The 121023-nt window shown below is 31.2% G+C and overlaps 4 protein-coding genes and 2 long non-coding RNA genes across 11 annotated transcripts; 2 read left to right on the top strand and 4 right to left on the bottom strand.

Moving 5' to 3' along the window:
• The first annotated feature begins 10387 nt into the window (after nucleotides 1-10387).
• LOC143078564 (uncharacterized) lies at nucleotides 10388-12115 on the top strand. Its single transcript, XR_012979237.1, has 3 exons — nucleotides 10388-10504; nucleotides 11153-11262; nucleotides 11686-12115. It is a non-coding gene; the product is annotated as an uncharacterized LOC143078564 (long non-coding RNA).
• A 15316-nt stretch (nucleotides 12116-27431) lies between these two features.
• On the bottom strand, nucleotides 27432-38963 carry LOC143078632 (uncharacterized). The gene is made up of 2 exons (XR_012979240.1): nucleotides 38212-38963; nucleotides 27432-28104 (listed from the first exon to the last, which is right to left on the bottom strand). It is a non-coding gene; the product is annotated as an uncharacterized LOC143078632 (long non-coding RNA).
• A 2536-nt stretch (nucleotides 38964-41499) lies between these two features.
• Nucleotides 41500-44636, bottom strand: LOC143078678 (heavy metal-binding protein HIP-like). The gene is made up of 2 exons (XM_076253610.1): nucleotides 44383-44636; nucleotides 41500-42070 (listed from the first exon to the last, which is right to left on the bottom strand). The coding sequence occupies exons 1-2, from the start codon at nucleotides 44528-44530 to the stop codon at nucleotides 41649-41651; spliced, it is 570 nt and encodes a 189-aa protein (XP_076109725.1). The 5' UTR covers nucleotides 44531-44636; the 3' UTR covers nucleotides 41500-41648.
• Nucleotides 44637-49239: 4603 nt separating this feature from the next.
• LOC143075083 (uncharacterized) lies at nucleotides 49240-71137 on the bottom strand. Of its 4 annotated transcripts, XM_076250378.1 has the most exons (11): nucleotides 70925-71137; nucleotides 69316-69348; nucleotides 59261-59312; nucleotides 58548-58742; nucleotides 57786-57958; nucleotides 57182-57359; nucleotides 56240-56415; nucleotides 55629-55688; nucleotides 53969-54032; nucleotides 52639-52779; nucleotides 49240-51085 (listed from the first exon to the last, which is right to left on the bottom strand). In XM_076250378.1, exons 1-11 carry the CDS (start codon nucleotides 71066-71068, stop codon nucleotides 50073-50075), a joined length of 2229 nt encoding a protein of 742 aa, XP_076106493.1. In that variant the 5' UTR covers nucleotides 71069-71137; the 3' UTR covers nucleotides 49240-50072. The 4 variants fall into 4 exon arrangements, 3 of the variants coding, with proteins under 3 accessions (XP_076106493.1, XP_076106500.1, XP_076106509.1); XM_076250385.1 differs by lacking the exon at nucleotides 69316-69348 and having other exon boundaries at nucleotides 70925-71136; XR_012978228.1 differs by lacking the exon at nucleotides 53969-54032 and having other exon boundaries at nucleotides 50946-51085; nucleotides 70925-71135.
• Nucleotides 71138-73157: 2020 nt separating this feature from the next.
• On the bottom strand, nucleotides 73158-88217 carry LOC143060897 (uncharacterized). The gene is made up of 11 exons (XM_076233651.1): nucleotides 88032-88217; nucleotides 86329-86380; nucleotides 85141-85323; nucleotides 84518-84702; nucleotides 83558-83735; nucleotides 82416-82591; nucleotides 81382-81441; nucleotides 80736-80802; nucleotides 78941-79072; nucleotides 76192-77202; nucleotides 73158-73162 (listed from the first exon to the last, which is right to left on the bottom strand). The coding sequence occupies exons 1-11, from the start codon at nucleotides 88179-88181 to the stop codon at nucleotides 73158-73160; spliced, it is 2199 nt and encodes a 732-aa protein (XP_076089766.1). The 5' UTR covers nucleotides 88182-88217.
• Nucleotides 88218-95879: 7662 nt separating this feature from the next.
• LOC143075107 (rho guanine nucleotide exchange factor 3-like) lies at nucleotides 95880-116641 on the top strand. Of its 3 annotated transcripts, none has more exons than XM_076250415.1 (15): nucleotides 95880-95994; nucleotides 102059-102137; nucleotides 102793-102861; nucleotides 104900-104992; nucleotides 108415-108594; nucleotides 109121-109183; nucleotides 109721-109817; nucleotides 110168-110244; nucleotides 111109-111265; nucleotides 112227-112285; nucleotides 112704-112748; nucleotides 113314-113415; nucleotides 113887-113955; nucleotides 114409-114592; nucleotides 115301-116641. In XM_076250415.1, exons 1-15 carry the CDS (start codon nucleotides 95957-95959, stop codon nucleotides 115513-115515), a joined length of 1527 nt encoding a protein of 508 aa, XP_076106530.1. In that variant the 5' UTR covers nucleotides 95880-95956; the 3' UTR covers nucleotides 115516-116641. The 3 variants fall into 3 exon arrangements, with proteins under 3 accessions (XP_076106530.1, XP_076106524.1, XP_076106539.1); XM_076250409.1 differs by lacking the exon at nucleotides 95880-95994 and adding an exon at nucleotides 101382-101555; XM_076250424.1 differs by lacking the exons at nucleotides 95880-95994; nucleotides 102059-102137; nucleotides 102793-102861 and adding an exon at nucleotides 103892-104060.
• The last annotated feature ends 4382 nt before the right edge of the window (nucleotides 116642-121023 follow it).

Here is a 121023-nt window from a genome sequence, read left to right on the forward strand (position 1 = left end):
TGTATTTATGTTGTTTCTTGGTATGAATGGTTAATGCTGACCCTCCATTGCTTTCTTATTTCTCGCAAAATCTGGTAATACAACAAGATTATTTTTGAAATATTTTTATTTGTCGTATTTTAATACGCAATATCACAAGATTGACCTTACAATCTAAAAAAACAGATATCATTCCTATGAAACCCCATTTGTCATGCATTTGTAAATAGTTTGAAAATGCCTCAGAGTGCACCATTTTCAATGTAAGGTCAAAAAATTTTTCGGGGGGGCAAGCCTCCGAAAACCCCCCCTTTTGGTTCAGCCGCCTCAAAATAGTAAACAGCCTGTTCAATGAAAAGTTATTGAATGCCCTGACTGACTACTGCAATTTTTGACATCACATGGCAAATCATCAATGGAGAAGAATTTTTCATACTGGAACTCTAACTACTCGTTTATACATGTACCTGAAAATAAAAAGAACAAAAGAGCAGTACCCAAGCAAAACTACATGGTTTAACTATATATAGTGGAGGGAGGGTGGGTATTTTTAAAATACTTCTCTCTGTAATTATACACGTCTGTTCACTTGCAGCTCAAAGTTAAAAAGAACGCTAACGTCAAATTGACGTAACCACTATACATCTTATCGACTACATATGAATTTTTAAAGGAAAGCACTGCAACGGCCGAGATTAAAACTTTCCACTAGAATAACCGAATTTATGTATATTACATAAATTCTATTATTCGAGATGGCTTGTAAAACTAAGATTTATTGGCAGTATTGACCACAGCTTTTTATTATTAAACACAAATTTAAATATGTACACATATAGATTCAACGATATATATTGTTCAACTAGATAGATTCATAGATAACTAGATTTATAGATGTATAGATCATTTTTTGGTTACCTCTGGCAACCTACAGATAACTAGATAGATATATATATATATAGATAGATAGATGTATGATCCTGCGATACAGCGATCAACTAACTTAGCTGTTGGATCCTGGGATACAGCGATCCACAAAATGTACTTTTAATATCACTAAAATATAGACAACTGTAACTGTAGTTTATCACACGCAGCGAAGTTGCCAAATTGATTAGGTACGGTATATGTCAAACTCAACCGTACCGGATCAACCGCCACTACAGTGGGGATGAAGCTGCGATAGGACCCGACTGTGGCCAATACTGTTTAAAAATTACTTAAGATATACACATACTAGTACCAAATGTTTCTGGATATGTATAAGAACCAGAACAAATAAACATTTCAAGCGCACCTTGCAAATTATTCAGAAATATATCATTACCGAGGTCTGTCAAATGAACACCATCTTCCTTTAAAAAAGTACTATTAGGAAGAATATCTGGATACTTTATATAATGTCCCCCATTCTTTAACACAAATGATGCAATGGCACTATTTATCCTAATTCTGCATGCCATCATGCTATCCTAACTTATTGAATGACGCCAATTTGTTCTCGGTAAAATTTGAGACCAGACAATCGAACTATTGGGTAGATAACTTTGTACCTTCTCCAAGGTGGCCTTGATTTCATTCCTTAAAAACCCTAGTTTTGTCTTCCCCAAATCATTTCCAGCAATATGAAGGACAAGATATTTCGGCGCTTTTTCATATTTCAACAGTCTTTTTATTGTTGATTCCAAATCTTTTATACCCATGCCACCATACCCTTGCCACCAAATTTTAACTCTTATTCTATGGAGACCTGAATTTACACCACCTGTTCTACTTCTTGCTTGTACAAATGCATTTCTTATCAAAGATGAGCCTACTATCCATATTGACACTTCTTGGCCTATTGACATGAAATATTCTAAATTGACCATCAAATTCAACGAAATTTATTCAAAATTGTGGTATTCGTATATAACTTTTGAAAGTATCAGAACTCCAACGACCCATTACTTTAATTTGCTCGTCAGAAAAACCAAGCATAGTTGCTAAAGTAGCACTACCGATTCTAAATGAGTGCGTCCCATACTTTGATTGATCAAAACCAATATATCCCAGGGCTTGTTTTAGAATTCCTGAAAACTGATATCGAGTCATCGGAGAGCCATCAAAGAGGCAATATAATTGACCACTAATTCGAGGTCGAATCTTTAAATATTCTTGCAGTAATTTTACCGGACAAATTCCAACATCTGATTGTCGGGCCACAAAAATTGAAATCCCTCGACCTAGCTGGTCTGTTTTTGAAGACGCCAAGTATATTTTTATATTATGATTAGTAACCTCCACATCTTCAATTTTAATGGCATGATTAGACCCTTCCCTGCCACATGCAGTTGTCATTTCACCAACTCTTTATAATATTTTTTAACAGATCTAAAGTAATAGGTAATCTACTGTCAGGTCTCTTTAACTTTGACCTTGCCATTCCATCAATCATTTTCCTTACAACAAATAATTGAGACACATCTTCGTAATTATTAATCTTATTATAAAAACTGATAGCTGAGATATAACATTTCACCGTAGATGGAGCCATGTCCAAGCAAGACGTGTATGCAATGAACTGAGTAATGTGGTGCAATGGTATTGGAAAACTATGATCTAAATCAAAACTATCCCTTACTACGCAAACCACGATTGCAGTTTATAACAGGAGATTTGATGCATGTGATAATGAAAGCAACCCAACAATATTTAACAGAGCAACAATTTTATAACACATCTTATTTTTAATTATTGTGTATAAACATATATGTTCAGGAATGAAACTTGAACAGACAATTTGTAATAAAATAATTTACGGTTCCCAGTCCTAACTCACCGACACTAGTAGTCACACTACAAACAGTATTTACTGATCATATCATATTTGATAATTTATGGGGGACTGAATATGTAGGTATCTTAACTTGTTTAATTTCTATTACACATCAGAAAGGCAAGTTCTATATAAAAATAATTTGTTGGATAACAATTTCTTTAAAAAAAAATGAAATGCCGAATAGAAACGTTTCAAACTAATGTTATATCAATAATCAGTAAGACTAGAAAATAAAAAAAATATCAGTGGATCCATTCAAACAATCACAGGAATGAAAGTAATGCATTAGGTGTAATGATATTATACAAAAAAAGAAGAAAAAAAACTTCTTATATCAATTGGGCGCAAACCCTCACTAGCTTTGTCATTCCACTGTAAAGAGTAACGCTCTAACCATTACGCCACATCGTCATACATTTCAATGAAGGAAAACAAGTGGTATATAAATTTTAAGTCGGTACTGAAGCTAGTCGTCTGCTTTTGTTTGTTTTTGTTTTTTTGTTTTGAACATACATGAGTAAAGATATATTACAGTAACTGCTTCAGCATAGTTATTAGGATCTTTTTAAGACGGTTTTCGTAGAATAAATTCGGCCTTAATTTAAAGCTGCCCCATTTTTTTTTATAGCAAAGCCGACCAATCTTAAACAAAACATTTCAAAATCCTTTTTAAGTGTTAAAATAACGTTGTTCACAATGAACTCTTAATTAATTTATTATCTATTAGTCACTTTATTTTCAACAAATTTGTCCTGTGTTTCAATAAAAAAAAAACACGTTGTAAAAATCTCCGTCGGCAGTTGACGAAGCTACGGAACTTGTTATTCCAATTTTGTTTGTTATTTAAATCTGTAAATAAATTTTGACTTAGCCTACCTCAATATGTAATCTCCAAGAAAAGCATACTTCAGTTGCAAGAAAAGATTCACATAATGGTCTACAGTATATGTCAGAGAAAACAAAAATTACCGAATATGTCACCGTCCGGCAAAACTGCCTTCATCCATATTTCTGTTGGTAAGTGCAACAAACATGCGCAATGTAATTCCAATACACACAACAACAAAAAACGAAATATGATAGAATATTTTCAAAATATTATAAAAAGAAGATGAACTATAAAAATTGTTTCTATTTTAATATAAGTTCTTGATAGATTCATTAGACATTTCGCCACAAAATCTATCGTACATCGGAAATAACAGTGTCGAATCCGGATTTGCTTGTTTGCAAAAGTTTATTTTTCGATGTGGCCACAGGCCTCGACCACGCTAATAAATGTTGCAAACGATTTCAAAGTGTTAAACAATTAAAATGAGATTAGAATTACTTTGGTCGAGGTCTGTGGCCAATGCAAAATTTAACCAAGAAGTGTGAAATTCTTCGAAAGGATATGTTTTTAACTATAATGGATTCACCTTGTTTATATTTATTTTTTTGTCATTTCACAGGACCAATATAGGCACTTCGTGGCCATATACTCCTTTAGCCAAAACATTTAAGGCTCGTTGATAAGCTTGAATTGTATTAGGAGCAAGCGAACAATTAATTAATCTGTTTGTTTCAGACTCAATATCAAATCTCTGAACTCTTCTTGGTTGTTTTCTGGAACCGACTCGGCCCCGGGTGCTAGTTCCCGGAATCTCTTCAACTGAAAACGAGAAATCGAGTCTGCAATTTCATTTTTACAACCATCAATATGTTGTGCTTTAAACTGAATATTGTGCTGCATTGTAAAAAGACCAAGGGGGCGAATAAATACCATCACACGCTTCGACTTGGCAGTTCTTTTATTGATAATGCTAACTAATGCCATATTGTCAATTCGAAATAAAATCTTTCGATTTTGGAAATTTGATGCCCATATAAACATAGCTAAAACAATTGGAACTAACTCAATAAAGTAATGTCCCTCATGATTGGCATATTTGACCATGCTTCCGGCCATTTATATTGTGCGCTTTTACCATCAAAATATGAACCACAACCTAAATCAGAGTTACCACAGCTGTCAGTGTACAAATGCAACGTTTCATTTGTTATCCACGTGTTTTCTGATAGATAACAATCTCCGTTAAAATGTTCCAGAAAAATCAGCCAAATTTTTGCATCTTCTCTGAGATCATTATTTATTCTAATTGAAAAAAAAGGCTTTTTATTTTTTATAGACCCTATGACATCATAAAACCTGCGAAGGAAAGCCCTAGACGAAGTAATCGCCCTTGAACAGAAAGCCATCAAACCCACTACTGATTCTAAGTCCTTGTGTGTAATCTTTTTATTCAACAAAATCGGTTCAAGTAAGGACTTTAGCTTTATCAATTTGTCTTGTGGTATTCTGACAACCATTTCAACAGTGTCAATGACCAATCCTAAAAATTTCAAAGATGTTACAGGTCCAACTGATTTTTCCAAAGCAATCGGAACACCTAGTTCTTCACAAATATCTGAAAAAGTGTCTAGCATCATTTGACATACAGGTGTATCCTCAGGGCCTCCAAATAAAAAATCATCCAAATAATGCACAAGTGATTTCACTCCACTCCGTTCAACTACTAACCAGTGTAAAAAGGTTGAAAACTTATTGAATAAATTACATGAAATTGAACATCCCATAGCCATACTTTTATTTACAAAGAACTTTTCATCAAAATAAATCCCTAATAATTCAAAATCTGATAGGTGCACTGGTAGCAAACGAAAAGCGGACTTTATGTCCCGTACCTTAATCAATGCAGACTTTCCGAGTGAGCTGACCATTTGTATAACTTCATCAAAAGATGCATATTGAACGGAACATTCATCGCGATCAACAAAATCGTTGACCCCGGAACCTTCCGGATATGATAAATGAGATATTAACCTCCAACCTTTTTCTTTTGGTACTAGACCGATAGGAGAAGTCCTAAGAGTAGAAATCGGCTTTTCTAAAAAGGGACCAGCCATCCTACCCGCTTTTACCTCCTGATCTAACTTATCCAACGTTTCAACTTTATGACACTTTGCCGACTGTAAATTTTTGGAAATAAAAGAAATTCTCGGACCTGAACATTTCAAACGAAAACCACATAAAAATCCTTCATATAATTCTTTTGCTACACCTGCATGCGGATATGCCCTCAGCATGTTTTTCAAAAAACCAATCTTAATAGGGGTTCTACCAAGTCGCCATATATTTGGTCTAGATCTTGTTTGTGTGAACTGTGTGGCATTTCTTAGGGAAAATCTGACTCTTGACTCGGCTCTCCTTGGGCGAAATTGAAACTGGGGCCCTGCTCTATACTGAGCCCCGGGTGCCCGAAACTGAAACCGAGAGCCCGTGTTATATTGTGTATTACCAACATGTGGTCTCACATTTCCCAGTTGTCTTTGACAGTTTATGATTGGATGTGAACCATTACACCTTAAACACAAATGGCTATAAAAGCAAGGTCTTTTCCAACAGCTTCCCTCATAGTTATGACTATAGCATTTGTTCCCATGACCACTACTGTCTTGAATATTACTATTAGATACATTTAAGGACACATTTGAGATAGTATTCACTGGTTGCATATATAACAACCAAAGCTCATTGTCTATATTACTCCATAAACTGGATGGTTCATGAGCTTTTCTTAGTCTATATTGCTCATCATAATTTTTCCAACCCATACTTTGGTTTCTTTGAGCCCCAAGGCGTATTGTGTGCATGTATTTTAACAGTTCCTTAAATCGGTTTACGTGCACAGCACAATAAATATAAATAAAAATGATGAAAGCATCTGTCCACTTTTCAATATTTGTAATTTTTGATTGTTGAGAAATGGGTTGTAAAATGAATTCCCCTTGAGCCCATGTCAACTTTTGTTTGTCAGAACCCGTGTTGACTGAATTATTTAATAGACAAGCTAAATCTATGAATTCCCCTTTCAATATTTTTTCTTTAATTGACTGTGTCACATTTATGTCTAGATTCTCATGAACACTTTCAATTCTATTGGGAATTTGTACATAATCATTATTGGTCACATTACCTGTTTGTGACACAAACTGTGTTATCAACAGTTGGCTGGAGGTCTATTGCTCGTCTTGGTTGCCATGGTATCATGTCCGGAATGTGGACGGAGTTGTCCTGATTGCTAGAAAATGTTGGCATCCACATTCTTGTCGTTGATACTGTTGCAGTTGTTGGTATGGCAGCGCCGTCATGTCCAGAAGACGTATAGATAGCCTCAGGCCTAGTAACCGTCATAGATAATTGTACTGACGCCCGTGACAAAACTCCCTTCGACACCACCAGGGTCCTTCTTACTCCAGCTCTCGCTGATGCTGTACGCTTCCTGGTACCTCTTCTCAACATACTGAAACTCACAAATAGATTTATTTATTCATTTATTTTTATTAAATTCATTTATTTACTTATTTCAAATTTATTGGTTTTGTTTGTGTGTGTAACCAAAAGTCTTTAATCAATGACAATATATCTTAAAGCTGTAGCCGTTCAAACGATGTATGTATCGTTTTTGTTGAATTGATAGTATGTCGTGTTCTACGAAGTAATACTTCCGCAGCAGAATCACTGGGTGAATTATTCACCAAATATAAAGTCACAACAAAAATATCATTTCTTTAACTTAAGTCGTATTGTGATTAAATAATTTTTCTTTTATTTCATATTCGGCATCACGTGGCGGCCACGCCGTATCGAAATTCAACAATTTCTAACTATTTTACAATTTTTTTTTTTTATTAAAACAATTTTTTGTATTATCCATATATCTCTTTGCCTATTATACATATATAAAATACCAACTTTAATATCCACTATAGTAATTCAACTTGATATTTTCAAAATACTTCTCTCTGTAATTATACACGTCTGTTCACTTGCAGCTCAAAGTTAAAAAGAACGCTAACGTCAAATTGACGTCACCACTATACATCTTATCGACTACATATGAATTTATAAAGGAAAGCACTGCAACGGCCGAGATTAAAACTTTCCACTAGAATAACCGAATTTATGTATATTACATAAATTCTATTAATTTTCGAGCTAAAATACATTTAAAGTGCCATGCGCGATATGCACTGGTCAGTCTAATACGACAGTTAAGAAAGACGTTCACAAAACATGGAGCTCATATCATATGATTCTATGAGAACAAGAAAGGCGACAGCGTTGTTTCTATTAATTCAAATGGAACAAGAAGAGCAGCTATTACAGGCTCAGGATTTACTTTTACAAGTAAAATTTTATTTTTTGTCAATTTTTCGTTAAGTAACATAATGAAAATCATAAACACGACTCGTACAACCAACACTGCAGGTACACGTATATAGGGAAACCAACTTTTTCTTCATTATTCTGATTTTTTTTATGTATCGTCTGAGTTGTTGTCACACGATTGTTTACTCCATAACCTTTTTATTTTCTATATGTCATATTTTGCCGCATTTGTTGCTTTCCCCACATCCTTCCTTTTGTCTTTATTATTATGATATTCTCCTGGAAAGAGCTCTTTTTGAATAAATGGGATAAAAGAACCCATTACCTTACCTTTAAGATAGATCAGTAAACATGGGCATAATTATGGGTGATTATTCAGACTAGTGCACACATTTTACAGTTCAAACAAGACAATGTCGAGCGTGGCATCCCCTCGTTTGTAACATATTGGGGACAAATATGGATGTACTATATTTGTATATGACACATGCAGAAAATGGTAAATTGAATATGCATATTTGATACATAAACTATTTTTTTAGAAATCAACCAAAACATTCAGTAACTGGAAATACCTTTAATATTGTCTTTAGAAACAGCAGGTAAAAAAATGAGCAACCAATTTCCTGTGTATTATGCTATTTCAAGGAGAAAAAACAAGTTCATCTGCATGACCTTGACCTTTTGCCTTGAATGTAAAAAATGTCAGATCATTACAAGGAGGAACAATATACCAAATGAGGTTAAAATCTTTTGAAGCATATTGGTTTTAGAGTGTCCACAAGGGTGATATTGCCTTGTATTACAACTGCCACTGTGACCTTGACATTTGAATTTTAAAGTCAATAGCGCTTAAGATATTCTTAACGAGTAACACCATACCAAGTTTTGAGCATTTTGGTTCTAGAGTGTCCATAACAATTTTATCTACACGCAACTTACATGTACATGTAGTAGGCAGACTTGTACAGAAACGATATGTTGTCGAAATTCTGTTCGTATCCTTTAGACATCGTATGGCCATCGCGCCATCATCGTAATTCATCGTGTAGCCTTCGTAATCCATCGTGTAACCTTCGTGATCCATCGTGTAGGCTTGGCTGAGATATGAAGCTTAAATACCCGTCTTCGGTTAACCTTCGTATGTCTATCTTTTGCTTTCGTATATAATTTCGGCACCATCGTATAGACTTCGTTATTCATCGTACTTGCTTCGGTCACTTTTTGGTATTTTAACGAGATCGGGACCAACTTCGTACGAACTTACAATTTTCGCATTCGGGTGTCCATCGTATATAAAAATCGGGACAGTGTGACGCGGGCATTAAACGAAATGCTAACTCAAAAATTGTGAAATGCAAACCAGTGTGAATGTAATCAATGTATACTTGATAGTACGAGTAACATGCTTAATCTTTTCAAATTAAAACACTCCACGTGATTTTCGGAGACAACAAGAGAAAATGGAAGAATCATCGGTTTCAGACATATTCAATTCTACGAGATCAAGACGGTTTATTTTTATTTTTCAATCTGAAGTTACATGTAGTACAAACGCCATAGTTGATACGGTGTATTTGATTATTAAATGTCAAACTTCGCGAGGAATCCTCACAAACAAGCCTTATAATATCAAAGGACAAACATAGATTTATCGTGTCATAAAAACGTAAATTTATTACTTGGATGGACGGTTGTCACAATGACTCGCAAACCACATTTTATATCTATGTGTAGGGTACTATCAACTTGAAATACCGGTTAACCGGTTAATCGGTCGAACGATTATCCAAGTAACCGGTTAGGCAAAATTGTACGACTCGACAACACTGGTATAAACTACACTGCAAATATTGCGGACGCCTGACGCGTCTGGACGCGTTCCAATCTCAAACACAATATGTTCAGTTATTAACATTAGTGTTCCACATTGAACGCCAGCGTTAAAAAATATAACACATTGTGTTCAGTCTTTTAACGCACATGTTCAAGACAAGTGTTCTAAATTGAACACTAAAAATGTTCTAATATTGTAATGGGGAGTGACAAAATATTTCATCGCTTCAGAGTCAAACAGACGATGAATAAGGGTGATTCGTATTACAATTTGACGATAAATGTATTTTAGCTTTATCAACACAAGCAAATTATAGTTCGTTAAAAAAAATTGAAACATGTTACAAGAGCGTATTTAAAAGCGTGCAAATGATTGATTTTTAATATAAATCTTTTTCCTTAACGACTTTAGTTCTTTACTTATACTTTTTAAACAATTTAAATGCGCAAATGCTCATGAAAACCTTGCTATTGTAAAAGCGTTCTGGAGCCGAACATGATGCGTTCAAATTTAAAATTTTTCCCGTACGCCATGTGTTCAATCATGTCCGCGTATATAACAGCGCGTGACGTATTTATGTACCGGAAGTTTGGTTTTTGATCGTGATTGAAGAAGCTTCACTGAAGAAAATTAACAACAAAACTTTATTTAACGGGTATGTTTATCGATATCAATAACACATTATACGAACATAATTTTTTTTTTAGTATTAAATCAACAAATTTCTTCTTTGACAGGACACACTGAAGTATAAATGGAAGAAAAATTTATTTGAACACATAACTGTGCTTTTATGCCGCCATAATTCGATTAAAAAGTAGGATGTTCTTTGAGAGAATACATTTAAATGATCATGTTATTAACAAAAAATTAACCAATGTAAATGTATACGTAAATGTTAAATGATAACGTTAGTATTGTAACTGTGTTCTGGTCTCGAACATGATGCGTTCCAGCTAATCGTTTTCTCTGAACGCCATGTGTTCCAAACATGACGCAACCATTGTGTATAGAAGATTTTGAACGATTATCTTCACTTTTGAGGATGTAAATTTGTTAATAAAATAAAACCAATGCAATTATAAGGATTTGTCCAAAAATACAAAAAAATGTCATGGCATTGCACTGTCAAGATAGAAGTTTGTAAAAAGGCATACTGGAACACAAATTAAATTTCTCATTTATATGTTATTAATAGCTTTCTCATTCTTAAATACTTAATTCTTAGTAATTCATTTTAGCAAATGTCCACCGTTGTGCACTTGTTCATGTATTGTAATGCATTCCTATGTTACTTTTATAGGGTACAAACACAGTATTTAGGGGTAATTGTTCGTGCATACCCCGAGAATGAAGAGAAAATTTCGCAGTTCAAGAGATGACTACTTATCCTGGACCATAAAAGTACTACATGTAAGGTTAAGAATTTTTAATAGGAGTGCCCATTGACTTCTGACAAGTTTTGTTATTGCAGATTTATCAATAAAATGTGCACCATTCACTTGTTTACATTAATCATAAAACTATTTGAGCTAAATTCGATATAATTAAATCAATTTAAAGTGGAATTATCCGTATACAGATCATAAGTAAAATTACTACATACATGTATCTTTATATGTCTTTGCTGGACACTTTCTATCATCTTTTTTAAAAAGCTATAGAACACTTACTTGAAAATACATGTTTACCACTTTTTAATACATGCATCTTATCTAATAGTGCTGACAAGTATAATGGAATTACAAAAACAAATAAAAGTTTATAATTCTTAAGCAATATCGACATGATGATTAATAATTTGTTTACTCATACACTTTATATTTTACGTTCTAGAACTTACGGTTGATGGATAATAAAGTTAAAGAGTAGTTATAACCCAAGGAGACGAATCCTCTAAAAAATGGAAGCTCAAAATCAGTTTTAGACGACTCAAATCATGTTGCCAAGGTAGCAGTGTTACATGAACGTTGATTCGACCACTAGCAGCATATACACAGGGTATTTTATGTTTGATATTGACTATCTGAGTGCTATGCAGGCTGAGGATTATTGAAATTATTGGTGATAAACGGGCCATTGACATCAGTATTTTGAAAAGAAATTCAGGACAGTGATTGACTTAAGAAGTTGCAAACGATGAGTTAAACTGTGTTCATAACATAAGCCACTAGACATTGTGTCACATAACAATTTTAAATATGATGAACATTTTGTTTATGATTTAATATTTGGACACATTTTGCAAATTACAGATGTTATATTATTTAACTTGTCGAACTTGTCATTTTAAAGTTGCTTCAATATTTCACATTGTATTGTACTTTTTTTTTAATTCTACCTCTTTTAATCAATTAAAGACGTTTTTAATTAATTAAATTATTTGTTTTACAAGACCACACTAATGTTTCAGAGAATAGAACACTTTTTTTCTGGAACATGTAAAATTGTGTTCCAGTAATATACACTATGTGTTCTGGATATTAACACATATTTCTGGAACGCAGTCCGAGTGTTCCAGAAGTGTTACAAGGCTTGGAACGCGTAACGGCATACAAATTTGCTCACAAGGACATGTTCCAGATTCAAACACTGGGCGTTCAAGGAGTACACACTATACGTTCAAGAATAACACACATAGCGTTCTAAAGATGCACACATGATGTTAAAAACTGGAACACCAAAGTTAATATTTAGAACACTGTTATGCGTTCCAGATTCAAACACTAGGCGTTCAATGAGTACACACTATCCATTCAAGAATAACACATAGCGTTCGAAAGATGCACACATAATGTTAAAAACTGGAACACCAATGTTAATATTTAGAACACTGTTACGCGTTCCAGAAGTGTTACAAAAGAGCGTTCAAAAAGTGTTCAGATTCTTAACACTTTTATTTACAGTGTAAAAACACCAAAAGAAATTGACTAATAAGTTTAATTTGAATCGATCTTAAGTAAACCGATCTTACTTTAAATGTGAATGCAGAGATCGGTTTAAACTGGTTCGAATGAATAGAAAATAACGTATGCGCATGTATAGCGGCAAAACTATCTCAGAGGTTCGTTGTTTAACCCATATTTTTATGTTAACAGAAGTTAAAAAAAATGAAAACATGTTGTCTTCGTCATAGCATAGATTTGCGAAATCTGTGACTTCTTTTCTTATGTTGATTTTTTTTTCTTTTCAGGAACTGCTATATATCGTGTTTTACTTCGCTGCTACAGTATTTTTTTCAAAATTAAAGAAAACTGCAATAACATCAAAATAAAATTTTTTAACTTGTGATTCAAAGTCATTCTTTTATATCAGTTCCATCTTTTCAGTACTTGCCATATTTGAAGTTCTAAAATATTCAAATTGTACACTTAAGGTGGTATAGGAGTATTAACAAAAAGATAGCCTTTCACACTTTGCAAAATTGGGTCATATTGCGATATGTTCAAAATTATAATAATTATAATAAAGATGAAAGGTCAACGAGATATTTTTTCAAGCAATGTAAACGCGAACTGGTCTTTTTAAGATCGATTCAAATAAAAATCGATTCAATTTCGTTGCCAGTGGTCTAATTATACTTTAATTTCCCCAATAATCTTCTATCCATACACAAAGTACGAAATCATAAATATTTCAGTTTTGTAAATATACGAGTGTTGAGAATAACCTAGCAAAGATCACATAAAAGTATTCATTTAAATGAAAATTCTTATAAGTTAAGTTGTATTTCTGCATTGAAATTTGCTGACCTATATATAATTAAAAGACCTATTGTGTTCTGTTATTTTACAATTCAAAAACGGAAGACATCCATACTACCTTATAGGAATATAAGGATTTTCGTTTTTTTTTTTACCGCCTTTAATTTTTTCCAGTATTTTTTTTTTCTATAAAGGTTTTCAATGTTTTTATGAGTACGGAAAGTGTGGTTAATATGGACAATTCGCTTAGGGACAACTTTGAGCCAATGCGGTGGCCAGACGGACCCGGAGCTGGGATTTGCTTGGGTGAATACCTAAAGTTGAAATGAGCTAGGTCCGGTTCGAAGCTTTGATGTAGGTATATATGCATGGCGTGGAGTACCAAATGTGTGGTAGGTATTAATAATATAAAATGATATGTATGATCATATATATGCATTTACATTAGTTATTTCTTTTACATTGAATAAATTATTAGTATACAGTTTACTATGAGGTGTGCTGTCCAATAAAAGGACCAGATTAACAGACAATGTGTCATATTATATTATATATTTTTATTATTACAAATTGTTTACATCATTTGCTTTAATATTTTATATTAATCCAGTAAATCAAAATTAATCATATTATGTACTTTGTTTAACCTATTTTTAATTTACTTTTACATTATGTTTGAATATTGAATGCTATTATTCTGCTCATTTTAGGCGCCGCAATTGGCAAATAAAATATTTGTTCTTTTGTTTGTTTGTTTGTTGTTCATTAAGGGACAACTTTGAACCACAATGGTGACCAGACGTGCCTTGTTTAAAAAAAAAATATAAATGGACGAATAGCCTCGGTCAATACCTTTGAAATGATCTAGACCTGGTTAGGAACTTTGCCTTAGAGATATGCCGATGAGTATTGAAAGCATATGTGATTAATATGAAAAGTACATTAAGCATGATTAAGGCACACCTTTGAACTCTTGTGGTGGGCAGGACCGGACCGCAGAAAAATATTTAAGCGGTGAATAGCCTCGGTCAATACCTGAAAATGAGCTAGATCCGTCCGGAACTTTGCTGTAGGGATATGCCGAGGAGTATCGAAAGTGTGGTTTATGTGGAAAATTTGCTAAGGGGCAACTTTGGACCAATGTGATGGCCATACGGACCCGGTTACCAGAAATATTTAAACGGGACATAGTTTGGGTCAAAGCCTTTGAAATGAACTAGGTATGATCTTTGTGAAAATACTTGTTCATTTTTAAAAATGAGATAACCATTACATGTAAATCGAAATTTTTTCTTGTGATAAATACAGAAATAGATATAAAAAATGGTTTCAACTAAGATCCTGAATAATTGAGGAATACCGAGTATATGGGAAGCATGTATGTATTTTTTCTATCGTGCATTTCATCTATTTTAATAAGCCCAAATTGGTTATTTCCCATAAATAATTTTAACGAGGCTACACTGTACTGTACAAAACTGTTTTATTTTCTCATATGACCACTTTTCCATAAACAGTTAATTCATGCAATAAGAATTATAATAATTGTATAGCTTACTTGTATTTTCTATGGAAGCAATTTTAGTCTCCAGTAAATCCAAGCGAGATTGTATTAATTCTTCATCTGACGATGTTGTATTTTGGATAGACTTTGTCAATGTTTGTCGTGAAGCACAAACCAAAACTAAAATGAGTTGCAATTGCATGTCTATTCTGCTCGGATAAATGTCAAATATTACCAAGTACAAATCCAAACAGCACAAATAAAGTTATAGTTGCATAACAATTTTATGGTGTACTGATAATGATTGAAAAAACCGTCTGAATATTTTAAACTTCGTTCCTGAAATTGGTCTGACCAAAATAGGAGCTAGCAAATGAGTTCGAACCGGCACTGCTGTCATATTATATATAATATATGATATGAAATATTTAAGTGAAGATAAGCACTATGATATATGTTACGATAACAATTTTATGGTTTTGTAATTTTGTACAAAATTTGATTTAACTAATAACTTGAGAAACTTCTGTTCTGATAAATTTTTTTTTTGCGAGTTTAGACGAGTTTTTAACACTATTGATGGCACGTATTCTGTATTTCATTACATTTTCAAACGATACACGATAACATTGATAAATGAAAAATTTTATAATTACTAGATGCTGTTCCCCCGATATCCAAAAAATAGAACACCGCGAAAGTACATCCACTCTCAAATTGTTTCGATTCTTTTACATCCTTGGCTTTCAAATATTCGGTTACTGTCAAACTTTTATACCTTGTGTCTGTGGTTAGTTCATTATACTGCAACATTACCTTATTATTATCCCAATTTGAGACTATTTTGATCGGGCGTATTTTTTTCTCTCGTAAATACGGTTCTGCTCAGAAGGAGATCAAGCACTGATCATAGTGCTAAAAAAACTGGTCTAGGATTTTTAAGATAGCTATAATGCATACTGAAGAATGATTTTGAATCTATTTTTAAAATTAAACAATCTGTTAAACAAACCCGGCTATTAAAGACTTTGACCCTTTTTTGTTAGAATTATATAAAGAAATGCAAATGTGACATAGTTTCTAGAGTGCAACTATTCTTAATGCATTCTCCATAGGAAACCAGTCGAATTCCACATTTGTTATGTTTTTGAAGATTTAACATACTTTAAATAAGGAAAGCAGCTCCTGTGACTCGAAATACAAGTGTTGTATAACAAAAAATAGTATAATCATGCGATAAAATTTTAAATGCATACACATTCGTTAAAACATAAACCAACTATATAAACCATGTATTTGAATTAAGTGTTTCATATTTCAGAATTCAGAATGGAAACGAGGAATGTGTCAAAGAGACAAAATCACGGTCAAAGATCAGAAAAATGCCCACGGTCAGCAATAGGTTTTAACCGACCGAAAAATCACGCAACAGAGGCGGGCTTCGGCTGGGTCATAATTTAAAAAAATAAACTTATTCAGCGATATGGACATTACACAACACTTCGAAATAAATACACACAAGTGTTACAAAGGCTACATGTTCCTGACTTGGGATAGACACAAAAATGTGGCGGGTTTGATCTTGTTTTGTGATATCGTAACCCTCCCCCTATTCCTCCAGTCAATTTGGAATAAACCAACACAACAAAGCACACAGTTAAATTCAGTTCAAAAGATGTCCGAGTCCGATATTAAAATGAATGTAAACAAGAGGCTCTCAAGAGCCTGAATCGCTCACCTTAATTATTTTGGTTAAATCTCTCATCAATGATTATTTTGGCTTTTCAATTTATTTAAATGGTCTTTGAATCGTACTATTTTCTTCAAAAGCAAAAAAAAAATCATTTTCTCCTATGTTCTATTTTAGCCATAGGAGCTATGTTTCTGACATACAAGGAAATGAAATATAAAATTTATACTAGATACTCTGAAACTTATTTAGCCTAAGTTTGGCTGAAATTGATACAGCAGTTTCAAAGGAGAAGATTTTTTAAAGTAAGTCAACATGATGAACAAATTGTGAAAAAAGTCTTTAAAGGGCAATAACTCCTTAAGGGGTCAATTGACAATTTTGGTCAAATTGACTTATTTGTAGATCTTACTTTGCTTAACATTTTTGCTATTAACAGTTTATCTGTATCTATAATAATATTCAAGATAATAACCAAAAACTGCAAAATTTCTTTAAAATCATCAATTCAGGGGCATTATACCTGAAAAACCAGTTACCCAATTCGGCTGAAAATTTCAGGACAGGTAGACCTTGACCTAATAAATACTTTAACTTCTTGTCTTATTTGCTCTAAATGCTGGAGTTTTTGAGATATAAGCCAAAAACTGTATTTTACCCTGTGTTCTATTTTTAGCCATGACGGCCATGTTTTTTGACGAAATAAAAAATAAAGCACAAACTTTATTTTATACATCCTACTGATCATTCAGTTGAAGTTTGGTTGAATTTGGTTTAGTAGTTTTAGAGGAGAAGATTTTTTTAAGTTAGCAAATATGATGAACAAATTGTGAAAAATTGTCATTAAAGGACAATAACCCCTTAAGGGGTCAATTGACAATTTTGGTCATATTAACTTATTTGTAGATCCTACTTTGCTGATCATTTTTGCTGTTTACAGTTTATCTTTATCTATAATAATATTCAAGATAATGACCAAAAAATGCAAAATTTCCTTAAAATTACCAATTAAGTGGCAGCAACCCAACAATGGTTTGTTTGATTCATCTGAAAATTTCAGGGCTGATGGATCTTGACCTAATGAACATTTTTACCCCATGTCAGATTTGCTCTAAATGCTTTCGTTTTTGAGATATAAGCCAAAAACTGCATTTGACCCCTATGTTCTATTTTAAGTAACAGCGGCCATGTTTTTTGACGGATCAAAAATCGAAGCACACACTTTGTGCAGGATAATCTAAGGAACGATCATGCTAAGTTTCATCCAAATCCATTCAGTAGTTTCAGAGGAGAAGATTTTTTAAAGTTAGCAAATGTGATGAACAAATTGTGAAAAATTGTCATTAAAGGACAATAACCCCTTAAGGGGTCAATTGAAAATTTTGGTCAAATTAACTTATTTGTAGATCTTACTTTGCTGATCATTTTTGCTGTTTACAGTTTATCTTTATCTGTAATAATATTCAAGATAATGACCAAAAACTGCAAAATTTCCTTAAAATTACCAATTAAGTGGCAGCAACCCAACAATGGTTTGTTTGATTCATCTGAAAATTTCAGGGCTGATAGATCTTGACCTAATGAACATTTTTACCCCAGTCAGATTTGCTCTAAATGCTTTCGTTTTTGAGATATAAGCCAAAAACTGCATTTGACCCCTATGTTCTATTTTAAGTAACGGCGGCCATGTTTTTTGACGGATCAAAAATCGAAGCACACACTTTGTGCAGGATAATCTAAGGAACAACCATGCTAAGTTTCATTCAAATCCATTCAGTAGTTTCAGAGGAGAAGATGTTTGAAAAATTGTTAACGACGACAGACGACGATGACGACGACGTCGACGACGACGACGACGACGGACGCCAAGTGATGAGAAAAGCTCACATGGCCTTTTAGGCCAGGTGAGCTAAAAAGAAACACAGCAAAATAACAATGATCAACATAAGTTGACAAAGGACATCTATCAATGTTCTCTATAACAGTTACTGAAATGCAATCTCCACACCTCAGTTAAACTGACCGAAAGATTTTGTCCTGGTTTTATGAAATCCAAGCACAATCCCTTCAGTTAGGGGCTTAGTATCATGACAATAAATCATACGAGATGAACATAACACGTTGCATGCCAACAACTGGTTTCAGAATAAATGTGTTTATTTACGATGCAAAGACAAGTGAGTGGATCAATATTGCTTAAAACAAATACCATCTTTACAAAAAAATCGTAACTTGATCCTTTGTGAATAAGTCTATATAAAGGTTTTGTAAGCTTTGAGATAAATCAAGACATTTTCGAACTTTGTATAGATTATAAAAGATGGGATGTGAAATACCTGAACGTATAACATGTCTGCACGTAATTGATTAAAAAAAAAAGAATGATGTAATTTTGTAAAAGTTTTGAACAGTTTTCAAACCCTGATGTACTATTTGTTTTCAGTAATAACATGACAAGCGAACTTCCTTAAGAAATGTAATATTAGAACTCAATATGATACCAAGGCACAATTAGCTATTCAAAAACAAACTCACTAGTGGTCTTCCATATCTCTCTCTAACTTTATCCAATCAACACACTTTATACAAAAGCCTATCTATTGGAGTCAACTGTTTTGTCGTTCTGGTTCTTCACTGAGTATTTGAATAGGTGTTAAAACAATAATAAGATTTATTCCTATGAAGAATAAATCCGGTTATCGGAGGAAAGTGGGCTTACGTTTTGGGAGTTGTCCCGCTTTGAACACGTGGTGGAACTTGTTATGTATTATGAGTCACGTTAATTATTTTAACCTTGATAACTGTGACGTCATCATTTTTTCTTTACCACGTACGATACAGCAGAGGGAAGACGCAAAAAATTGGGTTCCGTATGAATTAACTAATGTTTGTTTCAAAAGTTAATAATATTTCTTTGATTTGGTATATGAAATGGATGTCTTTCAAAAAATCTTATTTTACTGAAAAGGTTCGGAAAGTTTGAAAGATAGGAAAAGCACATGGTTTTGATCCAGTATAAAATAGTGTTAAAGATTTTATATCTTGTTGTTTCTTCTGTAAAGAGTTTCTAAATATTTCATTGTAAATTTTTAATTGTTGGTTTAATTCAGTGGAAATCATGAATTATATTTCCAAAAATAGAAATTTTAACAGACCCGTAATTTCAGATAAAAACTGCGCACATGGTTTTAAAGACACGTGTCGCATGGACGTCTGCGATTTTAAAACTATCGTTATATGAAATGTTTCATCTGCTACACAGCAAGCAATTTAAAGAGAAACCAATAATGAATAAATGTATGAAGTTTATAAAATATACAGATCTAACATTGTTGGGTTGATGTTTAGACGAGTTGTATAGATATTATAACTTTTCAACGGTCGTTTCACTAATATTATTGTAGTAATTTTTCAGTTTTAAAAACCAAACATCTTATTGAAATCGGGAAAGCATATCGTATGTCACAAAGGCCCTTTAAAAGTACTTATAAATGCAGCCAAAGGCAAAGGGTACAGCAGAGGGGCGAACCGACACCGTTGGGAAACAGATCTAGCAATGTCGTTGGACAGCATACTTCCACGCAAGTTTTAGCTACATGTATGATGACTCCAGAACTTAGGAATGAAGTTGTTCAGATTGTCAATGGCAATGCCCTTATTCACTCTCCAGCTACTGTTAGTGTTACATCTCCTGACTCAGTCAATGAAAGGCAATAATCGAATACAGGTATAACACAAAGTTCTAAGATTTGCCAATAACTAGTGCAAATGATAATCTATGTTTAAATGTTTCACAAAACTCGGAACAAAATAATTAATGGTGAATATGTAGATTTAGGTATATATTGCTTTAATACAAATTCAGGCACAGAACAGTAGATACAAATGGACAGCTGATTATCCAAACTAAACTAAGTAAAAAGATTACTGATATTAACACATGGATAGATGCTTTCCTTTATATTTACATAAGTATTTATGTTGGTGTACATTTAGAAGATGCACCTTACTTAACCGAATACATACACGTTAAAATATTTTGTGTATCCGTGTTTCCAGTGCAAAATTTACAAAATCTCTCATTAGAGGGTATTGTTGGTCTTGCATACATACCAGTTTCTATTGATAATGAGTGTGCACTTATTCTTAATTTAGTGATAAATAAAAAGTCAACCACAGTTTCCATCTTTTATCTTAGATAGTTCAAATTTAATTTAACTTTTGTAGAAATCTTCTAGTTTCTGTTTGAAATTACAATTACAATGCTTGTTAAAGGGTATTCCAATATTTATTTCATTAACTCAGTAATTTATTAGACCACAAATTTTCTCTGTACTAAGTTGATATTTTAATAGGATTGATTGATTGTTGGTTGCTTAATGTCCAGTGGCAAATATTTCAGGCATATCTATCAGGACGAATATTTACACAGTGTTTGTAAATTGTGTCATTTTAGGATAATTTAGTTTGTATCAAGCGGATACATTGTTATGACACAGTGTCTGTAAATTATGTCTTTTTAGAATAACTTAGTTTGTATCAAGGAGATATTCTGGTAGGACACAGTGTCTGTAAATTGTGTCTTTTTAGGATAATCTAGTTTGTATCAATTAGATCCATTGATAGGACAAAGTGTCTGTAAATTGTGTCTTTTAAGGATAATATAGTTGTATCAAGTAGATACATTGATAAGACACAGTGTCTGTAAATTGTGTCTTTTAAGGATAATATAGTTTGTATCAAGTAGATATGTTGTCAGATAGAACAGTGTCTGTAAATTGTGTCTTTTAAGGATAATATAGTTTGTTTCAAGTAGATATGTTGATAGGACAGTGTCTGTAAATTGTGTCTTTTAAGGATAATATAGTTTGTATCAAGTAGATATGTTGATAGGACAGTGTCTGTAAATTGTGTCTTTTAAGGATAATATAGTTTGTATCAAGTAGATATGTTGATAGGACAGTGTCTGTAAATTGTGTCTTTTTAAGGATAATATAGTTTGTATCAAGTAGATATGTTGATAGGACAGAAGTGTCCGTAAATTGTGTCTTTTAAGGATTATATAGTTTGTATCAAGTAGATATGTTGATAGGACACAGTGTCTGAAAATTGTGTCTTTTAAGGATAATACAGTTTGTATCAAGTAGATATGTTGATAGGACAGTGTCTGTAAATTGTGTCTTTTAAGGATAATATAGTTTGTATCAAGTAGATATGTTGATAGGACACAGTGTCTGTAAATTGTGTCTTTTTAGGATAATTTAGTTTGTATCAAGTAGATACATTGATAGGACAATGTCTGTAAATTGTGTTTTTTAAGGATAATTTAGTTTGTATCAAGTAGATATGTTGATAGGATACAGTGTATGTAAATTGTGTCTTTTAAGGATAATATAGTTTGTATCAAGTAGATACATTGATAGGACACAGTGTCTGTAAATTGTGTCTTTTAAGGATAATATAGTTTGTATCAAGTAGATATGTTGATAGGACACAGTGTCTGTAAATTGTGTCTTTTAAGGATATTTTAGTTTGTATCAAGTAGATACATTGATATGACACAGTGTCTGTAAATTGTGTCTTTTAAGGATAATTTAGTTTGTATCAAGTAGATATGTTGATAGGATACAGTGTGTGTAAATTGTGTCTTTTTAAGAATAATTTAGTTTGTATCAAGTAGATACATTGATATGACACAGTGTCTGTAAATTGTGTCTTTTAAGGATATTTTAGTTTGTATCAAGTAGATACATTGATATGACACAGTGTCTGTAAATTTTGTCTTTTAAGGATAATTTAGTTTGTATCAAGTAGATACATTGATAGGACACAGTGTCTGTAAATTGTGTCTTTTAAGGATAATTTAGTTTGTATCAAGTAGATACATTGATATGACACAGTGTCTGTAAATTGTGTCAGATAAGGATAATATAGTTTGTATCAAGTAAATACATTGATAGGACAAAGTGTCTGTAAATTGTGTCTTTTAAGGATAATTTAGTTTGTATCTAGTAGATACATTGATATGACACAGTGTCTGTAATTTGTGTCGTTTAAGGATAATTTAGTTTGTATCAAGTAGATACATTGATATGACACAGTGTCTGTAAATTATGTATTTTAAGGATAATTTAGTTTGTATCAAGTAGATACATTGTTAGGAAACAGTGTCTGTAAATTGTGTCTTATGAGGATAATTAAGTTTGTATCAAGTAGATACATTGATAGGACAAAGTGTCTGTAAATTGTGTCTTTTAAGGATAATTTAGTTTTTATCAAGTAGATACATTGATAAGACACAGTGTCTGTAAATTGTGTCGTTTAAGGATAATTTAGTTTGTATCAAGTAGATACATTGAAAAGACACAATGTCTGTAAATTGTGTATTTTAAGGATAATTTAGTTTGTATCAAGTAGATACATTGATAGGACACAGTGTCTGTAAATTGTGTATTTTAAGGATAATTTAGTTTGCATCAAGTAGATACATTGATAGGACAAAGTGTCTGTAAATTGTGTCTTTTAAGGATAATATAGTTGTATCAAGTAGATACATTGATAGGACACAGTGTCTGTAAATTGTGTATTTTAAGGATAATTTAGTTTGTATCAAGTAAATACATTGATAGGACACGGTGTCTGTAAATTGTGTATTTTAAGGATAATTTAGTTTGTATCAAGTAGATAGATACATTGATAGGACACAGTGTCTGTAAATTGTTCCTTTTTAGTATTTTTGATTTATATCAAGTAGATACATCAGAAACATAGTGTACATGTCTAGTGGCTTTCGAAGCGTTCCGTAAATTGTATAATTATGATATCATTTGGCCACCACTTTTAGAATCACTTTAATAAGGCATTTTTATTGCATGCAACTATATTTATTGCTTATATGTCACTTGAAACAAATTAAATGGGTTTATAGGACAGCTAACTGTTATACGTAAAGAAAGATCACGTTAAAATTTTTTTGCTATTATTGTTATCCCATTCTCAAAAACGGATCAATGTTGTCATGGTACATGTATAGAAATAACAGAAACTAAACTAGAATATCGTCTAATTTATTTGTTAAAAATATGAAATGCAAAGACCAAAGGTTAAAGTCTCCTTATTCTCTGACTTTGGTGACAAGTACCAGTGTTCATGTGTTCTAAGTTTTAAAAGTTTGAATACATGTAGGAATAATGGATTCAGTTTCATTTTGAATCGGAGATATGGTAAAAACCAATAAGTATGAATAAAGCAGCCACAAGAATGTACACCTTTGCCGCTTAGCTATATATACAATTGGGAGGTTGTTACATAAAATAGCCTGACATTTATAATAAGCCCGATATATTCACATCTGACGGCGTTACTTTATCTCATGTGGGCAATTGTTTTTTTTTCTTATTTCATTACAGGGTAATTTAAATATAAATATATGTGTGTGGTCATTTAAAAGTACGGTCACGGCGGGTGTGTTGTGTCGCTACCGCATTTGTGGCGGTGGTCGAACTCAGTGTCCAATAACTCTTGGCATAGCCACTGAATTCGACCATGTGGCGAAAATAGCGACACAACATCTACAAATATATTATGCTTCTTATAATGGAATTATGTATCCGCTGAGCTTCTGTTTCCCAGGGCCAGCATCCGATATATTTTGGAAGCAATAATGTTAATAAGGATATTATATTGATATATAAGGAAATGACATTATAAGGAATAACAATAAGGTGGAAATAAGGAATAAGAATAATGTGGAAATAAGGAATAAGGAATGGACAATAATGTGGAAATAAGGAATAAGGAATGGACAATAATGTGGAAATAAGGAATAAGGAATGGACTATAAGGTTTAATTATATATACTAGGGACTTGCCAATTATGTTTCTCGGCAGTCCCATTCTTTGTCAAGCCGTGGCCGTACAATTTTGTACTTTTGCCAAATAAAATATTTCTTACTTTATATATTTGTATGTCATTTGGCCCCACGTTGTCTCAGATAATAAGATTTATTCCTATGAAGAATAAATCCGGTTATCGGAGGAAAGTGGGCTTACGTTTTGGGAGTTGTCCCTCTTTGAACACGTGGTGGAACTTGTTATGTATTATGAGTCACGTTAATTATTTTAACCTTGATAACTGTGACGTCATCATTCTTTCTTTACCACGTACGATACAGCAGAGGGAAGACGCAAAAAATTGGGTTCCGTATGAATTAACTAATGTTTGTTTCAAAAGTTACCCACCCACCCACCACTTAGATTAAAGACATATATACTCCTAAAATGTAGTTAATATACATGTGTTAAATGTTATATTATGTTATATCATGTTGTTCGTTTTTCTGCTGTTTTTGTTCTATTTTTCAGATTGAAATGACTGGTAGCTTATTCCGATTGTAATCCCAATCCTTCATCACGGCTTCAGACAAAGACTCCGACCATTTAATGGCGAAAATAGCGACACAACATCTACAAATATATTATGCTTCTTATAATGGAATTATGTATCCGCTGAGCTTCTGTTTCCCAGGGCCAGCATCCGATATATTTTGGAAGCAATAATGTTAATAAGGATATTATATTGATATATAAGGAAATGACATTATAAGGAATAACAATAAGGTGGAAATAAGGAATAAGAATAATGTGGAAATAAGGAATAAGGAATGGACAATAATGTGGAAATAAGGAATAAGGAATGGACAATAATGTGGAAATAAGGAATAAGGAATGGACTATAAGGTTTAATTATATATACTAGGGACTTGCCAATTATGTTTCTCGGCAGTCCCATTCTTTGTCAAGCCGTGGCCGTACAATTTTGTACTTTTGCCAAATAAAATATTTCTTACTTTATATATTTGTATGTCATTTGGCCCCACGTTGTCTCAGATAACCCATCTATCAAAAATTTTAATTGAGGCCATAATAAAAATTCATACTCATTTTTTTGGTCTAAAAAAGAACTCATCAATGTGTTTTGATTACGAGTTTGATCATATTAAAAACCAAAAGTTTAAAAACGTCGTACCAAATCTCTTTTTTTTGGGGGGGGGGGGAGGGGGGGCTTATTTCTCTGAAACTAAAGCATTTACAGCAAATCTGACATGGGAATAACAATGTTCATAATATCAAGATCAATCTGCTCTGAAATTTTCAAACGCATCAGACAGAAGTTATTGCCCTCATAGTCATTTTTTAAACATTTTTTTGTAAATTTTGATAATCTTTTACAAAAATTATTCCTCTGAAACTACTGAGACATTAAAACCAAACTTTACCACAATTATCATTAAGGTATCTTGTTAACAAAAATGTGTCAGATTACCCCTGCTTCTGACATGGCTAAAATTTCACATAGGGGTAAAATGCAAGTTTTGTCAATTATTTTTTGAACCTTTATAAATTGAGAAAATCTGAAAGGAACAAATATGTTCAGAATAATGTTCTCTACAAATTACCTATATATGTCAACATTATATAATGTCGTATAGAAGAGAGCATGAACACACTGAATAAGGTAAATAGTGTAAAATTTACAGAACTTTTTATGCCTCACATACGATAGTAGAGGGGCATTATGTTTTCTGGTTCGTTCGTCTGTCTGTGCGTCCGTTTGCTTCAGGTTAAAGTTTTTGGTCAAGGTAGTTTTTGATGAAGTTGAAGTCCAATCAACTCCAAACTTAGTACACATGTTCCCCATGATATGATCTTTCTAATTTTAATGCCAAATTATAGTTTTGACCCCAATTTCATGGTCCACTGAACATAGAAAATGATAGTGCGAAATTCAGGTTAAACTTTTTGGTCAAGGTAGTTTTTGATGAAGTTAAAGTTACACCAACTTGAAACTTAGTATACATGTTCCCTATGATATGATATTTCTAATTTTTATTTTCAAATTAAAGTTTTTACCCAATATCACGGTCCACTGAACATAAAAAATGATATTGCGAGTGGGGCATCCGTGTACTACGGACACATTCTTGTTTAGAATTAAAACACGCTAGAAAATATGGAGTCCACTCCGAAATCGCCTGTGCATTTGGACTCTTTTGGATAGTTGTCTCCTTTGCAAACATACCTGAGCTCCTTATTTTTATATCATACATGTATACGAAGTTTTAAAGTCTGAATCTAATCTATCATGAATAAATAATGATGTTCTTGTATGTTTGAAATGCAGTGTGTCATAAGAAAAAACTTCATTTTTCTCTGAATGATGCGTTTCAGGAAAAAAATTAATTTGCCAACTGAATATGAATAATTTGTGTATCCTCAAAAATTGAGCTGCTTTTTGAATATTTTTTCATGTTTTCATCAATGTTGCAAACTCGATGACACATTTTTTTTTAAATATAATGCCGAATGATATTAAAGTTTTTAATCTGGACCATCTGACACACTTTGCATTTTATGTACGGAAAATAAAGTACAATATTCTTTATTTCTGATCCTTGTAGGAGTACACGATAGCGCTTTGATTCCTTTGTGAAACACGGCAGTCATTTTATTTCAGTATGAATATATCAATTTACTATTTCCAGGTTGTCCTGGTAGATTTCCTCCCGAGTACAGTGGAAAATTTTTCATGTATCTATTCTGATTTTATTTCGAAGTTTGTAATGGAAGTATTTCTGCTAAAAAAAATACATTTTTTTAATGAAACTTTAGGAACACATGCATCCAAGGTTTAAATTGATTTAATAATAATAAAAAAGAAAAAGAAAAGATCACTCACGGACAAACTAGATACTTCTCCTGCCATGTATCGAGAAGGGTTAAAGTATAAACGTATCGGGTTTTTACTGCACACAAATATAATAATTTATAATGATTTCATTACCAATATTAGCATAGCTTGACAAATTTCAGTTTATGATACAATACGTTTGTTTTCCGTTCACATTATTTCTTTTCACGAAAGAAAATAAAGTGTCAGTCTGATTTGATAAGTATTCCGAGGAATGATGTTTGTGGTCGATTGTCATGACTGTAGATAAAATTATCGCTACTGTGACCAGTCGTTCTGATAAAGGCGTGTTCGTCCTTTTTCATCCGACATATGGCTGTCATGGACGCAGAGGAGTAAGCACCAGAATCGGCATATTTTTCTCCTGTAGACGATATAACTTTGTCTTCTACTAATAGCTCCGTCATTATACATTTTGCATTTATTGTTGATACTGTCCACGAAAACATATATATACCATTTTGTGGAGCCACAAATACACCGTCATTTTTATTTTAGTGGCTTCCTTCGTTGATGACGACAGTCTCGAACACAATCGTAGAATCAATACTAAGAGTTAAGGATCTGCTGGTAATTATTGCATAGAATAATACTGGTTGAGTTTTACCTGTCAAAACAAACAATATAACATGTAATAGGTGCGATATAGGCGAGTGACTTACTTCAAAAGGACGCTTAGTTAACGATTTCAATGCACCCATCTAACACACGGATGTATTATATATCATTCGAAAGCTAATAATCTATACTTTCTGTTTTGCCCGGTCGTAAAAAAATCGTACGGTGCATTTTCTGTTAAACTAGGTCAAAGGTCATGAAAAAACTTGCCAATTTTTGCGATTACTAAACAAAAAGCCATTTTCTTATTCTTGTACCTTAAATTTTTCCAAAAGATCATATGAACTTTATATTACTTGATACATGATTTCTAAATCAAACAAAAAATATGAGCTTACATGCGCAATATTTCCCGAAAATTGAAATTCATCACAAATTCTAAAAAAATGAAAAATTGTTCCAAAAGCAAAATATATCAAGGGGGATTGATATTTATATACTAAAAAAATAGATAAATGTATATGGTTTAGATAAGGAATATTTGTTTTGTAATTTTAAGATGCAATTATTAATTATTGTTCATAGAACAGCCTTCTATTGAAATGTTTGCAGTTGCCAAACAATCTGCCATCTGCAAATAGCAATCATTTGTAATTCTATGTTAAGATAGCACATCGCTTACTGTCAATATCAGGGAGGAGAATGATTTTCCATGATAAAAGAAGGGGGATTAAAAGTTCGAAAGAATATATACGAGCTTATTGAGGTAAAAATATGTTTTTCACAAAGTCAAACCTATTTTCTTTTTGTAATCATTTTTAAATGCAAACATGACCTTGCGACTAAATCGTAGGCAACATTGAAATAAGTAACCTTGGTTAGAAACACTTTGTTGTCTAAAGCGGGATGTAAACGAACTAAATATAATGCTGCTGCTACTTATTTAGTTTAAAATCCTGTTAGACATATCAAATGTGTTTAGAAGTTTAATCTCTTTAATTATTTGAATAAAATATGCTTTGAGTATTTTCAACATAAGCTTTTGAAATACACATACAGGTAATTGTGTATGTATGTATAAGCAGTTGTGAAATAAAATTGAAAAGGTTGAATACCCGTCCTGACCTCATAAGATCATTTGCTGTTTTAGTCAGTGATCGTATTCATGCTGTGCTGCGTTTTTTTTTTACTGTTGTTAGTCTCTTTGACTTTAGTGTATTTGATTCGTGGTTTAAGATATAATTGTCCCTTTGGTATTATTTTACTTTAAGACAGTAACTTGCAGTTATGAAAATCGGCAAAAAATCGCCTCCAAGTTAAGTGAAGAAGATAAGATCAACGTGAAAAAAAAAATATACGCGAAAATAACTTAATTTGCTAACGGTGACATATATATATATATATATAGAACCAAATCGTTATCATGATACTTGAACTACAATGATCTACATTTTTTTAAAAATCTTTTACTACTTGAAGATTGACGAAATATTTCAAAGGGACCTCAAACTCATAATAGGAAAACGAACTGACTAAGCCGGGCAAAATAAACCTGAAATACAAAACCCTACATTTATACGTCATATCATAAATATTTCCAACTTGTTATTGTTTCAGAGAAGCTGAGGCTCAATGAAATCGGTCTCCTCTTTTAGAAGTATAGATATGCAGGTGTTGCTATAATGTTGCTACATAGAAATGATTATTTTATAATTTGGTAATTGGGAGTGTTTTTATGGGTTGATTTATGCTTATCTCTCTTGTCATAAAACTTGTTCTCAACCAACCCTCATCGTCGATTTCAAGCTACGTGATAGAGTAAACTATATCTGTTGAGGCTATTTTTAATTTCAATGGAAAATACGAGTCCAACGTTGTCACAAAGGCACATTAAGTGAGATGACATCATCTATATAGTGGAAAGTGAAGTTTCAAGATCATGGTAGCTTCTTTTCAGTCGTCCTCAGATGCTCTTGCATGATTTCCTCCCCGGATGAAAAATGAACTTGTCATTCAAGCTATTCAAGTAGTCTAGTTTTAACTAGAATCGTTGCGTATTAATGGATTTTTTTTCTTCAAAATATTCTTATTTGATAAATTAATGCATTTAAACAATGAACAACGGTTACGCAATTTAAGTTGGTTGACCGTTATGGAATAACCGTTTCACAAATGTTATCGGATATGTTCCTGACGTCGTAATTAAAAACTACAATCCCCTTCCCTTTCATGAATGTGACCTACCGAATTAGACTATTTACCGGATTTGTTATCTCATTAGCAACACGACGGGTGCCACATGTGGAACAGGATCTGCTTACCCTTCCGGAGCACCTGAGATCACCACTAGTTTTTGGTTGGGTTCGTGTTGTTTATTCTTTAGTTTTTGATGTTGTGTCATGTGTACTATTGTTTGTCTGTTTGTCCTTTTCATTTTTAGCCATGGCGTTGTGAGTTTGTTTTCGATTTATGAGTTTGACTGTCCCACTGGTATCTTCCGTCCCTCTTTTAAGCAATCAAGAAGTCAAGTTTTATTATGTGTTTACTGGTTTTTTAATTCTTTGAAATTTCAATTTTCATCATGTTATTTTTTTATCTATTTTTGTCTATCAATTTTCAATTTCTTTTTTATGGTTCAAATAAAATAAATAAAAGGTCTGGTAGTTACACTGCAGATTGCAATCTCTTAGTTAGTAGTAGTAGTCATTTTCCATTAATAACATCTAACCCTAATGATTTTCAGTTTATTTTTATTCTTAAAAAATCGTCAATCTTTAATTGTGTAAACAAATTACTTAATCATTATTGATTTTCGGCTTATCTGGTTAATCCCTTTGGGAACATAAGTCATTGATTTTTTTATTGATTTTTTGACTTATCTGGTCAATCCCTATGAGCATTCTTGTGGTGTGTGCATCGACGGTGGCGGCTGCGGGCTATTTCCCTTTTGCAGGGGCGGAGGCGGCGGAGGAGGAGGAGGAGGCGGCGGCGACAGGCTATCTTCCTGTAGCGGAGGCGGCGGAGGAGGAGGAGGAGGCGACGGGCTATCTTCTTGTATTGGATGCGGCGGAGGAGGAGAATAAGACAGGCTATCTTCCTGTGGTGGAGAGGCAGAGGCGGTTGAACCGGCGATGGATACAGATCATTGGTCTGTAGATATTGTTGACTAAATCCATGTTTATTTCTATGATGTCGCAACATATTATCTTTTCTTGAAAATCTCAACTCACAAATAGGGCAATTATTTGTATTCATCTTCACACATGCAAGGTTGATGTAAATAAGAAATGGACCGATATTTACGAAATCGAAATGCATTCTGGGAAATAGATAAAGTATAAAAATAATGATTTATGTCTTGTGTACTCTGATATTATTTTCAAATTGCATTATTGGCTAATATTTATGTAGTGATTTATAATCCGAAAATCAATATGATTATATAATTATTTACCCAATAAAAGATTGAGGATTTTTAAGAATAAAAAATCCGAAAATCAATAGGGTTACATGTTATAGATGAAATATATAAGACGCAAAAGTGCTGAAATAATGCATAAATTATGTTTACCAAAGCACAGTAATGATATAATCCGTAAATCAATATGTATTAAATAAATACAAAGGTAACAAAGAAACAGGCCGGTAACAACCGTTGCCGGATAGTTTTTCTGCACGAGTAGTTAGGTGACCTGACTACAAGTGCAGAAAAACTATTCGGCTGGTTGTAACCGGCCTGTTTCTTTTGTTACTTTTGTTTTTTATCTGACTTGTACGACGTTTCAAGTAATAATACTTTAAGCAAGACTAAACATTTGAGAAACTTAGATAGCCATAAAGCAGTAAATGTAAGTTATAGTATAAAAACATTTTTTTTTCATTTCCTTCAACCGAGATTTTTTTTCAAGAAAAAAAATCATGAATCTAATAATTTGATTAAAAAAAGAACCATTTCAAGTAAAAGATAAATGTTGTACACATTTAAGACTTTTTAAAATGCAACTTCGTAAAAAAGTAATATATTAAGGAATATTTTAGTGGTAAGTAAGATAACGTTTGATTTTTATGAATATAACGGAAAGCGGGGAAAGGGGGGGGGGGGGGTAATTCATTTCAAGTTAAAATACACAGGCTGTGATCTTTATTTTTGATGAAAAAATGCAGGATGAGCCATTCAATCCCCCCATTCCCCCTTGGCGCGTTTGTTGCCAAATACATGAATTTAATATGCAGTGGTGGGGGTCCCGGGGGTTGGAACAACCCTTTTTTATACCACCGCAAAATTTGAAAATTTTTTCGTCGTATATTGCTATCACGTTGGCGTCGTCGTCGTCGTCGTCGTCCTGCGTCCGAATACTTTTAGTTTTCGCACTCTTACTTTAGTAAAAGTGAATGGAAATCTATGAAATTTTAACACAAGGTTTATGACCACAAAAGGAAGATTGGTATTGATTTTGGGAGTTTTGGTCCCAACATTTTAGGAATTAGGGGCCAAAAAGGGCCCAAATAAGCATTTTCTTGGTTTTCGCACTATAACTTTAGTTTAAGTTAATAGAAATCTATGAAATTTTGTCACAAGGTTTATGACCAGAAAAGAACGGTTGGGATTGATTTTGGGAGTTTTGGTTTCAACAGTTTAGGAATTAGGGGCCAAAAAAGGGCCCAAATTAGCATTATTCTTGGTTTTCGCACAATAACTTTAGTTTAAGTAAATAGAAATCAATGAAATTTAAACACAATGTTAATGACTACAAAAGGAAGGTTGGTATTGATTTTGGGAGTTTAGGTCCCAACAGTTTAGGAATTAGGGGCCAAAAAGGGACCCAAATAAGCATTTTTCTTGGTTTTCGCACCATAACGTTAGTATAAGTAAATAGAAATCTATGAAATTTAAACACAAGGTTTATGACCATAAAAGGAAGGTTGGTATTGATTTTGGGAGTTTTGGTCACAACAGAATAAGGGGCCCAAAGGGTCCAAAATTAAACTTTGTTTGATTTCATCCAAATTGAATAATTGGGGTTCTTTGAGACCCTTTCCAAAATTAAACTTAGTTTGATTTTGACAAAAAATGAATCAGTTAGGTTCTTTGATATGCTGAATCTAAAAATGTACTTAGTTTCTTGATTATTGGCCCAGTTTTCAAGTTGGTCCAAATCGGGGTCCAAAATTAAACTTTGTTTGATTTCATCAAAAATTGAATAAATGGGGTTCTTTGATATACCAAATCTAACTGTGTATGTAGATTCTTCATTTTTGGTCCTGTTTTCAAATTGGTCTACACTAAAGTCCAAAGGGTCCAAAATTAAACTTAGTCTGATTTTAACAAAAATTGAAATCTTGGGGTTCTTTGATATGCTGAATCCAAAAATGTACTTAGATTTTTTATTATGGGCCCAGTTTTCAAGTTGGTCCAAATCAGGATCTAAAATTATTATATTAAGTATTGTGCAATAGCAAGTCTTTTCAATTGCACAGTATTGCGCAATGGCAAGAAATATCTAATTGCACAATATTGTGAAATAGCAAATTTTTTTTTTAATTAGAGTTATCTTTCTTTGTCCAGAATAGTAAGCAAGAAATATCTAATTGCAAAATATTGTGCAATAGCAAGATTTTTTTTTAATTGGAGTTATCTTTCTTTGTCCAGAATCAACTTAAATCTTTGTTATATACAATATACAATGCATATTCACTTTTTACTACCAACTGATAAATTAAAATAATCTTTACCATTCAGTGATAACAAGCAGTTTTTTTTACATCTTAATATTTTATGATGTATTTAAATGAGTAGTTATTGTTGCAAACTCCATTAGAAATTTTAATTGAGATTAGTTTTGGAATAAGGGAAAGGGGGATGTGATTAAAAAAATTGGGTTCAATTTTTCTCATTTGAAATTTCATAAATAAAAAAGAAAATTTCTTCAAACATTTTTTTGAGAGGATTAATATTCAACAGCATAGTGAATTGCTCTAAGAGAAAACAAAAATTTTAAGTTCATTAGAACACATTCATTCTGTGTCAGAAACCTATGCTGTGTCAACTATTTAATCACAATCCAAATTTAGAGCTGAATCCAGCTTGAATGTTGTGTCCATACTTGCCCCAACCGTTCAGGGTTCAACCTCTGCAGTCATATAAAGCTACGCCCTGCGGAGCATCTGGTTGGAGTTGAGGTCACAACAGTTTATGAATTAGGGGCCAAAAAGGGGCCCAAATAAGCATTATTTTTGCTTTTTGCACCATAACTTTAGTATAAGTAAATAGAAATCTATGAAATTTAAACACAAGGTTTATGACCATAAAAGGAAGGTTGGGTTTGATTTTGGGAGTTTTGGTCCTAACAGTTTAGGAATAAGGGGCCCAAAGGGTCCAAAATTGAACTTTGTGTGATTTCTTCAAAAATTGAATAATTGGGGTTCTTTGATTTGCCGAATCTAACTATGTATGTAGATTCTTAATTTTTGGTCCCGTTTTCAAATTGGTCTACATTAAGGTCCAAAGGGTCCAAAATTAAACTTCCAAATCAGGATTCCATATCAAGTATTGTGCAATAGCAAGAAATTTTCAATTGCACAGTATTGCACAATAGCAAGAAATATCTAATTGCACAATATTGTGCAATAGCAATTAATTTTCAATTGGAGTTATCTTTCTTTGTATAGAATAGTAGTTGATAATATATGTTGGAAATTTGCCAGACATGACTATGATGTCATTTTATATTTTCATTTGCCAATAACTTTATGTAAATAACTTCATTGGAAATTTGCCAATATAAAATGTTGCTGATGAAGCTTTTTTTCCTTATCTTATCTAAAATGTTTTTAGATAATGTATGTTGGACATTTGCCAGACATGACTATGATGTCATTTTCTATTTTTATTTGCCAATAACTTTATGTAAATAACTTCATTGGAAATTTGCCAATATAAAATGTTGCTGATGAAGTTTTTTTTATTGTTTTATACAATAAACAATGTATATTCACTTTTACTACCAACCAATCTTTACCATTCAGTGATAACAAGCACTTTATTTTACATTTTAATATTTTATGATGTATTTAAAAGAGTAGTTATTGTTGCAAACTCCATTAGAAATTTGAATTGATATCAGTTTTGGAAAAAGGGAAACGGGGATGTGAAAAAAGGGAGGGGGGGGGGGTTAATTTTTGTCATTTCAGATTTCATAAATAAAAAGAAAATTTCTTCAAACATTTTTTTGAGAGGATTAATATTCAGCATAGTGAATTGCTCAAAGGCAAAAAAAACTTTTAAGTTCATTAAACCACATTCATTCTGTGTCAGAAACCTATGCTGTGTCAACTATTTAATTTTAGATTTAAAAAGTTTGAAGAAGAAATTTTTAATTGATTTGTAAAATCTTGACATTTGTTTTGTGTAAAAAAAACCCATGTAATGTCAAAAATTTGATCACAATCCAAATTCAGAGCTGTATCACGCTTGAATGTTTTGTCCATACTTGCCCCAACTGTTCAGGGTTCGACCTCTGCGGTCGTATAAAGCTGCGCCCTGCGGAGCACCTGGTTTGAAGATCAATGCATTTAAATGGGGACATAAAGTTGGACCCCCCCTGTTTTGTTCTGGATTTAAACATGGATCCGCCACTGATATAAATTCGATAACAATATAAAGGTATCAAAAGAATGAATTTCCTACTTCATAAGGGAAAAAATATTTATGAAAAAAAATGGATGTCTTAATATTATATATATTCAGGAATATACTTTGATTTTTTTTTAAATTCATGCTCGTCTCTAGATCTGCAAGTGTTGATCGGGATTAAACACGTGTTACTATATGATCCAATCGCAGCTTACCACCCAAAATTGATGACATCAGTTGAATGATTTTCTTCTAGATTTGCTGCTTATTTGGGCGTGTATTACATGAACACTTTTTGTTTATAGGATCAATCGTGCATTGGTGAGTTGATAGGGATTTTATCTTTTGATATTAGATTTGATTTTTATTTACTTATTTCCTGTCTTATTTTTATTGAAATGTTCATGTCAGTATTACCCTTTCTTTACTTTCAACATTGTCCAAAATACTATTCATGTCCATATATTGAAGAAAATATTTATTGACCGAATATTTTGCTTCATAAAGGGGGCGGTATGCTATTTTTTGAGTATATTAACTATTTACTTTTCAACGCCACCACCCAAATGTTTTTGTTTAAATTAGCACCAGGGGCGGATCCAGTCATTTTAAAAAGGGGGGTTCCAACTATAAACTATATGTCCCCATTCAAATGCATTGATCGGCCAACAAGAAAGGGGGTTCCAACCCCCGGAACCCCCCCCCCCCCACCCCTCCCCTCCCCTGGATCCGCCAATGAGCACTATTAACGGTATTTGGAAAATCATAAAATTTGGGATCAAAATATCTATTTTAGGAGAAAACTATACCCCCCACTATTGAAGTTAAATGTCTAATCCCTTAGTGTACTGATGTGAATAGTATTTAACTGGAAATGTTTGGAAAAAGATATTGATGTTAACGTTAATATTTTGTTCAATAAAAATAAAGATAAAATAAGTCGGTGAACCAAAAAGTTCAAATCTAATTGAAAGTAAAAGTGCCCATGAACTCACTGATCATGCACGAGTGATTCTATTCATAAAAAGTGTCCGTGTAACAACTAAAAAGAGTCCATGTATCGTCTAAAAAGAGTCCGTGTAACACCCGTTAATGTACTGTTTTTCTATAGCTCTGCGGGGGGCAAAGTCGTACAACGTTATTTACACGTTTACATGTATGTCCCATAGGGATTGACCAGATACTGTAAGTCAAAAAATCAATAATGACTTATGTTCCCAAAGGGATTAACCAGATAAGCCGAAAAATCAATAATGATTAAGTAATTTGTTTACACAATTAAAGATTGACGATTTTTTAAGAATAAAAATAAACTGAAAATCATTAGGGTAATTAGATGTTATTAATGGAAAATACAATACGCAATAGTTTGAATTGAATTGATTAAGTATTTTGTGGGTGAATGGAGAAATAATAAAATAAATTTTAAAATATCTGATTTAAACAATTAGATTAACTGCATTGGTTAATTATATAAGTAATCAAAATTAATTATTTATTAAGAACACACAAAAATTTCTCAATTATGTTACTAGTTAACAAAATGACCCCTTGACCCATATCGAAAATTTACTCCACCATCCAAGATGGCGGCTTTAACGTTATGCCTTAGGGGGGGGGAGGGAGGAATTACCTGAAGAGACCTGAATGACTACTGATGGCAGTATTTTGGGCAACTGTATGAGTTGTTATGATTTGCTGTTTGATTAGAAGTAAGCATAATTTTAGTAAATTTATGATTTCAAAAACTTCTTTGATAGTTATTACAGGGTTTTACTTAAAGTATTCCGTGATGAGCAGTTGCATCAGAAAGAAAAATTTGGGTTTTCACACTTTTTGTTAACTTTTGCTCGATTTTCAGGAAACATTTGCTATCTATCAAAAACACACTTTAAATATTTAAAAATGCATTTGATTAACGACTGGTAATCTTTTTGCTAAAAGTTTAAATTGTTTGCATATGTGAATTTAGTATATACAAGTCATATTATGCAATCAAGCTAAAATCTTAAAAAATATGCACTTATTCGTCCTTGACCTTTGATCTTGATTTGAAAGAAATAGCACCGTACGATTTTTTTACGACCAGGCAAAACAGATTGTAATAATGTGTAGCTTTCAAATGATGTATAATTTAGCCGTGTGTTAATTGGGTGCATTAAAAATTTAATTTTATGGCTAAAGTCACTCACCTAATAAGATGCCTTTTGACTCTTTAATCCACAAAGCCGTAAACATATGTCAAATATATTCATTTAAAGCTATGCACGAAACTTGCAACAATATTAAAGAGCAATGCAAAGTTTTATCAAACCTATGACAAGAAAACCTGAAAAACGACTTCAATTAAATCTCAATAGTCCAATAATTTTTTTAATGAAGTTAAGTCTCCATTTAACATAAGTCTCCATGTTGTATTTACGTAGTAAAAATTTACGTACTAAAATCCTTTCTCATATTACTTACTAATATACGCTTTTGATTTGACAGCAAAAAAATGCAATAAATGTTTATATAACTTACTTTCATTTTCAAGAGAAGCGATTTTAGTCTCTAGCAGTTCCAATCGGCTTTCAAATAGTAATTCATCCGGTGAGGTTGTGTTTTGTATAGACTTTGTCAATATATGTCGTGTGGCACACAATAATACTAAAACAATTTGCCATTGCATTTCTAAGCCGTTTAAAAAAAACAACAATGAAGACTAACGATACAAATCAAAACAGAGCAAATTAAATCTGATTCACGGATAGTAATTTTAGTATAACGTAAAGTAATGAGAGAATCATGTTTCTTAAGTTGTGTTGATGACCTTGCTCTGACCGAAATAGAAGCAATGAACTAAGGCGACACTCGTATGATATTGCTGCGATACGAAATTCTTTAGCAACAGTACTTAGATAAAGTTTTACGATTATTTAGTACTTTTGTAGATAGATTAATTCTAGTTTCTTGAGTATCTTCTGCTGATGATAAAGATTTATCAAGTAGGAGTTAAGACACGTCTATGCCAAAATTGTTGAAATTGTTATGTCCTTAATCCACGTATGTATACACTTATCGCTACAGTGCGATACATTTTTTATTTTTATTTCCAGAAAGATTTTCAGACATAAAATACTGTGTAAATCCTCTCAAATTTGTAGTCGTGATTTCTGAAATATATGGTTGATTTTTCAGGTTTTTTTAATTTATGAATTTATGAAAATGACGGAATAAAAGTTCCTTAAAATCTCCAAGACTGAAAAAAGAACTGTCGGTTTAGTGTGTCAGTAACTTTGGTGTGTTGTAGTTGTCAATCATATCCACATTAACCGCTTGTGATGAGTACGTGTGTTATTTTTGAGAAACAATAAAACAATTTTCTATAATGATTTACCGTATGGCGTCATTAATCACGGTGGCGACTCAGTGAAAGTGCATTGAACACGTGCATTTGAAATCACCTGAGGCATTGGTAGTCGAACATTCTGGCTTCCTCCCCAAAAAGAAACTGGTCGTCACAAAATATCTAATATCTAAAAGGGCGTTATAAACCAAACATCAATCAATCAATCCAAATTAAACTTAATGGTAATTGTTCCTTTATTAATAATACGGTATTATTTTTAAATCGTTGTTTACTAAAAGGTATGAAGCATATTTAAGTAAAATCAGAGACATAAAAATAAGTATATATGTCTCTGGTAAAATTGATCCTCGTTTTTAGAGAAACGAACTTCTAATTTTTCATATCGGACTACATGTAATATTTTCACTTTATATCGTTGAGACCGTCGTAAATTTCGAAAAGATGCGCTTTGTCAAATTAATTTGCCAGTTGTGTAGAATTATGAACAGGACTTGTATTCGTTTCAATCGAACGTTTGTTTGCATGCAATTGCCTTCCTGTGTCAGATTTGTTACATCATCTGGATAAGACCCAATCTGACCCAGAAGACATATATAAAAAATTAATTGATTTTTGTTTTTTATTGCGCTCTTGGTATTCCTCCTTTTATCAACGTTTTCATAGTTTAAGGTTTTGGTTAACATTTTGTAAAAGTTCTTTGAATAGCGGGTTATTATGAATTTTTGCAAGCATGATCATAACATCTAACATATTTTATACCCTAAACATGTTAAAAGTTTTTTCTGTAAAATGTTCGTTTTATGTAAAACTTTTTTTTCTTTAAAATATTCGTTGTACCAGTATGTAAAACTTTTTTTCTTTAAAATGTTCGTTGTATGTAAAACTTTTTTTCTTTAAAATGTTCGTTGTATTTAAAACTTTTTTTTTTTTCAAATATTCGTTGTATAAATACAAGTCAACCCATTTCGAAGAACAGTAATTAACAATTTTATCGGTACAGATACAGCAATAATTCCGTGTACACATGCAAATTGTCCCCCGTTGTGAAATGAATGAGATTATATTTCAAATTGATGTGATTTTTTTCACGTGCAATTCATTTGCGCCGATTTAAAAAAGTTTCAATCTTTTTACACCGATTGTGGATAAAATTACAGGTGAATTTATTTTTTATTTAACAATATAAACCCCTCCCGTTAGCCAGTTGTACATATGTTATGAACTGTCAATTATAACATGTATATAACTGTTGCCCCCTGTCAATAGATTGTTGTCGTTTTCATCAGGCTCAGAACTGGTAGAGAAAAATCAGTCTAAGTACAGAGTAGAAAGACAAATTAAGTGACACTGGTAAATAGCTATCACATTTTTTCGGGCTACCATTCCTCCCACCCACCCCCGGTTTAAATCGAGGACTGCCTTACGTTTGACATTTCTGAAACTCGTTCTGATGACAAATGTCCTGCATTTTTAGATTACGCAAAGTACTTATACAAATTATGCTTAACTTTACGTTATTCACCTTATTTCTTGGGAGCTGCAGGCGTTGAAAATTATAAGAGTACGAATAACAGTAAAATTCGTTTCGTTTACAAGAAACAGTTCTATTCACAACACCCTAACATATAACTTTATGGGTCTCATCAAGAAATCTTATAACAGAAGAGGTGTTTATACATGTAATGATAAATAAGAAACAACATTCACCTGTATTCTACCTATACATAATTGGCGCAAGTGAAAGAAAAAATCTGCGAAAACGAAATACAGATCGACGCAAATACAAGACGCCGGTGATATTACATTTTTTTTTATAACAGTTTAGCCCAAACTTTCATATCATGAGTATGTTCTACTGAATACTGAATGACCAAAAAACTTTCTACTGTGTACTCAATTAACCTGAGGCACAAAGGTGGTGCTTTCATTATTTCAATGTAAAATTATCTTTTTTTTTATGAAATTTGCATGAATAATTATTAGTGAGTTCTATATACTCTTGCGTATGGTCATTCAGTGTAAGTTTGAAATTGAAGAAATCGAAATATTGCTTTTCGGACCCGTGATTTTCGATTGTTTTTGTCGTTTTTCTGTGATTTTTTTTAGCCTCCTCTGTATTTGTTTACTCTATTTTTTTGCTTTCTAGCGCACATGAAGAACTGTTCGAGCCTTTTAAATTATTGTTATCTTAAGTTTTTCTAGTAGCACATTTCGTGATTATCGATATTACAATCTCATAGGATCTTTTGTCTAACTAACGCTAAAGACAAGTAGCTCACCCGACAACGAACCAATCACCATAAAACCATTGAAATATCAACGTGTTTTATAACTGTATATATGATACCTACATTAATAATGTAAGAAGCGTTTGAAAAATATCATATAATGAATAGTTATAAATTCGTCCACCCTATGCACTGAAAAGGGGGGGGGGGGAATAAAGATAAAAAATGAAAAACATTTTTGATAGTATTTAATGTTACAATTGACAAAATGTGGTTTTTCATATTGAAAGTGCATTTTCAGTCAGAATTTTTTCCACATAAATATTATATATCTGTTTCCATATTTTGTATGAAGTGCATTCATATAAGGATTTCGTGTTTCAATCTGCTTTAATCAACATTCCAAGGAAGGATGTTCGTTGTTGATTGTCATGGCTGTAGATATAATTAGTGCCACTTTGACCAGTTGTTCTGACAAAGGCGTGTTCATCCCTTTTCATCCGACAGAAGGCGGTCATTGACGCAGAGGAACGAGAACCCGAGTCGACATCTCTTACTCCTGTAGACGATATAACCTTCTCTTCTACTACTAACTCCGTCATTAACCAGTTTACATCTCGCGTTGAAACTGTCCAGGAAAACATATAAACACCATCTTGTGGAGCTACAAATACACCGTCATTTTTATTGTAATGGTCGCCTTCGTTTATGACGACAGTTTCGAACACAATCGTAGAATCAGTATTCAGAATGAAGGATCTGCTGTTAATTGTTGCGTAGAATAATACTGGTCGAGTTTTTCCTACAAAAACATACAAAGTAATATTACAATTATTTCCAAAAAATTAGGTTCCTGATTCCTCAATACCACAAAGTCATAAAACTATGTCATAAAATAAATCAAATGCATCATGCATTTGAAATTTTTGTCGAAACAAATCCAAGCTACTTGGCCATGCTAATTTAAAAAGTAGGTACTGATAACAAATGAATTATGTCCTCGGACTTACATGTTTTTTTTTAAAGTTTGGAAGTAAATTTTAACTTTCCTATAATATTGACTGAAATATTGGTCAAAATTATCACAATGATATGATCAAGATAATTTACACCTAAGAACACAGCCAGTTTGAAATATGTACATTGTATTACATAAATTGTAGGTAACAAATATGATTTGAGAAACAAATTCATAGTTCGGAGGTCAACTTTAACAAAATTTAGATAGAGAACAAGTAGTCATTTGACTTTTTTATTTTACATAATTACACCTTATATAAGGATGCCAGATTTTGATTGGTAGGTAGCCAGTAAATTTTTCGCATGTTAAAAATGTTATATATATATATATATATTGTAATTTTCTAAATCAAGGTTAGTATTGTCTTAATCTTGCAATTTTGGTGCAAGATTTTGCTCCGTGATGGAGGAGTCGTTGTGAATTTGAAATAAAGAACAGCAATAAAATCACTGCTCTTCCGAGTCTTTTCAAGTTTATGAAGGGATTTATTCTCCCGAATTAATACGCTATATATCAATCAGCGCCTCTTTTGTATTTTTAACATTTAATTATTAAAGCTAGTTATTTCGTAAATTATCTTAACGACATACTAGTATGTAATACTATTTTTGCCAGAAATTATTATGTAAAATTAATTTTCGTATTAAACGAAACATTATTTATTTTTCTCCAAGACAATAAAATTGCATCAAAATATTCAATTCTGAAGTTGACAATTTGTGAAATAAACTGGTCCAAGGTTAGGGAAGTATCTTAGCGACCACAAACATGTGTGACCCCGTCACATTATTTAGTGCAACGGTTGTCGATTGTTCATGTTTGTCATTGTCGTATTTTGTAAATTGTTTTGTTAACATTTAGTTTTCTCATGATAATTGTTTCACATTTTTTTTATATTGGAGCCCTTAAATAGACAATAATAGTGCATTGACTTGACATATCAACGATATAAGGATGAGGCTTAGAAACGGGGAAATGCGAGGCTGCGCCGAGCTATTTCCCCGTTTCGGGCCGAATCCTTATATCGTTGATATGTCAAGTCAATGCACTATTATTGTCTTTATACTGCAATAAAAAAAAAACATTTTTAACTGTTGTTTAATGCGTTAAGGTTATTTATTTTTAAAATTTAAATATTGGGGGAAATCTCCTTTAAAAAGGCCTCATATCATGCTCGTGGAGAAATATACAACACAATGAAATGTACATTTACCTGTTGATTCCCACACTCGATAGTAAACGAAATCGTTTGAGTATGGACTAAAATATCAACCATAAGCATAAAACAATGATTTATAGGTTGCAAACAAAAAATATTAACAAATGAACTATGTTTTTCCAATAATTGCACAGTCATTCCACGCATCGTTGTATGCATTGGAAACAAGGTCGGGTTGAAGAGGTCGTATGAATAATTAAATATTATTTCGGCAACTTCTATTTAAATATTCATGAGAAAAAGTAATATCGGGTCAGTGACTGTATATGACATAGAAATATACAGTCAACGCATTTTGAGAATTGTCTCTTTTGCAATCCAAACCGCTTCAGCTGATTTTTTTTATATTTTAAGTTTTGCATGATCACACTCCAAAGTTAAAACAACTATTGTCTTTGATTTTTTAAATACAAGTCTAATTCAAAAGAAAGTAGGGGCAGTAAGGCATAAGAAAAAAAGTTTTTGAGAACTATTTCAAATTGACACATAATTTTTGGAAATATTTAAAATCAAGAAATATAAGTTAATTACATAAGAAAGTGATGCTTTGAAGTCACAATTATGTTATAGTAGCATTGTTAAAAAAAAAACCACGAAGAAAATGCAAAATTAAATGCAGTTTCCCATGGTTGATATTTCTATTGTGTAAACATCGTGCGCAGCAAGGAAAAAAAATAAGAGCGCGTTTACTGTAACTTTTTACATGGTCTCGCCAAATATGAAGTTGTTTCTTGCTTTTACACACACTTTTCAAAAGGTAAAAGTCTTTACATTAACTGAACTACATACAGTAAATTATCCTTTTTCATATGACTAACGAAAATGAAATTATTATTGACAGTAAATCCATGCAATACATTAGCTTACCACTTACTTTCATTTTCTAGAGAAGCGATTTTAGTCTCTATTATTTCCAAACGGTTTTCCATTAATTCTTCATCTGACGATGTCGTATTTTGTATTGACTTTGGGAAAATATGTCCCGTAGCACACATCAAAACTAAAATAATTAACCAATTCATTTCTAGTATTTTCAAAGAAATAGCAGTACTGTAAAAGATCAAATTAAAACTAAATCAGTATCAAACGAAAGCCGCATTCCTCGTATCAAAAAATATATTGCAGAGAATCGTTTAAAATACTTTATGTTAATTATTGAAACGATTGCTCTGACCAGAAAAGGAGCTGCGAAGTGATGATGCAGTTATATTATATATCTACGACATAAAATATCTGAAGAGAAAGTAATATTAAGTAGGTCAATACTCTATTTCAAGCTTTAATCAAACTAATCTTCCAAATCAACAGTATAAAGCAACTTTTTATCAACGCAAAATATCTTTACGCACATCTACAGTGAAGACAGCTGAATAATTGTTTTAATGAATGCATCGTTTATTAAAAAGGAATTGCACTTTATAAAGACCAGAGTCTTTAGATTGAAAGAGATCATAGAACATTATCAATGTATCTGTAGATAAAATTAAAAGATTTTTCAGGATCATATTTTCTTCTTTTTTTCGTCTTAAGAATTAAAGACTTCGTAGGAAATCTGCTCCAGCCAGTACAAGTCAGGTACGAAGTTAAAACCTATTGCATAATCAACATTGTATTAAAATATTTTCGTGCACAATCTGTTTAACATTTTATTTGTGCAGCACATACATTTGAAATCGAAGAACTTTCGTTTGAAAAGATAATGTGGAAGTGCATTGTAAAGAGTTGGATGGTCGAAACTGTCACCCGTTTTCATAGGACTAATCAACAGCACGTAATTTGTTTACAACATCCAAAGTAATTTTTTACACTCCACAACAGTTAAATTCCTGTTTTATATGCTTTATTACAAAAGTTAATAAAAAAATAATAGAAGTTAATAAACTAGTTTAAAGCACTGACAGATAAGTTGTAAAACAATTGTTAACTAAAACATTGTAAAGAACATCAAATATTTCAAAGAAGCCTTAATCTGAGATATGGGTATGGTTTGACTGTTTACACAACTATTTACTTTTCTGCGGAGCGCACAGACCTGAATGTAGAAGAATTTAGAAGTTAGAGCTTTGCCCCTTGGAAATATTAAATATATTGGAGATTTTATTGCATTTGCTCTGAAACCTTCATTTCTCTTAAAATATTTATAAAAAGAAATTACGCAAACATCTCAAGTTTTTGATATTTATTGCCCTTGGACAGAGAAAGTATGTGCAACGCGGGGTACATATGAACTCTGTTCTTTTATTCAATATTTGCCTTAGTGACTCGTTTGCTATACCTTTCTCATAATAACTGTGTTTCCAATTGTAAATGAAGTCATGAAAAGCTAAAGAAATAGTGCAGACTTGTCTTGCTGAAATAATTGAGCTTTTAGATAAAAAATAAAATAGTTCATACCTATAGATGATAAAGGTGGATTATAAGTTGCAATAAAATTCAGATAGTCCTTCACGAGGAGGAGATAAACTAGAGGCTACATGAAGCCTGTGTCGCTCACCTGATATATTTGTTTACAATTGATGCATAAAATATTGCAACCATTATACTTTGCTTTAGTTACATAGTTCTAAGCAAAAACCTGCATTTTACCCCTATGTTCTATTTTTAGCCATGTCAGTCATCTTGGTTGGCAGGAGGGGTCATCGGACACATTTTTAAATCTAAATACCCTAATGATGATTCCGGCCAAGTTTGGTTAAATTTGTCTTAGCAGTTTCAGAGGAGAAGATTTTTTTAAAAGAATACAAAAAGTTTACAAACAAATGTTAAAAATTGACTTAAAAGGGCAATAACTCCTTAAGGGCTCAATTGACAATTTTGGTTCTTATAGTTATTTGTAGATCTTATTTTGCTGAACATTATTGCTGTTAAAGTTTAACTTTATCTATAATGATTATTATGGTTTACAATTATCATTGGAGTATCAAGAACAAATGTGTTCGCTGACCCAACACCCAACGAACATGGCCGACGTAGCTAACAATAGAATATAGGGTAAAATGAAAGTTTTAAAATCCACTCCAGATAGAGAAAGTTTGACAGGGACAGAGATGTTCGAAACGAGTTTTACAAATTTCTTTTCCTTTTTTGTCTAGTTTTTCGAAAACTGATCATCACCAGGATGACAATTTTTTTTAATATTTTATTCGTTTTTACATATTTTCTTGAAAACTATAAAAGATAGATAGAAACTTCAAAAGCCACAAATATCAATAAAAAATTTATATCGTCTGTTGACACATTGAAGAAGTTATCACCATAACATTATTATTTTTCCTTTTTTTATCCCGTTTTTTCGCCCATTGGCTTGAACACTGTAATAAAACTGATAAAAAAGAGAAGTCAGCTAACATGTAGATGAATTTATCAATATGTGTCTTCTTAAAGGAGTTATTACCATTATATAACGATTTCAACCTAATTTTGTGTTTTGCCAAACACTATAGAAGATAAACAAGTACTATAAACAGATAAAATGATTATCAATACAGGTGCTACAAAATGAGAGATTTTAGTAGCGAATAATATTCCAGTCTAATATACTGGAGAGTGTCCATTGATGAAGACACAAATAAACCTAGGTGAGCAACACACGATCTTTACCCTCCTAGTTTTGTTTCCCACATCACTTTAGGTGCAGGATAAACCCTAATACTAATTTGACTTGCAATTCATTATTTTATGTGTATCACGCTACATCTCCTTTCAAACACACAGCGTCAGGGTCAAAACAAACAAATAAATTATATAACGGACAAAGAATCTATTAAAGAGATATTAATGCTCGCAAATTTCCGAAAAAATAAATAAAACTAGTATCTCTAGAAGTCTTTCCTGTAAAAGTGATGTTTTCGTTATATACTTTGTACGACCTTTCGTTTGATATACGACAAGAATACCTTCTGAAACTTTTCGCTTTTTACACTTAATGACCTCATCCGCCTACATTTTTGAGATCGGAAGTATGATATATGTAACACAGGGTAGATAAGCTCTCATTTGATATGCGACAACGCCATGTTCTAGAAAGTTTGATTTTTGCACTTTATAACCCTATCGAACTAATTTTTGGTGGTCGGGAATTTGATATTTCAAATGTACACATCATGACCTTTCATGTGATATACAACAATCCTATCGTAAAAGAAATTTTATTTTTTGCACTCAATGACCACATCCAACCAATTTTTGGGGGACGTCAATTTGAAATTTGAAATGTACGCTCTATGTTATTTCAATTGATATGCGACAACCTTACCATCTGAGAAATTTGAATTTTTGCACTAAATGACCCCACCCTTCCCCCCTGGGATGAAAAAGAGGTTTAAAATTTCATTTTTAAGTAGAGTTTATTGAGACCTTCAATTAAATATATCAGATGACCCCATTTGACAAAGTATCAAAAATGATGCAATATCAACTATATAAATAGACGTTATGAAATTTACAAAGTCAATGACATATAACAATGTTAACCTCTTCAATTTCTTAAACATTTTAAGTGGTAAGCTGTTGTTGATTCAGAAATACATGACCGCCGCTCGCAAAATTTCAAACTGCATTATCTCTAAAACGACAATAGATATCTCAAATCTTTAAAATGATAAATGATCTACAGTTGAAGGACAACATTATAGAAAAAGAATCGGGACAATTTCAAAGTTCACCAAGGTCACAATTAATCATCAAATATATGATGCAATACCAAACTTGAGAACCGGTAGTCGTAGAGACATAGGACTATCACCATTCAACTCATGACCACTTGACCTTTCAAATATCACAAGGTCAAGGTCATAGTATACTATGAAGGTCAAAGTGAAATTTCATTATGACCTGACATTGACCTCAAATTGAAGGTCTTGAATTACTGATCATCTTTGCAGTTTATAATAGGTTGCTATCTGTTACCTTTAAAAAGATATACCTAGAATACTATACTTTTAAGAATCATCCCGTTGTAACTTTTGAACAGACGGTCGGACATTTTTGGGCTTAATATCTAAAATATAGAGCTCGTCGAGAGGAACATTTTATGCTCTGTATGTATGCAGCAAAGTCTTATCGTTTTCCTAATATGTAAGCTTGAAATTGCAGCGTAATTTTATTTTGCACTCTGTGACCTTTGACCTTAGGTGCATATAAAAGGTCACATGAATTAACTTTTACATGAGTTTTTAGTCATTAAATAATACTTTGTTGTAATTATTCAAAATGCACTTTGTTTTTTGACAGAGAACCCTAAATTGCTAAATAGTTATAGATTTGTCAATATAAATAAAGGCAACAGTAGTATACCGCTGTCCAAAAATCATCAATCGTTTGAGAGAAAACAAATCCGTGTTACAAACTTAAACTGAGGTAAACACATGATGTCATCATCTTTAAGAGGAAAACAACGAAACAATAAAAACACTGACGTGCAAAAAAACCAAAACAACAATGCAACACATACAGAAACGAACTTTAAGATAACAACGGCCATTTTCCTGTTTTGGTACAGGACATTGTAAAAAAATATGGTGGGTTGACTTGGTACAGGACATTTAAAAAATGATAGTGGGTTGAAGTTTGTTTTCAACCGACCTCATTGTCAATTTCTAGATGAACCTCTGAATATGCGAAGGCATTTTTGTCTATTGGAGTACTTCCGTATCATTTAACAGCTAACTATTTAAGTAAAAATATTTTTCAAATAGACACAATAGAATATAAAGAAAGAAAAACCCAGGAAATCATTAAACACAATTTTAATAAACGAATGCAAATTTTACAGCACAGATCTGAAGTAATACTGACATGATATTGCAGATCTAAAATATTTTAATAGATTATATATAACAAAAACCTATACCCAACTCTAATGGAACTATGGAGTCATACAAAAACTACGAAAGGATTACTAAAAAAATCAAAGAAGACGAGATTCACGTTCAAATACTATCTCTTATAATTTTTGTGTACAACAATCGTTTTAAATACATAATTGTACATGTTGCGCTTTCATAGTTAAAATATTGCGGATAGATAATACTTATAATTAATCCGTATGATCTGGACTTAATACATTACTGCGTTGATTTTCCAAATCGAAGTTCCATGCAGAACGTGTGAGATTCCAGAAAAGGTTAAAATATTTCTCATAATTCATAGTGTTGTGGCAACTATTGAAATTAATTTAATTATAATAAGCATGCTATTGAATTAATCACGTACACTAGTTTCCCATTTGTCTTACATCCGATTGCATTGAGTGTGAAGTTACTGGTAATATATTTGGTAAGCTTGCAGTCATTATTAGAAAGGTATATATATACTAACCTCCTTTCGAAGAATCTTAGTCCTATAGACAGATAGATTTATTATCTGTCGAACTAGTCTACTTTTAAAGGAGAGGAGTTTACCTACCCTACTAATGACTTCACGGTTCAGCGAGCAAGCAAGCCAACCAAATATATTACCTTTAACTTCACACTGAATGCGATCGGCTGTAAAATGAATTGCATACATGCTGAGGTAAAGTATATGTTAAAGCTTATTAAATACATAAATGTAAAATGAATATTTTTACATTTGGAAGTTTATTGCTAACATTGGATCAATCTCGGAAGGTGTAGATGGCAAGTGATCTTTATTTACTAACATTATTTGGTCAATTAAGCTTTCATCATCGGCCAAGGTGTCTTCTTTGCGCAGATCATCATCCGAAGATGAATTCATACGTGATGGTCCATAGCCAGTATCTCCTGAATTAGTTCTAAATGGTTCATGATATTTTGGTTTTCTCTCAGATATCTCTGGCGAAGGAGGAATAACTGATCCTAAAAGCGGAATAGTTTCATATTGATGAATATTTGTTAAATTAGTTGTATACATCGTGTTATCAGGAAAAGGTTGATGAGGAAAACGCGGATGATGAATCGGACATCTTTGTTCAATAGGTTTATGTATTTCGCATGAGTCTTGTTCATAACTTTCTGATATACGATCGAATGTTTTTGGAGAAGTTGTAGAATCCATAACACCAAAACGATCTATTGAATTTTGAAAAGGATTACCAACGGTATCAGCTGATGTTGGATTTTGCGTTTGGAATATTAGTTGAATCCGTTTTACTTCTACCTCTAATTCAGATCTTATTCCACATAGAACACTTTTATCAAAGTTTTTACAGTTTATATTCATAAATTTTATCATTTTGTTGAAATCTTCTGTAAGACGGATTGTTTTGAACTTTTGCAAAAATGACCATCTAACACGCTTTGCACCTTTGATGTATGGAAAGTAAACAAGTAAGATATTTTTCATATTTCTTTTCGAAATCGATTCTATAACTTCTTTATATTTTTTATCCTCTGACGTCTTCATTTTGAACGAATCGTGTTCAACAGGAAGTAATATAAGAACAGTTGAATTATCATGACCATATTTCAAATTGTTGCGGCGAAAAATGCAATCATTCTCAATCCGAAGTTTAGAAAAGGTTCTTTCCAGCTGCATCGATAAATCGGTATCAGCACCAGTGGTGTTAGATAAAATAACATAACTGTGTTGTTCAATGTGTTCGATATTATTATTATCTGGAAATATCCAAAGTATATTTTATAATTTAGCATAATATTATAAGAAAAATACATAAAAATAAAATCAAGAAAAAGGAAAACACATGATAAATAATATTCAATTAGTATACAACATAACACATTGCTGCAATGTTTATATCTTAACGTGTCGGTAAAGAGTGTATCTTGGTTTTCATTTTTGGAAGACGGGCTCCAGTTTGATTTGTTTTGATTAAATAAAACGTATAATATCGATTTTCATATAGCAAAGACCTACAAGTCAGTCAGGTTCGTTAAAAACCACACAGCTAGTTATATAACAAAGATTATACATTTAAACCAGTATGTCAAATCCGTATTAATCAGAGGTGTAAAATAAGATATTTGTTGAAACACTTTAACTTATCCTTGGAAAAGTAAGTACAATTTGCGCTTATTAGCTTAAACTGATTAGTCAAAACAGGTTTAGTAGTTTTCATTTGTTGATTAATATTGCTCTTTATGATAATGATTGAACTGGATCGGATAGAAACCGACCTTATGCAACTACACGTATACATGTACATATATGACTTATCATAAATACCAGGACTAAATTTTGTATTAACGCCAGACACGCGTTTCGTCTACAAAAGACTCATCAGTGACACTCGAATCACAAAAAAGTTAAAAATGCCAAATAAAGTACGAAGTGGAAAAGGATTGAGGACCATTATTCTTAAACGTTTTGCCAAATATAGCTAAGGCAATCTATTCCTGAGGTAGAAAAGCCTTAATATTTCAAAATTTCAAACGTTTTGTAAACAGTTAATTTATAAATATGACCATATCAATGATAATTCATTTCAGCACATACATGCTGACTACTGGGCTGGGAATACCCTCGGGGAATTAAAACTCCACCAGAAGTGGCATCGACCCAGTGGTTGTAAATAAACTCATCATTGATACCGGGATTAAATTTTGTATTTATGCCAGACGCGCGTTTCGTCCACAAAAGACTCATCAGTGACGCTCGAATTCAAAACAGTTGAAAAGGCCAAATAAAGTACGAAGTTGAAGAGAATTAAAGACTAAAATTCCTAAAAATTTGCAAAATACAGCTATTGTACAGATAATCTATTCCTGAGGTATATATAAGACTTTGATTGAATTTGGAAAATTCATATACCAGATAAAACATGAATTTGAATTAGGCGGTATTTTTGTATCACAACTAAATTTCAAATAGTAACATACTTTTTACAGATATTTTTTTCAACACGAAAAAGGTCAACAGATGTATTAATATTCATTTGCATAAGGTCGATTTCTAGCCGACGCACCTTATATACCACAAGTATACGGAAGAGTTTATAATCAAATCTAGTTAATCATAACTAAATTTATTTTATGGTTCTTGTATATTATAAAGAAGCTAGTGTCTGCTCGCGTAAAGTAAAGTTGGAACTGTATTAAGAGCACGTTAACATACATTTTAAATATGACATACACGGGATATCTTATTGAAATTAAGTTCTATAAAAAAACATTTGACGATGATAGCTAGATTGGTATATTTAAATACTCACTAGATATGTTTTTTCGTCTTCTTTTCTTTAACCAAGCTAAAGTTATTAATAAAATTACTGCTATACAAGTACCGGAAACAGTTGCAAATATGGTATGTATAATTGTTTTTTCATTTATGCTGTTTAAATCTCTGTTTGCTTCTGAAAAGAAAATATACATCTTCGATAAAGCGTTGTTTAAATAATTATACACAAAACGAGACGTGGGTCATGCGTCAGTAAGACTAACGGCACCATCAATGTAATAAAGAAATAGGAAACGGTCAACATACAGTTATAAAGTATTTCATATGATCAGTGCTTGTGAGGATCAAACAAAGGACAAAACAGAACCGAAAAGCACAACAAATCTTACAGTGCATAGGAGAAGAAAAAAATGAAAAGTTCCACCATTAGATTCTTAAAGTAAAATACATCTATTAGATAGAATCTTTTAGATTTTCATCAGACATTAGTTAGTACCCGTTCATCCGCTATCAGTATTATTTAAGTCAAATATCTATACAATCCTCTCGCATTTAAAGTAACTATACACAGCAAGGATTGTGAATTCGGGTTTTAGCTCCTGTGGAATTGTAAAATGTGAAAATTATAGTGCTAAAAAAGAAGACAGTTGACAGCTACTTAAGCCTATAAAATGGGTTTATATAAAGTGCTTATTGACAATCCGTTTTTTCATATCATGATCGGCAAATAGATTAAGAAACTAATGAAATGTTTACAAACACGTTTATATTTTCACAAAATCTGTTTGACGTAATTTAACGAAAATATGAGATGCAAAATGTTAAATCACATAAATACTGAGCTCAAAGGAAAATTCAAAAAGGGAAACCAAGTGGCAAAATCAAAAGCTCAATACATGATTGTTATTTGATTTGTTTTTATAAATGCATGTAACGATTAAACTTTTTCTTTGGCAAAAACTTAACAGTTTATTGCTACCATCGGTGTTAGTTTTGTTTTTGTTTTCATTTACTTCGAGGGTATAAAAATGAAAAACCGACGAAAAGACAAACAATTTTCTACAATACAATACATATTTAAGTAAAGGGAAAAAATAAGGTCTGAGTGACAACACCCAAACCAAAAACTGAGTCTCAGTAAATTGTTCATCAACTATTTGTTGTCATGTTTATTTTTAATGTTAAACATAAAAATAATAGAAAATGAGTTACAAATCGTATAAAATATATTAACATTTTACTTTGCTAACCTGTTTCATTTAAGTATAGGGCATTACTCATAACGTTACTGCTCTGTACAAAATTATTTTGTAGCGTCAAACTGTGTTATAAATTCTCACTACTGAAACCTATACGATACGTACCTATAACAATTTCGTGAAAACTTTTGTACTCGATACATGAATAGTCCTCTCTACAACACTTAACCTTAAAAAAAGATATTTTTTTTTAGATTTAATCATTCATTAAACTGTTTGAAAAGAAAAGAACTTCAGGATACAGGACTCAAATGCACAGACTAGAGACTGAGGCAGATTAACTCATCATAGATACCAGGATAGAGTGTCAGTAAAGAAAATGGATTCAGTGACACCCAAAACGACTGTCGACAATATTGTGTGAGGGGATGTAAACAATCGTATTTTTAAGCCTAAAAATCTCATTATAAAACGTTAGTAGATATTCAGTGACAAACTATTTCAGAATGTACCCAAATAAATTAAAAAAACCAAGAGAAACAAATTCAACACCGACATTCCTATTTTCACCGTTGGTCCCGTTTAGACCCGTACTACATCTTTTATCTCTGGGAAAATAATGAGTATAATAAAACATAATTTTTAAATGCAGACAAAAAGTAAAATCACAAAAATATTGAACTTCGAGGAAAATTAATAACGGAAAGTCCCTAATCAAATGGCAAAATTAAAAGCTAAACATATCAAACGAATGGATAACAAGATAACTTTCAAAAAATCCGTTTTCGCTCAACCCCTTGTATCTTTTGGAACGGAATGAGACAATTCCAATCCTTGACCATATAAATGAAATTTGATAAAGATAACCAACAAACACACACAACAAAAACTGCTATGAGAAAAGGGCCAAGTTTAAGATAGGAAAACGTTTGTTTTGCAAATAGATTTGACCACATATTTCAAATACCAACAACTTGTTAAATTGGCAGTTTTCATTGTTAATGTTTGTTAAGCAGATCAGCTAGGATAAAAACCTTTTGCATAGTAGCCATCATGTCAACAGAATGACTGCAATAAATGCAACAACTTGAGCAGTGTATATTTAGCTGTATTTTTTCTTTATAAAGAGAGTCATGCACTTGACAATGACTATTACAGAAAGAAAGAAGAATTCATGGAGAAGAAAAAAGTGTACAAGTGATAGAATTATTGTATACATCTTAGAAGAAATTAGTAAAAAGCACCACAAGAAAAAACAAAAGAACGATTTATATTATTTATTGTTATTGTATAGTATCTTCGACAATGACAACAAATAAAATAACACTTTATAAATTTTGTGAACCAAAATGAATAGAATAAACACTCATAAGATACATGGGTTAATACTTTGAACGCTAGTTTTGTGTGTCGTCTTCACGAGACTCATAAGTGGCGCACGAATCAAAACAGTTGATAAATAAAAGATTTATAGCATCGGAGTTCAAGTGTTCTTAATTCTACCGAGCGTGACTGTGAATTTTTGCATCCGCAAAACTAAACGGACGCCTTCATTTCAATCATTATATAATTATAAATGGCGACTTAAGCATAAACATATCGTTGATACTTTATACTAGCGTCGATTTTAATGTTGCCTTAAACGCAGTGAATCTCAAAATAGTACCAATTAGTGAGAGTTATATTCGGCCTACGTTGTCATTGCTCTATTTGAGTAGAGTCATGGTGAATGCTTTTCAAAAATTTTCTTATATTTTTTTAAAAAATATTCAGCATGCGATTTGAAGTGGTTAATTTATCAGTTTAAAGGTGAACTAATTCTTACCTCAATTTCATAATGTCCAGGTGGAACATTTCTGAAGGTATGGCTTTGCGAGGAAGTTTTCTGAAAGGAAAAGAAATGTATTGTAATTGTAACTTTACATATAATTAAAAAAAAAGTGGTATTTATATGAACTGTTAGGCGGTATCCTTATAAAAAGGAGGTATGTATTAAATTAATAGTAAAAGCGTCATTCATTGATTTAAATTGCCCCAACCGGAATAACTTCTCATTTCACAATAAATAATACTACTACTATAACAGCCGGGGGACGGGGCATCACTAATGTGAACGAAGTCTTTAAGTAAAAAGGGAATTAAAAGGACATGGTTAGAATAGATGATCATAGTATAGTGTTCGGTTTTGTCAGGTTTTGTAAGTGATGCGCGTTTATATTTTGTTTCTGGTGTCTATGTCTGTTCTTTCGCTGTTTTCCATTAATAGTTCATGTTCTCCCGTCGATTTAAGTATGTTACCCGGATTTGCTTTAGCTTAATCGAATAATAACTGTTAAACAGTGATATACTACTGTTGCCTTAATCTATTGACTTCCCTTTATGAATTTATTTTGGAGTTCAGTATTTTTGTTAACACATTTTTCATTATTACATTACCTCGTAATCTCGGCCTGTATATTTCACGTAATATGAACTGTAAGTATTCCTGTGTTCGAAAACAACATGTATATCATTAGATAAAGGATAAAAAGTTGTCGCTATTGTTGCATTCCACTTCTCGAAATCCGGATTACGAGCTTTTGCAGATACTGTATTCCAATCATTATAGCGAACTAAAAAATAATAATTATAACTATAAAAACATTTTATTGTATAATAAAATTTTAGCCAGATTAAAAACATATGCGTGAAGCAAACACACCATGATTGTATACAAGTTATGATTTTATAGATCTTAATAATGTTGAATATTTCTGTGACTTGTTTTGCCCATTCTACATGTAAATGCACCAGTATTTTGATATTGATGAAGATTTTTTATTATTACTTATATTAGAAGATACAACATGGACATTTGAAACAACATATTACCACATCACAATTTGATCTACATGTGCAAAGTTGGGAATCTACAATGGTTGTATGATTTTTAAAACGTGCCTTCGTTTGATAGTGAAGGTTTGCTAACTTTGCTTTAGTTCGTTCACAATTTGTCAGACTGAAACGCATGTTTGGCTGATTATTGGCTGCTGAACGTCTGGTGATGTATAATACATATTATTCAGGACAGTTAAATGTTCGTGAGATAGATTATTAAATTGAGAATAGAACCTGTTTTATTTTTTCAGAATTTCATATTATTTTTGAGTTTGATCCATATTTTATTTTTTGTTTTTTCAATTGTATTTACATCTTGTACTGAATTTCTATATTTTTATTTTCATGTATCCTGTTTTTTGATGTTCGATGTCGTAGTGAGTCCATCATGCATAAAATGAAAAGTGATATTTGTATTCATTAGTCCTCAGGAAGAATATAATTTTATGTATTAGAACTAATATCAGAATGATCTAATACATTAATGGATAAAAAATTTACCTGGAACCACACTAACTGTATATGTCAAACTACTCAGTGAGCAAGTGGTACGACTACATTTAAAGTATTTGGAAGATAAAGTACTATTCATAGATATACTAGTAAGAGTTATTGTGTAAATCTTTCTATCACCATCACAGTCATCCAATCCATAAAGACAAGGATAAGAGATAGGAATCTGGAATGAAATAAAAAAAAAATTGCCATAAAAATTAGCAAAATAAATGACTGTCTAATCCAAATTAGAGTAGAATAAATTAATTTTTTCACGACGTACGATAAGTTATTTGACAATTTGCGGGAAAATTAGAATTTTCTTAACAATTTTTTTTTTTTAATGCAGAATTTGTTACAACCTTTCAATTTATAAACAGCCATGACACAAAATTACAATTAATGTGAACACAAAATCGAAACAACTGAGCTGGTAGGAAATGTACACCTGCATTGACTTTGTCTTTCTAGTTGTACAAACTCATACAAAACATCAGGCTTATAACTTGACAGTTCGTTTCTATTACAAAGAACTCATTAATTATATTATCTTGCATTAACCGATTTGACCGAAGTTTAAAAATATATAGAATTGAATAGATAAACTTACTGGTCGTTCCACATCATACGAGTCTGGACTGTAATGGGAAAAATCGAATAATCGGTAAATCCTGCCATCACGATTTTTCTCCCTCTGAACACTATACGCATTGTCGATGAGATTACCGTAAGCTTGGTTTTGAAAAACTGGACTTTCAAATGTCAGAAGTATAGCTTTTGTTTCTGAAATTTTAGTTCATTTTAATTTAATGAATAATTTTTTAATATTAGTTATTCATATAATTAAATATAAATTAAATGTATTACAATTAATTAAAATGTATTAATCTTAACTAAGATGGAGGTTTGAATATTAGAACTGGATTGAACGATTAATTGTGAAACTCTTTAAAACTCAATACAATACCAATCACAGGAAAACATTGTCGATGCTTGTCGTAACTACAATCTAAACCTCAAACGTGGACTACCGAATCAGACTTACGATCGGGTGGTACTAACATGAGCAATAAGACGGATGCCTAATGTGGTGCAGGGTCTGCTTACCACAACAGGGCACTTCAGATCACCCCGGTGTTAATGGGGTTCCTATCGCTCGGTTATTTGTTTTTATATAAAATTTAATCTTCACTTCTAGGTGGTCAGAAACGACTTTTTCTGTTTAAGTACTCTCATTTGATCGCGATACATTTTTTCTCCCTTCCAGTAGATATAACTTGTTTTCATGCATACTTTCACGTACTTTATTTATTTTACTCCTGTCTATTGATGTATTGTAATTTAGATAAAGGAAGTTTTCATTAATCTTTACCTGGTAGACTTGCTTCTCCTAAAAACTGAATTTTGAAAGTAGCATTAAGTGCAGGACTGAACGATATGTTGTTCTTGTAAGGAAGTGGATGTAAGGCGATGTTAGTCAAAATTGGCGGCTTGAATAGTTTGGAAGCTGTGTTATTCAAAAGGAATGCAAACTCTAATCCATATGTTTGATTAAAATCTTCCCATTCTACAATATATAAACAAAGCATAAAAAAATAATAATATCTCCTCGGAGGTTGGTTTAAAAATATAGCAACCATCTAACAATATCGTTGGTTAAAAGATAACCTGAAAATTAGGACTTTGTACATACTATTTAACAATCGATATACACATTTCATTTGATTTTGTTTTATATCGCGAATGATTTTAAAGCCAAATTAAGACCTTGCATATTTTTTAGTGATTCAGTGCTCCTTTAAATTCTGTTAGCTAAATCTATTATGGTAATTTATTTTTTCTTCTTTAAAACTTTTACTAAGAATTTTTTATTTAAATAAATACTTAACATCATACAATAGAGATCCTGGCAACAGGCATCACACGAGTTTTTATACTTTTTTTTTTAATTGATGAAGGTAAAGTGAACGCATGATTATGTAATGTTTATGATGTCTCTTTGTGTTATTTTTTGTATTGTGTTTTCCCCCGGTGTATATATGTGTTCGCTATATTATGAAATAAACAACTAATCAATAAACAAACCAAAGTTGTAACCAGCTTTACATGTAAACGGATCTCCATGGGGAATTCGAGGCTGAAGAATATAAAACAAAATTGTAATTAATATATTTTACAACTAGTATTACACAAAAAGCTCTTTGGGAAAAAGAACTGAATTGGTTTTCAAATGTTTTGAGATTTAAGTAATTGGTTTTAGGTTTAATGCACACTGTATGAATGTGCTTACGTTATACCGAAACAATACAACATGCATTTTGAAAACAAAAGTTACCGTCGATTTTAAAATGATTCAAGATAATTGAACAAGTTAAGGAATGTATCTCCCTCATGCAAAGCTCTCATTCCTTTCACGGATTTGGCTCTACTTTTTGGATCTTTTGGATTATAGCTCTTCATCTTTTATATATGCTTTGGATTGCAAATATTTTGGCCACGAGCATCACTGAAGAGACATGTATTGTCGAAATGCGCATCTGGTGCAAGAAAAATTGGTACCGTTAATTTAATTTTAATGATTAATATTTATTTTATTCAAAATTAGTTGCGTATTAAAACTTGAAAAAATAAAATAAGATATAAGCATCTTAATTCATCAACAAGGAACACAGGAAAACAGTTTGTGTGCGAAAAAATTAAAATTTAAAATTTAAAGACTTTTGTACAACGTTACGCAAAAAATGAACTACAAAAGCAGGATATATTCTAGAACAAAGCAACTTATATTTAAAACTAATGCAAACATAGTATGCATGACAAAGATCTTTAGATATGAAGGCTCACTGGACAATGAGAATTGTCAACCACTTAGCCCGTCCTGAACAATATGCTTAATTGAATATTGTATTTGATTTTCTTTATTTGTTTTGAATTCTAATTGTTTCAACTTTAATAAAATCTACATACTGCCTCGTTCCAGTTATTGAATTGTTGATTCTTGTACTTCCTTAAATGACGGAAAATTTAGATGTAATATAGTGCATTTGTCTCGTGATAGATATCTTATGATCACATGGACATTTTTTGTGGATAGTTTTAATGGTCAATAAATTCTTATATTAGAAAAATTGAAAAGCAATTTATGTTTTGATATGTCTTCCGGATTATACATATTTCGCAAAAAAAATCTTGCAATTCATATTTGACGAAAAATTGATTTGATTTCAAGTGACATATTTCCTATTTTTATGACTTGGTTCTTTTATCACCCTCTTTATAGCAAATACCTAAATAGAGTTTTCGGTTGTTTTTATCGTAATAAAACTTTTATCGTAGTTATATTTGTGATCCTTTCTTCATTTATGTTTTGATATATCTTCTGGATTATACATATTTCGCAAGAAAAATCTTGCAATTCATATTTGACGAAAAATTGATTTGATTAGATTTGAAGAAAGGATCACAAAAATAACTACGATAAAAGTTTTATTTAAGAATTGAATGCTTCTTTTTGTAAATTCATTGGGGTGTAAAAGTGTTGACCGAAGTACATTTTGTATGAAGCGCGGAAGCGCTTCGTTCTGAAAATGTGCGCACGGTCAACGCTTTTACAACCCTATGAAGTTACAAAAAGAAGCATTCAATACTTATAATTACATGTTTTAGCCATTATCAAGAAAACACGAATTTTATATTGTTTTTATTTAATTCACCTGTGCACTTTATTGTGGGACCACGTGTTATCATGAATGAAAAGTTTTATTGAGTGATGCAATTGCTTACGAAATAACACGTGATGTGCAGTTAGTTAATCAGAATAAAGTATTATAATGAAACATACATCTAATGTAATTATTACGATAAAAACAACCGAAAACTCTATTTAGGTATTTGCTATAAAGAGCGTGATAAAAGAACCAAGTCATAAAAATAGGAAATATGCCACTAAGTCTAAAAATTTGGTAAAGACACTCGTCTTTTGTAGATTTCGTTTTGGGTTGATGTCTCCCCATATCTTATCTTTTAATTTTTTCCCCCTCGTAATAAAAAGTTGTTATCAATATTAGTTAGGCATTCTTTCTACTGAATTCTTGATAAAACATCGATAACATAAACGCCCCTCCCTTCTAACAAATTATACGTCTGGTTCCTTTGATCCATATACGACCGATTTATACATGGACTTTATCAAAAGATGGAAAGTTTAGATGTCGACATTAAGAATAAACACAATAGTGACATCTTTCGCCTTTTTATAAAGAATCAACCAACTTTTATTTCGAAAAAATACATTCAACGTATTTTAAAAGATTTGCCCGTAAGTCACATTTGTTTTCGCATCTTTGACTTTTAATGATTGCAGTTCGTCATTTACTTTATTTCTTTTGCAATTATGCCCTTAACATTTTTTGATAATATTCGCTAAGATAAATTTCTGTTGACGAAGTCGTTAAAGTTTTAGGTATTTTTTGTTATTTTATTCTTTACAGAAAGTGAATCAAATTGGTCGAAAAAATAGGGGGTCACGGACCATTTAAACTCAAAATTTTACTTTTAAACAGGTATGTAAAAGGGACCATTTTTCAATGAAATGATAGGGAAAATAGAGGTGTTGACATATTTTATAGGAATATAAAAAAAAAAGTTCTATGACAATTGGTCCAAAACTGTAATATAAAAAGCTGAAATATAGCTTCAAAGAATGAGCAAATAAAAAACATAGGTCACCGATAAGGAAAAAAAATATTTTGCCTTAAAACCTAAATTTTGGCGGGAAAATGGTGAAAATGGGTGAAATTTCATTTTGACCCTTTTACAAATACGGATAATAACGAAAATATTCTATAAGTCACATAACTACAATGATTTAACATTAATAATCAATGAAAATATTTGAAAAAATTATATCGAATTTACAACAAATACTTTTGTAATTCATGCGTGAAATTATGCGCAGTCGAATAGTCCCGAGCCACCTTAAGAACATATCAAGCATTACCAATTATTGCTAGTTCGCCAAAAGTCATATCCTTACTATCTCATTGTTTCGCTCTTCCTGGTTGGATATAATGACTTAAATATGTTGGTTAAATATGAACAAAGATTTTGGTTAGATCAGGAAGCCATGATAGAAAATAATTTACAGAAAATGATTTACATACTCAGAACTCTAAGATCTAATTACAGAAAATATGTTTTCCTTATATGGTTATTTAAAAACAAAATTACGACAAATTTGCTTGATATGCTGATTTTTTTAAATAGCTATGCTACAATCAAAATATTTTAAGTTTTACGTGAAAAGATACCATAAAATTACTTGAATCCGTGCACTTTTCAGAAGGAAAGATATCTTTACATATGTTATGATATAGTAGTTTTGGAGGAAGAATTAAATGGAAAGTTAGTTTAGAACAAATACTTCCGCAAGTGGAAGTCTCTTTTTTTTTATCTCCATCAACTAAAATGTGTCCATATACACATTAGCAGGAAGAACATAAATTGAGATACATTACATAAAAAAAATATTCTTAGATATAAAAAAGAAAGAAAACATTGAATATAAACGAAATTTATCAAACTTATAATCCTGGTACCTTTGATAACTATTATCAAAAAATGTGATAAGTTTTATAGTCATTCAATGATATCTGTGTTCAATTTATTTGGATCAAACACTCGTTAGATAAACACAGCAACTGAAATGAAAGGCTGAATTAACTTATTTATATTTGTTATCAATCAAATTAGACAGCATGTGAATCAGCAAATTATGCCGTAATGCAATAATCAGATGTTGCCAACTGCTCAAGAATGAAATCGAGAACCTTAGTCGGAACATGCATACCAAAGGTTTTGTGTAAGTATAATTCCCTTTGAGAGGTAGCATTTTTAAAATCTAATTGAATTGGGTGATTGGAATCCTTACGAAGCATGAGTAACATGCAGATATTTTTTGATAGAAACATGTATCACATTTATAAATAACAATATAAATAATGTGCAATATAAAAAAAATCATATGTAATATATCATAAAATACACCTTTTAAGGGAGAGGTGAAAGATATCAAAGATACATTAAAACCAACTACATAATAAAACTTGTTAGAGTTGTACTTTTAAGTTTTATATTGTAATGTAAAAATCGACATAATAATTTCATTTAGGATATGATAAATTTATATACTAACACATTTGAACAATAAGGACGTAATAAACTAACATAGATATAAAACGCAGACGTTTTTATTATTCAAAATAACCAGATCAAGTGGTCTAACAAAAAGCATCAGTTGATGGTTATTGTAGAAAAAAGAATAGAACTTTGAATTAAAATGATTAATTTAGTTGTATTTAATTTTATAACCACTGTTTTTAGCATTCGAAATGTTTTATCCAGTGATATCGAATATTTCGAATATCGCTTTTACATTACAGAAACTAAGAATATTTAAAAAAAATAAATATTTTTTTTGGTAATTCTTTAATTTGATTTTACGGCGCACGCACCCGATCTTCTTCCTAAACCAATTCTAAACCAATAAAAAGATTCAATCCAAGGAAATTAGTCATAATATGAAAGAATAACATACATAACAGAAGAGTAATTGAAAGACAAGAATGAAGACATTGCCACGCAAGGAGCGGATAAAATACAATGACAATACAACAAATAAAACCAACAAAAATCTAAGAATATATAAAGTTAATAAAAAAATAACAAACAGAAGAGCAAAAAGAAGGAAAAAGTGACATAAGAGTTCCCAAAACTTCTAACACAACTTTTTGTGTGAGCAGTTATTAGTAAGGGGAAAATGCGTCCTTTTGCGCCACAACTTTTTTCTCCAATGCTATGTTTGCGCCACCTGTTTCGAAACTACAAAGTATCATTTGCTCCAAAAATGAAACATGCGATTGCGCCAATAAAAAAATGACTTTCCTCCTCTTTTTTTCGGACTTGGGACTGGCAGTTTACACGTCAAATGTTTCCATTTCTGAAACGTATCTACTTCTTACTGCTGCTGAATAAATACACCCCAATTAAATGTATGTAGAAGCGCTTGTAGCTTTACTATATTGTCCAAAAAAACACAAACATTGAATGATGCGATTCATAAAACAGTTCATTATAATTCCTGTGGAATGCTTCTGCACCATTACCAGTACGTCTTGCGACAGATAGAGTTTCAGCCCAGACGGATGGTGGGAACAAAGCACTGTGTCATTAACATATGTGCCTAAAACATTATCAGCAAAAACTTCTGTTTTCTTTTCTTTTGACATATCTTGTATTTAAAAGTATTTAGAAAAGTAATAGGTTGTCTCCTCTTTCTCTATACATGGACTGGCTAATGCATTTTAAGTCATTTCTTTCCAGGTGTTCCTTATCATGATTAACTATCTCCTACATAAGAATACTTTATAAGCCAAAAAGACCCGAATAAATATCATAGTAATCAATTATATATATATATGTGTGTACAGGTAAATTGACGTAAAGAGTTCCGAATATTGGCGCTATTGATACATTTGAAAAATAATATTTTGGCGCAAATGATACCCCTGAAAAACAGTTATTGACGCAAAATGACTCCTGCATTAGTAATAAGTAATCTCATTATGTTTTCCTTGAAGTGAAAAGCTGTCTATAAATCGTCACAGACAAATTGTATTTTTGCAAATTTAAATCATTTTATTTTTTATCTGATTGAAAAACAAAATCGAAATTCATGAGTGAAAACAATGTCGTTAAAGATCTATTTAATTTTCATTTTATGGATTTAATTTTGGTTAAACCTATTTCATAACGATCAAATGCCTTTGTAAAAGTATCGCTGACTATTAGCCACACTTTCTTAACAAATTGTTAAACATCTCGATATTTTTTTAAGTCGTTTCTGCACCTTGAATTGTATGGTAATTTAAGATGACAAAAATCTGATATTACGATATACCTGTTCTCGCTTCTGATCATTTAATTTGGTTTTTCATGTACTTCCTCAAAAGAAGGAAACAGTATATCAAGTTCGGATGTACTACACAATCAAGCAATGGTAAAATGTGTTTTAACCGGGCTTTTTGTAACTTAAAGGGACTTATATTATACAAAAAGTATACTACTATTTTTTTCCGCAAAAAATTAATAAAGCGCAATATAGAAACAATATTTCACTATAAGCAGTCAGCTTGGTTCAATTCCCGATTAAATAATCTAAAAACAAACCTTCGCTGATATATTACTGGCTTTAAATTCGCAGTCATGCAACATTTTATTTGACCTTTAGTGGGGATTCGTTGCCCATGTATACGTGGTCAGCATAAACATAATGTGTACATTGAAAAGATTGTAAAAAAATCACGAAGAATTATTATTGTGTTTATTGGTCAGGCCAAAGTACAAACAATCGTATACAGGTAAAAGTATTATTCACATATTTTCAATCAATAGAATGAAATCAAACAGACCTTCTTTGATTGCACGTACTTATTTGTCTCATTGTTTATTATTTATGTTTATATTGTTTCATTTGATCATCCGCAGTCTTAAGAGGTCGTCACAATTCATGATAAGATTTAAGATTACGAACTAAATGCTGATACATTATAACGATTCAATGATTTTTTATATTTTTTTTATGATTTTTGTTGTAATTTGGATTCGATTTATTTAAATATGAGAATAAGGTATACTCATGAATTTGACATCTTATGGCCCTTAAATATATATATAAAGTGTTAAATATTTTCACTCTCCTTCATGTCATCCTCAGACAATACATTTACAGAGTAAAAAAGAGACATAAGTAGTTTACCGATGTTCAGATCCACAAAGAAGATACAAATATGGATAAAATAACAGAAGCTGAAGAAATTGTCTTATCAAGCAAACAGTTAAATTACAAAAAAAAAAATCAATTATCCATTGCAAAAGCTCAATCACATCAAACGAATGGATAACAACTGTCATATTCCTGACTTGGTACACTATTGTTTTTATATAGGAACTGGCATCTTGAAATTCTTTGTTTTATGTCAGACCAATCGCATCTTTATGCTAAACCATATTATATTATAATTATAATAGAAGAAATCTAGTGAATATGTTATTAGTTATTACTTTATTAACTTCTTATCCTTTGGCAGAAAAGTATGTACGACGCAGGGAATATTAATATTCTATAAAAACAGTTAACCATATGGCTTTCGACAAAACCCATTCAGTAAGGTAAGCTAAAATAAAATGCTACGGTATGATTTCTGTGAAACAATCCACAAAAGAAAACAAACTACATGAATATAGAAATTATGCTAAGAACTTAAAACAAATACTTTTGTAAGTAATAAACGACAACCACTTAATGACATGTACTGGTTTCTGACTTTGAGTTTGAGCTATGTGCTATTTAAATCGGATAATATCAATATAGGTTATTACTGTCGGAGTTCTTTCATTATAGATTAACTCATCATAGATACCAGGCTTAAAAGTTTGTACGCAAGCCCCTAATTGTTATATATTATCTTTGGTATGTACATGTATTTGTTTATTAAACATCTAGTACTTTTCAATAAAAGCATTACAAAGCATGGTTTTATTGTGCTAGTAACCTCAGGGTCATATCCCGATTATCGCATTGTCTTCCTGGTTGAATTGTAAATGAACTTTTTCGGTACAATAATATCATTCGTGTTATGGAGCAGGAAGACACATCACATTATAGATTACAGAAGATCAATTTTAAAGTTTGAACTGTTGGATATGTTTACATAATTTTAAGGTGAAATCGAATGTTTATAAATATTTCAAAGATATAAAAACATATTTATCAATCAAATTATTAATTACATTACAGGTCTTTGTTTAATTTAACTTTATTCTTTGTAGAAATCCCAGAACTTATAGATATTTTGATGGATATGTATACGTTTACAGGGTCGTGTTTTTCTCTGACACGTAATGAGGTCATTATACTACACCCATTGCGTGTTTGGTGTGTACCGATTGAAATTTCTGTCTCAGACACATGTTTTTATGAGTGAATATTGCCTTTGTACCAGCTTTAAGTAATTGCGAGTACTCTCAAATCTGTTATTTGTTGATTTTGTATTTTTTTTTTCTATTTTCATTTGCTTTATATCGATCTGAGTTAAGCCCTTTTCAATTAGTTTCTAAAGTTTGTTCTTATGTTGTTCTGTTACACTACTGTTTAAGGTTATGGGAGGGTTTGGGTGTAAAATTTATTTTCTGCATAAGAAACTTTTTTTTATTTCTAATTTTAGGAAAATTTCTAGTTGACAGTGCATGTTCAGTTGACACGTTGTTGCAGAAACATGTGTTCCATTTCAGTGGAGGGAAGGACTGAAATTTGCTGATATTTGTATATAACTTAAACAAATAGAATTGCTTTTGACATCGTGCTCTTTAACAGAATCAGACTAACATATTGTATATTTGACACAAACTTATGTTGCACAATAACAAATAACAAATCTCTTTGGACAAAATCAGATGATAAACATTTTAATTAAAATATTAAATGTAAATACTACGATATAAACCGTAACCCGGCAACGAATATTGTTTTTTTTCGCTGATTCTTCCGGGTTTGGATGTTTGTAAATAAGTTCAATTTATATAAAATTCACCTTGCAAGTTTACATCAATGTCTCTTTGGTAATATTTTAATAATGACAGAGTACAACAGCCAAAGTTTTCTTTTCATAATTTATGTGATGATTTAAACTCGTATTTCAGTGTTAAGATTTGAAAGTTTGATTTATTTATGTCTTTTAGTTAAAAACCCACTGGTAGTATTCCCGGGGAAAGTTCATTTTTAGGCACATGATCTTGACAGAAGTGAGCTTGTTGATATATATTTCAAGTAAGATTGTGCCGCTGAAATTTGTCACTTTTCATACTTCTTTGTCTATAATTACACTAAATAAGAATGATATATATTACAAGATAACAGCATTTTTCAATTAATGCAAACAAAACACATTAAAAAAAACAATCAAAACAAAACCAAATAAGAAAAAGAACAAAAACACACAAGTTCAACACGTTATTGTATAAACATGCATATTTAATATTTTGCTACATTCAGCTATAAAACGTTTGTAGAAAGCACTTGATTTAATTTTGGAGCGCAAATGATTAGATGCATATTTGATATATTGTACATTATATATAAAAGATATTAGCTACTTCTAAGAATCAATTTGGACCGTGGACACCTTTTAAGAGGGAGTTGTTTTAATGTGCTTGATTTCAGTTTTACATAATGTTAATCAAAATTGATACTTATCCCAACCTCTTTCACACATGTCATTACATTAAGGTCATGCACCCTTTGAAGTATACCGTTACCAGTGAGTGTAAAAACGATCATGAAATGAATTTTAACAAAAAGAAATGAAAATGCGTAGTTATATTTGATAAATAGTAAAAACACTTAAAAAGATAAAAAATGAATAAGAAAAAGAACAAAAACACACAAGTACAACACGTTATTGTATAAACATGCATATTTAATATTTTAATACATTCAGCTATAAAACGTTTGTAGAAAGCACTTGATTTAATTTTGGAGCGCAAATGATTAGATGCATATTTGATATATTGTACATTATATATAAAAGATATTAGCTACCTCTAAGAATCAATTTGGACCGTAGACACCTTTTAAGAGGAAGTTGTTTTAATGTGCTTGATATCAGTTTTACATAATGCTTATCAAAATTGATACTAATCCCAACCTCTTTCACACATGTCATTACATTAAGGTCATGCACCCTTTGAAGTGTAAAAACGATCATGAAATGAATTTTAACAAAAAGAAATGAAAATGCGTAGTTATATTTGATAAATAGTAAAAACACTTCAAATGATAAAAAAAAAGTAAACATCAGATTGGAATATCCACTGGAAAACCGGAAATATTAAATAAAATGGAATACCTGAATCTGAGATATAATGTCACTTCCTCTAATACGATAACCTTTATCTCTTCATTGTTAGTTAAAACCATGCGGAAATTACTATAAATATGTAGAAAGTGAAGTACATAAATTATGAAAGTGAGTTATGATTACAAAAACAAGACCGAGCCACCAATTTACACACTATGATTTTACCTTTTCTTGTGGTCGATTAATTCTAGCTAGAAACTATAACACACAATGATTTTATAACGCATTTGTTGAAAATATTTAATGTATAATGCTGCTGATAATTTTTATTTGATCTGGTGATATTAAAAGAGGGACGAAAGATACCAAAGGGACAGTCAAACTCATAAATCTAAAACAAACTGACAACGCCATGGCTAAAAATGAAAAAGACAAACAGAAAAACAATAGTAAACATGACACAACATAGAAAACCAAAGAATAAACAACACGAACCCCACCAAAAACTAGGGGTGATCTCAGGTGCTCAGGAAGGGTAAGTACTTAGTGATCAAACTCTTAATAGGTAGATGGTTACCTGAACCCATGTCTTTCGTCTGTAAGACCTAGGGCTGTCTAGCAATATGGGATGTATAACTTTGAGTTCGAATCCTGCGGGAATTGGATTTAGAATCCTGCACCTCGTGTTTCTAATGCCATGACATCTCTTGTTTAAAAACCTTTGCATCAACGTTGTGATATGCCATGAAGGTGACATATTGCAAAACAGAAATAAAATAGTACAAGACTTACACCTTTTCAATTGGATAAAAATTCTGTTTCATCATGGTCGATCAGATGACATTGATGTTTTTTTGTTAAGCGTATCTTACGGACACCGAGAAAATGTTTTGTTGTTGCAAATTGTGCACTTTATGAAAGCTATGTCAGATTAAAGTCCTAAATAATGCAGATTATAAATTCATTATATTTCTATAGTCATTTAAATTTTAAAATGATAACATCAAATTTCCTTAATATATCACTTTAAAAAAGGACAAGAAGACATAAAAAATGCACTCCAAATTATAATCTTAAATAAAAAGACAACAATATGGAAGGACGAACATTACATAGAAAACCAAAGACAAAGCAATAAAAAAAAATACAAAAACAGGGGAAGAACTTAGTGCTCCGAAAGGAAAGAAAGTAATTGCCTTGATTTTAGATAACAAGATGCATGTTGCTTTAAAAATGTTCACCGTAAAACTACAAAATACTAGTACTTTTTTTATTGTGATGTATTGTTAATGGAACATACTTATTTGAAGTATCGATTGGCCCTAATAGAATTAATTTGAAATAATTACATGCATACATAAATAAGTAAGTCAAAAACTAAATATTTTGCACATCTTTATAAATATAATTTTGACGTTTTTTTATTTCTTGACCTTTTTATTTCTTAAAGCTTATATTATGCAATAAACAAACATTTTAGTACGGATTCAGTATTATGTCTATTATGCTAATGAAGGGAATAAATATTCAGAGAAAACATTTAGTCGAAATCATTTTTTAAAGTTTTGTCCACACACGTTTAATTTATTTACTTTCTATGAGAACACTTGACCGATCAAAAATGTTTTATTCTTTTGATATGCGTAATGTTTATAGTATACAATGACATATCAATAAACATATGTGACCAAGTGTAAGTAAATAATGAAGGAATTGTGCCAATATATTTTATAGATATAAGTGTAAGGTAAACAAATAGTTTGACATTTAAATACACGTCTAGTTATTAAGTATGAATGAAAAATAAAATCGACTAATCATATTTATAACTTACCGGCTTCGAACATGTTTCGTCACAGGGGGGTTTTCCGATGAAGGGGCTTACTGGACACACTGCAGCAACAATGGCAGTGGCCACAATATTCAGTTGAAGAACAAGGGTAAACACCCAAAATAAAGGTGTTTTGCCCGTGGACATGTTTATCCCCTCGCACACATGTTCTACACATCTACCCTGTGTGAATTCGGTTTTAAAACCAGGAAGTATTTTGATCTAGTTACCTGTAAACAAATGGAGCGAATGCTACAATAGTTTAAATGGGACCAATCAAAATAAATTAGTTTTAAAATAATACATTGTTTTGGAATATTGATCTTATCAGTATTATATCAGGTTAATGACCATGTGTTATTTGGTTCTACGTAATTTAATATGGATTCTCAGAATAGACATGATCATTGCGAAATGTTTTCAAAGCTGTATCAATTTATTTAAATTTCATAGTGACATATTTATTTTAAGTTTCGAAAAGATTAAGTAAAAAGAAATCAAAACACTGATAATATAATGTACTAAAGAAGGTAGTCCAAAAAATTATATAAAATTTCAAAAAATAATTTTTATTATCATGTGAGGTATGAATGTTACATTTTTGTTAGTTGAACTAACCTATATGATAGAGAAAATATGTATTAATTTGTATATCATTTCATTAATATAAATAGGACAAAAGTAGAATTTGTTTGGATTACTAATCTTTATAAAATATAAAAAAAAATATTACTTTTATTCTAAATTTATTTATTCTTTATATACATGTTATATGCTGCTCAAATTTTTATTTAAAATTTAAAATTTAAAATTTATTTATTCTTTATATACATGTTATATTTTTTATTTTAAATTTAAAATCCAAATATCAAATTATTCCTCTAGTTTTGAGTTATGGTAAAACATGAGCATGCTGTTGTTGTCAGTTCTCTCAACTTATAAGTACTCTCAATAGTTATCAAAGGTACTAGAATTATAATTTAGTATACCAGAAGCGCGTTTCGTCTACATAAGACTCATCAGTGACGCCCATATCAAAAAAGTTATAAAGCCAAACAGGTACATAGTTGAAGAGCATTGAGGATCCAAAATTCCAAAAAGTTGTGACAAATACGGCTAAGGTAATCTATATAGTTATAAAAGGTACCAGATTTATAATTTAATAAGCCAGACGCGCGTTTCGTTTACATTAGACTCATCAGTGACGCTCAGATCAAAATAGTTTGAAAAGCCAAACAAATACAAAGTTGAAGAGCATTGAGGACCAAAAATCCCAAACAAGTTGTGCCAAATACGGCTAAGGTAATCTATTCCTGGGATAAGAAAATCCTTTGTTTTTCGAACAATATTCAAAGTTTTATAACAGGAAATTTATAAAAATGACAATATAACTGATATTCATGTCAACACAAAAGTGCCATAGACTACTGGGCTGGTGATTCCCTCGGGTACGAAACGTCCACCAGCAGTGGCATCGACCCAGTGGTGTAAATAGTTATCAAAGGTACCGTGATTATAATTTAATACGCCAGACGCGCGTTTCGTCTACATAAGACTCATCAGTGACGCTCAGACCAAAATAGTTTAAAAAGCCAAACAAATACCTCTACCTGGGATAAGAAAAACCTTAGTATTGTAAACAGGAAATTTATAAATATGACCACATAATTGATATACATGTCAACACCTAAGTGCTGACTACTGGATTGGTGTTACCCTCGGTTTATGAGTTCTCTCAACTTATGAGTTCTCTCTACTTATGAGTTCTCTCAACTTATGAGTTTAAATTTATTCATGGTATCTAGTGATATATGTATATCCCTCAGTAATTTGATTTCAACAAAATAGTATGTAGATATAAGACGATGTAGTATGAGTGCCATTGAGACAACTCTCCATCCACGCCATAAGTTGTAAAAGAAAACCATCATAGGTCAAAGTACGGTCATTTATTCATTTGGGAATAAACACTTTAATAGTTTGTCTGACCGTTAAATTTTTCAAAGATATGCCCCTTCAAAGCTTCTATTGTGAGTCGGATCAATTATGAACAAAGTGTATCTAAAGGGAACAGTAGTATACAGCTGCTGAATAGTCAATAGGTCAGTATGGTTGATGCTTAGGGAATGTATTATCCTTCAATTACCATGTTTTAGTTTTTTTTTTATTGTATTCTGAACTTTTATAGATAGTAAAAAACCTTCTAAAAGCCAGCAACATGATCAGCAATACAATGTCAATCTGCAATAATGTCAAAAGAACATAAAAAAAAATCAACAATTGCTTGCACTTTAATAGAACTGAAACCATCAAATTCCATCCAAGATTGGTCGCCTATCTTTTTTCCGCTTTTCTATATAACTAATAATATGGAGATGTGGTATGATTGGCAATGCGATAACTATTCAACAAAGTTTAGATAAAGTGAATATAAGCAATTGTAAGGCCTTCAACAACGAGAAAACCTCATATAGTAAGGTTGGCTATAATTTAATAATAGCTTTGATTGTTTAAGATATTCTCCACTTAATCCATTACACGAATTTCAACCAAACTTTGTTTCAAAAGTTCAAATGAAGTGGGTGTAAACAATTATTCCCGAACCGTATGTGTTTCAACAATTAGAAAAAGCCTTACCGTATAGTATGATATAAAATGTCCAAACAAGTAAAATATGAAAACTTTTCAAATGAAAAAACTTACAGCCTAATTTAATACAACAATTTACCAAAATTAAATATGAAAGACATAAACAACGACGTACAACAGATGATACACCTGACTGGGGACATGCGCATACAGAATGCCATATGAACATTAGCAAGCTCTTTTGAAATTACCTCTTGTACTCCTCCCTGCCAGTTACAGAGTAATTGAAGATGGCGGCCAAGTTTTGTTAGAAATGGTCTAAAAATTTGTCTATGTATATAAGATAACCTATGAGTGTTTCTATATTATAAAGTGTCCAATTTAGCAAGCATCCTGGAATTCATGGTAAAGACTATAGAAAAAAGTATGTATGCTTGGCACCTGACAAATATGGTTGCAACCACTGAATCCCTGACAACTTTCAGATGAACGTACTAAAAATCGTCTAAGACCATAATATAATAATACATGTGTTCTCGCTAACGTGCTGAAAAAGAAAAAGGGTAGATAGGTAGCTAGGCAATGTCATTTTATTTTACAAATAAAAGCAAGAGTTGTATACCGCTGTTCGAAAGTCATAAATCGATTGAGACAAAAGCAAATCTTGGTTACAAACTAAAACCGAGAGATAACACATTTACTATAAAAGAGAATTAACGAAACAAGAGAAACACAGAAGTAAACAAAAACAAACGATAATGCAACACACACAGAAACGAACTATAAGGTACCAACTGCTATTTTCCTGACTTGCTACAGGACATTTTAAGAAAAAAAAATGAGGATCGAACCTGGTTGTGTGGCTAGCCAATCCTTGCACTTTTATGGCAATGTTAAATATAACACTTAAATAACACCGTTATATGACAGTATACCAGTATATGACAGTATATGATATATACAGTACAAATAAAGGCAAGACAATTCAGGACAGAGAAATACACAAATAAACAATACAATAGTACAATCATTTTTAGCAGGGAACTACTAGGGAATCAGTCTGACTTTAACAGTGCTTTTTCAAAATTGGCAAAAAAAGTGTAAAAGTAAACACTAAACATTAGGTAAGGTAGTGTTAGCGGAAATACATGTCTTATCTTTTTTTGGTCTAATGAACAGATAGCATGATGGAATAAAAAAAGAATGATTTAGAAAGTACTATTTAATACCGAACAACTATTTTCATCACAAGGAAGCTATTAAACCAAGAGTCCCAAATGATGAAGTTAAATCATCCCTTCGTAAATTTTACGTACGCCATCACAAGAAGGTTGGTCGTTATGGAATAACCGTTTGACAGATAATATAAGATATGTTCCTTACGTCGTATCTACAATCCCCTTCCCTTTTCATGAATGTGACCTACCGGTTATACTATTTACCGGGTTTGTAATAACATGAGCAACACGACGGGTGCCATATGTGGAGCATGATTACTTACCCTTCCGGAGCACCTGAGATAACCCCCAGATTTTGGTGGGGTTTGTGTTGCTTAGTCTTAAGTTGTCTATGTTGTGTCATGTGTACTATTATTTGTTTGTTTGTCTTTTACATTTTTAGCCATGGCGTTGTCAGTTTATTTTCGATCTATGAGTTTGACTGTCCCTCTGGTATCGTTTGCCCTCTTTCAAGTTATATACCTGGATGATTTTGATGGCTATGAAACCCTATCAGTATAAGCAATTCAAATCTAGGTTTTGGATTTCTGGCTGCTGGGATCCTCTAGAAATTGTTCGTTTATCTTTTTACAGTAATCAATAACAATAGATGATGTTTTTTAATTAACGTGCTATGGCAAATCATGGAGTACAGTATTCTAGATAGAGGCAACTAAGGACTTCAATTTGCAATATTAAAATGAATTGTTCAACCGAAATTAAAATACAAAAGGGGGTCGTTAATATTTTGATGTTGTAAATGGATTTCTTCGATTCTTTCATTTACTTTCATGTTCTCCGAGCCGTTTTCTTCGCTTTCACATGGTTGGTTAAGAATAATTGCGGAACCAAAGTTTATTTTGAGTAGCGGATCGTTAATGAATTGTTCAGGTGTTTCACAAGGGTCACATAAATTCGAAAAAATCGGAAATGTATTCAACTGTTGCTTTTCTCCATGAATAGGACACATTGAGTCAATGCTTATATCTGAGCATGATTCCCGAATATGAACATTTTCATTCCTCCCACTCCTCAATAAGGTCTCTGACTCAGCTACCGCATTGCTGAGGTTTAGTTTTATTATCTCCCACTTGTTAATACTATCGCATGTTACATTTAAAAATTGCATGAATTCATAAAAATCTTTCATTAAACAGATTTTTCCTTCAAACTTCTTTAAACATTTCCAAGTTACACAATTAACGTCCTTTGTGTATGGAAAGTTCACTACTAATGTATTTCTCTGTTTTAAAACATCGAGGGAGGACGAAATAGTACTTTTGACAGAGTCAAGATTGTGTCTAAACTTAAAACATGTATTCTCAACAGGAAGTAAAATTATAACGTGAGTCGCATCCTTAATTTCGTCATGAATTTTCTTTTTTGACCTTTTGTTTTTCAAAATAGATATGTCTTCACCAAATAGGATAAGTGTCTCTATAATTATGTTGGCTAGTGTAATACTTATTTGATCATCATTTGCTATTATGCGGATTATTTTCTTGGCATCTATATGACAACGTTTTGTTTTTTTCAATTCAACCATCTGACTATCACTGTTTTTTTGCAAAGTTTTATGAATATTGGTATCTGCTTCATTTTGAAGTAAGCCAGACCACTGGTCAGACAAATGTAATCTTTCTGTCATATAACTTACACGATGCATACTGTTATTTAGCATGCATGGTTCTTTCTGATTTCCAATACACTCTGAAGGTTTTTGATTTTTTATCTGACTTTTCCCAATTGCATGATATCCACCATCTAACAGGGGACTATTAATGTGTGAATACTCTTCATTATTTTTGACAGAATTGTCTATAAAACTGAATTTTCCGTGAAAAGGACAGTTGCTGTCTATGCTTACTATGCTTGATGAAGACACAAAAGATGGTCGTCTCGAAACTGGATTTCTCAATCTATCTTCTGCCTCACATATAACATGATTCAAGTCGCATTCAATTTTGTGAAGTGTGTTTCCCTTTAACAGGTTTGGTTTTACATTCAAAAACTTTATAAGTTCGTGAAATTCTGTAGAAAGAAAAGCAGATGTTTTAGCTTCATAAATGTTTTCCTTCGTAAAATATTTTTGAGACGTGAAATACAATTTAAGAGTATCAAGATTGTTTAATTTTGCTGAAGCTTTTATGATTTTAACAAATGTTTGATCGTAGTCAGTTTCTTGTATCAAGTCTTCATCAGGAAACAAAAGTAATAAATGAGAAGTGTTTCTCATTGCTTCAATGAAATAATCTAACACTTCAGTCTCCAAATATGACTTATAATGAAATAATAGTGTTTCCAGTCCAAATCTTGTCAATGAAAGGTCAAGTTGATTTGCTACCATTGAACTAGCCTGATCCGTATTTGACACTATAGTGACTAATTTGGTTGATTTGTTAATTTTTCCTTCAAGCAACTGATTCATGTATTCCTCTGGTATATAGGATTGACGTTCTGTAACAATAGTTGATTCTGTAATTATAATATGAGGTAAATTAAAACTGAATGCCTATTATTTTTTCAATTGCCTACGTTTCCGTTTCTTAATCAATGAAACAACCCGTCAATCAATCAGTCGATAATGATATTTACAGACATTATAATGAGTTGATTGACTGTTGTGGAAATATCTAGATCTGTGTCACGAATGTCCACGGATATGTTCCAATTATCATATCACACTCATATCTTTTTTTCCGTAAATTTGACATCGCCAATGATGAATAACACTGCATTTGTAATAGCCATTAGCAACACGATAGATGCCACAGGTCAAACAGGATCTGCTTACCCTTCTGAAGCAACTGACTTCACTCATAGTTTTATTTAAAAGGGATATGTTTGGTACATGTTTGTTTTAGCTCGTAGTGGTGTACTTTGTGGTGTGTTGTATACCTTGTCGTGAAAAACATGTTCACAATATTTCAAATTTAAAGAAGTTTCTCATTCAAGGTTTAAGGTTAGATAATTTACATAACGAATTATTTTCGATTTTTTTATGTCTTAGGTTTGTGGTCAGAATTCTGATTCGTCAAAATTATTACCCTATTACGCCGTCTAATGAATTAAATAGTAAAAAATGGAAGCTTCAAGCCATTGTAGGGATGACTTTCTGTCAATTTATCTCTTTATAACCGACAAATCGATCACGAGAATCATTGCGATCCTTATTACAGTTGTTTTTAAAAGAAACTACTAGCTACTAGTATTAAGTATCAATTATTGTAATAGTGGGCCTTAAAAAACTTAAAACCATTGTCTGTTCAATTGTTAAGGGCAATTAAGGAACGTTTAAAAAAAGTTCACATAAATCTCGAAGCTCCATACAATTAATGTAAGTCAAAATACGTATATATGAAAATAGTTCAGTATTATAATCCTTTAAGATGGTCGCAGGCTTATAGCTTTTCAGTATTGATTACATATTTGAAGGTTGTTTTCAAATAATATTTATATGCTTGAAAGTTTTAAAATTTTAGTAATCTGAGGTTATACATATAATCAATACATATTGAAGAACAAGAATGTGTCCATAAGTACACGGATGCCCCACTCGCACTATCATTTCCTATGTTCAGCAAATTTAAGAAATCACTTAATGTTAACCAAAAATTGAAATTTGTTATAAAAATAATGTGAAAGTATTACCGAAAATAATTCACCGGTTTAAAAGGAGTTGCGGAGAGGTGATTTAAAAATCATAGTATGAAATGGCAAAGTAAATGTTTTTATATATGAAACTTCAGATGTCATTTTATGAAGAAAATGGAGTTGAGGATTGGGGTGTCGGGTGTAAGACTCACAATTTGAAAGGGTAATATGATTAGTTTGTTGGGGGAAAACAATAAAATCATTCCGACCGGAACGTTAAAATTATAATGCCAATGGCATTACGTCATGAAGAATCCATCAAAGTTTCCTTGAAATCCATTCAATGGTGTATGAGGCAGTTGAGAACTATAATATGAATTCGTTTAGCAAAATAATAAAGTAGGAGATACCTAAGTACATTACGTAGCACAAATAATTTGAAAGTTTCATTGAAATTCATTCTTCAGGACTGACGGACAAACCGACGTATACCATGTCCTCTTTATACCCCCACTTCGATAGGAAGGGATCTAAAAACATATTGACATTATTTTTTTTATAAATATGAACCACGAATGATATCATAATTTGTGTTGTTTGGTTTACTGAATTTACTTACCTGTCAATTTCTTTTTTTGTCGTCGTTTCAAAAATACTAAGGCAATTACCAATGCAGTAGATATACAAAATCCCAATGCTAATAATATGTTGGTTAAATGCTCATATCGAGGAGTGATAATTTCCTTAGACTCTGAAAAATAACACAGGTGAAAGAGACCAATACGAAAATTTTAACAGCACAATTCCATATAATTCTCAAATCATATTGCAGTTTTAAGTTTCTATAGAAATTCGACATTAAACATTAAACACTTTCCGTTAAAAAAACCACAATGATTATCATTCAATGCATAGAAACCCTACAGAAGGGAGCATATGTTTTTAGTGTAAGCAGAAAATTCAAATTTATCCTGTGGATCGAGAATTTTCTAATGGAAAAATGCTGTGTTCCCATTATACGAATGTCTGAGTCCGTAGCTTATCATTAAATGTACATTTCTAGAAATAGGTAAGTGTTTTATGTCTAACAAATGATGATCACTAGAAAAAATATGTTAACTTAAATTCTGCTGAATGTTAGTCTACCCGAACTGTAGGTAATCTTTACCCTTTATATGTATCAAAGTTCGTAACATATTCGCAGGTATTATTTAAAAAGAGCCAAAGATTTTTTTTATGAAATAGTTGTATGTTCAACGTTTTTTTATTAAGCAAACTGATTAACTAAAACGTAACATGCAAAACTCAAAACTTGAAGTCATGGTAAATATCAGCTCAAGTAAAAATCGAATGCGTAAATTTCCGGAGACGAGTTTGATCTATTAGTTATTATTCTACACACTTATTCACCAATATCAGCTGTAAATCTGTAGTGTTAAGCATTACAAAAAAGGCCGAAAAATACAATTTGCATGAATTTTTCTGAGATCAAGAGCAATTATTCAAAAAAAATTTGTTAATCGGAATTAAGGGCAAACTCGATCTATGAGACAGCAGTATCAATCAGTTTTCCAAATTTCAGATAAACTTATCCAGATATAGTTTAATGAATAAAGTTCGAACAGCAGTTTGTTTTCAGCAGGACCACAATATGTCTCGACCATGCAGCCAAAGCTTTGCTAGAAATAGTACGTGGAATCACTTTACTTGATGGCGATGCACAGATAATATTTGTTATTCTTTTCTGTTCTGCATATTAAGCGACCTGTTTATTTTTCTATGGACACACAGAATTTTCAGTGGTTGCAACCATTAATGACAAGTAATGTTAGCATGTCAAACTATTAATAAAAGCCCGACGACTCCACATAAAAAGATGTTTTTATATTTTTTTAACACTTCAACAATATTATAAAATAAAAAAATATCGTGTTTGCTAAATGCGACATTTCGATTTCAAATTGATGCAAATACAGTCAAACCTGTTTTAAGAGACCACTTAAGGGAGAGCAAAAAAGTGGTCAAAGCTTAAAATCTGTGAAATGAGATACACTCAAAAGAAAAATGGACCAATAGTTTTAAATCAATGATAAAAGTTCATATGAAATATTCGTGGCACCCAGGCACTGCTAACATCCACTTCAAAACAAAACCAGATGGCTGAGGGATGTCTTTGAATTTATGACCTTGAAATATACCTTTATAATCCAAACACCAAAGTTTCGATTAGTGTTTTGAAAGTCCTATAATTGTCTTTATGACATACCACTAGGTGAGGGAAACGAATAAAAAAAGGTTATATCCAAGGATATTTAATCCTTTAAAAAACAAGTTGTAGACAATCTAATCGATATTCTAGTGCACATGAGAATGAAAATTATATAAATATTATCAATTAGAAATATGATACTTACCACTTATTATGATTTCGTGGAAAGTTTTGTACACACTGCATAAATTGTCAACACGGCAACACTTAACCTTTAAATGGTGAAAAATTTACTCAGTGTTAATTACTAGAAAATAAGGATTTTACATAAGAAAATGGAAATTTTGTTCAGGAATTGTAACACTTTCGTTCTGTAAAAATGTTTTTTTCATTTGTTCATTCTGTTGGAAATAATACTGCATTTCCTTATTTTTGTATCTTTCAGATTGCCAAAAAGTTTGAATTACACGATGTATCAAAGTTAGTAGCAGCAGATTTACTTTGTTAAAGATTCGAAATATATTTTCTACAAATATAATTTGAATTCAAAGTATGGTAGAAGATGCATATCATTTTTATGAGAGGCTGACACTGTCATTTTCACATCGATTTTATAAAAGTAAATAAATAATTTTTTATTTTTTGTTTTATCTGACTGAAAGATGAAAACTATATAAGAAGAGATAAACTACAAATTTTCGTATGAACAGCATTGAAGATTATTTCAGAGATGACAAATTGAACGGTGTTCACATTTAATATATCAAGAACTAAAACAAGGAGTTTTACTAATAAATCATTTCGCAACCTAGCAAATATAAAAATATCTATCAAATTCAGATCTATCTTACCTCTATCCAATATTGTCCTGGAGGAAGACTTTTAAAGGTGTGCTGTCGTGATCCAGTTTTCTGAAAATATTATAAATATAATTAACAAATAATCATTATTAAAATTCAAAGTATATAATACGAATTATTAGACACGTTTGCTTTGGTTTAATTTTCAAATTTTTTTTTTTATATTGAACTTTCGAAAATAATTGAAAAAAAGTCTCGTATTCTACTTGGTGTCTGCTTAGGTGATTACAACCATCTTACATTTAAAGGGCCTTTAAGATTTCGATTGCCAAATTTATAACTCTGATGCAAGGAATTTTCATTGAAATATACATGTGAAGAAAATCATGTTAAGTTTTACGGATCACTTTCCACCATTTACGGTTTCATTGTGCCCTCGCACACACGCATAATCAGCGGTTAAAATCTTGTGAAAATCAATTTAGTTGTGTAATTTTTTTTTTAATTTTTTCATTGTTTGGCTTTAGCATTATTCGAATTTCTGACAATTTCAACTTGCTTATCAATATAAAACTAATAGTTATAATCATAATTTTTCATATCATTTCAGTATGAAAGGTACTCATTGAAAAATCTTAAACAAATAATGCTTTTATCAATGCACTCTATAATGCGATATCATTGACAGTACAAATTTGTTTAGGACCAGATGCATATTTTGAAAATAAAAAATTGAAATCAACACGTTTAATAATTTATTGTGTCCGAAGCGCTTTTCTGGATTTACCTTCATCAGGAACGCTCAAAGCCAAACATTTGAATTCCGAAGATGTATAAGAACCGAAACTGTAAAATGTCTTTTCAGTGATGCCCGAGGCTAAACTATTTGAAATGATATGCTTATCAAAAGGATGAAGAGCTATAATCCCAAAAAAGGAAAAGTCACTTTAGTCTCGAGTTGTTTGTTGTTGTTGCTACTTATTGAATAACCAATTTTTTTTTTACAGAGGTACAAGACAAGACGGATTAAACTATCTTAATAAAACAAACAAGAACGATGTGTTAACTGTTCACTCATATTATACCTGGTAATCACCGCCTGTATATCTCACAAAATACGTTCGACAAGTTTCTCTATGCTCAAATACAACGTATATATCATTAGCTGATGGAAACAACGTTGTTGCTATTGTTGCATTCCAGTACTCAAAATCCGGGTTAAATATTTTGGAAGGAATTGTATTCCAAATGTTATATCGTACTGCGAAAAAAACCAACAAGGAATATAATTATGAATACATGTAGTCGGGGAAACAATATCATGAATTTTCAAACATTGCAAAAACATAGATTAGTAAAGGTATTTCTTTAATATAAATAACATTTATATAATGACAATTTACAAATATCGTTGTTAATATTTTTTAAGGAGTTGTATTTTAAAGGGAAATAACTCTAACAATTACCAGTACGTTTGTGTCAGCCATTTTCATTAATATATTCTGAGCTCCTAGAATACATAGATTATTTTCGATCTGTTTCAGCTTTAATTACCTTGATGAAACTTGACTTTTACAAACGCCTCACAGAATTAAAGAGTTTTCTCCCTGAGCCATGGTCTACCCACTAAAAAAATATCAAAATAGTTGTCCCTCTTTTAATCTTTTAATCGTGTAATTCCTACAGAATATTTGTTAATCACTTTGAAGTAAACAGAAAACATTGGGACACTAGTTCCTTTGACTGATATATACCGTTTGAACTAGCCAGTTTTTGTGGATCTCCCCTTTTTTAATTGGTCTTGGAGTTCGGTATTTTGTTATACTTGTATACTATATTACTCTTCGTCAGTAATCAGTCGTACGATACATGAACGAATCAGTGTATTAAGTCCTTTACATAAGCCTCTGAAGAAGCGACAAAATTATACTTAACCTAGTATTTGACTTTACAGACATATATATAATTTATTGGCAATTGTCGATGTAACACATTTTTAATTTTCCGTACCAAGTCAACGGGAGATAACCTTATTTTGAAACATATCACATCGTTAATTTTTAAGTACTTTGAACGACACTTTAATTTTGAAACACATTGAGAATTTTTATTGAAAGAATTATACATAAAACGTATTTTATAATCATTAATATGAAGTGAAATGTCGGTGATTATGGATACATTAACATGTTTATTTCAGGTGTAAAATTGTCTTGATTGAGATTACCTGGGACTACACTGACTGTGTATGTCAAACTAGTCATCGAACAAGTGGATGAGGCACACTTGAAGTACTCCGAATATACAGATGTTTTCATCGCAATTGAAGATAGAGTTATACTGTATATCTTTTTTTCATAACTGCAATCGTCTAAACCATACAAACACGGGTATGTGTTAACAATCTGAAAAGTACATGTGATTTTAATTTTAGGTTATACAATAAGGACTGCGTCAGATTTTATTTTTTTCGAAACAAGAATAAGGTCAAAGTAATCAGATGTCTTTAAAAATTCTACAAAATTTCATTCAATAGCCTTCTAACAATAATATCTAGTATATTGAATGTCAGTCGAGACCAACGGTTGACTCTTGTGTAGGCGAAATGCTCGAGTGACATATGATATTGTAAGATTGTTATTGTTTAGTCTTCGAATTGAAATGCAAACTTTGAATACAGTTTGAAATAAGATGTTGAATCTATGAACTACAACACAAGTTATCTACCTTAAATTCACCAAGGCAATAATGTCTATACCCGTCAAAAGGTTAAATTATTATGGAATTTTAACCTTGGTGTTCGGTATTTTTTGTTACTAGTATTAGATTTTGTCCAAACATGTTGAAAGAAAAAGCTTTGGAATAATAAATAACGCAATCAATAAGATAAAGAGATTACCAAAGTTTTATCAAATAAATACTACAACGTCGTCTATGACAAAAAAACTAACATGGAGAGTTGGCTCATTGGTACTCATACCACATCTTCCTATATCTATGGCAATGATGTGATTTAGTCAGGCACGTGTTCAGATGAGTATCATCTTCCGAAACGCAGACAAAACACTGTCCAACTGTGTCTAGAGGTATTTTGGTATAAGAACAATTACGAAATATTGATACCAAACTAGTAGATTTTATTGGCAGCAATATTCCGTATGACGCACATCATCTAGAGAATACTTACTTGATGCCGATAATCAAATAAGTTTTGAGTATATCCTGAGAAATTAAATAATCGATATATTCTGTCATCCCGTTTTATACTTCCGTCGTCGTTTCTCTGTAAACTGTAAGCAGTGTCAGTAAATTTGTTGTACGATGGGTTTTTGAATACAGGACTTTCAAATGTAAGAAGTACTGCCTTAGTTGCTGAAATACATCTTGACCATTATATCGTGAGCATTTAATTTGCGTTACTATATATTATGAAAATGTGAACTAAACATAAAAAACTTCCAAAAACAATATGAACTAAACATAAAAAACAATCCATCTACATAATGTGAATAAATCGAGTAATATCCTTTTCTTATAATAAAAACAGGCCTTGCGGTCATAAAACTTTGCTAAGTGCTCGGAGCACAAAATTCATGCTCGAAATATGAAATCCAACATTTTAATTGGGTGATTTTGGAGTACGAGTACAAAAAAACGACTCGAAAGTTTTATGACTTCAAGGCCAGGACACCAGAGGTCAATATTTGTATCAAATGAAAACATCGCATAATTTATTAGTGCAATTTGATACGATTTGATAAAAATGAATGTAGAATAAAACTTATTCCCTTATATGTCTTGTATAAGTACCTGGTAAATTTAAAACTCCAATGAATGGAATGCTGAAAGATATATTCAGTGCTGGGCTGAATCTATGGTTTTGCGTGTACGGCAAAGGATGCAATGAGATTCCTACCAATAGTGGTGCTGTAAACAGGTTTTCAGTTGAATTTATTGAATCTAATCCATGTCTTTGACTAAAATTTTGCCATGCTACATGAAATATAATAAAATCATAGGTAAATCAACAAATTGCAGTAACATGTGTTAATTCATACTTAAGACTCGAACATTATAAGCACAACATGCAATGCTTTGGAAGACAATACACGAGTAAAACAGAAGATAGATTTAGCATACGTTTGGATAATTCACTGTTGTGTGTTTTCTAATAATTCAGCTTAACATATTGCAAAGACACATTCCTATTCGTGAAGGTTGTTTTTGTTACTTAATCGTTAGAATATAATTTAGATTTTGAATCTAATTGGGTCAATTGTTTGTTTATGTCTCTTGTCCTTTTAAGATACATATGAAAAAATTGATCATAATGACTTGTGTGGTAAAAGGAACAAGAATGTTTAGTGACATTAAGAATAGATAACAAATTGGGTAAAATAGTCAAAGAATGGAACGATTGAAACTTCGTCAATTTTCGGTATTCTTTGTAAATACAAAAACACTGTTGGTTACATCTGAAGCTTTTCAGTTTTTCAGCCCTGAATAGAATAACATATTGAACTAGTCATGCATATTCTAAAAAATAAAGCATAATCCTCGCTCATAAATTTACGTGTGTGCATGAAATTGCCAATTTTATGTTTTTAGAAAAGCTGGACAATGCGATTTTTTAAAAACAATTCACACACCTGCAGCATTTAGATGAATTCGTCGGAATTTACTGTGCATTTATTTTTTGTAATTGTCATTGTTCTACTATTTTATTCATGTTGGAACTAAGAAATATATAAAATTATGCGTTACCGTGCTTGAGAAACTTCCCTTTCGTCTAACTAATAACTATCTTAGGTACCAGGCTTATATTTTAATACGCCAGACGCGCGTTTCGTCTACAAAAGACTCATCAGTGACGTTTAGATGAAAATAGTTATTTGGATAAACGTCGAATGCGTTCAATTATTCCGAAATTATATCACTACGCACAAGTTTTAAATGGTACAAACTGGCTTCGCAATTCTAATTAAAAAGTATACAAACAATTTTTATTTCCAACTGTACAGGGGAATGTTATTCCACCAGATATGCTGGACTACAAAAGAAAAAAAATCATTTTTGAACCGGACAATTTTGTTATCAATATGTTTTCGAAGTTCAACAAAAGCAATAAATGATGGTGCCCAATAAAAATCATTAACATAACTGGTAAATAAATAAACAAAGCGACAGTTAAATAGCTGGATTCATCCTGCGATAATATTTGCTGCCTAGAATTAAGCCAGGATCCAGGCAAGTACTTGAAACATGTGTATGTTGATATCGTTTAATTTCCAAAAATAGTACGTGCAAATAAAAACGAGATTTTGGATTCACCTTCTGCGTGCAAAAAGATAGTCATTAATGTTAAAGCGTACCAGGACTAACCAGCAACCATGTTTACGTATTTAGGGCTATTGATGCATGCCTTAAGTATACGCCTTCCTCTGGAAGTGGCTCTCCGTTTTACAACTCTGATCCCTATTACATAAACCTTATTTAAAACAGGATCCACTGTCCTGTCGGGAAATTAATATTCAGATTTTATCAAAAATTTTATACGGTAATGTAACTAAAACATAACCTACATTGATGTACGTGTAGTTCCGACAGTTTATAACCTACTTTGACCTACAACTATGTATAATTACATACATAATCATGAAGGTTTTTTTTATTATCCCAAACTCACTTTTCATTATGCAGAATCACGTTATATCCCAAAGTCTGAATGATGTAGTATTTGTAGCCGATATATTAAATTTCCTAACACGTCAGTTGTGATATCTTATTTCAAAGTTAACCATGGAGTGTTCATTTTAGAAGATAAAAATATCAGTTTACATATAGACATTTTAATCGTTTAATACGCATCTATCGCTCTTAGCCATATATACTTTTCTACAAATATTGCCTCAGCGAAATTGCACTCCATTGATATAATTTACATTTCAACGAGTGACCCATACCAGCGGTCTGTCTGTGTATACCTGTCTATAGAAAGAGACACCTCGGCCGGGAAATACAACTGCCCCCTAAAAGTGGGTCTCACTGGGGTCTAAGCGTGACGCGGGATTGCCGATTTTTTGTTAGCGTGACACGTGAAAGTCAAATGATTGTGCCGTGAAATCGGGAAATGAAGTCCATCGGGACACGGGAAATTACAAAAAATTGAGAATTGCTTACGTACATAGTGTAAGCGGGATACGGGAATCTGCCAAAACAGTAAGAACCCCCCAATGAGACCCCCCTAAAACCCTCGCTTTACAATAATTTGATACGGAAATGTATACGCTTCTGTTCATTGACAAATGCTTAAAACAACACCGAATAAAATGTATGCCAAAATATGTTAAACAATGTAAAAATTGGCAAAGGTTGATATAACCTTTATGATATGATAAATAGGTCAATTTCAACCATATGACTAAATAAGTTTAACGTGGGGTAGATATTTACTTATTTTAGACTGCATGGTAAATTTAATTCTCAATGAATATTGACAAATTGTAAACGAATGACACAACAAAAAAACTTTGAAATTCTTCATTGCTAAAACAACTTTGATTTCTTATTAATTTACATGAATAAATAATTCAAATATTTAAAAGTTTAAAATCTTGCAAACATGTTTAATCTTGAAAATAGAAAATAGAAAAGCTACTGTATTTTTTTCCGATGTTAAAAACTTGTAGATACGAACTCACCTGTTTCGAGCATGTTTGATTACATGGTGGGTGTCCCATAAAATGATTCGCTGAGCATCCAGCAACTGAAAGGGCCGTTTCCACAATGTTAATTGGAAATGCGATGATACATACAACTAGAAAATGCATATGCATTTCGCTGGTAGACATTTATATCCCATGGTATCCTATTGATAAGTACATACAGGTAAACAGTATACCAGGAAGTTCTCAATTATCGATAAACAATTCCTATTTCTACGTACCACTGGAGAATAAAAATAACATTTTTAGAAAACAATAAGTTTGCTGGATCCGACCGGATTTCATAAATTTACCTTTATATGGAATGTTTAAAATTAAAATTTGAAAGCTGATGATGTATAAAAACGTGAAATAAGTGAAGAGAGTGTTTAATAAAGGCAACATTGGTATACTACTGTTCAAACGTTATAAATCGGTTGAGAGAAAACAAATCCGTGTTTCAAATTTAAACTGAGGGAAACATCAACTATATGCGGAAAACAACGAACAACAAAAACTCTGAAATGCAACAAAAACAAACAACAATGCAACATACATAGACACGAACTATTTGATAACAACTGCCATATTCCTGACTTGGTACAATAAATTTTAAGAAACAATAGATCATTGTTTTAACTTTAAACTATATTCTATGTAAGATACGACATGTATAAATTGTGGTCGTATTGGAGTTTGGCATATCCTCGTGATCAGGCCCTTCAAACGTTCAAGCACATTTAGTTATGTTACCAAAAATTCAAATAAGGCTGGTTTCTGTATTGAACATTCTGCCACACTATGCATGAATTTGTCATATTTATTGACATATGCACAGCTATTATTTTTCTTATCAAGTGTGGATCCGCTAGTTGAATACCTAAGATCCTTTCTTTATGCTACCGAAAGAACGTTTTGACATTAAATTGGTTAAGTTTCCGTGATAGAATATCATATCATATATAAATTGTTAAACGATAAAACTTCTGACTATCTTATCTGAAAATGTTGTGTGTTCAGAATTCAGCAATTGTTGAAGAAGTATTAGATCCGTCTTAAAAAACCATTTAATAGGTCTTCAACTAAACACGAATATAAAGAAAAATATTCTGTATACTTTTCCTGCAATTATATGGAAAAGTTTACCAATGTACGGCGTATTCCTTGAATGCCTATACCCTTTGATCTGCCGACAAAATACATGTAAAAAGTGAAGGCATTCAAGGAATAGTGTCTTTAAAATTAAGTGTTGTCTAAACAAACAGTAATTATAATATGTGCACGTAAGCTGATTTTCCCAATTACAATTTCAGGTTGTATTTTTATTTTCCTGTTTGTTTGCAAAATCAATATTTTGTATTTGTTTTTGTTTGTTAATTTTTTTTTATAGGGAATGACAAAAAAACGTTCTTCTTTTACAGTAACGAATGAAACCTCAAATAAGGAATATGTTCAAATGATCAAGCATATAGATACTATTCAAGATAAGCACATGAGTAGCACTTGTCATATATAGTCACAAATAGATTAAGCATACATGTCGTTGAAACTTAAAATAAGAATAGTCACATAGTGTTATCACATGTTTACACTAAATTTTATATTATTATCATTATCATTAAGAGCACCTTCACCACATGTTGAATATTACGTGTGTACTATCATTTTTTTTTATCATGGTATTGCTTATCGTTTGTCGACGTGATCTGTTTTGGTTTTTTTTTGCGTATTTGGCCATTTAATTTCTTCTCATTTTTACCGAAAATACCGAACTTCAAGGAAAATTCAAATCGGAAAGTCCGTTACCAAGCCGAAATCTTAGTAAAAAGTAAAATCACAAAAATACTGAACTCCGAGGAAAATTCAAAACGGAAAGTCCCTAATCAAATGAAATATCAAACGCTCAAACACATTAAACGAATGGACAACAACTGCCATACTCCTGACTTGGTACAGACATTTTCTTTTGTGGAAAATGGAGGATTAAGCCATTAAATATTGAATATTGTGTGAACTCGAAGATTTATATATATACTCCATATATCGGTGATTCTCGAATATTACCACACCACAGAAATAGACAATATGGGAAATGTGTTCAGTACGGATTGTCTTGATCTTTTTTACAATTCAAATGTTAACCTGAATATTTTAAACCCGTTTTTTTGGAATGTGTGTTCATGAAAGAGATTTTCAAGTTATAGTAAATTAAAGCAGTCTCCAAATTTAACCTTGCGCCTGGGAGACAACCTTATTTGTCAAACTTGCTCGATTTTAAGTCTACACGGTTAAAATTGTTAGCACAAACAAATTGTTTACCCATGAATCAAGTTTTGTAAAGAGTGAATATGAGCTAGACTCCCAACTGTCAAATGGGTTCATGCAAATCTGAGGAGTCCGTGTAACACTTCGTTTATTGTCTTTCGATTTTGCTAATGTGCTTTGTCTGGATACCTTTTAGTGTTTCTTTCTTAAATGTAGCGTTGCTCTGTGCTTATATATCCTGTTTCTTTAGTGCACACATCGTTGTCAATATAATGTTATTTATATGACTGTCAGACAAGTGAGAGGTTTGGCTAGCTATAAAACCAGGTTTAATTCACCATTTTCTACATAGAAAATGTCTGTACAAAGTCAGGAATATGACAGTTGTCCATTCGTACCATGTGTTTGAGATTTTGATTTTGCCGTTTGAAGTAAGGCAGCAATCATTTGATTTTCGGGGGGGGGGGGGGGGGCTATGGAGTTTTCCTCGAAGTTCAGTATTTTTGTGGTTTTCCTTTTTTCGTACTTGAATGTTCTTAATATTCCCCTATACAAAACAAGTATTTCCCGATATAAATGAGTACCTAAGTACTAATTTCCCCAAGTTTTGCTTCACAGAGTTACCGTCCTACGAAAAAGTAAACATACTGCTAGGTGAATATTTTCATCAGGTTGATTGGAATGTTTGTAAAGATGTTGAGTGAAATGTACACTTACAGGTCTTCGATTTTAGAAAATTAAGCTTACTGCGATCTCTAAATGTTGAGATTTTATCTATTTATATAATGCATTAATGCTTTTCATGAAAGGTGGCTTGTTTTTAAATGTATCAATTTTTAACTATAATATGGTGTTGTGTGACCGGTTGTTGTGTGTATATTATTTCATTGTACAGTATTTATTGTATATTTTCTAAGACGCATGTGTAGGTACTCAGCCTGCAAATGCCCCCGTTGTAAAGGTGTAGTTTCTTAATAAATATATATATAAGACCATGAAAACATGTCGCTAATGAGTTTCAGCTAATATTCGAGTGTTTTTCTGTCCTATAATGATGGTAAGTATTGGTGCGATTTCATGTGATAGTTCTTTTTAAATCTTGGTTTAATTTCATCAGGTCCTGTCCTATACCAAGTCAGGAAAATGGCCATTGTAATATTATAGTTCGTTTCTGTGTGTGCTATATTTTAATGTTGTGTTTCTGCTGTGTCATAGGTCTCCTCTTATATTTGATGTGTTTCCCTCAGTTTTAATTTGTAATCCGGATTTGTTTTTTTTCCTCAATCGATTTATGAGTTTCGAACAGCGGTATGCTACTGTTGCCTTTATTAATTCTTCAGTACAGCCACGTTGATTCGTTACAAAATTCTTAATTTGTGTTGTAAACAAAAATATTTTTATCAGTATTCATTGAAGAGATGTATTTATATCAAACGATAAGGAATGTTATTTTGCACTTGTTTATGTGCGCGTATTTATCATGATTATAGATCGGTGACAAACCCAAAACTAATTTACAAAATGGAAATCTAGGCGATAACAATACATTGGAATGACCTCAAGGTCATCGCGATGTAAAATTGCAGGCTAAAATTTTTATTTGTTTACCTTTTTCCATATGTTAAGCGAGACATCATATATAAATTCAGGTAATTGTGTTTCTGACTGTTTCACATGATCGACATCTGCGAAATCCATATTGTAGGGGATATTAGATGTTGTAATTATCTGCATGTTTCATGGTGTCATTAACTGCCAAGTGTTCAAATGGTTTGCAACAAATACAAATGAAGGAAAGTGCGGTAGTTTTAGGGTTAAATATTCGAACTTTTTGTATACAGATGAGACAAGGGCAGTTTTCTAGTCATCACCAGTTTTAACTTACTTCTCAAAGATGATGTTAAGTATTGGTGCGATTTCATGTGATAGTTCTTTTTAAATCTTGGTTTAGTTTCATCAGGTCCTGCTGCTGTGTTTCGATTTAAGTTTTGTAAAAGATTTTGTGTACCATCCGCTATTATGAATAATATTGATATTGGTGGGTAAAGAGTATGTCTGTTTTATTTCATTTTGTAGGTTTTTAATACATATGTTAGTAATCGTTTTTACTGGTATAAGAATGAGTTTTTTTTCGGATAGAATCACTCATTCAAATGGTTTCCCCTTCAAACGTTTCACTTTCAGTGTTGACATTATTTTCTTTATAACTAAACACGCGTAACTCATGAGTAACCAATCTCTATCTAAGGGGTTTAATTGAAGTTCGCATGAACATGTGTTTAATAACTCGTAGCTAATTCACCTTTAATGTAAGTCCAAAATGTGTTCATAGTGCTGAACCTGTACCTGGTGATTAACCTCTTTGTATTTTTAGTAAATGTTGGATTCCCGGATTTTTTCGATTTTTTATAAAGGTTATCTCTTTCTTCTAATGAGCATTTTTGTGTTTATTTTGATCTATGTGTGATTGTCTTACGATTATGCTGTTTTTGTGGGATGTGATTTTTCACTATTTTGACGTTTGATGTCACCAATATATAACTTCCAAATGGATCAATTGAGTCAATACCATGTAGATCAAAACGTACCTTACTGTAGTGTTGGTGGGCTAGTTTATGATGTGCCAGCTTATCATACTGTCATTCAGTTATTCATAACTTTTTAAGTGAAAACCTTGGCAAAAAGCAAAATTTCCAAAATACTAATACTCTGAGAAAAATTCAAAACGGAAAGTCCAAAATCAAATGGCAAAATCAAAAGTTCAGACACATCAAACGAATGGACAGCAACTGTCATATTCGGATTTCCTGACTTGGTTCAGGCATTTTCTTATGTAGGACATGGTGGATTAAACCTGGTTTTATAGCTATAGCTAAACCTCTCACTTGTATGACAGTTGCAGAATTTTTGTTATATTGACAACGATATGTGATCAAAACAAACAGACATAATAGGTAAAAATAGGGGTACAACAGTCAACATTGTGTTATTATCTGAATCCCTATAAAAACAAACAAATATGATGACAAACATTTACCGTGGCCCAATAACAAGACGTACAAGTACAGAGCCACGTCAAATGTAATAAAGAAGCACAAAAAGGCATACAGAAAAGCTTAAAAAAGAAAGACGAGAATACAAAAAGTATCATAGAACAATAATACAATGACGGGATGTATAAGTACAGAGCCACGTCACATGGAAAAAAGAAACACAAAAAAGGCAATTTATACGATACCACTGATCACACGTCTTGCATATAATATCCGTGTGGTCCCAGTTTACTAATGATGAACTACAATAAAAAAAAAACTGACTTGGTAGGGTCTCAATAACTACGCAGGTGACTGGGTTCATTATGCTTCATGTGTGTTAATGCCGTTGGTCGAAATCGGATAATCGTGTACCAGTATGTATTTGTCTTCATCAAATTTATTTTCCGTTAAATATATCAGCTATGATAACACGCAGTAAAATAAATTGGTGTCTAGATCACTACGAGAATATTCTTGAAAGGAGACAGCAATCAAACAACACATTGAAACGTAAAAACCTGCAACAGGCCAACCTTTCTTACGTTTTTACCAATACAAAAACGTCTGTATCTTATGTCGAGTTCTAAGTCTCCACGAGGTTGCTATTTTTGCTGTCTTAATGCGTACGCTAGCTTTCCCGTGTGCTCAACTTGTGCTTCTCGAATGCTCGCGTATGCTGGATATGAAACAAACAACATAAGCTCATTCGAGTTTATGCGGTATGTTTGTCATATATGCCGAATCAAATTAAAGTTTAACTTACTTACTTTCTTACGAATGTTTTTTAGAGAGAGTCATAAATGCTAATCTTTTGAGCGCATAAAAAAACAAACGGTTTAAACAGAATTGTCTAACTCGTCTGAGGTCAATTTTATTCATGACTTGGAATTGCAACCTGCATTTCAGGGAAACTCCATATGTGAGTGGGAATTTTCGGACAAAAAGTAAACAACTAAAGTTACATAATTTAAGACACATGTAACTGTTTAAAAACATTTATCAGTCAAAGTTAAAAAAAACCCCGACCTACTAATAATGTGTAGCCAAAAAAGAAAATTGGACAATGAAATCTTATCTAAACATATAGTTGTACTTATTTCTAAAATCAGTCAGTGACAATCTAATGCTATATGTATGCATAAGAATAAAATCTCAGGTTATTGAACTGTGTCTTAAAAAGAAAAAAGAAAGTTAAAAATCTCATATCTCAACTATATAATATATATATCAGTGAATTATGTGGATAGTTTAGACTGAATTTAATTGTTAATTGTCTAAAACAAATCGTTTAAAAGCTAAATTCATCTTTTTATAGAAAAGTTAAAGTAAACTGAAAATGAAAATTTCAAACCTTTGCATATAATATTATCTCTTAATCATAAATTAAAAGCTTCAGCCAAATCGAATATTTCATAAAATTCTATAAAGGTTTGACAAAGTAATTGGTGTCCATTTATCTTTAAAAATCAGAAAATGAAACGAAAAAAAATAAATCTTTTAAAGTTTTGATCTAGATACTGTGTTTTGGTCATAAACAAGCTTCTGTCTAAAGGAGAAGGTCTTCTAAGAGCCTCAAATTTGAAATACATCTGATCAAAGATTTATGACGTTTTTTAAACACTTAAAGGGCCTACTTCAGTCGATTCAATTTGTGTATAAGAAAGATTTGAACTGATTTGGTCATAAAGACACTCAAATTACCGCTTATATATGAAAAAATCTATCTAATATGCCATGAAACATCACTTTGCACATCGAGATTACCTTGAGGTCATTCCGATGTATTGCTATCGCCTAAATTTCCATTATGCAAATTCTTTCTAATAAATAACAAAAAAGTTTACATTTCAACAAATTGGTAAAAGTGCTGTATTTTGGGCCAAAAAGAGGTCTTACCGGACCTTCTCCTTTCATCAACTCCATTGTAGGTTTAACAGTTGTTAAAGAGTCTAAATCTATCTTCCACGACAGAGTTCTTAACTCTCCCTACACGAGGAATCATATTTAATGTCCCCATTTATAAAAAAAAAAAATTATACCACTTGCAAAGCAAAAATGATTTCCATCTATAGCATTGGTTTCACCATACTAGGCTTTGTCTAGTTGTTAACAATCATTTTGAGCTGAGAGCATGTGTGAATTTCAAACAATTCAGTATACATTTTTTAAAATAATTAAAACCCTTAAAAATTTAAGCGTTAAAATTCGTTACTAGAATGATTATTATAGGTAAAATAGCTCTGTTATTCAATACTTTCGCAATGGCTTATTTTCTATCAACATTTCTTTCTTTAAAAATAATTTCAGGCGTTTTGTAAAATGCCTGTTAATTTTTCCAGTGGTTTTGTAAAATGACTTTCAAATATCAGTCAATATATAAAATGCATTTGACTTGCCCGTTATTTTTGTTGAATCAATTTAAACTTTTTGGATTTTTGCTGATTGCCGTAATGAAGGGCAGACCACGAACGTGTCATCCAATTTTTAGCAATAATATTGGATGAAGAAATTTTAAATCGTGCGATTTGATTGGCTTTAACTGTTTCCGGTTCAAAGCCGCCATATTCAAAGACTGTTTATTATTTTTTTTACTTTGTAAATGCATAAATCCTGTATCCAACAATGCCAGCGAAAGAAAACAAAGACGAAAACCTTTTCAAGTAAATTTTACAACTTAAGCATATGTCACACTCCAGTTATTCTTTTTGGGCAGTGTCGATTTTTAGGATGATTTTACTTACCATGTTTACAGGGGTCCCAAATTATTCATTTCGTCCCTTATCATGCTTATCAAGACAGCCATGTAAAATTCTATTTGTCTTTAATTTAAAGAATCCTAACCCTCTACTAAAGGGACACTCAAAAGGACAGCCCTGAAGGCAGTTAACGCATACCAAAAACCCTGACCAAAGCTGCATGTGCCCTTAGTCCTATATAATAATTAATATGAGGCAGGCATTACCTGTGAATGGGGACGAAGTTTGTTTAAATTATTTTTTTGTAACTTAAATATTTGTTAAAAAAAAGAAACGGAAATACCGTAACGTTTCCAATTTTGGTTCTGTTGTTAGGGATTTTACTTGTGACGTTATTTAAGTTATGACGTCATGTTCAATGTAAACAAAGCATCGCAATGCATCAGGTAACGTTTATTCATACCAAAGACAAAGAATGATTAAAAATGAAATATTGGTATTGTGTTCCTTGAGTTCCTATATTTTACTAGACTAATCAAAGTCTCACGACAACAAGACAGGAAGAAGGAAGTAGAGTTATGTGTTCTGCGCAGATCCGGAAATTAAAAAACATGACAAAAAAAATTGAACGATTTTGAGTTCATTAGTACAATGAAAAATTCCCGATTTTTCCCAATTTTTTTTCCCCCCGATTTTCCCCGATTTTGTTTTTTTTTGTTTTATTGAATTTTCTACTGTAATAGGGGACTTTGTCCCCATAATATAAGACATGGCAGGTTCATATCATAGACATTCAATGTTTTTTATCGGATATTTTTTTTTACTATCAATGTTGAACCTCAACATCTTACAGGGGTGTGGAAATGCTATGCCTGACTCATACATTTTAACACCCGGACAAGTAATTATTTTTGTCTTGGTTGCCCGTGGACAAGTTAAATAATATACAAGACAAAGTTTAAATTCAGCAAAAATATAGGATTAATTTCAAAACGTGTAATGATGTTTAATTTATGTAAAAAAAACCAATAATCAGCGAGTAAAACATATATTTAAGTTTAAACATCAATGTTCATGACGATAAATATTACATAACTCCGGAAATAGATCGCTTACCAAAATGGGTAAAAATAAGTATTCTTACCCGAGTCGCCTGATATTGGATTGGCTTTGTCCATTGACCCGGGATCAACGATTATGTTTTATCCACTATTCACCGGAAGTGTCATTATTTAAGATTTTGAATCGAGATTCAAATTGATGAATACTTTTGAAATAAAACATCAGGCAAGCAAGACAAAAAGAATGATGAGTCAAGTCATAAGCATGAAACGCAAACGGAGATGGTCACGGTGTATATAAAAAAAAAAGACGGAAGCGAGAATATCAGACATCGGGAATATCAGATTACCCCTTGGAAAGAAATTCAGATAATAAGTTTTGTTTTCGTCTTATTTATACATCAACGGCAACCTTATGTGTTGTCTAAGTGGTAAGTAGAAGTGTTCAAATACCAAGAAAAAACCAAGAGTGTCAGTTGATATAAATAATTAGTTAGTTTCCATTTCTTCACTCACTGTCCTCTAAATTTAGTATATGTAGTCAGAGATATGGATATCTCTGATGTAGTGTACCTACTGGCCTACAATTTTTATTAAAAAACAATGCTGCAAACTTGTCCTTTACATGTCATTTTATTTAGTTGGTTTGCTTTTGAGTTTCTGTGCCATTGATGTTATAAACCCATTTCCAACATCCTTAATTTTTACACATATAAACCAATTGATTTCATTGATTTGTTTGGGATGCAAAACAGTGCTAAGAATCATATATTAGCTAACAATAAAATACTACAATATTTATTGGGACCGTCAGGGCAGGTAACTTTTTTCCGGACAAGTAAAATTTACAGTTTTACTTGCCCAGGGACAAGTGCTCAGAACAAATATTTCCACACCCCTGTCTTATAACAACCATCCATTTTCTCGTAGCGGATTCCCAACAAATTTTTGTGGGAACTTTGAACAACAATTTGACAATGTTTTTGACAGTTTTAAGTTTACTTTTGTCATTACCCTTACAAATGAACATCTCAAATAATAAATAAAATGTCATACCTTATCATATGATGGATTTATATCCTTTTTTGAACCACTTTTCAAACTGTCCCCCCCCCCCCCCCCCCCCCCTCATTTCAAATTGTCAAGTGGGTCAAGTACGAGAAGTTCTGCAGATCTTTCCGAATGTTAATCAGTTGTACATATTTCAGAATATTCCTTGGAAAACGTATTTTGTTTTGACTTTCAGATGATAATAAATGATGAAATGATGTAAAGTAATTTTCTCACCAATGGAAAAGGAAGCTTATCATCAAATGTTTCTTTACCCTTAAGAGGCAACCATTTATTATTCCATTTATTATTCCTAAAAAGGTAAAGGATGATTGTATAAATGAATATTATATCCCAATAATAACAGGAATTATACACGGTGCTAATTTCTCCAAAAAGTTATTGAAAATAACTTTGCTGTGTTATGACAATAATGGTCAAAGCTGGAAATGGTGACAATCATTACATACATGAACAAGGTAGTTGGTTGATCTGAGCGTCATTGATGTAGACAAAAACGCATGTCTGGCATATTAAATTATTAGCCTAGTACCTTTGATAAGTATTGAGTTGTCTTGAAATTTGATAACCTTTTTTTTCAAATTGCCGATATCACACTGTTATATTTCATAGCATTTGACTGTTTAGTTGCTTTTACTTAAGTTTAGGAAAGTCCACAGTTTAAAATTGAAACTATTTAATGACTAAAAATGATTAATTTCTCAGACATTGCTATTTTGTTTGTTTGGATATTAAAGAAGAAATAAAACCCTGAAGTTTTGCGACAATACTAAAGTTTGAGACATTTTGGATACAGAATTTGTTTTGTTTATCAAATTGACAGGAAATCGCCAGGTTTTAATTTTATTACCTTTAAAAATGTTTAAATATAATAGATTATAATCATGATAATTAGTTGCATTCGTTTAAGTAAAGCATGCAATCATTTTGTACAGTACAGCATACCTGTAAGAGCCAACTATAGTTGGCGTAATTCATCAGATTTATATGCTTTTTATGCAAAGTTGAAATACATCGAACAAAAATGCAGACAGGACATGTAAAGACACCAAGAACAGATCAGAGAGTACTTGCAGTTACTGACTTATAAGAACTTATGAAAAAATCATGCATCTTAGGCTATTATAATAATAATCAGAATACATACAGCATTTAATGGATTTACTGTCATTAACAGTTAAATACATGACCTTTTGCAATGTCAAGATACAGGAACCGACTGATTGTAGAGCCTATGGGTCAAATATATATCAAAAGCTGCGCGCAAACGTAAAACATTTTCATCCCAAAATGCGTGCAATGTAGTGTGCCCCTAACATGCCTAAGATCTAATTACAGTGTAGAATTGGTATTAGTTTAAAGGATTGATAATTATATAAGTTTACCCGGTGTGGGGTCTTAATTTCCAGGCTCAGTAAACAACATGTACATCTCCATACATTTTAGGATGAGTTATCCTGTAACTATTGAAAGTATGTGTCTCCTGTCTCCTTTCTTTTAATATATTTTCTCTCAGTTCATTTTCATATGCAGTGCCTAGAGTCAGTTTATAGGATCATCCTGTTTGACATACTTTATCACATTCCCTCAAGCTTTTGTACAATAAATGTTACTTTTGTCTATATTTTGATTACAACAAAAACAAGGTTATTTCAGGTAAAAGTTCTAAATTTTTTGTCATCTTAAGCTTGAATGCATGTATAAGTAATTAATGAATAAAGTTTTTTTAATTTTTTTAGTCATTACAAGTACAGTGTATATATATATCTGATAGAGTAGGACGTTTTGAATTTATTCATTTTAAATTATCTATAGTGAGAAATGTCACTTGTTTTTTGGTTCTGGTATAATATTATGTTGAGAAAACCTTTACAAATTCTATAGCATTTGGAGAATACATACAAGTACATCATTATTATATTTTTTTTGAACTATTATATATTATATGATGTGGGAAATTTAGGCTTCTTGTTTTGTTTCTGTGCAAATATTCAAGTCTAGTATTAATATGACAACAGTTTAACTTTTCTTGCATACTAAGCTGACTGGGTATAGGACTTTCTTCAGGTTGGAAATTAGCACGGTCCCATCTGCGAATAACCCCTTAATTTTGGTGTGGGCTACTCAAATTTCTGCTTTTCTTGTACAATGTATAAGAAATTATATGTGGACTACAAAATTTAAGATTTGCACTACCATGCCAAAATTTTAACTTCAATCCCTAAATCTAGAAAACTTTTAACTACTAAAACTGAAAGCCAGTGTATGATTTTTAAATAACAATTGAATACAAATTATTTCCATAGATGGGAGGTATACTGGTTTTGTTGCTTTTAAAAGCTATGATTATGATGATTAAAATTGACTAGAAAAAAATGTGTTACTTTAAAATCAACTATTTAAATTTCCAGCTTTATAATAAAGTTTGATTTATGCAACAATGTTTAAATCAGAAGACCGTTTATATATAATTATATATCTAAAAAATTGGGTTTTTCTCTATTTTTACATTGGAGAATCACACCTACATGACATATATAAACATGTATACAGACTTTACCAAATTATACTTACTTTTTACTGGAGTTGTATTTCATCAGGAATCTGTTGTTTTTATCTGCAACAGTCAATGACAGTAACATCCTGATCCATAGAGTGATAATATTATCCTTATAAGAATTCTAAAAAGACTATACATATATTGCAGTACGGTGCATTCTTGTTTATTTTTTTACATGTACATTGAAAAATAAAGTTGGTTTATTGTTACAAACATCATGAACAATGTACACCTTTTTCGAATGTAATGATTTTATTTAGTTCTGTGATATTTTTTCAAGCCATTCCCTCATATCTAAATTTGTTTGTTTATTATTTTTTTGTTTATTTACTAATAATATTATTATAAAGACATTTTAATAGTTTATTGTTATTTCTTTACTTTTTATTGACATATCATTGTATGCCTTAAGTTGTTATTGTCAGATTTTGAGATAATATTATTTTATTGAAAGTTTTTAATTATGAACAAAAGTGACAATTAACCAAGCCAATTATCTATTCTTTTGTTAGTATTATTTATAATTGATTAAATAAGAAATAATTAGGTGTTAATCCTTCTTGCCAAAGGTTAAATGTCATCACATAATTAGGGAAGTGTTTGTCTTAAGTGGGTGTGTCCAAGCCCAAGCAGATGTGACAAGCATTTTAATAATACTTTGATCTTGTAAAAAGATAATAGAGAGTTTATATAAGACAGCTTGAGTAAAAGAGCTGTCAAAACAATTATATACTCTAAATGGCTTCTTCTCCACCCTATGCCTCATTCAGTCCTGGAAGTCCTGAGATATTTACATGTGATATATTACAAAGAGATCCTTTTAATATGGAAGAGTAGGTTATTTTACACTCATAAGGATATTTAGGAATATTTTGTATTCATTCTTTAGAGAATATTTAGGACTATTTTGTATTAATTCTTTAAGAGGATATTTAAGACTATTATGTATTAATTCTTAAAGTGCAATTTAGGTGTGTTGACTCTTACAAGGATATTAAGGAATATTTTGTATCCATTCTGAAAGAGGAAATATTTATAATTGTTCATTATACATGTATAACCTACTCCTAAACGCATTTATGTAAATGTAGTAGTTCATTTATCATCTTGAAGTGAAAATATATGTAATTTTCATAAAACAACGTTGTTGACTACTTATTAAATTAAAATGAATATATTCATATTTTTTTTTTCTAACTAACTTGACTAGAAAAATATGTAATAAAAGAAGAAAAAATCCTATTAAATTGAGATAAAATTTTTTCCCCCTTTTTCATATATGTTCAATCAATAATTATAACAAAATATAGATGTAAAAATATTTGTTTGTTTACAGAATACCAGAAATTAAAGATGTGAAGAGTTCCAGAAGACATTCTATTATTGGTCTAGCAAGCTTTGACTTTCCTGTACTGGTAAGTATATTTATAGTTGTTTATAACCCAAAACAATAATTTGAACTGCTACATGTATTTTAATATTGTATTGTTTATTTTTGTGTATATAATAAGTTATGTTTGTCGCAGATCATGTTTTTTTTATTTATATGGAAAAAATTAGTTGATTTTAATTTTGATATTTGTAAGCTTGGAATTTAAGATGTCAAATTAGTTTGATCTCCATCCAGGGAAATTTCTTTGTCTTATTAGCATTTTAGGACATAAAAAAGGGATAAAAGATATTACTCCAAACATGGGTATTGACTGATATACTGGTCCAATTTATATTAAAGGGGAAAACAAATAACGCTGATACTTTTTTAGCTGGCTAAAATGTAAGAAGTGGGATATATTTTTAAAAGTACACAATGTAGGATTAAGTATGTTTATATGTCAAAGATCATGATACTATCAGTGCCAAAAATCTAGTAGTAATTAATAGAACATGACACATAAATAAATATTGCTCAATATTACTAGAGCAAGATGACAGTAACGGAAGACTTAATTATATAAATATATATATACCATGATTTACTCAACAACTACCTGTTTTATAAAGAAGCATACTAGGCCAACTTCTCTTCTTAGGTGGATTACTGTGGTTATAAGTTAACTATTTTCTTTACAGCGTAAAAGAAAGAGAAAGAATGCAGATGAAGACACTATAAGTGTACAGAGTTTAGATGTAACAGTCAAGGTAGGAATATGTTTTATTTATTTAACATGTTTGAAACAATGAATTTTCTCAATTATTTGGAAAAAAATAATGTGAACAATGGGAGATAACTCATAAATTTTATAAATCTAAAATTCATCATCTAAAATCATGCTGGTTTTATTTTTTAATCAGGATCTTTTCTAGATTGAGTTATTTTAATAATTTCTGTATTTGTCAAATGCTACATACCAGAATAAAATATTTTATGAAGTTTTACTTATCAGGCAATAAAAAAAATAAAAATTGTAAAAAAAACCCACAAAGTCATTGTCCAGGGATTAATTTTGTCACTATATATATATTTCCGTAATAGCCCTTTAAAAAAGTTCAAATAAGGGGTAACTCTATCATATAACCCAAGAAAAGTGGAAAGAATAATTTTAACAATATATTTTGAGAAAATAAAGAAAAAAATTATAAATGCTCTCAAGGTACTCATTGTATAAAAAAGATAATACACTGTAATCTATAATGATAAAATTTGGTTGATTGTTTTCTAAATGCCTATAGCTGTTACTGATAATGACAAGGGCGTTAAAGACCTTGTTAAAGAGAAAAGACAAATGTCAATATTTATTACACCATTGACAAAAAAGTGTTGCATTGCCTGCATTGGTAAATAAATAAATATGTTTCTAATTAAAAAGCAACATGTTTCTTGCAGACTCAATGGTAAATTAATTGTTGTTTGTCAGAAGGAATATTTTTCAATTACACAGAACAGACACTTATTAAGTTTTTTTGTCTGACGGTTAAATGCTAGTTTAAAGCCAGAAATTGTTATGTAATACTTATTAAGTGTTTTCTACTAACAAGAAAAGGATGTTAATTGTTTATGTAATGTATTAGTTTGCACCTATCAACACAATTAGAATAAATATCATTTTAAAGGTATAATCCTCCAACAAGATAAAAACAATAAACAAATTGCTTTTTGATAGTAGGTATAAAGATCGAAATACCTGTATTTATAGGTAAAACATGTGACTCATTTATACCTTCATGTCAATTTACTTACTTCTTTAATGTCTTAGTCATGTGAAAGATATGAAGGATTTTTGGGCCTATATGTTATGGAAACAGCTGATTTAAAAAACAGAATACTCTTCTGTAAACAATTTGTTGTTCAAGCATCTAGTAGTGCAAAATATTGTTTATTGGATTTTAATCCTTACCAGGTAATCTTTATTAACTTTTTATAATTTCTTTATTGTGTAAGAACTGTTAAAAAAGTTGTAAGAAAGAATATGCTAGTTTACATTGTTTCTTTGAAGAATGTCCAGTGGAAACTATTTGACTTAAATTCCTATCAAGTACATGCATAAAGTGTTAACTCCCTAAAATTAATTTAAATTGCCTAAATCCTTTATTTTATTGCTTTTTTTACTTAATCAATAATCTTAATTGTTAGAATATTAATTGTTGCTTTTATGTCCTGTGGCCAATATTTCATACAAATTCAGGACAAGAACATTTCAAATAAGTGTAAATATTTAAATATTTTTTTAATTGTCTAAATCTTAAATTTTATTGCTTTATTTACACAATCAATGATCTTGATATCTGATTATGAATAGCATGAAGATTAAAATTTATTTTCAAATGATTGTTTTACTACAAAATAGTATTTGCTTGATGATTCACACTAACCAGTTTCCTTGAATGGGACCCATGAAGTAACAAATCAATCTTCAGACTCAGACTTTTGATTATCAATAAATAAGTTTGCAGTATTACTGCTATTATAAATGCCGAATCAATATTTAAGGTTTTTCTCTGCATACTTGTAAATTCTTGATGGTGCTGTATTAATAAAATAGATATTGATCTGAAATGCACTGCATCACTGTTATATATAACAACTGTTTTACCAAGTACCAGGGGATTAAAGCGAACATGACATGTTAATAACATCGTTATCCTTTCATCTGATCAGATTGGTTGTACATATGAGATTTATAATTAGCCCTAGTTATGGATAAATGACGATTTTCACATGTGTTTTATTGTCTTGCAGAAAAAGAGTCGTAAATCATTACTGAGGGTATCTTCAATTGCCAACCTGCTTTCTCCCTCCAAGTCGGCCAAAAAGGGTTCAGAAACATTCCAGGTAAGTCAATTGTAATTTAAAAAGGGGGGGGGGGGGTAATGCATGGTCTTTTAGCTTTTACTTAGACTGGTGTTTTTGCATGTAATTAATTAGTTTGTATCTATTTTTTCTCTCATTTGTTTGACATAACTTTTCATTACATTTTATTTGATGTAATCTGTTATAAGAAGAAAAAAATGTCACTCACATAGTCATGATAAAAACATGTTTTGGGAGTGACACGTATAAGATAAGTATAACAGCAAGTTTGTGTAAAATATCATTTAATACTTTCTAAACTTGAGAGTTAAATAAAAATATGTTCAAATAAGAAAAAAATTACTTTACCTTTACTAAAAAAGTTTCAATAATTAAGATGATTTTTAGTAACAAGAGCAAGCTTGATAACTGTATCAAATAACGAAAGAAAAAAAATCTTGAATATACTTTGCAAAAAGACAATATTTCCTAGTACATGTCATTGCATGGTGTAAGAGAGTAATCCATTCAACAATTGAAAAGCATTTTACTTTTATGAATTACAACATAATTTAGATGATATATGATTTTTTTTCATTGAAATCTAATATTTTGTAACTGAATTTTAAAGGTATGAAATAAAAATCATTGTGTATTTCAGGTTTTAGTTTGAAATTTAAAAATTAATACTAGGATATAGCTTCAAAATTAAAAGATATATAATATTTAAAGTTTGAAGATTTATTTTTTTCAAAATCTGTGTCTGTCTAGTTTTAACTGTTGTCAAGTTCACTAAAAAATCATGTCTAAATCTAAACGTTTAGTAAACTTTAAAACATGCCAGATAAGACATAGAAAACATGATTTTAAGATTCAGTTTAAAACTGTAACTTACAAAATTGATGAAATTAAAAAAATATTTCATTGAGCTAAAAGATTAAATTAGAAGTAATGAAACAGATCAGGAGTAAGGATCCATAAAACTTTGTAGTTTTGACAGAGATGTGATAATTTTAAGTTATTTTTGGCAGAAAAAAACAATTACATGTATGATTATTGAATATCTTTCCCATGGAGAAGTTTGAATGATAAACACCCCTTGGCATTATATGCATAACACATAACTACTGGTTGGTAATACATCTTATAAATTTGAATCACTATAAGGGGTAATGACCTTCAGTATATATTTTTGTTTATGATATTTATTTTTAGCCTGTTAAGAGTGCAAATAACAATAAAAAAAAAGATAACTTAAGTTTCACGATTTTATAATTTGGTAATTATAAAGATATTGTATATAAAATGAATTACATGCATTATATAATTATAATGTAATATTGGGTGATCAACATTCTATAAAAATCACAGTTGGCAAATTATGTAAGAAATTAAAAACACATCAGCAGCAAATCAGATTTTTTCTTCTTCCAATCTGCTCTTAGATAACACTAATTGTGTACTGCACATGTAAAAGAATTATATTCTCAGACTATAACAGTTATAGGGAAGGTTCAAGGTAGTAATAGATTTTTAAATGCTGAAGTAAAAGTTTATTGGTCTATTGTTAGCAATCAATTGACAGAAATTCTACATTGTGTAAAATGGTTACCATGGTATTTCAGAATACTCACAAACTTATTATTCTTAACCCAGTCTATTTTTGAAAGTTTTTCAATGCTTCCAGATCTATGTAACTTTGATATATGTCATTTGTGAAAAGGTAGTAAGATTATTTTATTTGCCAGAATAAGTCACCTTAAATTACAATGTAATAACAACGCAAACTTGATTTCTATATTTTTGTGTAATCTCAATCATCATAAAAGGGGGCAACTATAACTGAAAGAAATCTCAAAATTGGGTGAATAGATAACTTTCAATTGGAAGTGATTGTGAAGGGAATTATTCCCCTTTGACCAAAAGTTTCAAGCTTTAAAAATACCACAGAATTTCTCTTGCACGCTAGGCCAGTTTTAATTATTTTAGAAATTCTTAAAAAGACATGAAAGATGGGTTTAGTCCTTGTGACAAAATGCTTGCTTTTTTGGCAATACATATTTATGCAAAGTCATGCATGAATCTAAAAAACTTACATATTGGAGTGTTACAACAATGTGTGTTTGAAAACACTTGAAAATAAAGCATCTGTTTTAGTGATGTAATTGATGAAGCCATTTGTACATACCATACCCCTGTGTATAATCATAGAAACTGTTGAATTTCTCATTTCATCAAGCATGATTCATAAACATGTGATAAAGCAACTTTTACTCCAAACATTGACTTTTAATTATACAGAAATGACATTAGCATAAGAGACTGTTTTCTTATGTTGGCTTTACTTCTGTAAACATTTATTTAAAGTTAACACTTTCTTAAAAAACATACATTGTATACATTTGTTTTATATCTTGTTATTCTTGTTTCTCTTTGTATTGAAGTAAACTAAGAGTTGAATATAAACACTTGAAGATTAACTCATAGGAAACAATAGTTGTATGGAGAAATTTTATTAATTTAACATCAATGTTTGTTTCTTGGCTTAGTGCAAAACCCTCCCAAAAATAATTTTTGTTTATGTACTAAAGTTCTTAGAAATTTGGATGGTCCATGGATTGTGTTTTTTTTTGTATCAAAATGTTCAAATATTAAAAAATATGCTATTCCAAATGGTTACTTATTCAAAAATTTATTGTGTGTTTGTTTTTTGAACCATATTATATTAACTGAATGTAACCTTATATGTAAAATATTATATCATGTATATCCATGGGGCATTATCTTGAAAAAATTATTTTAAACACCATTAAAAGATTGTCCTGTATTCTTAATAATGTTTTACACATAATCAAATGTAGTCTTCAAAAATTGGTTGTGGGTTAAGTACACCATGTGTCAATATGACCTACAAATACTTGAATAATTTTGATTACCTTTGATGGATGAGTTTCTCTGCCATTTTTGTGGTTTATTATTGATTCACCATAGATCAACAACACAGTGTGAGAGTTTTTGATAGTACTGCAAAATTCTGGAAACTTTATTGACTAAACCAATACTTCATGCTTGAGATTCAGTTTGATAAGTTATTTGCAATTCTTATGTTTAAACAATGGCTCAAAAAATCTTATAGTCTAAACCAGTACTTTATACTGTTCATTTTCAAAGTTGAATGCAATATATATTTGCTTTAAGAAATGTTCTTCAAAATCATATATCAGCAATATAGATTAAATAAGCCTTATTTGGAAAAAACTTTTTTAATATCATCTTTCTCGATGTTTATCTTCATACTTTATATGACCATTTGAAGTTTTGATTCAAGCCTCACAGATAAGTCTTTTATAGACCCAAAAATTGGCTGGAATACTAAATTATAAACCTGGTATTTCTGATGAGTGTTTTTTTTTTTTAGCATATTCCCAAATTAGTTATAATTGTTTATATTTTACTCTTTTCAGCGTTCCATCAGTTTCAAGGTTCCACCATCACCAGCAAACAAGGTCAATGTCACACCCTACAAAGCACCTCAACCTTCCCCAGCAAAGAGAAGACTTAGTCGGACCTGGAGTGACATGATATGTACAACTGTTGGCAACCTTCCAACAGAACTTAGTCACAGAGACATCAAAAGACAAGAGGTATGAATTAAAGAGATTTGTTAATTACTTAGACAAGTTTTATTAGGTAATGAAATATCATGATTATTTTGTCTAAAGATGTTTTTTAGGTTTTCACTGATGAGAATGACATCACAACATATTTAAATGTCAGTTGCATAACAAATGACAGATGCTTGTATATAGAAATCAGTAATTAACTTTCTTTGAACTTTCTTTCTTGTCTTACACTGAGTTGTTTTAGTGCAGCTTTTGCACATTACTTGTTTATATGACAGCAACTACCGATATTTGAAAATTGAAAATGAAACTTGAGTTTTTATAAAATATCTAGGGAGGAGAAAATAAGAATTTTGGGTAGACTATTGATATAATTTGTCCTTTACACAAATTTTACCACACACAGTATGTATACAGGTAGTTATTTATCAGTGAACATGCGAACTGACATACCATTTGTAGGAACATGGGGAATAATTGATAGATCTTAATGAGACACATGTGAACAGTTTTGGCAAGTTATCATTCAAACTTTTTCTTTTTTTAGGCAATTTACGAGCTATATCAAAGTGAAAATGATCTGGTAGAGGACCTCATCATTGTTAAGAAGGTAAGATTACATCACAATGAACATGCAATTAACCATTACATGTTATGTGATTAATTTGTTGAAAAGGGCAAAGAATAAAAATGCTCTTATTACTCTAATTTATTGTTAAACATTTTAAAATGATCAGAAGAGATTAAAGATTGCTTACCTGAATATTAAGATCAGTTATAATACAAATGTATGGAAAAACATTTACAATATAAAATTGAAACAAAAAAAGATTGGTATATTATAAACATAAGAAGATTGCTATGGTTGCCAATGAGACAACTCTTCATCAGAAACCAAATGACAAAGTAATTAACAACTATAGGTCATCATACGGCTTTCAACAATGCGTAAAACTCATACTGCATAGTTCATGTCACCTTCTCCCTACATATATACTTTGTCATCATAAAAACAAAGGAAGAAAGCTGTTCTTGATCTGAAAGTGACAGTGAGATCTTAAGCACAAAAGCTTCATTATTGTTATACTACATCTAAAATGAAATCAACCCATGGTTCTATGATAACTAAAAGTTTTATTTCTTGTAGACTTATCATGATTCCCTGAAGAAACTACAGTTGTTGTCAGATGGTGAACTGAAACAGATATTTGGTCCTATTGATGAACTGATTCCAATACATGAAGGTACGGTTTATTATAATTGCAGATTAATGAAAATTGGTATTTGGGAAAAAGTACTTCAAACAAACTAACACAAGGGTCTGCTTTGGAAACTGGTTCTAGATTTTGATAAAATGCATATGTGTATAAAAAGAGAAAAGGTGAATAGTTTCACTTTTCGGGGCGCCTGATACTCTAGTTTCTATAAACTGGACAGTTTCAGTATATTATGGTACTATTTAACTCTACAAAATGTATTCTGTTAAACACAAGTTATTTGTTTACCTTGTTTTATTTAATTGAGTTTATTTGTTAATTGTATCTATGTTATATCTTGAATTTATATTCTATAAGTATTATATTTGCTTTTTCAGACTTGTGTAACAGACTTCAGAACCAGAGGTTACCAGATGGTACAACACAGTGTGTTGGAGAGCTACTCAAAGAATGGGTAAGTTAGAAAAGAGATATTGTAGAGACCATGAGATCACATTGTAAGAGGCAGGCTATCAATTTATAAGAAACTTGAATATTTGCATGATTGTGAATAAGTGATTTTAAACAACAAGCATTGTCATTTTATTGTTTAATAATAAGAATAGTAACATATAATGTTTTAATACAATTGATTCAGTTAGGCAATGTAAGGCACAAATGTAAAACTAATCATTTCTTTGACATTTGATAGAAATGCATAAAATGTAAAATCTCTGAACACAAAATATGAAAAAAAATCCAGTGTTTTTATAAGTTTTTATAAGTTAGTATTCATTGAGGAAGTATCATAATCATAATCATAATTAGAGTTACTTGTGTATAATAAATGTCAATGTTTTTATGAATAAATAAATTTTGTGTTTTTACTGTCTTCTGATTGGTTAAAATTATTAGTTTTATTTTCAATGTTGTCAATTTTGATGGCGACACGCCCACTTTGACGTTGTGTATTCATACGCCAACATGTGTGTACGTTGTTATTGTTAATATAAATAATATAAAAAGTTCTTTGAGCCTTAGTTTTGATAGAAATTTATTTATAATGAATGGCAATAATTTATTTTGATTTTAATTGAACCATAAAACTAATTTTTGACTCTTCACATTTTACATAATCCGCTTTGCGGATTATTCAATGTGAAGAGTCAAAAATTAGTTTTATGGTTCAATAAATTCAAAATAGATAATAGCCATTCATTAAATAAAATGTAGATGTCACTATTACATAAGCCATTAACACAAATTTTACATAAAAGCAGTAAATAGTTTGAAAAATTATTGAAGAATATGAAAATATTTATTATTTTTTTGCTTATAGGTTCCGAATCTACATCACTATATATCCTTCTGTGCCAATCAAGTATTTGGGAAAGCCTTGTTAGACGAGAAGAAGAATGACGAAGCAGTAGAAGATTTCTTACAACGGTGTCAAGACTCTCCATTCAGCAGGAAACTTGACCTTTGGACTTTACTAGGTGAATTTACAATTTCAGATGAGATTCCCATTTTCAAAATTATAAGCTTAAGCAAATGATTGACAGGGATTGTGTATAATTTTAAATGAAAATTTGTAATTTAGAAGAGAAAATTGTTAAATTACAATGTATGATCTATACTATGGCTTCATATATAGCTTTATATGAAGCCTTCAAAAAAAATTTCTCTGAATTTTTGGTAAAAAATTCTGTAGTCATTTAATTTAAATTATATTTGAATTGACCTATAACAAAAGGTTTTCTATAGTTGTTATGATAAAAGTTTCAGAATTTTTCAACCAAAAATTAATGTCAAAATATATTATCTTATATAATGTGAATTGATCAACACTATTATGTTCAGCTGCATTCAACAGAGTTTCACTGATGTAATTAAAACAGATGGGAATAAAATCTCGTGAATAAAAAAACCCACATGTTTGTTTAAATTGTAATAGATAAATTGGTTCAATTTTTGTTGGAACTGATTTTCATATTGAATATTTTTATTAACCCACTAAGAATTTTTCCTGACTGATTTTCCTAACCTATTTTTATTTTTCAATGTTACATAAATGTTTTTCTATGTTGTGATTGTCTACAGAAATAGACTTATTGATTGTAAGAGGAAAGGGTTACACTCTGAGAAATTAAAGATACAACATGTATTGAATTGATTATTATGAGTACAAACATTAAACCTAGATTGGAAAAATAATTGTCCATTCTGGATGAAAAGGAAAAGGGTTTCCGTCATTGAAAAAAATGAAAACTCACTCATTCTTGCTGAGCGAGTCTCACTCCTTGAAGAGTAAATTTATTCTGCCTAAATTTGAAATTTTTTTCTAGAGATGGAGAAGTCTGATATAGTAGTCTCATTTTGTGCCTTTATTTGGTTACTTAGTTAATAGTTTGATAGTTTTAATTCATATAAACTAACAGAACAATTCTTATTTTACAGATGGTGCTAGAGGGAAGTTTGTCAAATATCCACTTCTGATGAAGACTATCCAGAAATATGTAAGTATTTTAATAACATATCTGTTCAAACTAAACTTTAGGTATTAAAAAATTCAAAAGGATTTAATGTAGATAATATGGACATCCAGTTTTGAGTAGATTTCAAACAAAATAAAGAAAATGGAAATGTTTGGATTTGAGTTAACATGCTCAGTTGAAATACAGACTTTTAAAAGATACTGTGGAACTTTCATATATATGATAATAAAAATCTATTTCATATTTCTACCTCTGAAAAAAAAAGGCTTATTAAACAAAACATTTTTATAGTCAAATTGTGTAATTTTATTTTATAAACGCAATATTAACATAAAGAAATAAATTTTAAGACAATTGTAAACCTGATCTTAAATACTTTTTAGTTGCTATCAATTATTAAAATATTTAAATCATTAGATTTATACTTTTATTTCTATAGGTAACTGTTCTTGATGAAGAAGACAACAAGAATCTGGCAGAAGCTGTAAGTTGAACTTATAAATTGGCTAATTTCTTCTTAGTTATGAGATTTTATTGAAATATGGGATTTTCTGGAGAAAAAGTTTTAAAAGTTTGAAAGAATTTAATTCTGTCTTAAAATCTATGCCATTCAATTATTTACATACACCTTGTGTTAAGTCCTCTGTGCTTTTATTTGTTATTGACTCTACACGAAAACATGTATATGATAATTGAAATTTTGCAAATACTTGCCTTTCAGCTCATGTTTTTTATCTATCAAATTTCCTATCAGAAAATGAAGTCCTCTTCAGATTGAAAGCTTCTTTAATTCGCTGATAGAGTTTAGTTAACTTAGTTAATTTTATAGTTCATCAAAATTTCCGGAAGATTAAACACATGTAAATCCACGCCCCCCCCCCCCCCCCCCCCCCCCAAAAAAAAAAAAAAAAAAAAACCAACAAAAAACAAAAACCAACATTGTTTTAAACAAAAGATAACTTATCTTTGAATTCAGTTGTTTGATTCACTTGCAAAAAAGTATAATTCATTTTCAATACTTATTATTGTATTTATTATTTTTGTTTTAGATCAAGTTGGCAGAGAATGTGATTGCTGAAGCTGACAGAGAGATGGGTAAAGCCAAGTGTAACTACTTCAGAGCCAAGATCAACTTCATTTATGAGGAAGAGGTAATAATAATAACATTTGTATGATGTAATAGATTCTGATAATAAGAAATCAACAAACTTATTGTCAGATCAATAACAAACATTAATTAATGGATGTATAATTTTTCTCCAAAATACTGTTGACAAAAAATTATGTTTTATTCATGTTACATCAAGAAAATTCCTAAGACTCTTTTTTCTTTTTCTCTCAATGGTTAACATGGTTAAAGGGGCTATTTCAAGCGAGATCATTAGTAAATACCAGACATGATTGAAGAAAAAATAGGTTTTTTTTTTTTTTTTTTTATACAAGACTGTTTAAAAATATTTGTTCTTTGAAGTTATGTTAATTGAGGAATTTAAATGTAAGAAAAACAAAGTGTATTCCTATTAAAGGAAAGTTCAACATTTCTAAAATTTAATTATCAGGTGCAAGTATATATAATTTGTATGGAATAACAACTGTGTATAACAATTTGTCTTGTGTTTCAGACATGTCAGTCATTAGAAGATTCTACAACTTTGGTGTGTAGTGGTTCCCTGAAGAATAACAAAGGCAGTGTAAGTAGATCATATTACTATTATGTATAATAATGATCTTATGTGATTATCATGGAATTAAAAAAAACAAAACATATGATAAACTATTGAATCTTGAATCCTGAATCTATGATATAACTAAAATAAGATGAGGTTAGGGATATGCTTAAATTATACAGCAACCACCACAAATGCCTTGTGGTCTGAAATTTTCACCTTGCATACATCTGCTTCATTCACCTCAAAATCTTTTTTCTGTGACTTCTTTAAAGTTCTTTTTTTTTTTATCAAAAATATTACATTTTTCTGTTGTACTATGTATAAGGACAATTTCATTTGGTATTTGATGTCGTTGAATGGTGTACATGTTCTTCAGTTATAATTATAAGTTTTTGTGAATAAGTCTGTTTGTCAATTTGAAATAACATTTTTTGAAATAACAGATTAATGTATTCTTTATATTTATTTTTACAGAAGCTACATGTTTTCCTGTTTGATGAGGTGTTAGTTGTGACAAGACTCAATAGCCAGAGTGGACAACAGACCTTCCAAGTGTACAGACAGCCTATCCCTGTAGACCAGCTGGTTGTTACTGACCTGAAAGATGGGGAAGTCAAGATGGGTTCATTCAGGAGTGCTTTTGGATCAGGACAAACAGGTAAGATTTCTTTTTCATATTTTATAAATTCAGATATTTTTATTTTCATTTATTTTGAATAATGGATACAAAATGATAGATTAATTTTTAAAATTTCAAGAAATGTTTCATACAAAAAAGTATTTTTGACTTTTGCCTTAACATATGAATATTATAACTAAGGTCTTGTGTTTATTTGTTGATCAGTTTAGTAAGTTAGAACTATGTATTGCTGTGGAGAAAAGGCAAGGAAGGAAGGAATACTCTTAACAAAAAAATCAAAAAAAAAAAAATCCCTAAAAACATTACATGAGAGATGTAGATAGGTTTAAAAAATTGTCATAGCCACAAAAGATGGAGACCTCCCCAAAAACAACGGGTTGTTTAATTGCCTTTGAGACCACTTTAACAAAATGACCAAAAGGACATGATGTAAACAAACAACTGCGGGTCACTAAATGACCTTTGACAATGAGCATAGTCAATACTGTTATAGTAAGCTAAACAAGGCCATAGACAATAAAATTTGAAAATGAATTGTCACTTGTCAGATTTCAGAATTTTATTGATTATTCTGATAATTGCCTTATGTTAGTTAAGGCTTACCATTGCTATTAGACACCTGTATAAGATTTTGAATGAAATTACAGTTCAGACTACTTTCTTGGTAGATTTGTTAGATAGATAAAATTGTTAAAATTTTATGTTTTAATTTTCTTTCTTTTGTAGTAAAAAATGTGTTCCGAGTGTCATTCAGCGAACAAGATAAAGGCCAGTCACACACATTGATAGCAGCTGACGAACATGACAAAAGACAGTGGTTAATCTGCTTCCAGAAATTAGTTAACATTGTTTCCTCTGATGCTGTCAAGACTGGGGAAAGTAAAGACAAGTTAAAAGCACCTGGTACAGAAAAGTCAAAAGATGCCAAGAAGGGAACTTAGTCGTTCAACAAGTCTTTCAATGGACATATCCTAGTGCTATATAATACTCATAACTCTTTGTTAATGTATCGTTTTACATAAATATGTTAATGATTGTTAAAATTATAGTCATGTAGATAAAAATGTTTAAGAAACAAATCTTTTAAGTTGTGGAAAAACTCTGCCTTAATGCAAGTCCAGTTTAACTGGTCATTTTATTGGGTTGTTAAGAATTTTGTTGAGGAAGGAATTTTTTAAAGATTTTTTAGAACTTAGTATGTTTTGTTTTGAATTATAAGTTTTTAGGGAATAAGTATTTTGAAATGTATTTTTTTTTAAATCAGCATTTTTGAATGTGTGCTACCTCATAAGAATACAGTGTACAGTTGACAAGCCCCTTTATAGGTGCTCTATTTCATGTCTTCATCTGCCATGTAAGTTTTATGTACTGTAAAAATCATTTATGTGTATCCAAATGATCATAATTCCATCTTGTTATATATTTTTTAACCATTGTTTTGTTATAATTTAGTGCCATAGGAGTGTGTTGTCAAATAGCAATGATTAAAAAAGATAGACAAGACTTATAAAAATACATGTATGATAATATTTTGTATGGAAGGATATGAAAACAATAACTGTTCATTAAAACTAAACTTTACAGGTAATTTCCTAATGTTTGAAGTGTTAAACTTTGGTTGGCTTGCTGGCATTATTTGTATAAATGTTTGCTAAAACTTTATTATTAAATTTGCCATCTTCAAACAATACATATAGGCATAGTTAAATCTATATATTACATTTAAATTTGATTGGAAATTATTCCAATTATAATTGTACAATATACAAACAAAGCAAGCAAGCTAACTAAAGTCTTGCTTTACATGCATTCGGAAATAAGCTCTTATAAATTGAAAAAAGTTAAATCAAGCAAATTGTACATAATGTACATTTCAACTTTATATATAAAATTGCAGAATGTTTCTGAACAAAATTTCAAAATTTATGTAGGGGGAAAAATACATTTAAAATTACAAATTCACAAATCACATGTCTAAGTTGTTTGAAATGAATGGTTGCTATACATGATATGTAAATATAAACATGTACAATAATGTATATAGAACAATAAATATATAATAACTTGGGTTTTGTTTGTTTTAGTTCTTTACAGAAAGTATTTCCAGCAACAACAAAAAACCAACTTGTGTTGATATGGGGTTAATCTTCATCCTTGCTAGCCATGAATTTGTCTAAAATGTTGGCTATTGTTTAGTTTTTTAGCTCACCTGGCCCGAAGGGCCAAGTGAGCTTTTCTCATCACTTGGCGTCCGTCGTCCGTTGTCCGTCGTCGTCCGTCGTCGTCGTCCGTCGTCGTTAACTTTTACAAAAATCTTCTCCTCTGAAACTACTGGGCCAAATCAAACCAAACTTGGCCACAATCATCATTGGGGTATTTAGTTTAAAAAATGTGTGGCGTGACCCGGTCAACCAACCAAGATGGCCGCCACGGCTAAAAATAGAACATAGGGGTAAAATGCAGTTTTTGGCTTATAACTCAAAAACCAAAGCATTTAGAGCAAATCTGACATGGGGTAAAAATGTTTATCAGGTCAAGATCTATCTGCCCTGAAATTTTCAGATGAATCGGTCAATCGGTTGTTGGGTTGCTGCCCCTGAATTGGTAATTTTGAAGAAATTTTGCTGTTTTTGGTTATTATCTTGAATATTATTATAGTTAGAGATAAACTGTAAACAGCAATAATGTTCAGCAAAGTAAGATCTACAAATAAGTCAACATGACCAAAATGGTCAGTTGACCCGTTTAGGAGTTATTGCCCTTTATAGTCAATTTTTAACCATTTTTCGTTAATTAAAGTAATCTTTTACAAAAATCTTCTCCTCTGAAACTACTTGGCCAAATTAATCCAAACTTGGCCACAATCATCTTTGGGGTATCTAGTTTAAAAAATGTGTGGCGTGACCTGGTCAACCAACCAAGATGGCCGCCACGGCTAAAAATAGAACAAAGGGGTAAAATGCAGTTTTTGGCTTATAACTCAAAAACCAAAGCATTTTGAGGAAATCTGACATGGGATAAAAATGTTTATCAGGTCAAGATCTATCTGCTCTAAAATTTTCAGATGAATCGGTCAATCGGTTGTTGGGTTGCTGCCCCTGAATTGGTAATTTTGAGGAAATTTTGCTGTTTTTGGTTATTATCTTGAATATTATTATAGATAGAGATAAACTGTAAACAGCAATAATGTTCAGCAAAGTAAGATCTACAAATAAGTCAACATGACCAAAATGGTCAGTTGACCCGTTTAGGAGTTATTGCCCTTTATAGTCAATTTTTAACCATTTTTCGTAAATTAAAGTAATCTTTTACAAAAATCTTCTCCTCTGAAACTACTTGGCCAAATTAATCCAAACTTGGCCACAATCATCTTTGGGGTATCTAGTTTAAAAAATGTGTGGCGTGACCTGGTCAACCAACCAAGATGGCCGCCACCGCTAAAAATAGAACATAGGGGTAAAATGCAGTTTTTGGCTTATAACTCAAAAACCAAAGCATTTTGAGGAAATCTGACTGGGGGATAAAAATGTTTATCAGGTCAAGAACTATCTGCCCTGAAATTTTCAGATGAATCGGTCAATCGGTTGTTGGGTTGCTGCCCCTGAATTGGTAATTTTGAAGAAATTTTGCTGTTTTTGGTTATTATCTTGAATATTATTATAGTTAGAGATAAACTGTAAACAGCAATAATGTTCAGCAAAGTAAGATCTACAAATAAGTCAACATGACCTAAATGGTCAATTGACCCCTTAAGGAGTTATTGCCCTTTATAGTCAATTTTTAACAATTTTCATTAATTTGGTAAATTTATGTAAATTTTTACCAAATATAGTTCTCTGTTACTAATGGGCAAAGTTCATGATAGATATAATTGTAAGAAGCAAAATCGTTCAGTAAAGTAAGAACTTCAAACACATCACCATCACCAAAATACAATTTTGTCATGAATCCATTTGTGTCCTTTGTTTAATATGCACATAGACCAAGGTGAGCGACACAGGCTCTTTAGAGCCTCTAGTTTAAACCTACAAAATAAGTTGACGGCAGAGAGTCAAAAATACTATTTTGGGGTCTTTTGCAGTATTCATGAAAAAAAGTATCTTGACCAAACAACTTTTGTCACTTCTTTTGCAAAAAAGAATTATTGAAGTGGCCTGTATTGGTACCATTTTAGCCAAATGTTATTTGAGAATATGTAATTGGCTGAAATATGATGTCAACATATAATCTTCAACCACATACATAGGTCAAGTTCTGAACCACCCCAGCCTACAATACAATTTATTATACCAAAAATTTACTATTTTCACTACAGTAAATATTGATGAAGGCTGACTTCATACAGGAAATTTTTAGGAAGAAAGAAAAGAAGTTAGCAGTATTCTTTAACTTTTCTTTCTGGTATATAAATAATGCTCTCCCACTAAATAGTTCAAAATTTGGTGACTATGTTTGACACATCTATCCCTCCAACATGAGATAAAGGATACATCAGATACAGTTAAATCTGCCTCCTATTTTGAATTACATCTAGAAATTGACGATGAGGGTTGGTTAAAAAGAAAACTTTACAACAAAAGAGATGATTTCAGTTTCCCAATTGTGAACTTCCAATTTCTGTTTAGCAACATTCTTGCAGCACCTTCGAATGATAATGAATCCACAGTATATATTATACAAATATAGCCTTTGTATGAGGTCGATACAAGGATATATTGACCTCATACAGGCTATATTTGTTATATTATTAATTTCCGACCATATTTGTATCAAAATCGTCATTTGATATTTAAATTTTTTGGAATTGTAAAGATGTCATATTGTCTTCTTGACAATAACAAAATATTAGTTATTATTTCAATTGCTTTTTGTTTTTGTTTGTTTGTCATCTTATGTATTTGAAGTTTTTTTTCGTCAAATAATCGATCACAGATATCATTTGTTTCAAAAAGTTTAAGATCGTTTAACAATATCATGAAATTCATTACATGACGACACAAAGTATATTGGTTTTTCGATATTCTAAAAATAACTGTGCATGCTTTTTGCTATCCGCCAATTTCTCTCTACCTTCGAAAATATAGTTTAACATGTGACTCGCTAAACGAATCAAATTGTTAAAATATACGAATTAATAATATTAAAAGCTAGAAATATGGCACAGAATAGACAAATTCCAATATTAGTTTTTAATGTGACTCATAATATCTTTAAGTTATCAGAAGTCCCATGGGGACTAATTGTGCACCACTTATTGCACCTGTTTCTGTATTGTAATGAGTTACAATTCATGACTAAAATAAGCAAATACCCATTGAAACAACATCTAATTCCAAAATCTTACAACACTTTTAGATATTTGGATAATATATTGGCTCTCAATAACGACGACTTGAGTAAAGGGCAGTGTTCACTTTCAGTATTAGCTTTATTAAAAGTCAATCAGCAGGATAAATTTCTTTAGTGTACATACTGAAGTTGTCATTATTGAGAGTCAATATACTATCCAAATATGTTGGTCATATATCTCAACTTGTTCGATTCGCTTGTGAATGTAAAACGTATTTGATAGAAACAAACTAAATATGTGTCTTATTGAAAAATAATAACAGGGTTTTTGGATATCACAAACTAGTCAAAACATTTATTAAATTTTATCATCAGTACAAGGACATAATTTGTGAATATGAATCAACATGCAGACAGACATCTTATACATTCAAGTTTTTATGCCCCACCTACGATAGTAGAGGGGCATTATGTTTTCTGATCTGTGCGTCCGTCTGTCTGTCCATCGTCCGTTCGTCTGTGCATCCATCCGTCCCGCTTCAGGTTTAAGGTTTTGGTCAAGGTAGTTTTTGATGAAGTTGAAGTCCAATCAACTTGAAACTTAGTACACATGTTCCCTATATATAGCTATGATATGATCTTTCTAATTTTAATGCCAAATTAAAGTATTGACCCCAATTTCACAGTCCACTGAACAAAGACAAAGATAGTTTGAAGCTCAGGTTAAAGTTTTGGTTAAAGTTTTTGGTCAAGGTAGTTTTTGATGAAGTTGAAGTCCAATCAACTTGAAAGTTAGAATACATGTTCCCTATGATCCAAATTAAAGTATTGACCCCAATTTCACAGTCCACTGAACATGTAAAATGATAGTGCGAGTGGGGCATCCGTGTACTATGGACACATTCTTGTTTTTATTCAATCTTTATGGTAATACTATTTACAAAAATGTCAGCATTCACCTCAAAAGCTAACCGAACCTTTCAACAGACTCATTCATAAGGGATATAGTTACATTAGTGTTGTCAGATCATTAAGGATGACATATAATGGTATTAATATTGAATCACTCATTGGAAATTAACACATTAATTCTAAAAACAAGTTGGTTTTGATCTTCTCATATTTTTTGGTGGTATAATACTAAACTCCTAACTGGAGGG

This window comes from Mytilus galloprovincialis, chromosome 1, assembly GCF_965363235.1.
Source record: "Mytilus galloprovincialis chromosome 1, xbMytGall1.hap1.1, whole genome shotgun sequence".
Lineage (NCBI taxonomy): Eukaryota > Metazoa > Mollusca > Bivalvia > Mytilida > Mytilidae > Mytilus > Mytilus galloprovincialis.

Coding starts and splice junctions, on each gene's coding strand:
- LOC143078678 (XM_076253610.1), bottom strand. CDS start 44,530: ATGAATTGGTTAATTATTTTAGTTTTGATGTGTGCTACGGGACATATT. Junction 42,071..44,382: donor CGCTTCTCTAGAAAATGAAA/GTAAGTGGTAAG, acceptor ATGTTTTTGTAG/GAAAAACTCGACCAGTATTA.
- LOC143075083 (XM_076250378.1), bottom strand. CDS start 71,068: ATGTCCACGGGCAAAACACCTTTATTTTGGGTGTTTACCCTTGTTCTT. Junction 57,959..58,547: donor AGGAGAAGCAAGTCTACCAG/GTAAAGATTAAT, acceptor CTAAAATTTCAG/AAACAAAAGCTATACTTCTG. Junction 56,416..57,181: donor TACAGTTAGTGTGGTTCCAG/GTAAATTTTTTA, acceptor ATTATTTTTTAG/TTCGCTATAATGATTGGAAT.
- LOC143060897 (XM_076233651.1), bottom strand. CDS start 88,181: ATGTCTACCAGCGAAATGCATATGCATTTTCTAGTTGTATGTATCATC. Junction 85,324..86,328: donor TACAGTTGGAAATAAAAATT/GTTTGTATACTT, acceptor TATTTCATGTAG/CATGGCAAAATTTTAGTCAA. Junction 83,736..84,517: donor TATTTGATTATCGGCATCAA/GTAAGTATTCTC, acceptor TGTACTTTTCAG/ATTGTTAACACATACCCGTG.
- LOC143075107 (XM_076250409.1), top strand. CDS start 101,461: ATGGCTTCTTCTCCACCCTATGCCTCATTCAGTCCTGGAAGTCCTGAG. Junction 102,138..102,792: donor GCTTTGACTTTCCTGTACTG/GTAAGTATATTT, acceptor TTTTCTTTACAG/CGTAAAAGAAAGAGAAAGAA. Junction 109,818..110,167: donor ACTGATTCCAATACATGAAG/GTACGGTTTATT, acceptor TTGCTTTTTCAG/ACTTGTGTAACAGACTTCAG.